This window comes from Syngnathus typhle, linkage group LG11 (assembly GCF_033458585.1).
Source record: "Syngnathus typhle isolate RoL2023-S1 ecotype Sweden linkage group LG11, RoL_Styp_1.0, whole genome shotgun sequence".
NCBI lineage: Eukaryota > Metazoa > Chordata > Actinopteri > Syngnathiformes > Syngnathidae > Syngnathus > Syngnathus typhle.
The window spans coordinates 932,580-1,076,005 of NC_083748.1; the positions used below are offsets into that span (position 1 = coordinate 932,580).

The 143,426-nt window shown below is 47.5% G+C and overlaps 4 protein-coding genes and 1 long non-coding RNA gene across 18 annotated transcripts; 3 read left to right on the forward strand and 2 right to left on the reverse strand.

The window, feature by feature from the left end:
* Nucleotides 1–2,531: 2,531 nt before the first annotated feature.
* Nucleotides 2,532–4,022, forward strand: LOC133162736 (uncharacterized). The gene is made up of 2 exons (XR_009716269.1): nt 2,532–2,574; nt 3,510–4,022. It is a non-coding gene; the product is annotated as an uncharacterized LOC133162736 (long non-coding RNA).
* Nucleotides 4,023–10,210: 6,188 nt separating this feature from the next.
* Nucleotides 10,211–17,597, reverse strand: nicn1 (nicolin 1). 8 transcript variants are annotated; one of them, XM_061291881.1, is made up of 9 exons: nt 17,460–17,580; nt 17,213–17,328; nt 16,930–16,983; nt 12,156–12,308; nt 11,302–11,484; nt 11,088–11,201; nt 10,902–10,970; nt 10,408–10,518; nt 10,211–10,337 (listed from the first exon to the last, which is right to left on the reverse strand). In XM_061291881.1, the coding sequence occupies exons 4-9, from the start codon at nt 12,297–12,299 to the stop codon at nt 10,296–10,298; spliced, it is 663 nt and encodes a 220-aa protein (XP_061147865.1). In that variant the 5' UTR covers nt 12,300–12,308; nt 16,930–16,983; nt 17,213–17,328; nt 17,460–17,580; the 3' UTR covers nt 10,211–10,295. The 8 variants fall into 8 exon arrangements, with proteins under 8 accessions (XP_061147865.1, XP_061147860.1, XP_061147859.1 ...); XM_061291876.1 differs by having other exon boundaries at nt 12,156–12,305; nt 16,934–16,983; nt 17,213–17,589; XM_061291875.1 differs by having other exon boundaries at nt 16,934–16,983; nt 17,213–17,589.
* Nucleotides 17,598–29,845: 12,248 nt separating this feature from the next.
* On the reverse strand, nt 29,846–35,335 carry LOC133162241 (uncharacterized). Of its 5 annotated transcripts, XM_061291303.1 has the most exons (4): nt 35,193–35,331; nt 33,969–34,573; nt 33,300–33,785; nt 29,846–33,229 (listed from the first exon to the last, which is right to left on the reverse strand). In XM_061291303.1, the coding sequence occupies exon 4, from the start codon at nt 32,063–32,065 to the stop codon at nt 30,758–30,760; it is 1,308 nt and encodes a 435-aa protein (XP_061147287.1). In that variant the 5' UTR covers nt 32,066–33,229; nt 33,300–33,785; nt 33,969–34,573; nt 35,193–35,331; the 3' UTR covers nt 29,846–30,757. The 5 variants fall into 5 exon arrangements, with proteins under 5 accessions (XP_061147287.1, XP_061147289.1, XP_061147288.1 ...); XM_061291305.1 differs by having other exon boundaries at nt 29,846–33,785; nt 33,969–34,040; nt 35,193–35,333; XM_061291304.1 differs by having other exon boundaries at nt 29,846–33,785; nt 33,969–34,065; nt 35,193–35,332.
* On the forward strand, nt 34,676–69,877 carry LOC133162240 (uncharacterized). The gene is made up of 3 exons (XM_061291300.1): nt 34,676–34,946; nt 42,040–42,095; nt 58,610–69,877. The coding sequence occupies exon 3, from the start codon at nt 59,810–59,812 to the stop codon at nt 61,352–61,354; it is 1,545 nt and encodes a 514-aa protein (XP_061147284.1). The 5' UTR covers nt 34,676–34,946; nt 42,040–42,095; nt 58,610–59,809; the 3' UTR covers nt 61,355–69,877.
* A 36,428-nt stretch (nt 69,878–106,305) lies between these two features.
* LOC133162238 (dystroglycan 1-like) lies at nt 106,306–113,171 on the forward strand. Of its 3 annotated transcripts, none has more exons than XM_061291297.1 (5): nt 106,306–106,438; nt 108,388–108,784; nt 109,149–109,568; nt 110,193–110,971; nt 111,547–113,171. In XM_061291297.1, the coding sequence occupies exons 2-5, from the start codon at nt 108,506–108,508 to the stop codon at nt 112,559–112,561; spliced, it is 2,493 nt and encodes an 830-aa protein (XP_061147281.1). In that variant the 5' UTR covers nt 106,306–106,438; nt 108,388–108,505; the 3' UTR covers nt 112,562–113,171. The 3 variants fall into 3 exon arrangements, with proteins under 3 accessions (XP_061147281.1, XP_061147279.1, XP_061147280.1); XM_061291295.1 differs by having other exon boundaries at nt 106,333–106,555; XM_061291296.1 differs by lacking the exon at nt 106,306–106,438 and adding an exon at nt 106,851–107,032.
* The last annotated feature ends 30,255 nt before the right edge of the window (nt 113,172–143,426 follow it).

The following is a 143,426-nucleotide window of genomic DNA, read 5'->3' on the forward strand; positions in this document are numbered from 1 at the left end:
TTGCGACTAATCTTAACCTGTAAAATTCTTAAGGCTTACTTTAAGGAAGTGTTTCGCGTTTCCTCACCTCTGTTACCAGGTGTTTGTGAGTTAAAACTCTGCTCTGATTTTCCGATACCCAGTGGCGTAGCCAGGAAATTTTCCAGTAGGGGCACGCGCCCACAGGAAAAAAAATCGAACATCCCCCACGCCGTTCGCTGATCGCTAAAATAACATCCGGGTCCGGGAGGCAAACGGTGAATGGATAACATCGCGCACATAGAATAGCGCAAGCACATTCGCGCAAGACCGAAAGAAAAGAACGGCATGAAAATGAAGAATCGAAAAAGTTCGATTTTTTTCAACCGGGGCGCAGGGAGTCCTAACCGGGGCGCCGCCCTGGCTCGCCCCGGCTTGGCTACGCCTCAGCAAAAGTTGTCGCTAGATTTGTTTTGCGTGTTGCGATGTATGCTTTCACCGATTCTTCAAGATGATATATTTGGTCAGAATGTTTGCCGTTTGATGTGATCTCATAAAATAAACATCTTTCATTAATCTGACCTGCAGGCACTGAAGTGATGGAGACTGTTATTCATAATAACAGTGTCGTATTTTATGAGAATCACTGATAGCAGTTTTTTAGTGTTTTTTTTTTTTAATGCTGTTAATAAATGCATTTGTTTTTAACAAACCTGTTTGGAATATCCATGCTTTACTACCTACTAAAGGCCAAAATCCTTTATGCAATGACCTTTACAGGTCGTTTATATTACTTCACACAAACACTACGTCCATCTGCTCCTGGTTCGGCCCTCCGGTCCAAATTTAGAACCCAGTTCGGCCCGCGAGTCAAAAAGTTTGCCCACCCCTGGTCTGGTGTCTTTCAGCTTCTTCTTCACAATACCCCACAAATTCTCTAATGGGGTTCAGGTCAGGGGAATTGGCAGGCCAATCGAGGACAGTAATGCCATGGTCGGTACACCATCTACTGGTGGTTTTGGCACTGTGGGCAGGTGCCAGATCATGCTGGAAAATGAAATCATCATCTCCATAGAGCTTTTCAGCAGACGGAAGCATGTAGTGCTCAAAAATCTGCATTTACTCTGGACTTGATGAAACTCAGTGGACCAACACCAGCAGCTGACATGGCTCCCCAAACCATCGCTGACTGTGGGAACTTCAGTAGTAGTTGCATTCCTAGTTCATCGCGAGAACGAATCAGGGAGGGAACGAGTTCTGACTTTCCTGTTCACGAACATGTCAATGAGTGAACTGCCTTCCCGTGCACCAACGGATCAGTGAACATGTTACGTCTCCTGGCGTGAAGAATGTACTTTTACGATTGACTTATAGTAGTTTTCACTGACGTGTGGGGAGGTTCATGACTAAGGCACTGGCGTCACCCCCCCGGTAAAATTTGCGAATGTGCTTGCGCTATTCTATGTGCGCGATGTTATCCATTCATGTTGTTTTAGCGATCAGCGAACGGCGTGGGTGATGTTCGATTTTTTTTCCTGTGGGCGCGCGCCCCTACTGGAAAAATTCCTGGCTACGCCTCTGCTGATGACCTCCTGCTTTGACCGAAAATCCATAGTTGAAAATCGTTTGGATATGTAATCCTCCTTGTAAAACGAAGTGTAAAAACGATTAAAAAAAAACGAATGTAAAACGAAATAAATGGATGACTGTTCCTCAATTGTTCACTGTAAATTTGAACTGGAGATTGTTTATTCTTCAGGTGGGTGCAAGAAGCATCCCGGGATCACTAGCACCCCCTGCTAGAAGGCTGGAGAACCTTTTTTTCGTATAATAAGAACAATTGAATTTGACTTTTCCCCCTTTTCATGATGGCAGGGGAGGCGTGGCCTCCCTTGCCTCCTTTGACCGCACGTCCCTGGTAGTTTTTAAATAACGTGTATGCATATATACGCCTAAATATTGTTATCCAATTTCACATTCGATTGCTGGTTTGAAATTTACTTTTATTATTATTATTATCCATCCATCCATTTTCTGAACCGCTTAGTCCCCACGGGGGTCGCGGGAGTGCTGGAGCCTATCCCAGCCGTCATCGGGCAGTTGCAAGGGGACATCCTGAACCAGTTGCCAGCCAATCGCAGGGCACACAGAGACAAACAGGCATTTGCACTCGCACTCACACCTAGGGACAATTTGGAGTCTTCAATTGGCCTACCAAGCATGTTTTTGGCATGTGGGAGGAAACTGGAGTGCCCGGAGAAAACCCACGCGGGCCCGGGGAGAACATGCAAACTCCACACAGGGAGGGCCGGAGGTGGAATCGAACCCGCACCCTCCTAACTGTGAGGCGGACGTGCTACCCATTGCGACACCGAGCCGCCTATTATTAATTATTATTATTATTATTATTATTTTCTTAATAAACATAACTATGTTAAAACTTGTCGGGTGTTTTATTCCTTGTTTCTATATTCGCAAATCAAAACATATGTTCTGCAGCGATGGATGGAGGAGGGACTTTACGAGTCAGTGACGTAATTTCCCGTTCACGAACGAGTCAGTGACGCAACTACCCGTTCACGACCGAGTGAGAAACCGTTGCCTACGGATCAGTGTGTAAGTGTTGTATTATAGAAAGAAATGTGTGAATTACTCGAGCCAATTATTATTATTATATATACATTTTAATGTAATTATTTGGGGGGGGGGGCGTTGTGTAGTTGTATTGTTTGATGTATATGGGTTGTTTCCAGGGGATGTTGAAATATAGAGAAAAATGTGTGCGTTGCCGTTGTCAAAGTCAAAGTCAGCTTTATTGTCAATCCCTTCATATGTCAAGACACACAAAGAAACCGAAATTCCGTTTCCTCTATCCCACGGTGACAAGACACAGTACACGATAGACATACAAGTAGACGACACAAAATAAAAACAAGAAGGCACAAACAATAAATAATAAATAATAAATAAATAAAATGAGTGATGAATAAATAATAAACAAATACCCCAATACATAAGAGGAGCAAAACTGAACCAGTGTGCATCCAGCAGACAGTAAGCATAGCGCAAAGTACAGGACGCTACGCAGAAAGGGGGGGGCGAGTTCAGGATCCTAACAGCCTGGAGTATGAAGCTGTTGGAGAATCTGGTGGTGCGGGAGCGCAGGCTCCTGTACCTCTTCCAGAGGGCAGAAGATCAAACAAAGAGTGAGCGGGGTGACTCACATCACTCACAATAGTGGTCGCCTTGCGGGTGAGATGGGAGGTGTAAATGTCCTTCAAGGAGGGGAGCGAAGCACCAATAATCTTACCAGCCGTGTTCACTATGCGCTGCAGGGCCTTCAAGTTGTAGTGAGTGCAGCCGCCACCCCAAACAGCAATACAGCTGGAGAGGACGCTCTCAATGGTGCCGCGGTAAAATGTAGTCATGACGGCCGGAGGAGCGCTCGCTCGCCTGAGTTTTCGCAGGAAGTACAGGCGGCGCTGGGCTTTCTTCGCCAGTGATGCGGTGTTGGTGGACCAAGAGAGATCCTCACTGATGTGCACCCCCAGGAACCTGGCGCTGCTCACTCTCTCCACCACAGCACCGTCGATGGTCAGCGGCAGGTGTTGGGTGTGACCCTTCCGGAAGTCAACAACAATCTCCTTGGTCTTGTCGACGTTCAGCAGGAGGTTGTTGTCCCTGCACCACGTGGTCAGAAGGTCAACCTCCAGCCTGTATTGAGTCTCGTCTCCCTTGGTGATGAGACCCACCAGAGTCGTGTCGTCAGCAAACTCCACTATACGGTTGTCGCTGTAGGTTGCAGTGCAGTCATGCGTCAGGAGGGTGAAGAGCAGCGGACTGAGCACACAGCCTTGGGGGGCTCCCTTGCTCAGCGTGATGCTGGCGGAGATTTTGTCGCCAACACGTACTACCTGTGGCCTCTGACAGAGGAAGTCCAGTAGCCAGTTGCAGAGGTTCTCGTAATAAAGATGCTCTTGTGGGAAGCGAGAGTCAGACTTCATTCGACCATCGCTGTAAGCACAGCGACGAGTGAACTCTCCGCCTGCAGGTGTCTAAAACGACTAACTTGTCTCCGAGTGGTTCTTGCAAAATAAGTTAGAGTGAGCACCACTCTAACAAGGGCTGTCTCAGAAAAGCTTAGACTTAGACTTAGACAAACTTTATTGTCATTTTGTCTGCACAGGGTGCATACAAAACTAAATTCCGTTGCATACAGCTTACAAGAATGGAGGTATATTGCGGTTGAATAAAAGTAACATTCTATATAAAAATATAAGATATATAAGATAAGTATAAAGTGCAGAAGTGATAAAGTATGTAATAGTGCAGGAAACAAAACAGTATTTAAAAAGTGTGCAGAGGAATGGTAAAACCAGGTTGCGTACTTTTAAATTTACATGGATTATAAAAGTTCACCTAGGTTGGCAGTGCGAGATAGTGGTTTGTAGTATCATAATGTACAGATTCTGTGTATGTGTGATGCAGAGTCCAGTTTAGAGTTCAACAGATTGAATGTTCAACAGTCTGATGACAGCAGGGAAAAAGCTGTTGCAGAACCTGGTGGACCTGCAGCGAAGCTGCGAAACCTCTTCCCAGAGGGCAGCAGGGAGAACAGTCCATGGTGGGGGGGTGATGGGTCATAGATGATGTTACGGGCTCGGGACACGCAGCGCTGAGATGAAATGTCCTGAATGGAGGGAAGAGGAGCCCCGATGATCCTCTCTGCTGTCCTCACCACTCTCCTCACGTTCTTCCAATCGGAGGCGCTGCACCCTTCACACCACACAGAGAGACAGCTCGTCAGAATGCTCTCTATGGTGCTTCAGTAGAACGTCCTCATGATGGGTGGGGGAAGGTGGGGTCTCAGTGATGCGGTGTTGGTGGACCAAGATAGATCCTCACTGATGTGGACCCCCAGGAACCTGGCGCTGCTCACTCTCTCCACCACAGCACCGTCGATGGTCAGCGGCAGGTGTTGGGTGTGACCCTTCCGGAAGTCCACAACAATCTCCTTGGTCTTGTCGACGTTCAGCAGGAGGTTGTTGTCCCTGCACCACGGGGTCAGAAGGTCAACCTCCAGCCTGTATTGAGTCTTGTCTCCCTTGGTGATGAGACCCACCAGAGTCGTGTCGTCAGCAAACTTCACTACGCTGTAGGTTGCAGTGCAGTCATTCGTCAGAAGGGTGAAGAGCAGCGGACTGAGCACGCAGCCTTGGGGGCCCCCTGTGCTCAGCGTGATGCTGGCTGAGATTTTGTCGCCAACACCTACCACCTGTGGCCTCTGACAAAGGAAGTCCAGTAGCCAGTTGCACAGGTAGGTACTGAGGCCCAGCTTGTCAAGTTTGCTGATGAGGCGTTGTGGCACAATGGTGTTGAAGGCAGAACTGAAGTCCACAAACAGCAATCTCACCTACGAGTCCCTTCTCTCCAGGTGGGTGAGGGCCGAGTGGAGGGCAGAGCAGATGGCATCCTCAGAGGATCGTTTGCCCCGGTACGCAAACATTACCGTGTGTAAACTTGATTGTTTTTTGTCTGGTGTATTGTGAGGTGTATTGCTTAGTTCTGTGTGTTATTGAAGTAAAAAAAAAAGTAAAAAAAAAAAAAAAAAAACGGATCAGTGTGTGTGTTTGGGGGGGGGGGGGGGGGACGATTCGTTGAACGATTTGTTTGAACGATTCGTTTGAACGAATCATTTGAGTGAACTGATTCTAAAGGTTCAGTTCACTTAAAAGAACTGGGATGCACAACACTAGTTTGAGTGGTGAAGGCGTGCTGCACAAACACATCCGGCTAGAAACGACGCTTCGGCTCGTCTATCGGTCCAGGATTCACCGTTCTCAGAATTGGAGGGCGGCACAAATTCTCACGGGTAGACATCTTTTATAGAGTTCCTGTTACAATTTTCATCCCCCCTCCTCACCACCTGTCACTTTGCTTGTGACAAAAGGAGCCTTCAGAACTGAATTTTCTTCTCAATTTTTCATTCAAATCAATTCACTCAAATCATTCTCGTTATGAAAGATTTGATCACAAAACGTGTGGCTTTTTCTTAAATTAACACGTTTGACATTGCTATAGTGTCAGCTTTTAATTATATTGCGCTGTCATTTTAAAGCAAATTAATAAATGCAACAATATTAATTTGCTTTGAAAATACCTGAGTAATAAAATGGATGGATGAATGATGGTCACAATTAAGTATAATAACTCCTTTGTAATATATACTCCTTGTTGCATGTAATAGTACCCAAAAAGAGGAGTTTCTTTGCATCGAGGTTTATGCGAAGAGCTCGCGTAATTACATCGTTGCTTTTTGGTGAAGTAAATGAGTGTTCCGTCTGTACGACTGGTCTTTGAATGCACCCCGCTTCAACGGCAGAACGCGGATGAACTTAAAGACATCAAATGAGAATAATCCTTTAAAAAAATTAAAATTGACTGGCGCAAACGTGAGTTCTTCATGTTTTTATTGAAAACAACATAGTGCTGACGCCGTACGAGTACGGCATCGGTTTTTTCGCTTTCCAAACAAAGCGTGCGCGCTTCCGCGGCAGGGGGAACCAAATCGAGCACAACACCTGTTTGTTATACAGGACTGTCTCAGAAAATTAGAATATTGTGATAAAGTTCTTTATTTTCTCTAATGTAATTAAAAAAACAAAAATGTCATACATTCTGGAGTCATTACAAATCAACTGAAATATTGCAAGCCTTTTATTATTTTAATATTGCTGATTATGGCATACAGCTTAAGAAAACTCAACTATCCTATCTCAAAATATTCGAATATTTCCTCAGACCAAGTAAAAAAAAAAATTTAAAACAGCAAAACAAAATCAAACATTGTCCATTAATGCTTACTTGGTTGGGAATCCTTTTGCACGGTTTACTGCAACCAATGCGGTGTGGCATGGAGTCAATCAACCTGTGACATTGCTGAGGTGTTACGGATCCCCAGGATGCTTCAATAGCTGCCTTTAGCTCATTTGCATTGTTGGGTCTGGTGTCTTTCAGCTTCTTCTTCACAATACCCCACAAATTACGGGGTTCAGGTCAGGGGAATTGGCAGGCCAATCGAGGACAGTAATGCCATGGTCGGTACACCATCTACTGGTGGTTTTGGCACTGTGGGCAGGTGACAGATCATGCTGGAAAATGAAATCATCATCTCCATAGAGCTTTTCAGCAGACGGAAGCATGTAGTGCTAAAAAATTTGCATTTACTCTGGACTTGATGAAACACAGTGAACCAACACCAGCAGCTGACATGGCTCCCCAAACCATCGCTGACTGTGGGAACTTCACACTGGATTTCAAGCTACTTGGATTTTGCTCCTCTCCAAACTTTCTCCAGACTCTGGCGCCTTGACTTCCAAATGAAATACAAAACTTGCTTTCATCTGAAAAGAGGACTTTGGACCACTCTGGAACTGGACTCCAGCTTCAGTCCACTGTCTTTGAAGCTCCCCCAAATTCTGGAAGCGACTCTTCTTCACAATGCTGTTAAGGCTGCGGTCATCTCTCTTGGTTGTGGAGCGTTTCCTGCCACATTTCCCCCTTCCAACAGACTTTTTGTGGATGTGCTTTGAAACTGCACTCTGTTAACAGCTTGCTCTGAGAAATTTCTTTTTGTGTCTTACCCTCCTGATGGAGGGTGTCAATGATGGTCCTCTGGACAGCAGTCAGATCAGCAGTCTTCCCCATACTTGTGATTTAGTATACTGAACCAAGCTGCGTGTTTTTCCAAGGCTCAGGAAACCCTTGCAGCTGTTCCGAGTTAATTAGACAATTCAAGTGATTAGTTGAATACCCTACTAGTATACTTTTTCATGATATTCTCACATTTTGGGAGATTAAGCTGTATGCCATAATTAGCAATATTAAGATAATAAAAGGCTTGCAATATTTCAGTTGATTTGTAACGACTTCAGAATGACATTTTTGTGTTTTTGATTGCATTGCAGAAAATAAAGAACTTTATCACAATATTCTAATTTTCTGAGACAGTCCTGTAGATTTGCGGTGAAAAATACGTTTATACTCGCCATAGGCCTTCATTAGGACCTCTAACTCCATCGAGGTCAAATAATGTGATCTGTTTTTCCTCAGTCCTCATGGTGACTCGTGGTATCAGGGCTCCATTGATGGCTTTTTATAGTGGTTGTGCACGTGTGAAACTCCAGGTTGACATACTCAGAGTTGATTAAAGTAACTCAGATCAGCTGTTCTGGAACGGAACACTCAGTCACCCAGCTCAGAGTAAGTCAACTCAGAGTTCAGTGATAGATTCGGCCCTTGTGTTATCTGTTTATTTATTATTTATTCACCATTCTTATTATTTATTGTTTGTGCCTTCTTGTTTTTATATTGTGTCATTTACTTGTATGTCTATCGTGTAATATGTCTCGTCACCGTGGGATAGAGAAAACGTAATTTCGGTTTCTTTGTGTGTCTTGACATGTGAAGAGATTGACAATAAAGCTGACTTTGACTCAGAGTATGTTGAACCTGCTTTGTGAAATACCCCCCAGATCATTTTGCTGGCTGGATTACAGCTCTTGTCAACAAGATCATTTTTCATTGTTGGCTGGTTTCAACATAGGAAAAATGGCTTGCAATTCAAACAGCATTCCAAAATTATGTGATGTAATATTGCTGCCGCGACAACATGACGCGATGTGACCATGCTCAAGATGACCTTTTCCAGATTGATAGTGAGACTAAGAGATTAATTTATTTACGAGTTATTTGGGTTAATAAGCCAAGAATAGATTGACCCTTTTTTTTCACGAGACAACATTTCTTTAGGTACGTTACATATGGCAACATTCAACAACTGCATTTTCCCCCCTATCGTGTAGCCACAATGCAAACTGCCGTGGAGTTATTCGAGATGACTCGGTCTTATACTCCGAGGTGGCGGCAGAGCGTCATCAAAGTCTTACCGTTTTTTTCCGTGTATAATGCGCCCCCATGTATAATACGCACCCTAAAAATGGCATGTTGATGCTGGAAAAAAGCCTGTACCCATGTATAATACGCACCCAATTTAAAAAAAATAAAAACATTTAAAAAATTTTTAAGTCCCAATGATCGTCACACACGCAGGGAGGCAATGGGTCCCATTTTTATAGTCTTTGGTATGGTCTTAACTAGGCTGGATGCAATTTTTTTTGTTGGCGTTGATTTCTCCGACTGCCCATAAAGGCACCACCGCGATCAGTGCAGACGTGAAAAAGGCGGCTCTGTATGGGAGAGACGTTGAAGAGGATTAAAAACACACTTGGAAACCAAAACTTGCCCCTCGTCGTGACTCGGAGCCGCAACAAATGTTTCGGATTTGTGTAGGGTACATTGTGACAGCAAACGAGCAGGTGATCGAGCAAGCGTCTGATACGAGAGCATTGCGGTCGTATGGAGCGTGTTTGAAGTGAACAGCAGAGACGAAAGGAACAAGGCAAAGTGTTGTGAAATAAAATATTACCTGTAATACGCATTTTGTTATTTGCTGATCGAAACTGCTAATTAAACTGTGAATTGAAACTAATAGGAAGAAAACAACTCTCGCTCTTTATATAGCTGACGTGTCTTGCGCATCCGTTCTGCGCATCTGTAATGGCGGCCTCCGTACAATGGAGATTAAAAAACAAACAATATTTGACAATAACACACCATCAAGGATTGCACCATCGCATCAAACGATGTGTCGTCAATTATGAATTTTACTGACTAAGTGTGTTGGGCAGGATGGCTGAATGCGATGCGCGATTGACAACAAAGAAGAAAGGTGATTTCAAGTTTTATTTCGAGGGAGATTTGTCATGTCTCGTCCCCAGTTTTGCTACGTGTCTAGGTTGCCATGGTTTCTGTTCGCGTCGCCCCTCCCTTCCTGTGTCACTTCAATCAATGTAACGTGTTTTGTATTTAAGTCCTGTCTGCCCCTCGCTCACCGTCGGATCATTGCATGTGTTACTGTCATGATGTCTGTTTGGTTTCTGTTCCTGTCTTTGGTAATGTCACCCTGTCTTTTTGTTCCACGTCTTTGTCGGTCAGTCCTGTTGTTGTACCATAATTTTCTTAAAAATAAAATGAAAAAAAAATAAAATAAAAAAAAAATTGTACCTATGTATAATGCGCATCCCAGATTTTAGGACAATAAATTAGGTAAATTTCGCCCATTATACACGGAAAAAAACGGTATTTTGCTGGGGCGCATTTCCTGTGCAGCTCTGGCTAAGAAAAGGCAAGATTTGGTTTTCTTTGTATTTTATTGCCATTGGGCAAAAGGACACGTCCAGTACATCAAACATGAGCTCCACATCCAAAATTGTGTTTTAGGTCAGGGATAATAAATTTATATCATAACTGCCGTCCACCTACAAAAGAAAAAGCACAGCAACCATTAAGAATCAGCTAATTGCGCAACATGCGGTGTGATGGGCGTACATCAAAGCGTTCGACGGGGGCGGTGTGGCTCCGACTGCTCCGCGTGGTGACTTGACTCAAGGCCCACATTGGCTGCAGACGGCACGACACGGACGCAGCATCCAGCGAGCCCTGCGGGTTGCACGATCTTTCAAATCCGGCCGGCGCAGGGCGGTGGGCACCTGACTTAGGAGCCACAAACAAGCTCCCAAGAACTCACTTGACTTATCAGCCAGGCAGGAAGACCCGCTCCAAATGAAGCCACCTTGCTCCATATTTTATCGACTTGAAATGAGCGAGAAGGGGAATTTTCCACCCCGACGTGTACAAGAGAGTCCATGGCACAATGAGCAACAAGCTGGCGCTGCCCGTGTATTCAAGAAAGCAGGTTCAACATACTCTGACTCTATCACTAAACTCTGATCAACTGATGAGCAAAAAACCTCGCCCGCCGGTGTGCTCCAAAGTCAAGGTGCCCCCAAATGTGCAAAAGTTTGCGGTGCCGGCCGATGTACCTGCGTAGGCAACCGTCGCTCAACCAGGTTCAGAGCCGACAGCCAATCAGAGAGCTCGCCGACGGGCTCCTGCAACATTGTGGCAAACCTCTCAGCTGTGCGTGCACGCACACAAAGGAAGCTGGCATTTTGGTGCTGTTTGAGCCCAAAAGCATCAAGCAAAACATGGAGGCGGCCAGTACGTACGGGTTGGGCGCGAGGGAAGAGGCGCACGTCCTCCACGCCAAAGGTCAGCCAGGCGCACGATGGCTGCTTGAGGACCAGCCGTACGGACGACACGTCATCCGGCTCCATTCGCATCTGAAGACAAAGGCGGCACCAGCAGTGTCACAGCAGCGGGCGGCACTAGTGTTGCATCACTGACGCCACCGGATGGTGCAAGTACGGCGCTCGTGCTCACCTGCTTCCTGTCGATGCTGCAGTAGTCCTGTGCGCCGCTTTCCGCGTGCGGGTTGGTCATGAGGGGGCAGTCCCTGAGGGCCGTGCACCACCGGCCCCCCTCCCCCTTCCGGCCTGGGCTCCGCCTCCGCAGCCTCACGCTGACCAGGGCCGTATAGAAATTCTTAAAGGTGATGGTCTCGATCTGACGACATTGTCGACATGTTAGCCTTCCCATCGGCCTCGATTGGATGTCGTGACGACGGAGGTCTGCAAAGCAGCTGGACGCGTCACACCGATTGTTCACTGCCACCGGTGGCCATCTTGTGTTGCCCAAAGCATTGATTTGTGGCTCTGGTGGCCTTTTCGCGTTCTGTTCGGTCTGGTTTTGATTGTGAATCCAAATCGTCTCTCATGAGGTATGCCAATCTCCGACCGCTACGACGGCATCAGCCTGCATCACCGAAGCCAAGCCGAACGCGGAGTCACCAGGAAAAGTCAACCCGACAGCTACGAGTCAGCAGTCGGAACCGCCACTGGTCGGCTCTTTTCCCATGACTCCAGGCTTGCAGCAAAAGTCATCTGTGACAGCGGCGACACGACGTATGTGCTCAGTGAATATATCTGTAAGCGTATTTAATATGCACCAGAAGAAAGGGGCATTTTCGGGGATTGTCTTGTGTCAAGTGCTTTGTTACGACAACAGCTGTCGTGAAATCGCGATGTGAGTGGCGACTGCATGTCGACCAAAAGAAGGACACTCTTTTTCCCTAAGCGGCAAAATAAGCAAGCTCAACGCAAGATGGCTTCCAGCTTCAGGCGTGAGAGGCCACCAGCAGACCGACGACACGAGTCACCTCGTCATCTGAGACCTACGTTGACGGTTTTCCCCGGGGGCAGACTGGCGTCGATTACACATACGCCCGAGCAGGACACCTGCATCTTGCTGCCTCCAAAGTGAAGAAACACCGGCGGCTTCAGTGCGCAGGCCACGGCCCTCGTGACATCACTGGCGCTCATTTTTGCCTGCTAACAATCACAACCATTCTCAGTGGCCAGCACACAAATATTAAGGTGAGACATTCAAGTTGCGATTCCATCATTTATCGAGGAAAGACTTGGAAGGGGCGATGCGTTTGTGGGACTGCCTGAAATGTCCGTGCGCGGCATACACACTACCGAAGCTTGAGCTGGCCAAGAAGGAATAAACATTTTCTATCCATTCGCTTTCTAAAACGCCTCTCCTCACGAGGGTAAGCACCGTAAGCATTTTTGGCCTTCCAATGTACAAACCGAAATCGTTTGAAGTTGGAAATTGTGTAAAATGTCAATAAAACCAAGATACAATGTCTTGAAAATCCTTTTCAATCTATATTCAATTGAATACACTACAAAGACAACATACCGTTTTTTTTCCATGTATAATGCGCAAAATTTAACTAATTTATTGTCCTAAAATCTGGGGTGCGCATTATACATTGGTACAAAAAAAATATATATTATTATTTTTTTTTTAAATCCGGGTATGATACGGAGGCCGCCATTACAGATGCGCTTTCTTCTCTGCTGTTCACGTCAAACACACTCCATACGAACACAATGCTCTCGTATCAGACGCTTGCTCGATCATCTGCTTATTTGCTGTCACAATGTACCCTACACAAATCCGAAACATTTCTTTGCTATCGAGTTTGCTAGTGCATGCGCAGTGATACTGAAGGGCAGAATAACATCCGGTTGTTCCCAAAGATCTTTTTTCTGAAATAAATTTACGTTAACCGACTTAAGTAGAAGTCAAAATTTGGGGGCGTATTATACATGGGTACAGGCTTTTTTCCAGCATCAACATGCCATTTTTAGGGTGCGTATTACACATGGGGGCGCATTATACATGGAAAAAAACGGTATTTAATAATCAAATAATAATTAACTTAGAATTTCATATGCGTATTACAGGTAATATTTTATTTCACAACACTTTGCCTTGTTCCTTTCATCTCTGCTGTTCACTTCAAACACGCTCCATACGAACGCAATGCTCTCGTATCAGACGCTTGCTCGATCACCTGCTCGTTTGCTGTCACAATGTACCCTACACAAATCCGAAACATTTGTTGCGGCTCCGAGTCACGACGAGGGGCAAGTTTTGGTTTCCAAGGGTGTTTTTATTCCTCTTCAACTTCTCTCCCATACAGAGCCGCCTTTTTCACATGTCTGCACGTATCTTTCCTCTTTTCATCTGATCGCGGTGGTGCCTTTACGGGCAGTCGGAGAAATCAACGCCAACAAAAAAAAATACATCCAGCCTACCGTTTTTTTCCGTGTATAGTGCGCAAAATTTAACTAATTTATTGTCCTAAAATCTGGGGTGCGCATTATACATGGGTACAAAAAATTTTTTAATTTTTTTTTTTTTTTTTTAAGTCCCAATGATCGTCACACACGTAGGGAGGCAATGGGTCCCATTTTTATAGTCTTTGGTATGGTCTTAACTAGGCTGGATGTAATTTTTTTTGTTGGCGTTCTCTCTCTCGCTCTCTCTCTCGCACACACGCACACGCGCACACACGCAAACCGGATATCATACGGAGGCCGCCATTACAGATGCGCAGAACGGATGCGCAAGACACGTCAGCTATATAAAGAGCGAGAGTTCAGTTCTCTACCTAAATCCGTATTACAGGTAATATTTTATTTCACAACACTTTGCCTTGTTCCTTTCTTCTCTGCTGTTCACTTCAAACACGCTCCATGCGACCGCAATGCTCTCGTATCAGACAAGGCTTGCTCGATCACCTGCTCGTTTGCTGTCTCACAATGTACCCTACACAAATCCGAAACATTTGTTGCGGCTCCGAGTCACGACGAGGGGCAAGTTTTGGTTTCCAAGGGTGTTTTTATTCCTCTTCAACGTCTCTCCCATACAGAGCCGCCTCTTTTCCGTGCGCGGTGGTGCGTTTACGGGCAGTCGGAGACGATCATTGGGACTTAAAAAAAAAAAAAAAAAAAAATATTTTAAAAAGAATTTAAAAAAATTCATAAAAATTGGGTGCGTATTATACATGGGTACAAGCTTTTTTCCAGCATCAGCATGCCATTTTTAGGGGTGCGTACTATACATGGGGGCGCACTATACACGGAAAAAAACGGTAGTTAAGACCATACCAAAGACTATAAAAATGGGACCCGATCATTGGGACTTAAAAAAACAAACAAAAAATTTGGGTGCGTATTATACATGGGTACAGGCTTTTTTCCAGCATCACCATGCCATTTTTAGGGTGCGCATTATACAGGGGGGCGCATTATACACGGAAAAAAACGGTAAGTATAAAGTCTCCTTTGTAATATATACTCCTTGTAGCCTGTACCCAAAAAGAGGAATTTCTTTGCATCAAGGTTTATGCAATGAGCTCACGTAATTATATTGTTGCGTTTTGGTGAAGTGAAGTGTTCCGTCTGTACGACTGGTCTTTCAATGGCAGAACGCGGATGAATTTAAAGACATCAAATGAGAATAATCCTCTCTAAAAATTAAAATTGACTGTCGCAAACGAGTTCTTTATGTTTTTATTGAAAACAACATAGTGCTGACGCCGTACGACATGGGTTTTTCGCTTTCTAAATAAGGGGTCGTCACTAATTATTTGTGTTTAGATAAATGTCTGAGCTATAATGGTGTAATTAATGATTAAAACTTGAAAGTATCTGTTTATTGTATTCGTTTATATGTTTAATAAAGACAAAGCCATCACAAAACAGTTGTAATTATTTAGATTTTGATCTAAATTAGCCTCGAATAAAGACTAAGCAGTCACATGAATTAACAGAAAAAATGGACAGCCGGACTCGGACTCATGGTCAAGAGGCCGAACTCGGACTTGGTGCAAAAATCCGACCGAGTCCACAGCCCTGATTTTGAGTTATTAGCTAATAAATCAAAAGTCAAAGTCTGCTTTATTGTCAACTTCTTCACATGCCGAGACACACACAGAGATCGAAAACACGTTTTCTCTATCCCACGGTGACGAGACATATTACACGATAGACATACAAGTAAACGACACAATATAAAAACAAGAAGGCACAAACAATAAATAAGAGTGATAATAAATAATAAATAAACAGATAACACAACAAATAAGAGGAGCAAAACGGAGCCAGTGTGCATACAGCAGACAGTAAGCAGAGCGCAAAAGTACAGGACGCTACGGAGAACGAGGAAGCGAGTTCAGGATCCTAACAGCCTGGAGTATGAAGCTGTTTGAGAGTCTGGTGGTGCGGGAGCGCAGGCTCCTGTACCTCTTCCCAGAGGGCAGAAGCTCAAACAAAGAGTGAGCGGGGTGACTCACATCACTCACAATCGTGGTCGCCTTGCGGGTGAGATGGGAGGTGTAAATGTCCTTCAAGGAGGGGAGCGAAGCACCAAAAGTCAAAGCTCTCAATTTACCGGTCGATTTACGCTCCTACCTTCACCTATGGTCACGAGCTATGGGTCGTGACCGAAAGAACGAGATCCCGGATACAAGCGGCCCGAAATGAGTTTTCTCCGCAGGATGTCCGGGCTCTCCCTTAGAGATAGGGTGAGAAGTTCGGTCATCCGGGAGAGACTCGGAGTAGGGTCGCTACTCCTCCACGTTGAGAGGAGCCAGATGAGGTGGCTCGGGCATCTCATCAGGATGCCTCCTGGACGCCTCCCCGGGGAGGTGTTCCGGGCATGTCCTACCGGTAGGAGACCCCGGGGACGACCCAGGACGCGCTGGAAAGACTATGTCTCTCAGCTGGCCTGGGAACGCCTTGGGATCCCCCGAGATGAAGGGGCTGGGGAGAGGAAACTCTGGGAGTCCCTCCTGAAGCTGCTGCCCCCGCGACCCGACCCCTGATAAGCGGAGGAGGATGGATGGATGGATGGATGGATGGATGGATGGATGGATGGATGGATGGATGGATGGATGGATGGATGGATGGATGGATGACTCAAATATTGGTGATCTTGTTGAGAGTCTCACATATTTCTTTGCTATCGAGCTTGCTACTGCATGCGCAGTGATACTGACCGGCAGAATAACATCCGGTTGTTCCCAAAGATAATCTTTTTTCTGAAATAATTTTACGTTTACGGACTTAAGTAAGAGTCAAAATTTGGGTGCGTGTTATACATGAGTACAGGCTTTTTTCCAGCATCGACATTTAGAACAGTTAGATAAAATATTAGATTTGGTGAAAAATTGTTAGGATGATTGAAGACCACGTTTTAGGTCTTGTCTTGTAAATAAAGCCATAACATTCAAGTCCAAGATGTTCGACTTTGATCGTTTTGTAGTGTTTTACAGTCATGGAGTCATGACTTTGAGAACTATTCATCTCATACAGAAAGGTCACAAAGGGCTTCACAGTTGACAAATATTCTCGACGGCCTGACCATAACCCCAAGGAGGGCAAGGAAAACTATTAATTGAGGAAGTCAGTGTCACGTTCCGTTCATTTTCATGCCGAACACTTTGCACGATCGGATTGCGCCGAAATGTCGCACGAACGCAACACAAGGCCATTTTCAGTTTGCGTTGCTAAGTGCTAATAGCGGGTAGGTGCCCGTCACGACGTCCCGAATCGACGTAGCCCTCGCTCAAAATGAAAATAACCTACGTACTCACGTCTCTTCCGTCCTGCGCGTGTTCGACGACCACGGACCATCCCGAAGCGGCTGTCAAAAGAGAAAGGCGGGGGGGCATGAGCACGCTCGCGAGCATGGGTTGCAGCCGGACTGACTTCCGGTCTCGTGTAACCATGACGACTGAGCCTCGGCCTCCAAACGCTCAGTCTTCACACATTCACGACGGCATGGCCGCGGACGGTAGCGCAAAGCAAGTTGAATTCCTTGGAAACAAATACATAGCAGCAAATCAAAACCACGTAAATGGCAAACGACTCACTTGGTATTGCGGATGCGGCTCCTATCGCCCTGGCAATTAAATCCAAGATCCTGCAGCAGTTGATCAACTTTCTCCTATGAGGTTTGAGTCGTCTCGTCCCGCCAAGACGTTTTGCTCTCAAAGTTGCCATGGAGCATAGTGAAGCAGATGTTTCCAAAAAATAAAAAATATTAATTTGGCTGCCACTGCAACATTAAGCACAGTCTGAACATTTACACTCTGCTTAGAAATACAAACTGTTCTCAACTAAAATGCATCGCTTAGGTTCTCCTCCTGCTCCTCCTCCGTCCTCGTCTTCTTCACCTCCTGCCACTCTTTGTTTTCACAACCAGGGCACGTGCATGTTTGAGGAAGAGTGGAGAGGCAAAAGGCAGCACTCAAGTGTGCGTGTGTGTCTGTGTGTGTGTGTGTGGGGGGGGGGGGGGGGGGTCGCGCACACACCCACTCACATGGGTGGGGGTGAAGGAGGGAATGGGGAAGAAACACGACTTGGGCCTTGCTTGCATTCAAGATTCAAGAGTTTTTATTCGCCATGTTTGAGCATGCCAAACAAGGAATTTGACTTCGGTAAATCACACCCTCTGTTCAACATTTAGGTGACTAACAACACTCAGGACGTGAAAAATGGCACATATTCTCAAACATCCCCTGATCTTAAACTCCCAAAAGGGCAAGGAAAAACTCAAAACTCCAGCTAGGGGAAATGAGAAACCTTGAGAAGAGACCACAGATGGGAAGGTCCCTCTTCCAGGATGACCAGGCTGCAATGGATGAAGAGAGGACACTGGGTGAGAAGGGTCTGTAGAGATGTTCCTTGCATGTTTCCTGGTCCTGGACAGGTACAAGTCTTGGATAGATGGGAGGTTGATTCCAATGATCTTTTCTGCAGTCCGGATTGTCCGTTGCAGTCTGTGCTTGTCTTGTTTGGAGGCCGATCCGAACCAGACAGTGATGGAGGTGCAGAGGACAGACTGGATGACGGCAGTTGCGGCAGGTTGAACTTCTTGAGCTGTCTCAGGAAGTACAGCCTCTGCTGGGCCTTCTTCCGGACAGAGTCTATGTGGCCGGTCCATTTTAGGTCCCGAGAGATTGTGGTTCCCAGGAACTTGAAGGTGTCTGTGGAGAGAATAGTATTACTGCGGATAGTGAGGGGTAAAAGTGGTGAAAGGTCTCGCCTGAAGTCCACTGTCATCTCCACGGTCTTGAGCTGGTTCAGCTCCAGGTGGTTTTGGCTGCACCAGTGGACCAGCCGCTCCACCTCCTGTCTGTACGCAGTCTCATCACCGTCCTGGATCAGTCCGATGAAAGTGATGTCGTCTGCGTACTTCAGGAGCTTCACAGGAGAGTCACCTGAGGAGAAATCATTGGTGTAGAGCAGGGGTGTCCAAACATTTTGCAATGAGGGCCAGATTTAGTAAAGTGAAGGGGCCCGGGGGCCAATATTTTTTTCAGACATTTTTTAACTACAAAAATTTCAGGCAAATACACACTGTTATAAAACAAATTTCATTGTCACAATTGTCTTTATTTTTGAAATGACAAAATAACCAAATATAAGCCATTCAGGCAGATGTGAACAACTCTAAAAACACAAATTCTGCCTTTCATTCATATCTGAAAAGTCAGATAACATTGAACAAACTGTTTGAAACACCTTACATTTACATGAGTTTAAAATTGGCATTTTCACTTTGATCGTGACTTTTCCCTAATCAAGTGGCCTGTTATTTAAGAAAAAACAAAAATTAGGTAAACCTGAAACCTGTGGACCTAATGGAGTGTCCGAGTGACGTCACAGATCCAACAGCCAATCAGGAGGTACACCTGTATATGGGTGTGTACTAGGGGTGTAACGATTCATCGATACACATCGATTAAGCGATATAATGCTCTACGATTTATTGGCATCTATGCTAAACGTAAACATTGATTTATATCGCCGTGTTTGACCTCGGACATTAGACGCGACTTTATTTTGAAATCCAGTTCATTGTTGCTTGCTTCCTCTTTCCGGGAGCAGTGCGCGGCGTGTTCTGTTGTGAGCAGAGCCAGCACGTGAAAGGGGAGTCGACAACGAGTACGCGGCTCCTGGGCTGGTGCTATGGCTAGTGTCCAAAAAGACGAGGAAATTTGCTTCAAGTCATTCGTTTGGAAGCACTTTGGATTCCAAAGAAAAGATGGCTCAACGGACAAGACACGTGCAGTTTGTAAATCCTGCCATGCGGCGATCAAATATTCAGGGACCACAAATCTCGCTGCACATTTAAAGAAAAAACACGACATCAAAGTTCAGTGTTAAAATAAGCACTTTGTATACTACAATACTCTTGTAATTTCTTAAATAAAGAGTTTGCAGTACCTTGTTGATTTTGCGTATGAATTGTTATAAATCAGGATATTGTTCTATATTTTTTATTTAAAAAAAAAAAATCGATTGTAGAGCACTATATCGTGATGTTGTGAGATGCGCTCCACCAATTTATAGGGTCCAGTCTACGCAGGCTCCGTCTCCCTCCTTCTTGGGACCTTCAGCCAGAACGTCGGGGTGATCTGGACCTCGGTCTTTGCTTCCGTATCCGCAGTAGTTTGCTGAGCAAATCCCTATCTGGATCCGCCACCGAAAGAACAGCAGCACGTCCGGAAAAACAGCAAAAAACAGCACATTTTCTGCAACCTTTGCATTAGTCATTTGAGATGTTTCTTCTGCTCCTCTCATCACTGTTTTGGTTGCCCTGGTTACAGAGGCGTTGCTACACTAAAGGGAGGGAAGATTGTGTCTGTAGCAACGCTGATTAGCTAAGGAATGTAGTGTGGTGTGAATTAGCACTTCATTGTCGGCCCGTGACCCCCGCAGAATCTGTCCTCCTTCCTCAACCAGCTGTTCTTCTCTCATGGTTGGCTGACTCGTCCTCGAGTGGGATCAGATAACTTGAATTGCCGCTTTCCTGTGGAACAATGCAACTAAACCTTGGCTAGACTTTATCTACTTAATAAATTAACACACAATAATAATAAGTAACTAAACACTTCAACACACGTTAAGCACATGTAAGGTAACTGGTATGCAGTTCCTTAAACAAATATTAAGTAAATATAGGATAACTTGTACGCAACTACCTTAAACTGTATATAACATTTAACAAAGAAAAACAGTTCTGACCCACAACAATCTGTGAACCAAACCTACAGTTAGATAAAAGGAATGAAGTTTCTTTGAACCAAATAAGAACATTTTGCCTATGCAAATAAGCTCAGCTCAGTATTAGTGAAGGCCTCTTACAGGAACAAAAAGACACAGATAACATAAGGACAGGAAGGATACATATGGCTGACAGGGATCAAAAGACATCCCTGTCACTAAAGAAGAAGAACCTAGATCAGGGGTGTCAAACTCATTTTTTTCGCGGGCCGCATTGTCGTCATAGCTTCTTTCGGGGGGCCATTATGACTGTCAACCCAAAACAATGTATGAGCACTTCATATTATTTACAGTCAAAGCTACAAAAAAAATAACTCGTTTTCAAATCAGATGACTAAAAACTGGTCAAATATTTAAAAAAATAAAATAGAAGTGAAGACAATTTGCAATTCTAGTAATGACAAACGAATTTGATGCACAATTTGTCTTCATGGGCCACATAAAATGATGTGGCGGGCCGTATCTGGCCCCCGGGCCTTGAGTTTGACACCTGTGACCTAGATAAAAGGAAAGCCATGAACTCGTAAAGACAAGGCCTAAAGGTCTGGCAGGCCAAGGCTTCACTTAAATTATTCCAACATTTCCCCCCTGTTTATCACACATTTGCTCAACTTTTACATTACCAAAAACAACCACTTCTCTTGATTTTCAGTTGACGGATCACAAGTATGAGCACAAATATTTCCACCAAAAAGGATAAATGTTGCGACACCATCATTCGGAAACACACAGATCTGGGGAAAAGTCTGTAAACTCAAGTGCAAACTTGTGCATCATCATCATCTTTATCATCAACATGCTGGCGTTCAGACATTAGGCATACCCGGGCCATCTCGTCGTCCATGGGCGAGATTGCTGTAGTGATAAGACGATTAAACAGAGCACGGAGACATGGAATACAACAACATCCACACAAGATGAGTATAGCAGTAATTGAGGACACAAAGGCTTTATACTTCCCAAAAGCAGTCATCCACTTGTTGTGCTCTTTCATCCTCGTGTTGAGGGATTGCAAGCTTGCAATCACCTTCGTCAGGCTCCCATCAGGGGCGGTGTCATTCTGGATGAAGGTGCAGCATGTTCCCTGAACATCGCGCAGACCCTCCCTTTCCCAGACAACAACATAACAAGAGCATTGCGGTTCTGGATTGACATTAGGGAAGGCGTGGCTAGCTGTTCGTGCACTGCCTCAAGTCCCGCTTGTGTCCGTTTGCCCAATTTCTGCATGTTGCAATGGATGTAATTTATCCTGTCAACGTTCTTGTTCATCGTACACCAGCAGCAAATGGAGGACTCCCATCCCGCTGCAATTTGGTCAATTACCGTTTTTTTCCGTGTGTAGTGCGCAAAATTTAACGAATTTATTGTCCTAAAATCTGGGGTGCGCATTATACATGGGTACAAAAAAATTTTTTTTTTCTTTTTTCTTTTTTTTAGAAAACAAAACCAACAACAGGACTGACCGACAAAGACGTGGAACAAAAAGACAGGGTGACATTACCAAAGACAGGAACAGAAAGCAAACAGACATCATGACAGTAACACATGCAATGATCCGACGGTGAGCGAGGGGCAGACAGGACTTAAATACAAAACATGTTACATCGATTGAGGTGACACAGGAAGAGAGGGGCGACGCGAACAGTACACTTGTGTGACCTTAGCCAGCTTCCATTCATTCCTTGGTGTATTTTCATCCTTTATAATCACTATGTCATTGATCTTTGCATTTCTCTTCGTCTTGTTCCATTTTTCTCTCTGTTGTAGGTTCAACAGGTACTCTTTCTTCCATCTTCTTCAGTTAAGTATTGCACTCTACGCCATCTTTTCCGTAAGTACAGGTCTTCCTTCACAAACTTTCCAGGAGGAGACAGGACTATCGAGGATTTCATCGTCAAAATGTGATTAGGCGTTAGAGGCTGTGGCCCTGTGGGATCATTGAGAAGGTGAGTAGTTAGAGGTCTGCTGTTTATAATTGCCATTACCTCGTACAGGTAAGTCCTCAAAGATGAGCTATCCAGTGTTCGAGAAGATGGATGTCAGCACACTCCTAATGGTCCTGATGTGCGTTTCCCAGGCGCCGCCCATGTGGCTTGCAGAAGGAGTGTTCATCACAAACTCACAGCCAAGTTCTTTTAGGCTCTCTTGATCCATCTCTTTTACAGCTTCAAGGAACTCGCGTCTCGCACCCACAAAGTTCGTACCTTGGTCTGATCGAAGTTGTCGAACATTTCCTCGTAGAGCGATGAATGCGCGGAGCGCATTGATAAAAGCGTCAGTAGTCATGTCATCAAGTAGCTCCATGTGTACGGCGCGAGAGCACAAACAGGTGAGTAGCAGACCGTAGCGCTTTAACTCCTTTCTTCCTTCCTTGACGTAGAAAGGACCAAAACAATCCATCCCACAATAGGTAAAGGGAGGAGTGGTCTCCATCCGTTCATGGGGTAAGTCTGCCATTCGTTGGTTCTCCGTACACCTTCTGAACTTTCTACACTTGACACACTTGTAGATGTAGGATGACACCGCTTGACTGCATCCAAGTATCCAGATTCCGTTTGATCGTAGCTCATTCATTGTTATGCCACGTCCTTGATGCTGCACCCTTTGGTGGTAGTGCTGGATCAGTAGTGTTGTTATGTGGCTGTTCTTAGGCAAGACTGCTGGATGCTTGATGTGTCGATGCAGTGCAGCACGTTCCAGTCGACCTCCCGCCCTTAGGATACCTTGCTGGTCCAGGTAAGGGTTTAGTTTGGATAGTCTGTTGTCCTTGCTTATGTCCTTCTTAGTTTGAAGACCTTGTATATCCTTTGATAAGGTTTCTCTTTGGACAATGCCTATGATCGTGATTTCTGCTTCTTTTCTTTCTTCGAGACTCGTGGCTTCATTGATTCTTTCTGTCAGACCCTTGAGCTCTGACACGTCGTTTGAGTCTAGCGATGGCTTTGACTAACATCATCCAGCTGGAGAACTTCTGGAAGCGATCAAGCAGTGAGTCTTCCGTCGTCAAGGTCTTGCCCACGAAGGCCTTTCGAACTTCAGTGTCTTCTGCTAACATCTCTCCCACCTTGATGTCTCTGCTGGGAAGTTTTTCACGCCAGAGAAATTCGGGGCCAGTAAACCAGTTGGACTCGATGAGCTCTTTTGCCCTGAGACCCCTTGATGCGTGGTCTGCAGGGTTTTCTTCTGAAGCCACATATCTCCATTGACTGGGCTTGGTACTGTTCTTGATTCGCTGAATGCGGTTGGCCACGAATACATGAAATCTTCTGGCGTCGTTGTTGATATATCCAAGCACGACCTTTGAGTCCGTCCAAAAGATTTCCTGAGCATCTTCCATTTCCAACTCCCTTTTCAGCAGGTCGCTAGTCCGCACAGCATTAACAGCTGCGGACAGCTCAAGTCTTGGCACTGTAGTTACCTTCGTGGGGGCAACTCTTGCCTTGGCCATGACCAAGGAACAGTGGGTTTGTCCGGATGTGTCTATTGCTCTCAGGTAAGAACACTCTCCGTAGCCTGTGACACTTGCATCTGAGAAATGATGAAGTTCATATCTTTGGACCTCTTTGAAACTGTCAAGTAGGTAGCATCGTTGAATCTTGATGTCAGCGAGGTTCTGTAGGTCTAGGAACCAAGATTCCCATTGTGGCCGTAAATCATCAGGTAAAGGCTCATCCCATCCGATCTTGTCACGGCACATCTGCTGTAGTATTTGTTTTCCAACGAGAATGAAAGGTGCTACAAACCTGAGTGGGTCAAAAATAGAGGCTACCATCGACAACACTCCTCTTCTAGAGAGCGGACGCTCCTTGACCACTACTCTGAATTGGAACTGGTCGGAGGCAACACACCACTCGACACCCAGAGCCCTCTCAATCTGCGGCTTGCCTTTGGCTAAGTCTTGATTACGTACTATTTCAGCACACTCTTCTTTGGGAATCGATGCAAGTACTTTCTGGCGATTGGAGATGAACTTGTGAATTCGCAGCTTGCCATTACTGCAGATTTCTCTTGCTTCAGCGACTAACTGTATTGCTTCTTCTTCAGTTGTCACACTTGTTAGTCCATCATCCACATAGAAGTTTCTTTCTATGAATCTAATGGATGTTTCTTTGAAGTGACCTTGTCCTTGTGCAGCGATGTGTTTGAGGCCATAGTTTGCGCAGCCGGGTGATGAGGCCGCCCCAAACAGGTGTACTTTCATGCGGTAGACCGCTGGTTCTGACTGTAGGTCGCCGTCTTCCCACCACAGAAACCTCAAATAGTCTCTGTCCTCTGGTCTGACATGAAACTGATGGAACATGCGTTCCACATCACACATGATCGCTACTGGACTCTTGCGAAAGCGACAGAGCACGCCTACCAAGCTGGTTGTCAGTTCCGGTCCGGTAAGCAGGTGGTCATTCAGTTACATGCCTTGGAACTTGGCTGAGCAGTCGAACACGACCCGTATCTTCCCAGGTTTATGAGGGTGATACACCCCGTGATGAGGAATGTACCAGGACGGGCTTTTGTCAAGTTGTTCTTCTGTGACTTTCTCTGCATCTCCGCGTGCAATCATCTCACTCATGAAGGTCTTGTAGTCCTTCCGATATTGCTCGTCCCTCTCCAATCTCTTTCTGAGACACTTGAGACGGTGATCTGCACAGATTCTGTTCTGTGGCAGGCTTGGCCTTTCTTCTTTAAATGGGAGAGGCATTTCGCAACGTCCGTCTGGCTTCGCTTTGATTCCTTCCTCCATTATGGATAGAAAACGTAGATCTTCCTGTGAGATATGAGCATCTTCGGCTACTCTTTCGTTGAAGTCTGATTCGAGTGCCTTAATGACTTCTGGTGGTGTGATGACTCCCTTGATTTGTGTTCGATATATGTATCGTACTTCACTTGGTTGATAAGCCTGTGACTCAATGTGTGGAGTCACTTGTTTCACAACGATCCTGTGGCTGCTTCCAATTGCATCTCCATAATCGACGCAGGGATCTGCACAGCCAACTATACTCCAGCCCAAGTCTGTTCATTGAGCGAAAGGCTCATTATCTTTTCCTGACACCAGTAGACTAGTAGTAGGGGTTCTCTGCCGGACGCCCTCTTCCTTCTCAGCCCAGGCTCCCAATACTTTTCAGGCTTGGACGATTTTGTTTTCTCCAGCGTGGAACTCATCTCCCTGACTCTAAAGTAAGTTTGAATCTTTTATTACACTGTCGATCTTGTTTTTCACAGCTGGAGTGCCTGGGAGAGCGGAGGCTTCGTGGCCGTTTGTCTACTGTCGATCATCGGACGCAAAGTATGGCTGCAGATCAAGAGGTTTGTGCGGCTTCGTGCACCTGCTTCCGTGATCTTCGACCACGCTTCTGCTCGCCGCCTGTCCTGACAACTTGCTCGCCCTTCGACCACGCTTCTGCTCGCCGCCGGTCCTGACAACGTGCTCGTCCTTCGACTGCCTGCCTGCCTCCGACTACTCCTACGCACTGTGCTCTGCCACGCCAGCCCGACCGCAGGTCCGGCGTTCCATTTCCCCTTTGGCAATAAAGGATTGTGCTGCACTTGGTTGCCCTGCCTTTGCTTCCTGACAATTAGATCGCTTCATACGAAAGCCATTCTTGTTAATGATCTCATCACAGAACATAATCTAAACGTTTTTGGTCTCTGCGAGACCTGGTTAAAACCTAATGAACTGATGCCGCTTAATGAGGCCTCGCCTCCAAATTTTGTGAGCTCGCATGTGGCGCGTCCTCGAAAAAAGGGTGGGGGTGTCGCCCTCATCTCGAATTCCGAGCTTAGTTTTAGGCCTCGTTCGATCAACGTATTTAAAACATTTGAGGTTCTCACTGTCCGATCCACCGCTTTACCGTCATTTTATCTTGCTGTTATTTACCGTCCACCCGGGGCTTACTCTGGCTTCTTGGATGAATTTTCAGAATTTATGGCTGATCTAGTAACCAATGCGGATAATATAATTATCATGGGCGATTTCAACATCCACATGAATTTATTGTCAGAGCCACTTAGTTCGGCGTTTCAGACTTTAACTGATACGTTTGGTTTTACGCAAGCCGTACAGGCAGCAACGCATAAGAATGGAAATACCATAGATCTGGTATTATCCCGAGGACTTGCAACCTCAAATATAGCAGTACTGCCATACACTACTGTTTTGTCTGATCATTACTTAATAAAGTTTGAAATTCTAGTTCCTTGTCAAAGAAAAGAGAGCAATCAGCATTATAGGAGCCGTCATTTCAACTCCATGACTGCAACTGTGCTATCTGAGATACTGTCGCCGGCAACCGCTATATTTCTCACATACGCCGGCTCTATTGATAATCTTACAAATGAATCCAATGCGACATTGTTAAATGCCATTGACTCTGTGGCGCCATTACGTCTGAAAACTCGCCGTAGAGTGCCTACTCCGTGGTTCACAGATGAAACGCGTACGCTTAAGCAATTATGTAGAAAGCATTAGCGCAGATGGCGTCTAACCAAACTTGAGGTTTTCCATCAGGCATGGCAGGATAGCCTCCTGAAATATAAAGATGCGCTTATTTTAGCAAAAACTCGGTATTTTTAGCAAGTTATTAATCTCAATAAAAATAATCCGAAACACCTATTTGATACAGTGGCAAAGCTGACTGCGCCAGCCGACCACCGATAGTTCCTTCCACTCAGCTGACGAGTTCATGAAATGTTTTGCTCAAAAGATTGAATCCATTAGGGATGAGATCAAGAATACCATTCCAATCGCTCGGTCGAGCCCGCCGTTTACCAACGCTGATGATCATGCAACAACCCTCTCAACTTTTAAAAGCGTGTCTCTTGAAAGGCTTACACAATTGGTTAGTGCGGCTGAACAAACAACATGTTTACTCGACCCTCTTCCAGCCAAACTACTTAAAGAATTATTTCAAATTTTAGGACCGTCCGTCTTAAATATAATCAATCTGTCTGTCTCCTCTGGGATAGTGCCAACAGCCTTTAAAACCGCTATCATTAAACCGTTACTTAAGCGACCTAATCTTGACCCGGACTGTCTCAGTAATTATAGGCCAGTTTCAAACCTCCCATTCATAGCAAAACTTCTTGAAAAAGTAGTAGCGCAGCATCTTATTGATTACATGGTCGCCAATAATCGATATGACACTTTTCAGTCTGGTTTTAGAGCTAATCATTGCACTGAGACAGCACTTGCTAAAGTGACTAACGATCTCCTCATAGCTATGGATTCAAACACTTCGTCTGTACTGTTACTACCCGATCTTAGTGCTGCCTTCGACACTGTAGATTTCGATATTTTATTAGGGCGTCTTAAAAGTTGTGTTGGTATTTCAGGGTCAGCACTAGGCTGGTTCCATTCCTATCTATCAAACAGGACGCACCGAGTGGTCCATGGCAATGCGTCCTCGGAGCTCTATAATGTTACGTGTGGTGTCCCACAGGGATCGGTTCTCGGACAAATTCTTTTTAATATTTATATGATTCCGCTTGGCGACATAATACGTAAATATAATATTAGTTTTCAATGCTATGCGGATGACACCCAATTATATATGCCGTTATTGATGACAGATCCGCGGGATTGTTGTAATCTTGAGGCGTGCCTTGCGGAGATCAAGCAATGGATGTCTCTCAACTTCCTTCGTCTTAACCCAGATAAAACTGAGATGTTGATAATTGGTCCAACTCGTTATCAACACTTATTCAAGGAAACCGCTATAACTATAGATAACCGTACTATCACTCAAAGCGATACTGTAACTAATCTCGGGGTAATATTTGACCAAACTCTCTCCTTTCAAAAGCACATTAAGAATATAACCAGAATTGCGTTTTTTCACCTTCGTAATATTGCAAAGATTCGTCCGATCCTCTCGACCGGTGATGCAGAAACTATTATTCATGCGTTCGTCACGTCGCGCCTGGACTACTGTAATGTACTATTTTCGGGTCTTCCTAAGTCCCGCATCAAAAGTCTACAGTTAGTACAAAATGCTGCTGCAAGGCTGCTCTCTCGGACAAGAAAATTTGATCACATTACCCCAATACTAGCCAACTTACATTGGCTCCCGGTCCATTTAAGATGTGATTTCAAGGTTCTTCTATTAATCTATAAATCACTGCATGGCTTAGCGCCTTCATATCTCGTCGACCTACCGTTTTTTTCCGTGTATAGTGCACCCCCATGTATAATACGCACCCTAAAAATGGCATGCTGATGCTGGAAAAAAGCCTGTACCCATGTATAATACGCACCCAATTTTTATGAATTTTTTTTATGAATTATTTTTTTTTTAAGTCCCAATGATCGTCACACACGCAGGGAGGCAATGGGTCCCATTTTTATAGTCTTTGGTATGGTCTTAACTAGGCTGGATGTAATTTTTTTTGTTGGCGTTGATTTCTCCGACTGCCCATAAACGCACCACCGCGCGCCGTGCGCGCACGGGAAAGAGGCGTGCGGACTTGAAAAAGGCGGCTCTGTATGGGAGAGACGTTGAAGAGGAATAAAAACACCCTTGGAAACCAAAACTTGGTGATTTCAAGTTTCATTTCGAGGGACATTTGTCACGTCTCGTCCCCAGTTTTGCTATGTGTCTAGGTTGCCATAGTTTCTGTTCGCGTCGCCCCTCTCTTCCTGTGTCACCTCAATCGATGTAACGTGTTTTGTATTTAAGTCCTGTCTGCCCCTCGCTCACCGTCGGATCATTGCATGTGTTACTGTCATGATGTCTGTTTGCTTTCTGTTCCTGTCTTTGGTAATGTCACCCTGTCTTTTTGTTCCACGACTTTGTCGGTCAGTCCTGTTGTTGGTTTTGTTTTCTAAAAAAAAAAAAAAAAAATTAAAAAAAAAAAAAAATTAAAACATTTTTGTACCCATGTATAATGCGCACCCCAGATTTTAGGACAATAAATTCGTTAAATTTTGCGCACTACACACAGAATTTAGCAGCTAAAGGATGTGTATTCTGTGAGAAGTCAAATCATGGCTTACAGACATGTCGAAAGTTCTTGAAAGAGACAACTGCAGAACGAGTCAAGTTTGTGAAAACAAACAAGCTCTGCTTTGGATGTTTGAAATCAGGACATCAGTCCAAGAACTGTGAGAAGAGAAGTATTTGTGAGACATGCAAAAGGAAGCATCCAACATGTCTACATGAAAATCGTCCAAGGGAAGACAATAGGAAAGAACAAGAGGATGGCGAAAGAAAGGAGAGTGGGAGACGCTTTAAGAAAAAGGAGCGCACAAAGGAGAAGGAAGACTTATCAGAGTCTGAAGAGAAAGAAGAAACACCAGTAGAGGCAACAGCTAACAGAGTGGTGCAAGACAAGAGGAGCACCTCTTCCTCCACAGTTGTTCCTGTATGGCTGTCCACAGCAAGTAATCCAGAGCAGGAAGTGCTCTATTGGACAACCAAAGCGACACCACCTTCATCCTGCAAGAAACGGCAGAAGTGTTAATTACAAAGAAACAGCCTGTGCCATTAAAGCTCTCCACGATGTCATCCAAAGATACCGTCATCCAGAGTCAGAAGTTAACTGGACTGCAGGTCAGAGGTTACGTGTAACCTACACAAGAGAGTTTATTCCTGCAACCTAAGTCATGTCCCCATACCTGAGACAGCAAGATCATGGCCTCACCTAGAGCACCTTGCTGGAGAGATCACTCCTTTATGTGACTGTGAGATTGGCCTGCTCATAGGCTACAACTGTTCTCAGGCCCTGTTGCCCAGAGAAGTCAAGTCAAGTTTATTTGTATAGCCCTAAATCACAAGCAGTCTCAAAGGGCTTCACATAGACAGAAATTGACAATTATTCTCGAAGCATCCCCTGATCTTAAGCTCCCAAAAGGGCAAGGAAAAACTTAAAAAACCCTACTGGGGGAAAATGAGAAACCTTGAGAAGGGACCACAGATGGAAGGATCCCCCTTTCAGGATCACCAGGTTGGAATGGATGCAGAGAGGGCACAAATGATACAACATGAACATCAATGAAATAAAAGGTGGATGTCCATGTCAGAGCAGAGGGCTGCCGAAGGAGCCCTCAATTGTCCTGGCAGTGTCTACGAGGAGGTTGAGCTGCAGTTCCCCCATCCTGAATTGACCCACGAGAATCCAGATAGCCGCTGTCAGCATGGGTGCCACCTAACCACCTCCCCGGCCGGGGAGGGGGGAGGTGGAGAGGGAGAGAAAACAAACTCCAGCCGAATCGGCCACTACAGGTTAGTTAAAGGCCATGTCATAGAAATGTGTCTTTAAACGTGTCTTAAATGTTTCTACTGAGGTAGCAGTTCTAATATCCATTGGTAGGGCATTCCAAAGCTCTGGAGTCCGAATAGAAAATGCTCTAGACTCTAGAGTTTAGCATCTGTTTTCTCTTCAGAGCTACTTGCTAGCACCTTAGCACAAACACTTCGTGTTTTTTGTGGCTTCTCCTTTCCACCATCTCCAGACTTCAGAGCGTGAAGGGAGGTAATCGGATTACAAGCTATATCGGCTTCCTCTGTGACGAATTCCACGAACTGATCGAAGCTGGGGAAAGTCTCATTTTCCTTTCCCATCCTGGTCACCCTTCGGTTCCATCTTGCTGTAAGACAGTCGGGGAGCTTGGAGAGCATTCGTTGGTTTTCACCACAGTCGTTAAGGACCTCCAGGCTCTTTATTTGCGACATGGCTGCTTGACAGCCTTGAAGGAAGTCTGAGAACTCTCGTAGCTGAATGCTTTCCTTGGGTCCTATCTTTGGCCATGAGGCCAGCTTATCTCTGAAAGCCTTAGCAACCATAAAGGAGCTTCCATATCTTTTTTCCAGGACATTGAGCGCTGTCTGATAGGCTGCATCTGTTCCCAGAAGGAAGTATCCCTCAATGGCTTTCCTTGCTGGTCCGCCAACATATTTTTGTAGGTCGTAGATTTTTTCGTTCGCTGGTATATTCTTTCTGCCTATCAGCGTTCGAAAGGACATTTTCCAGCCCTTGTACTTTAGTGGATCTCCACTGAAAACAGCAGGCTCTGGTGCTGGGAGACGGCTTACACTGAAGGACTCTGCTAGTACCTTGGCAAAATCAGTTGTGCTATCCTCTTTGGGAGTAGTTATAGAAGATTGCATCCTTGTGATTAGTTGTGGCGTGACAGCAGGTTTTGAGTCGAATGTAAGCCTTTCTCGTTTGGTCTTATAATCCTTGAATAGATCCAGCAAGTCTGAGGTTGAGCCTTGTTCTTGTTTATACACTTCTAGTTTGGCCTTGGCGGCATTCATCTTTTTTATGGTCTCTAAGCGTTCTATCTGTCTGCGCTTTTCTTCCAAGACCTGTTTATTTGCAGCACATTCTTCTTCTTGTTGTGCAAGCCTTTGTCTACATTGCTCTTCTTCTTGTGCACGTTCCTTTTCTTGTTGCACAAGCCTTTGTCTGTACTCAGCTTCTAGGTTTCTGAGTTCACGTTCCTCACGCTCCACTTGCTCTTGGACTTCCAAAGTGGCTTCATTTGCTGCTAATTCTGCTGCAGCTTCACTTATTTTTGAAGATTTACATGAGGATTTACTTGAGAGTGATGATCTTGAGCTTGCACTGCATGCTTCTGATACTTCTAATGAGAACACAGAGCCAGTCTCAAACCACTCTTTCTTGCTCGTTATCTTTGTCTTGGAGATGATTCCAAGCATGCTCTAATATCTGCCTTGAGACAGTGTCGCAGGTGTCTGTTCGACGGCGTGTCTCTTTATCAGGGATTATGCATTTGCGCAGGTCTTCGTACGCCTGCTGTACATCATTTGATGCTTCTTTTATCTTGTTGATGAGAGTTTGTAGGTTCTCTTGAGAAGAGGCTCCCTCTATCTCCTTCCTTGATTTCTTAGCAATAATCTTCCACTTGTCATAGGTACGTGAGAAACGATGTTGGAGACCTTTGAGTTTAGTCTCTTCGAGTTCTTGTCCCTTCTCAGTGAGCTTTCTTGATCTTTCACTTCTTCTTATTTCATCTTCTGGGGCAGGTTGTTTGCCTTCACTTATTTCAGTCTCCCCCTTAAGAGTTTTATCTGCTTGCTCACTATCAGCATCCTCAATGCCTTCTAAGATTGGAGTTATCCCTTCTATCTTGGACACATCCATTTTTAGGAAGTCTCATGAACTCAGTATTTATTAAGATTATTAATTTATCTATTATTTTTTATTACGATTTTGCATGAAATTTAAGCTATATGAACTGATTTTCTTTAAACTCAAGTATAAATCTGATTTACTAATGTAATGATGTAGTTTTATCACTTGACTACAGTAGGCTATCTTGAATTACTACTGACTCCTGTAATTTACTTTATCAACCGACCTGTCTAATATATTGACTAAATGTACAATAAACTTAATTTTCATTGCAATGACTTAATCACTTAAATGTTGTTCTACACCAATGGTTCCCAAACTTTTGCAGGCTGGCGCCCCCTTGGCTCCCCAGTGAATTCCTAGCGCCCCCCCCACACAGACACATATGGAAACAAACACCTCTTTCTTGATATTTGGTATGCTGCAATTTGAAAAGAGAAAGGTTAAACACAAATGTGTATTTCACAAATAAAACCCAATTTAGTAAACCAATTTATTTTTTAGCAGTTTTAACTGTTTCAGCAACATAGAATGGTAAATAAACATTCCACCAGTAACCTTCATTGTCTCAGACTTAATATTAATGGGATGGATGTGCTTGGTGCAGGGACATAAGCTTCTCAACATCAGGCTGGAACTCACTAAGAAGTTGTAGGTCCCCGCGGTCAGTAATTTTCAGTCGTTTTTGTTTTCAGTCAAACAAACGTAGACTTCGGACTGCCGCCCCCCTACCGCCCCTTTCTTCCTCACCGCCCCCCCCGATCTTTCCACTGCCCCCAGGGGGGCGGTACCGCCCACTTTGGGAACCACTGTTCTACACCTTTAAATGTTCGCAAATGAACTTGTTTTCAAATGCTATGAATGGTTGTTCACACCTCAATCAGACTTTACTAGGTGCAAATAAGCAAGCACTTAAACCTTACAACATGCACACATCACCATAACATTGCACAATTTAGCACTTGTAGGTCCCTTTACAGCAATTGAGGCTAGTCCACCTTTAAACATTTAACTTGTTCAAATGTTTTACTTATTGTTGACTGGCACCCAAAGCTCTCTGGACTCAGGTAGCTACTTGTGTAGGCAGGTGAATGTACAGTCTCTTATCTGTCCGATGGAAGAGGTATGTGAAGTGACTTGCTTGTAGCTCTGCCGAACACCGTCTTGTTCTGGGGCCGGGTTGGCTGAGTTCTCACTGTAGCTCCCTCTTGTCAATCAGGCGTACAAGCAGTTCTTCAAAACGGGCATTTATTCAACTCCTTCTCCACACACATGCCGTGAGAACTAAAAGACATAAAGACTATTAACATAAAACGTTCTCACAGAGAACAATAAACGTTACACACAAAATAACTTAAATCTGCTCATGCACTTAAAACACATTCGTCATGTTCTTGCTAACATAACATAGCATGGCTAACATCATGGCTAACATCATGACTAACAGCTAATATGACAAAGGATTACCTCATTGCCGCATTTGCTCGAGGGAGAAAACGAAGAAAAACGTAAATCTTGACAATACAGGTCTTCAAAACTCTGGTTTCACCAATAAACAAAAATGCTATCAGAAAAGAAACAAAATAAGCATTCCTTGCATTCTTCATCACTTGCTTATGCAAACGGAAAACGTTGCCACCCCGTGGCTCAAAATCAGACACTCGCCCTTGTGTAACTCTCAAAAAGGAACCGCTAACACAAAAACTAAAATTGGTTCCCACTTGGAAACAGAGCCTGGCTCAAAACGTTCCGTATCAGTGCATTTTCTTATGGCAGCTACAGAAATTGACCAAAAACTTGTAATTGGTGTCGCCTTTTGACAACGATTTTGTCACCAAGAGACACTAGGGAAAGACCAAGAGCAGTGAGAGCATCTCTTCCAAGTAAATTAACAGGGCAATTTGGCATCAGCAAAATGGGAATGCAACAACTTCCTCCTTCAGGGTCCCGTATCCAGACTGGATGAGACTGAGGAACTGGGGTTGTCATTCCATTTGCTGCTCTCACCCAGAAGGATCTCCCACCTTCCCGCACATCCGCAGGAATGTCGCGACAGGCAGTAACGCACGCTCCTGAGTCGCACAAAAAGGTTATGGGAGTTCCATTCACAAACAGAGTTATTACAGGTTTCTCTACATTGTTCATCAACAAGTCCTGAATGTTCAAATCTACATCAACAGGGGGAGCTGTCGTCAAGACAGCTCCTTCAGCGTTCTGTTGACTGTCGGTTAGTCACAAGGGAGGGTCAGCCCGGCCCTTATGGGGGTCCGGACAGTATTTTGCTATGTTGCCCTCTTTGCCACACGCCCAGCAGATAGGAGGTTGAGTGCTAGATTGTTTTGGCTGACCAAGGCCAGGCAGGCCGTTTGGGTTATAACCGAGAGCACCATGCCGATAGCCTCTTCTGCTTTTGCCACGGAAGTTTCCACGACCGCGCCTCATCTGGTAAGGTTCAAAAGTTTTGTTTTGATAAAATGCATCATGTGATTCGTTTTTGGCAAAAAAGATAGTGGCAGATAGAAATTGCTTTAGCGAGGGTTAAGTCACTATCGCGTAGCAGAGCCTTTCTTATACTGTCGTTGTTGATGCCACATACGATTCTATCACAAATCAATTCGTCTGTGAGCTCTGCAAAGTGGCAACTTTTTGCTTTTGTCTTGAAATCACTGATGAAAGATTCAATAGTCTCACCTTGCTTCTGATTTCGAGTGTGAAACTTGTGCCTTTCCATCGTCTTGTTGTGGATTGCAAATTTTCGTTTGAAACATGCGGGGTCTTCCCGAGACTCGGCTGGGACTATGACGGCTCCTTTTTCTCCTGGCGCTCTAACTTCCGCAGCGTATACAAATGAACGCTCCCGTTCAATGGCTTCTGCTCCTGCAAGGTTGAGGAGGATGTACGCTTTTGTCTTGGCAGGTTTATCCGCGTGTGCAGCCTCGATAAAAATGTCATATTCTCTTTCAAAAATACGCCAATTCTCGGCAATGTCTCCTTCAAAAACAAGCAGGTCAGGTCTGCGAAATCCTTCCGCCATACTTGGTCTTCTCTTTATTCCTTTCGAACTTCGAAGCACGGCGAAGGAAAAAAAACACCACTTAATACACAGTGAGCAGGTTCGAGACGTCTTCTGACACCATGTCGTTATGTGCGTCGAAGCAAGCACCATACGTTCAGAGGACAGCAGTTTAATAAACTCACACGAGGATCCAGAGAGCGAACACTACCACTTGGTTGCGTTACATCCGGAGAGCGAGGAGAAGCTTGCAGTCTAAACTACGGTAGCTGTGCGGGACATTTCTTTAGCACAATACACAATCATGCAATTATCTACACATACGATAAATATATTCTGTTGTAGTGGGTTGACATAATTCACCCGGAACCTAAGTTCACGTTGCCGAGTTCCGGTGGGATGTTTTACACGTGTGGGAGTTTCCGTTTTGAGGAGTGTGTGTTAGGATCTCGAAGGGAAAAGAGTCGGCCCGTGGTTGAGAGAAGCAAGTTATAAATGTCATTAAAACAACTGCCGTTGGCACCGTCATTTATCACTCCGCCTCCGACTCCAGTCCTTGCACACCACACTGGTGACCCCGACGTCAGTCCCGCTGAGGATTCCGGGACTGAACAGAATACCGAGCGAGACGGCATGGCGCATTCCGCCGTCCTTAGGCTGCCTGAGTTTTGGGAGACTTCTGCAGCAACGTGGTTCGCACAGGCGGAGGCTCAGTTCGCCCTCCGGGGAATTACGGATGACGCCACATGCTACTACCACGTTGTCTCGGCACTCGGAAGCTCCACCGCTGCCAGAGCCGTAAGTTTCATCACTTCCCCTCCGGCCCAGGATAAATATGCAGGGCTCAAGGCCTATCTCCTCAGGATTTTTGAACTGTCGCGATCCGAACGAGCCCGGCGCCTGCTTGCTATTCAGGGCATGGGGGACAGCAAACCCTCTGAACACATGGAGATGATGTTAAACCTGCTGGGTGGGGAGGAGCCGAATTTTCTTTTCATTGAACTGTTTCTGCGACATATGCCGCCGCACGTCCAAACGGCCCTCGCAAATACGACTATTACGGAGCCGCGTGCTCTGGCGGAGGAAGCGGACCGTTTCTACTTGGCCACCCAGCGTTTCGCCCCTGGTGTGCTGGCCCCGACACGCAGCTACACGTCCCCAAGCGCTGGCGTTTCCCCTGGCAGAGGACACGCTGCAACTGACGGCCGCGCCAGCACAGGTTTGTGCTACTTCCATGCACGTTTTGGCGCCAAGGCTAAAAGGTGCCGCTCCCCTTGCAACTTCAACACGACGGGAAACGCCAAAGCCTGCGCTCAGTAGTGGCCGTGACCGCAGGCAAAAAGAACCGGCTGCTGTTCATTGAGGACTCCCTCTCTGGTCGCAGATTCCTCTGTGACACCGGTGCCCAGAGGAGCGTCCTGCCGGCTACGGTGGACGACGCCGCTGGAGGGTTGCACGGCCCGCCCTTAACATCCGCCAACGACACCCCCATCAGGACGTATGGCACAAGGACTGTGGACGTATGTTTCGGGGGTCAGCGTTTCACATGGGACTTTGTCACTGCCGACATCTCCTTCCCCCTGCTCGGCGCAGATTTTTTGTGCGCCCACGGACTGCTCGTGGATGTTAAGAACGGCCGCCTGGTGGACGCGTTAACCTTCTCCTCTTTCGCATGTGTCCGCGATGAGGGGAATTATGTGAGTCTCTCTAGTTCGCTCTCCGAGGGCGACGTGTACCAGAAACTCCTCGGAGAGTTCCCCAGCCTTACACAGCCCACTTTTGCCGCCACCACAGCTAAACATGGGGTCGAGCACCACATCGAGACCAAAGGCCCCCCCATCTACGCTAGGGCCCGACGGCTCAACCCGGAGAGACTGACGATTGCTCGGGCCGAGTTCGCCAACATGGAACGCCTTGGCATTATTCGCCGCTCTGACAGCCCGTGGGCCTCCCCGCTCCACATGGTGCCTAAGCCAGACGGTGGTTGGCGCCCGTGTGGCGACTACCGCCGCCTCAATGATGCCACCACGCCCGACCGCTACCCGGTCCCCCATGTTCAGGACTTTTCGGTACATCTAGCAGGGAAGCACCTGTTCTCCAAGGTGGACCTGGTGCGGGGTTATCACCAAGTCCCAGTGCACCCTGCTGACATCCCTAAAACGGCAGTGGTGACTCCTTTCGGGCTTTTCGAGTTTCTTAGGATGCCCTTCGGCCTGAAAAATGCGGCCCAGTCCTTCCAGCGGTTGATGGACTCTGCGCTTAGGGACATGCCTTTCATCTTCGTCTACTTGGACGATGTCCTCGTCGCCAGCTCCTCGGAGGAGGAGCATGCGGCACACCTGCGGGCCCTTTTCACAAGGCTCGACCAGCATGGCCTGATCATTAACCCGGCGAAGTGCGTCTTCGGAGTGCCGTCGATCCAGTTTCTTGGGCATCTCATCGGCAGTAATGGGGCCACCCCCCTCCCGACAAAGGTGGAAGCGGTCTCCGCTTTTCCCCGCCCACGTTCGGCCCGGGGGCTCCGGGAGTTCCTTGGGATGGTTACATTCTACCACCGATTCATACGCCGGGCGGCCCACATTATGCACCCACTGTATGAGGCCCTTAAGGGTAAAACCCCCAACCAGGACATCGACTGGACCCCCGAGGGGATCAAGGCTTTCGAGGATACTAAGGCTGCGCTGTGCCAGGCCACCATGTTGGTCCACCCGTCGCCTGGAGCCCCGGTCGCCCTCACGACCGACGCATCTGACTACGCAGTTGGTGCTGTATTTGAGCAGTGGGTTGGTGGCGCCTGGCAACCGCTCGCCTTTTTCAGCCGCCAGCTGGTCCCTAGGGAGCGCAAATACAGCACATTCGACAGGGAGCTACTCGGCGTCTGGTTGGCGATCCGCCATTTCCGCTCCATCCTGGAAGGCCGTGAGTTTACGGTTTTCGTCGACCACAAGCCCCTCACGTTCTCTATGTCCAAGGTGGCTGAGCCGTGGTCCGCGCGCCAGCAGCGTCAGCTGTCTTTTATCTCCGAGTACACCACAGATATCCGACACATCGCCGGCAAGTCCAACGTGGTCGCCGATTGCCTCTCTAGAGCGGTCATCCACACGGTTCAGCTGGGGCTCGACTACTCAAGTATGAGTGCTGACCAAGCCTCAGATCCTGGGATCCAGTCGCTCAGAGACTCGGACACTGGACTGCGTCTGGAGGAGGTCGCGGTTGGCGACTCAGGTGTCAGGCTGTGGTGCGACCTCTCCACCGGCCAACCTAGACCACTTGTCCCTGCCGGCTGGCAGCGGGCTGTCTTTGAGGCGATACACGGCCTGTCCCATCCTGGCAGAAAAGCGTCCGTGAGGCTGGTGGCTCAGAAGTTCGTCTGGAAAGGGCTGAAGAGGGACGTTCGGGCCTGGGTCGACTCGTGTGTGGCTTGTCAGCGTGCGAAGGTGCACCGCCATACCAAGGCCCCGTTGGAGCCGTTCACTGTCCCCGAAAGGAGGTTCGACCACGTCAACATCGACCTTGTGGGCCCGCTCCCCCCTTCCCATGGTTTCACCTACCTCCTCACCATGGTGGACAGGACGACCCGTTGGCCTGAAGCCGTCCCCCTCTCCTCAACCTCGGCTGCTGACGTGGCCCGGGCGTTTATTGGCACATGGGTCGCGCGCTTTGGAACACCTTCAGACCTCTCCTCGGACCGGGGTGCACAGTTTACTTCCGAGATCTGGAATGTGGTTGCTGGAGGCTTGGGCGTCAAGCTGCACCGCACCACCGCTTATCACCCCCAGGCTAACGGGCTGTGCGAGCGGTTCCACCGCTCCATGAAGGCTGCTCTACGCGCCAGTCTGGTGGATGGCAACTGGGTGGACAGACTTCCCTGGGTCATGCTGGGCCTCAGGACGGCCCCTAAGGAGGACTTGCAGTCCTCGTCTGCTGAGCTCGTCTACGGCCAGGTACTACGAGTTCCTGGGGACTTCATTCCAGACGCCACAACGCCTTGGTCGGCGGCCGGGCAGCGGTCCTCCCTGCTGGAAGTTGCCGGGACGTTCGCACCTGTCCCCACGTCACGGCACTGCACCCCTGTTTCCCGGGTGCCCACCGACCTACGCTCGGCGGGTTTTGTGTTCATCCGCCACGACGCCCACCGCGGGCCGTTGCGTCCGCCTTACGACGGGCCTTTTAAGGTCTTGCAGCACGGGAGTAAGAGCATGGTCGTGGACATCGGCGGTAGGCCTGAGACTATCTCGGTCGATAGGATTAAGCCTGCCCACGTGGATGTTTCCCGGACATTGGAATTGGCGCAGGCCCCACGCCGCGGACGCCCCCCAGCGCCTCGCCCCTCCGACCTGACCGGGCTCCCGCCTGCCCGACCGACAACGCGACCGTCCAGCCCAGCGGTCTTTCCGGTGGCGCCCCCTACCCTTGACCCCCTGCCAGCCCCTGCCACCTACACCCGCTGTGGTCGGGCTGTCGTTCCTTTCCGGCGCGGGGATTTTGACTATGGGTGAATTCTGGGGGGGCATGTGTAGTGGGTTGACATAATTCACCCGGAACCTAAGTTCACGTTGCCGAGTTCCGGTGGGATGTTTTACACGTGTGGGAGTTTCCGTTTTGAGGAGTGTGTGTTAGGATCTCGAAGGGAAAAGAGTCGGCCCGTGGTTGAGAGAAGCAAGTTATAAATGTCATTAAAACAACTGCCGTTGGCACCGTCATTTATCACTCCGCCTCCGACTCCAGTCCTTGCACACCACACTGTAAAGTTTACAGTGTACACCCTAACAACTACTGAGTACGCACACGCACTTGTGAGTGTGCACCGAGCTTTCTGACAAGGCTCCCGGGAGTAAATGCACGTACATTATACTCTTTCATCACAGCAACATCTTCATTACAAATCAAACAGACACACTCTCTGTGGATTTCTTTGAAGAAATACTCATTTTCCCAACGTGTTTGAAATATTCTACACTCACTAGCTATTTTGCGTTTCTTCAGTGCAGCCATTTCTGGGGACTCGCGGTAAAAGTTTTTCTTCGCTGGATTTCATTTGTGTGGCGGGCTCCATCTAGTGTTGAAACTGAGAAGTGCAACAGAGTTGAGCTCAAGCTTCTTGTGCGGGCCATATTCAATTATGTTTTCAGAATTTGCTGCTGGCCAATAAAAACTGGACCGCGGGCCGTAGTTTGGACACCCCTGGTGTAGAGAGAGGAGAGCAGTGGGAAGAGGATGCACCCCTGAGGGGCTCCAGTATTGGTGGTCCGGGTGTCAGATGTGATGCCCCCCAGCCTCACACGCTGTCTCCTGTTGGTCAGGAAATGGTAATCCACTGACAGGTGGAGGCAGGCACCACAAGATGGATGAGCTTCTGTTGGAGGATGTCAGGAGCGATGGTGTTGAACGCCGAGCTGAAGTCCACGAACAAGATCCTGGCGTACGTTCCTGGGGTGTCCAGGTGGTGCAGGATGTAGTGCAGTCCCATGTTGACCGCGTCATCCACTGACCTGTTTGCCCGGTAGGCAAACTGGAGGGGGTCAAGCAGGGGGCCTGTGACATCCTTCAGGTGGTTCAGCACTAACCTCTCGAAAGATTTCATGACCACAGATGTCAGTGCGACAGGTCTATAGTCATTCAAACCTGTGATGGCGGGCTTCTTGGCCACTGGAACGATGGTGGAGCTCTTGAAGCACGAGGGCACCTCACACAGCTCCAGAGAACGGTTGAAGATCCGTGCAAAGGTGGGCGCCAGCTGCTCAGCGCAGACTTTCAAGCAGGAAGGTGACACGCCGTCTGGGCCCGGTGCCTTCCTGGTCTTTTGTCTCCGGAACATCTGGCGCACTTCCTCCTCGCGGATCCGGAGTGCGGGCGCTGCCTCTGCAAGAGAGAGAGTGGGTGACAACCAGTGCCGGGCTCTATGCAGAGGGAAGAGGGGGCAACGCCCCCTCAAACAGATGTCCTGCCCCCTCGAATCAAACATTTAGAAGGGAAAAATCCGCTGATAGAAACACCCGTTAATCAGCCCCCTCTCTTCTCTCATGTTGGTGCAGTGTGTGTCCTCACACACAGTCAGGACTCCGCGCCCCTCCGTAAACATCCAATCACTGCGAGTATGCAAATGAGGCAAGACGCAGCCGGAGAGTGTCAAGTTACAGTCAGCGCGGTAGGAGTTGGAAGAAGGAGTAAAAACTCCACCAAACTCGTCGTAATGACCCGTGATATAACTAATGATTAACGACAACTCAAATAATAGTTAAATTAACATTCATATTATATGTCCCCCCCCGAGAGATTGCCTAAGGTTTGCGCGCCTAAGAGCAATACCATCAGAAGCTTTAATCTTCAGGTGGGACACCCAAACTGGACAGGTCTTAGTGTAGAGGCCTGACAGAGTGCAATCCACTTCTCCAGGTTGAGATCTGGACACACAGCTAACAACTGCCGTGAAGAAAACACTAACAGTGTTAAAAATGTGTAAAAAAAAAAAAAGGACATGCCCCCTTCACATTTCTGACTGCCCCCTCTTATGTGCATTCCTAGAACCGGCCCTGGTGACAACGATGACAGAGGTGTGGACAGAGCAGTTGTGGGGACAGGTGAGTATGTAGATTGTGCTGCAGGAAGTCCCGTTGTGTGGGAGGACCGATCAAACCTGCAGTTGAACCTGTTTAGCTGGTTAGCAATCCTTGGGCTCTCCACAGGATGGGGGGTTCGTTTCTTGTAGCCCGTGATGCTCTGCAGACCTTTCCACACTGTTGAGGGATCAGGATTGGCAGAGAGGTGTCTCTTCAGGTTCTCCCCGTAACACCTCCTGGGTTTCCTGACCTCTCGGTTCAGTGTGTTTCTGATCTGCTTGAACAGGTCGCGGTCGCCGCTCCTGTAGGCCTCCTGCTTGACTTTGCGCAGCCTCCTGAGGTTCGGTGTAAACCAAGGTTTGTCGTTGTTGTACGTGCAGAAGGTCTTAGTCTGCACACACAGATCCTCACAAAAACTGATGTATGATGTGACAGTGCCGGTGAGTTCATGCAAGTCTGAAGTTCGAAAACTCCCCAATCGGTGCAGTCAAAGCAGGCTTGGAGGTCTACCTTGACTCTACTGTCCACTTCCTCACAGTCCTCACCACAGGCTTTCTGCCTGTAGGACAGGATCAGATGAACTAGACAGTGGTCTGAGCGTCCTAAAGTTGCACGAGCCGCAGAGTGGTATGCATCCTTGATCACGATGTAGCAGTGGTCCAGAGTCTGTGCCCCTCTGGTGGGACACTGTTAGGGTGGTGCTCACTCTAACTTATTTTGCAAGAACCACACTGGAGTTAAGTTAGTCGTTTTAGACACCTGCAGGCGGAGAATTCACTCGTCGCTGTGCTTACAGCGATGGTCGAATGAAGTCTGACTCAGGCCTCGTCAGGTGCTTATTTATTGAGAGAAACAGAGTGGGGTTGAAAGTGGGGGTGTGGGAACACACAGGTTGGGTGAGGCCGGTCCCCTGCTGATCAAAGCATAGCAGGGGGCCTTTTACGACTTTCTGTAAACAAAGCAACTTTGATTGCTTCCTCTGCGTCTGGTCAATCAGTTGAAAAGATCTTAGCACTTTGGTCAACTACTTTTGTCTAGACAGGACAAACTAGTTAAATCATTACAGGTTATATTCCATCATAATCATACGATGAAGATTTTCTGCAAACCCTAACATATCCCTCCTGTTTTATCATATGATTATGTCAAACCCGAACAATCAAACATAAGTAAGAAAATACAATGAAAGCAATAACTTCCAGTGAGGTTTTTCCCTCAATACTCCAGTCCAAAGTATGTGCAACTTAGAAACCTGCGGCCAGATTAAATGCAGGAAAAGAGTTACACGGTCCCTCTGCCTTAGGCGACCAGAATGTTATCAATCAAGATAAAAATTGCTCGTGATTGTTCAGTCGTTGGGGGCTTGGCACGCCCACTGGTGGAGGGTGAGCACGATACTCACCCCCTTCGCAGATCTGCTCCGTCCGGGGAGAACTTGGGAGCGTCTGCTGCATGGTCGTTGTCTTCAGTGGCTCAGGGTGGACTACCTGGCCACCAAGGGGGAAGAGGATTATTCTGCCTCTGTATGAACTGGGGGCGGGGACTGTCGATGGCTGATCTGGTTCCTTGCAGGAACCCTTCACTGGGGCGCACTGGGACAGATGACACCACGAATCTCCTTTGTCGGCCAGGCGGACGGCATGTGAGATGCGCTCCACCAATTTATAGGGTCCAGTCGACGCAGGCTCCGTCCCCCACCTTCTTGGGACCTTCAGCCAGAACGTTGGGGTGATCTGGACCTCGGTCTTTGCTTCCGTATCCGCAGTAGTTTGCTGACCAAATCCCGATCTGGATCCGCCACCGAAAGAACAGCAACACGTCCGGACAACAGCAAAAAACAGCTTCTTTTCTGCAACCTTTGCATTAGTCATTTGAGATGTTTCTTCTGCTCCTCTCATCACTGTTTTGGTTGCCCTGGTTACAGAGGCGTTGCTACAACAAAGGGAGGGAAGATTGTGTCTGTAGCAACGATTAGCTAAGGAATGTAGTGTGGTGTGAACTAGCACTTCATTGTCGGCCCGTGACCCCCGCAGAGTTCGTCCATCTGTTCTTCTCCAGTTATTGGCCGAGTCGTCCGCGAGTGAGATCAGATAACTTCAATTGCCGCTTTCCTGTGGAACAATGCAACTAGACCTTTGCTAGACTTTATCTACTTAGTAAATTAACACTCAATAACAATAAGTAACTTGTCCTAAACACTAAAACAAATGTTAAGTAAATGTAAGGTAACTGGTATGCAGTTCCTTAAACAAACATTGAGTAAATATAGGATAACTTGTACGCAACTACTTCAAACTGTGTTTAACACTTAACATAGAAAAACAGTTCTGATCAACAACAATCTATGAACCAAACCTACAGTTAACTAAAAGGAATGAAGTTTCTTTCAACCAAATAAGAACATTTCGCCTATGCAAATAAGCTCTGCTCATTGTTAGTGAAGGCCTCTTACAGGAACAAAAACACACAGATAAGTTACACCAAAAAAGGATAAATGTTGTGATATTATCATTCGGAAACACACAGATCTGGGAAGAAGTCTGTAAACTCAAGTGCAAAAATTGTATCATCATCATCGTTATCAACATGCTGCCGTTCAGACATTAGGCATACCCGGGCCATCTCGTCGTCCATGGGCGAGATTGCTGTAGTGATAAGACGATTAAACAGAGCACGGAGAGATGGAATACAACAACATCCACACAAGGTGAGTATAGCAGTAATTGAGGACACAAGGGCTTTATACTTCCCAAAAGCAGTCATCCACTTGTTGTGCTCTTTCATCCTCGTGTTGACGGATTGCAAGCTTGCAATCACCTTCGTCAGGCTCCCATCAGGGGCGGTGTCATTCTGGATGAAGGTGCAGCATTGTTCCCTGAACATTGCGCAGACCCTTCCTTTCCCAGACAACAACATAACAAGAGCATTGCGGTTCTGGATTGACATTAGGGAAGGCATGGCTAGCTGTTCGTGCACTGCCTCAAGTCCCGCTTGTGTCCGTTTGCCCAATTTCTGCATGTTGCAATGGATGTAATATATCCTGTCAACGTTCTTGTTCATCGTCCACCAGCAGCAAATGGAGGACTCCGATCCCGCTTCAATTTGGTCAATTAATTCTTATTAATCAGGAACTCCTCTGGGGACTTTAATTGCATCAATTTCAGTCAGATCATCGCCGCCTCTCAAATTTAAAGATATTATGTTTTTGTTTTTTCCAGCTTTTTCCCAGATCTTGGCATGTCGGTACATATACAATTTTGGTTGACTACATTCTCTAAAAGCAATGGTTTCTTTTTTTCTTTTTTTTCTTCAACGGATATTATACAGAACACTCTGTCGCACATTTCACAATCAGTAGACGTGACAGATTTCACACAATCTTTTATCAATGGCAACGGTACGACATAAAGAATTGGTCGTGAACCCATACACATGACATTAATTATTTTTCCTGTCTTTGCAGCTTGTTTTGCCATTAGCAATCAATTGTTTATTTTACCAGTTGCTCTTATAGTCACCTAAAACAAACTATCCACATTCATTTTAGAGACAGTGATTCCATCCTTTAACATCTACAGCAGTTGTTGACAAACTATTATTTCTTTACATAACGTTTTTGCCACTGTTAAGGCATTCAGTGTTTATTTTGAAGCCAATTCAATCCATTTTTAGAATGCATCTATTATGACCAGGCATTATAACCCTGTGGATTGTGTTAAGCACATGTTAAACAAGCTCTACAAACAATTTTTTATAAACGTTTTGAATATGAATCAAATTCATATGTTGTATAAAGCTGACTGAACTGCCCTTCCATCCCCCCTGTAGAGCCAGGTGTCAACGGCACGTGACAACACCATGGCTCAATACAGCTGCCCATTTGTATCGTTTCCTTTCCTTTCTCAACGTAACAACCCAATCCACCAATCGACTAAAAAAAAATAAAAAAAATAAACAAAATAACTGCTGGTAAACTAATATGATAGTTAACTGTTGTAGTTTCCTAACTTTAACTAACTCAATCGCTCTCTTATTCTCAAATTCTAAATTTAGCTTTGAAATGTCGGTATTTCATAATTGTACATCATCCAATTCCAGAAAGCAAGTTCTTTCCATCTCTCAAATTTTGTCTAACCAAGGCTAGGCATTAAAGGAGCGTGGACCAGTTTCTGCCCATAAACAAATTGCTCGCTTTTTTATTTTTCCTTCCTATCTTAACAAAATCGGTTTTGTTTTGCGGTGCAAATCAGATAGACTACAGATAAATAAATTCTTTAGTGCACCTATATTAGCGAATTTCATCCTTTTAACACATAACACAACACACAGACAACACAAAAACAGCAGAGACACAGCTCACAAACAATACCAACAAACAACGCTGCGCAAACGCCATCCTCTTTTTTGACGTTTTGGTTGTACTTTTTCTCTACTTTTTTTTTTTTCCTCAGTGCCTTTTATCCTTCGTGTAACTATTGTCACACCTTCCCTAGGCATCACCCTGCTTCAATGTCACTTGCCACCACGCACTCAGCACACCCCCGGAGTGGGTACGACCCTACTCCGCGCGCAGCCACAGCAAGGGAAGCAAGAGGGGGGGGCCCGGCATTTTCATACTGATTTATCCCAGCCTGGCCAGTACTGGGACAACCAATGCCGTCGTCCCCCATCCCCCGCCAACCCAGCAAACAGCTACCCGCAGAGTCCAGAGCCCCACACCTACATCAGTCTCCCCCACAATCAAATTACAATATCAATCACCACAGGAGCCGGCTCCTACACCCTTTTCACACCACAATACCACACTCCCCCCTCCACAGTCCAGTCTAAGTGGAAACAATGGAAGGCAGGAAGGCACAGGTGAAACACCGAAATAGCAAGCTCTAGCAGTCCTCCCACTAACTAATTACAACCAACAACAAAAGCCCAAATCACTTATGTCTGTTTGGGAAGTTCACAACAGCCAAACGTTACAAATGACAAACCACAAGACGCAGGTCTTGGAGGTCTTGGAACCACATTGACGACCGCCAAACGCAAATGCCGGGTCAAGGACTGTTCTTCGTCTGTTCTTTGCAACTCAACTTGTCAAAAGCAACCTTTATTTTTCTTTTGTTTGTATTTGGGTTTTTTTTGTTTGTTTTTTTCTTCTTTCCTTTCTAGCATCTAACTTACTCAAAATCATTCTTCCTTCAAAGTCACTCAACTACTTGTCCATAGCAGTCTCCGACAACTTCAACCATTCAACCTGTATTTTCCCTTCAGTCGGGCATTCAGTCATCAATGCTCATTTGCATCTCACACACAGCCTCCAAAAAGGAGTCTTTCTATCACATCACTGGTCCCAATTCATTCAAGCTCTCCACACAACATTCACATACCATTTTCAACTCAAGGTTCCTGATAGAACAATCCACCAATCCAAAAAACTCCACACAAAAAAAACCTGCTTGCAAATTAATCAGAATTTTCTCCTTGATTTCAAATTCAAAGAACTCAATCTCTCAGATTCAGCTTGCATATAGAAGTTTGTATAATCTTACAACACAACCAATCAATAATTTCCATTAAATGTAGCATACAATGTCTCTGTATTAGCATGAGCGGTCAAAGAGGGGGGGAGCTTGACATGTTGAACATTTGGCTTTTCCTCTGCCTCTTCCTCCACCCTTCAATTGGTATTGTTTTACACGACGACACACTCTCGCCAAGTGGCCCCGTTTCCCACAGTTCCAACAGTCCAAATTTGAGCTGGAGTTTGAATTGAATGGCGGCCTGCGGCCTTGTTGGTCTCTAACACTTCCTCTGCCCTTTTGGGAACTTCGGAAGAAGACCGTTGTATCTTCATCTAGATCAGTGGTTCCCAAACTTTTGCAGGCTGGCGCCCCCTTTGGCTCCCCAGTGAATTCCTAGCGCCCCCCTCCTAGATTGTTGTGAAATGCTGTCAAACATATTTCCGATGGTTTTCCGTTTCTGAACATTGTCTCGGAGTGACTGAAAATATGCCAAGTTTTTGTCTGCTTTATCAGAGTGCATTTTCTTCAAATGTTCCAAAAGCCTCGAAGGTTTCATAGCTTCATTTGAAAACACTCTATCACACAGTAGACACATTGGTTGCTGTTGGTTGTGTGGTGCTGCGACAAATCCATATTTCAGATATTCCACACTATATTGCCGACACTTCTTTTTTGTTTGCTGTACCAAGGCCATACTTTATTCTGGAACAAAAAAATAAAACCATGTAAAATACAGCATTTTATCGCATTTCATAAATAGGCCTACTTAAAGACAAAAATGACAACATTGAAGGTATGAAAAGCAAGTTTACCCTCTCATGTATTCATTTTCTTCCATTTATTCACAGAAAATGGTGGCGGACGTGATCTAAGGCAGTGGTCCCCAACCTTTTTTGCGCCACGGACCGGTTACATGTCAGAAATATTTTCGCGGACCGGCATTTATATAAATAAATAATACATTTATATAAATAAATAAATAATACATTTATAATATCATTACCATTACGTTGAATTAGTGGGAGCACTGAGTTTGTTTCTCAGAAACGAGCCGGTCCCATCTAGACGTAATCGGAGACAATGACACCCGAAGTGATTTAAGGTTTGTCTTTTATTGCAGGATGCTTGGTCTCCATGTGTTGAAGCAGTTTTGAATGCTTCACTGCCTGGTTAGTTAGCCTGTCGCCACATATTAGCTTTGCGGGCTCGACTGGGGAAACATGTCACGTGACCGGGACGAGCGTCTTGACCTGAATTAATTGATCGTCGATAAAAAAAAAATTCTGTGCGGCTTGGCGGCCCGGTACCAAGTGACCCACGGACCGGTACCGGGCCGCGGCCCGGTGGTTGGGGACCATTGCCCTAACCAGCTCAACACAACACGGCGCGTTCTGGCGAGTCCCCAATTTCATGTTGACTTGAACTCAAGATGATGTTGACCGCCAGAATGCGGTTTTTATTATAAGATAAAATTCTGAACATTACAAGCTTGAAATTACAAACCTGAGCTTTTGCTTTTGTAGCTATGCTGTCGTATCTGACTGGGCCAGAGCGGCGTGCGTGTTGTGTACAAATCGACTGCCGCCCCCCTACCGCCCCCCTACCGCCCCTTTCTTCCTCACCGCCCCCCCAGAGCTTTCCACCGCCCCCAGGGGGGCGGTACCGCCCACTTTGGGAACCACTGATCTAGATCATTACCATCATCTAGATGAAATACATCAAAACATTTGCCTTTCTCAAATGTCACAACGCAAGCAGTGTCTGCTTCCACCAAGTGTTTCCCCACCCAGTTGCCTAAGTCGGGGGGTGAAACAGTGAGGAGCGCATTTCTAAGATGTTGCTGATGAGCACTCTCAGCTGAATCATCAAATGGGATGCCACTGTGCACCCAGAATTCTTTTCCAAATCTTAATTGAATGGTGGTCTCATCACTTTTTATCTTTCCATTTTTTGTCTCTTGAATTTGTTCTCTTCTCTCTTGCGAAGCTTTCAACCACATTCTAGCACAATTCAACTCTCTCTCTTTCCTTTTCTTTTTCTGTCCCTTTGTCATCCTATCTACACTCTCCTCCAAAACATCAACCACTATCTTCCACACTTCAACTTTCAACTTCCCTTCTACTCCATACTTTTTCTTCCACTTCGGCATGTATTGCATACAATTAAGAAATTTACTCGCCATGTACTTCTCATCTCCTTCAAGAGCTAGGGATTTACCGGTTTTGTTTCCCATCTTAATTTGGTATTTTAGGTTTATACAATTTTTTTATTTCTTTTTTTTCTTTTCTTTGAGGATCCTCAATGCAGGTTTAAATTGACCTCTCACCAAATTCTCTCTGGAGTCAATTTATCCTACCAGTCGCACTCTCTCAACCACACAAACACCAACGCTTTTTATTTCTAGGCCTATCCAAGATGGGTGTAAAACCCTCCAACACAGCTTGGAAGAACGGACAAAAAAAAAAAATCTATGCCCTCCTTCAATTAAGAAAAAGAAGCTCTGTTTTTTCTTAGCCCGTTCCTTCCACTGGGACTTGAACCCAAGCTGTTCTTTGGCCGGAAAAACGTACAAAGAAATATCTACACTCTTCTTTGATTACCAAAAAAGAAGCTCCGTGTTTCTTAGCAAGTTCCTTCCACTGGGACTCTAACCCAAGCCAGATCCCTCAGCTTGGAAAAACAGACAAAGAAGAATCTACACACTTCTTCGATGAACGAAAAAGAAGCTCTGCTTTTCTTAGCCTGTTCCTTCCTCTGGGACTTGAACCCAAGCTGTCTCCCGTATGGGTGTAAAACCCTTCAACACAGCTTGGAAGAACGGACAAAAAAAAGAATCTACGCCCTCCTTCAATTAAAAAAAAGAAGCTCTGTTTTTTCTTAGCCCGTTCCTTCCACTGGGACTTGAACCCAAGCTGTCTCCCGTGCACCCTTTACGCGTTTCACAACCACACAATTTTTTAACTTACCTGACCCCTGGTCCGTTGCATTGCGGGAACCCGTCAATCCACCTCTGGCAGACGAAGGCAGACCTAAGATGCTGGCCCAGCGAAGAAATTCTCTTCCCAGGACTTTCTTTTCCAGGTCCCCCTAAAGGACGCTGGCTTGTCGACAATGCAGCACGTCCTCCTCCGTCAGCCAGATGGCGGGTATGAGGGTCCCGGGTTTCGGCACCAAAATGTTAGGGTGGTGCTCACTCTAACTTATTTTGCAAGAACCACACTGGAGTTAAGTTACCGTTTTTTTCCGTGTATAGTGCGCCCCCATGTATAGTACGCACCCCTAAAAATGGCATGCTGATGCTGGAAAAAAGCTTGTACCCATGTATAATACGCACCGAATTTTTATGAATTTTTTTTAATTCTTTTTTAAATTTTTTTGGCGTTGATTTCTCCGACTGCCCGTAAACGCACCACCGCGCTCCGTGCGCATGGAGCGTGTTTGAAGTGAACAGTAGAGAAGAAAGGAACAAGGCAAAGTGTTGTGAAATAAAATATTACCTGTAATACGGATTTAGGTAGAGAACTGAACTCTCGCTCTTTATATAGCTGACGTGTCTTGCTCATCCGTTCTGCGCATCTGTAATGGAGGCCTCCGTATGATATCCGGTTTGCGTGTGTGCGAGAGCGAGAGAGAGCGAGAGAGAGAGCGTGCGAGAGAACGCTCAACCGTAGCGCGCCGCCGACCGCCCAACTGCACCGGGCTGGCCGATTATTGTGACAGAGCCGTCGCTGAAATTTAGAAGATATTTTTAAAGTCCTGATGTACTTTCTAAAATTTAAGTGGACCTCAGTGCGCACTGCGCAGGGAGCTTAATTTGGTGCGGTCGCGCAACCGCAGCGCGCCGGGCGCTCACTGTCGCATTGCTTAAAGAGCGCCTTTGTGTTTTAGGATGAACAGCAGAGACCAAAGGAACAAGGCAAAGTGTTGTGAAATAAAATATTACCTGTAATACGCATTTTGTTATTTGCTGATTGAAACTGCTAATTAAACTGTGAATTGAAACTAATAGGAAGAAAACAACTCTCGCTCTTTATATAGCTGACGTGTCTTGCGCATCCGTTCTGTGCATTTTATTTCACAACACTTTGCCTTTCTTCTCTGCTGTTCACTTCAAACACGCTCCATGCGACCGCAATGCTCTCGTATCAGACGCTTGCTCGATCACCTGCTCGTTTGCTGTCCCGTGCGCGCACGAAGCGCGGTGGTGCGTTTACGGGCAGTCGGAGAAATCAACGCCAACAAAAAAAATTACATCCAGCCTAGTTAAGACCATACCAAAGACTGTAAAAATGGGACCCATTGCCTCCCTGCGTGTGTGACGATCATTGGGACTTAAAAAAAAAATAAAATAAAAACAAAAAAAAAAAAAAGAAATTTTTTTTTTTTTTTTTTTGTACCCATGTATAATGCGCACCCCGGATTTTAGGACAATAAATTAGTAAAATTTTGCGCACTATACACGGAAAAAAACGGTAGTCGTTTTAGACACCTGCAGGCGGAGAGTTCACTCGTCGCTGTGCTTACAGCAATGGTCGAATGAAGTCTGACTCAGGCCTCGTCAGGTGCTTATTTATTGAGAGAAACAGAGTGGGGTTGAAAGTGGGGGTGTGGGAACACACAGGTTGGGTGAGGCCGGTCCCCTGCTGATCAAAGCATAGCAGGGGGCCTTTTACGACTTTCTGTAAACAAAGCAACTTTGATTGCTTCCTCTGCGTCTGGTCAATCAGTTGAAAAGATCTTAGCACTTTGGTCAACTACTTTTGTCTAGACAGGACAAACTAGTTAAATTATTAGAGGTTATATTCCAACATAATCATACGATGAAGATATTCTGCAAACCCTAACAGACACGTTACGTGCTGTCTGTATCTGGGGAGTTCGTGTGCGAGGTACGCCCTGTTAAGATCACCCAGAACAATGATTAGTGAATTTGGTAGAAATTTCTCCATGTCTGTTACCTGGTCAGCCAGCATGAGCGTGGCTTCACTCGCACGTGCGTGTGGTGGAATGTAAACAGCCGCCATGACGATCGAGGAGAACTCCCGTGGTGAATAGAACAGCCGGCAGTTTATGAAAAGTGTTTCTAGGAGAGGGCATGCATGATTTGTGGCACCAATGAAAAAGGTGTGCGTGCGTGTTAGGGTGGTGCTCACTCCAACTTATTTTGCAAGAACCACACTGGAGTCAAGCAAGTCATTTTAGACACCTGCAAGTGGAGAGTTCACTCGTCGCTGTGCTTACAGCGATGGTCGAATGAAGTCTGACTCAGGCCTCGTCAGGCGCTTATTTACTGAGAGAAACAGAGTGGAGTTGAAAGTGGGGGTGTGTGAACACCCAGGATAAGGTGAAGACGGTCCCCTGCTGATCAAAGCATAGCAGGGGACCTTTTACGACGTTCTGTAAACAAAGCAACTTTGATTGCTTCCTCTGCAGCTAGTCAATGAGTTGAAAAGATCTTACCACTTTGGTCAACTACTTTTGTCTAGACAGGACAAGCTAGTTAAATTATTACAGGTTATATTCCAACATAATCATACGATGAAGATATTCTGCAAACCCTAACATATCCCTCCTGTTTTATCATATGATTATGTCAACCTCGATCAATCAAACACAAGTAAGAAAATACAATGAAAGCAATAACTTCCAGTGAAGATGAGGTTTTTCCTCAATACTCCAGTCCAAATTGTGTGTGTAATTTTAAAAACCTGCGGCCAGATTAAATGCAGGAAAAGAGTTACACGGTCCCTCTGCCTTAGGCGACCAGAATGTTATCAATCAAGATAAAAATTGCTCGCGATTGTTCAGTCGTTGGGGGCTTGGCACGCCCACTGGTGGAGGGTGAGCACGATTTTCACCCCCTTCGCAGATCTGCTGCGTCCGGGGAGAACTTGGGAATGTCTGCTGCGTGGTCGTTGTCTTCAGTGGCTCAGGGTGGACTACCTGGCCACCAAGGGGGAAGAGGATTATTCTGCCTCTGTATGAACTGGGGCGGGGACTGTCGATGGCTGATCTGGTTCCTTGCAGGAACCCTTCACTGGGGCGCACTGGGACAGATGATACCACGATCCTCCTTTGCCGGCCAGCCGGACGGCATGTCAGATGCGCTCCACCAATTTATAGGGTCCAGTCGACGCAGGCTCTGTCCCCCTCCTTCTTGGGACCTTCAGCCAGAACGTTGGGGTGATCTGGACCTGGATCCGCCACCGAAAGGACAGCAGCACGTCCGGAAAACAGCAAAAAACAGCACCTTTTCTGCAACCTTTGCATTAGTCATTTGAGATGTTTCTTCTGCTCCTCTCATCACTGTTTTGGTTGCCCTGGTTACAGAGGCGTTGCTACACCAAAGGGAGGGAAGATTGTGTCTGTAGCAACGTTGATTAGCTAAGGAATGTAGTGTGGTGTGAACTAGCACTTCATTGTCGGCCCGTGACCCCCGCAGAGTTTGTCCATCTGTTCTTCTCCAGTTGTTGGCCGAGTCGTCCGCGAGTGAGATCAGATAACTTCAATTGCCACTTTCCTGTGGAACAATGCAACTAGACCATGGCTAGACTTTATCTACTTAGTAAATTAATACACAATAACAATAAGTAATTCGTCCTAAACACTAAAACAAATGTTAAGTAAATGAAACAAACATTGAGTAAATATAGGATAACTTGTACGCAACTACTTCAAACTGTGTTTAACACTTAACAAAGAAAAACAGTTCTGATCAACAACAATCTATGAACCAAACCTACAGTTAACTAAAAGGAATGGAGTTTCTTCCAACCAAATAAGAATATTTCGCCTATGCAAATAAGCTCTGCTCATTGTTAGTGAAGGCCTCTTACAGGAACAAAAACACACAGCTAACATAAGGACAGGAAGGATACATATGGCTGACAGGGATCAAAAGACAACGTAGATAAAAGGAAAGCCATAAACTCGTAAAGACAAGGCTTACAGGTCTGGCAGGCCAAGGTTTCACTTAAATTATTCCAACATTTCCCTCCTGTTTATCACACATTTGCTCAATTTTTACATTACCAAAAACAACCACTTCTCTTGATTTTCAGTTGTCGGATCACAAGTATGCGCACAAATATTTCCACCAAAGAGGATAAATGTTGCGACATCATTATTCGGAAACACACAGATCTGGGAAAAAGTCTGTAAACTCAAGTGCAAAAATTGCATCATCATCATCGTTATCATCAACATGTTGCTGTTCAGACATTAGGCATCCCCGGGCCATCTTGTCGTCCATGGGCGAGATTGCTGTAGTGATAAGACGATTAAACAGAGCACGGAGACATGGAATACAACAACATCCACACAAGGTGAGTATAGCAGTAATTGAGGACACAAGGGCTTTATACTTCCCAAAAGCAGTCATCCACTTGTTGTGCTCTTTCATTAATCACCTTCGTCAGGCTCCCATCAGGGGCGGTGTCATTCTGGATGAAGGTGCAGCATTGTTCCCTGAACATTGCGCAGACCCTTCCTTTCCCAGACAACAACATAACAAGAGCATTGCGGTTCTGGATTGACATTAGGGAAGCTGTGGCTAGCTGTTCGTGCACTGCCTCAAGTCCCGCTTGTGTCCGTTTGCCCAATTTCTGCATGTTGCAATAGATGTAATTTATCCTGTCAACGTTCTTGTTCATCGTCCACCAGCAGCAAATGGAGGACTCCCATCCCGCTTCAATTTGGTCAATTAATTCTTATTAATCAGGAACTCCTCTGGGGACTCTAATTGCATCAATTTCAGTCAGATCATCGTCGCCTCTCAAATTTAAAGACATTACGTTTTTGTTTTTTCCAGCTTTTTCCCAGATCTTGGCATGTCGGTACATATTTAATTTTGGTTGACTACAGTCTCTAAAAGCAATGGTTTCTTTTCTTTTTCTTCCATTCAACGGATATTATATAGAACACTCCGTCGCACATTTCACAATCAGTAAACAAACTATCCACATTCATTTTCGAGATATTGATTCCATTCTTTAACATCTACAGCAGTTGTTGACAAACAATTATTTCTTTACATAACGTTTTTGCCACTGTTAAGGCCTTCAGTGTTTATTTTGAAGCCAATTCAATCCATTTTTAAAATGCATCTTGCCAGACACAGAGCAGGGAGAGGACTCGAACGCAGAGTTGGAGAGTTCACGGGCTTTATTGTCTCTGCGGATGACCGCTCCAAACAAAAGGCAAGGAGGGAAAAGGTGACAACAAAAAGTGCCTCAACACGAGGAAAAAGGGGATAAACAAAAGCGCCTCTACTTGAGGGAAAAAACGGGCCGGGAACAGCAAACAAAAGGCGCCTCACAAGGAGGGAAAAAACAAGGCAAGAACGCACCGGCAAGGCTCGGGAAATAGCTGGGGCTATGGAGTCGCTGGTGGTCATGGCAAACAAGACGCACTGGCACTAGGCGATGGGAAGACGCGGACTAAATAGACATACGGAGGAGGGCGGACACAGGTGCAGACAATCAGGCGGGTGACACAGGTGCACGTAGTTATCATAACGGGGATGTCAAGTGGGCGGGAGTGCAGAGGAAGTGCAGAGGTCGTATACAAAATAAGACAGGAAGTGATAACAGGACAAAACAAACGATCTACAAAACCCCGACATTATGACATAACCCCCCCCCTCTAGGGCCGGATCCCAGACGGACCAGGAGCATCGGGGTGAGCAGCGTAGAAGGCCTCCAGCAGGCCGGGATCCAGGATATAGCTGCGTGGCACCCATTGCCTCTCTTCTGGCCCATAACCCTCCCAGTCTACCAGGTATTGCCAGCCCCTACCCCTCCTGCGCACGTCCAGTAACTCCTTGACCGTGCACGCAGGCCCACCCCCCACAGTTCGCGGAGGTGGGTCGGGAGCCGGTACCATTCTACTTTCCCTGACCGGCTTGATCTTCCCCACGTGGAAGGTGGGATGCACGTCGAGGGACCGGGGCAGGCGAAGTCGTACAGCGGCTGGGTTCACGACCTTCGAGATGGGGAATGGCCCCACGAAACGGGGGGCCAACTTTCTGGAGCCCACCTGGAGGGGAAGGTCCCGGGCGGACAACCAGACCCGTTGGCTCCGCTGGTAGGCGGGCGCCGGCCGTCGTTTCCGGTCGGCCATTCTCTTGACTCGGTCTCCCTGGCGGACCAGCGTGGCTCGTGCGGCCGCCCAGATGCGGCGACATCTCCTCACCACGGCGCGTGCCGAGGTCACCGACACCTCTGGCTCGTTGTCAGGGAAGACCGGGGGCTGATAGCCGAAAACACACATGAACGGGGACATTCCAGTAGCCGTGGTTGGAAGGGAGTTGTGGGCGTATTCTACCCATGTCAAGTTCTTACTCCACGTGGAGGGGTTCTGGGTTACCAGGCAGCGGAGGCCTATTTCTAGTTGTTGATTTATGCGTTCGGCCTGGCCGTTTGCCTCCGGGTGGTAGCCTGACGTGAGACTCACGGTGGCCCCTATGAGCTTACAAAATTCCTTCCAGAACCTGGACACGAACTGGGGACCCCTATCTGAGACAACGTCCCGTAGGAACCCGTGTATTCTAAAAACCTGGTCCATGAGGACTTCGGCCGTTCGTTTGGCTGAGGGCAATTTAGGCAAGGCAATGAAGTGGGCCATCTTAGAAAATCGGTCCACTACTGTGAGTATAGTTGTTTTCCCTTTGGATTCGGGAAGTCCCGTGACAAAGTCCACAGAGATGTCGGCCCAGGGGCGAGAGGGAATGGGGAGAGGTTGCAGCAGGCCTACCCGGGCGCCGGGGGTGTTCTTGTTGCGCGCACAAACAGAGCAGGCTGCGACGTACTCCCTGACGTCGGCCACCATGGAGGGCCACCAGAATCGCTGCTGTACCACGTACAGGGTTCGTTGCACGCCGGGATGGCAGGCGAGCCGGGAGGTGTGCCCCCAGTGGATGACTTGGGGACGCAGCGTGGGCGGCACAAAAAGTCGATTCGTTGGGCAGCCCTCAGGGGGTGGTGCGTCGCCGTTGGCCTGCTTCACTTGCTCCTCAATGGGCCAGGTCACGGCCCCCACCACACAGTGAGGGTGAAGAATGGGTTCGGGCTCCTTGGTCACCGGGTCCGGGCTGTAGACGCGTGATAGTGCATCGGGTTTGGCATTCTTGGCACCCGGTCTGTAGGACAGGGTGAAATTGAAACGGTTGAAAAAAAGCGACCAACGTGCCTGGCGTGAGTTCAGCCGTTTTGCATTTTTGATGTACTGCAGGTCCTTATGATCCGTCCACACTAGGAAGGGTTGTTGGGCTCCCTCCAGCCAGTGTCTCCACTCCTCCAGCGCCTGCTTCACCGCCAACAGCTCTCGATCACCTACGTTGTAGTTTTGTTCGGCGGGGGTCGTCCGTCGGGACAGGTAGGCGCACGGGTGAAGCTTGTTGTCCTCTGGTGATCTTTGGGACAGGACGGCGCCGATTCCTCGACTGGAGGCGTCTACCTCCACCACGAACTGGCGAGAGGGGTCGGGTAGTGTGAGGATCGGGGCAGTGCTGAATCGTCTCTTTAGCTCCTGGAAGGCGGCCTCTGCCTCCGTCGTCCAACAGAAGGGGGTCGTTGGAGAAGTCAGAGCGTGCACCGGGGCCGCTGTGGCGCTGAAGCCTCGGATGAATCCTCTGTAGAAGTTAGCAAAGCCCAGAAACTGCTGCACTTTCTTACGGTTATCGGGTCTGGGCCATTGGGTCACGGCACTTACTTTGGCTGGGTCCATTTGTACTTTACCGGGTGTTATGATGAAGCCAAGGAAGGATATGGTGTCGACGTGGAACTCGCTCTTCTCCGCCTTCACGTAGAGGTGATGGTCCAGGAGGCGTTGCAGGACCAACTTAACATGGTGTTTGTTGGAAAATTGTATATATATGTTATCATGCGTTCTCTTTTTGTTTACGTTATCACGCGTTCTCTTTTTATTTCTATATTATCATATTACAGTAAATGATCGACCGTTAGATTAGTGCGTACGTGCGTTCGTTGTTCTGCTTTGCTGTTCTTATGTTCACCACAGAAAGCCACATAAGCAGAAGTGTGAGGTCCTGTCCTGGTCAGCGAGACGCAGCTGCAGAGAAAACAACGCCCTGCAACGGCAATGTGTCAGCGACGCGATGTGTCACTCTTCGTCAAGTAGCTGACTCCACACTTCACGCCCTCAAGATCTTGCGCTAAGCGCGCCCCTGGTTCCTGCTCTGATGGTCGCTTGAACACATTGAACTTGCTGAACTCTGTTTGCTCCTTTCTATTTCGCCATATCACAAGTGCATCATCTGCCGTTTTTGTTTCTTACCTAAGCAGAAACCCTTGCGCTTCCCCTTTCCCTAACGGTTTCTGCTATGCTTGTAGGCAGGGTCATCCCCAAATAAAAAGAGCAAGAGTGCGGACAGACTTGAGTGTAGCTGGGCATTGTAAGCTGTCTGTACTGCACTCCTTGCGCAAGTTACGACTCAATATTCTGCCTCACTTGTGGTCTGTCCGTTGGTGCGTTTCTCTTAAAATTATTCACTCTGTCTGTAAAACCTAACAGAAATTGGGGGCTCGTCCGGGATTTCTATATGTCCTTGCGGCTCCGGCGGGACTCCTCGACGCAGGAAAAAATCCTTGGCCAAGGTAAACAAAAGCCCTTTGACGGGACTGCCTCGAGCGGTTCGGCTGGACGCCGGGAGGACTGCCGAAATCACCCGAGGAAAAGAACCAGCGGACTGTGAGTAGGAATATTGATTCTACTAAAAGGAATGAATGAGCGGTGACAAGAGGTCACTTAAAGTGAAAAAGTGACGAGAAGTCACTAAAACCTTGGGAATTCTAGACCCTGTCAAGTAAAATAGGAACAGTTAAATTCCGCGGGGCGGTGCGGAGCCCCCTAACTAATTGTTAGTTAAACCTAGCGATTAATTGTTAGTTAAATTCCGCAAGGAGGGGCGGACTCCTCTGTTATTCCTAAAAGTGGTGAAAAACGCGCGTGGTGTGTTTGTGTACGGTTTGACTGAGAGTGATCTCATTTGAGCTCTCCTCTATATAAAAACACAGGATTGTAAACAGTGGCTTTGTGTGAGGTGCAGAGGCTGAGAACTCTCCGCTTCCCTGCGGGGAAGGTGAAAGGAGACTTACTCCACATCGAATATTTAACCACTGTCCTGTGAATAAAGTTGGCCTTAGGACACTGTAGGTGCCGTTCGAACAGCCAACCCCGAAATTTAGAAAATAAAAAACCATGGGAAATTTAAACAGCAAGCGAAACCCTTTACCCCGAGATAAATTAAAATGCAAAGATTGGAAATTAATGGAATGGGTCGACCCTAAAAATGTGAAATATCTCGATAAATGGATAACAAATTATAACTTCGATGGTCAATTGAGTGCGAACTCATTAAACAAACTCAAACAATCGATTATTGCCAAACATGGTGCAAATAAAAAGAATAAAGATGGGTATCATTTAATAGTGAAATGGGAATTGGAAGCAGAAAAAAGAAAATGTGGACAAATAAAAGAAAAATTGAAGAACAAAGGGAGCGAAGAAAAATCCGTCTCCAAAGAGAGCCTGTTATTACATAGACAAGAAGATGATGAAACCTCAGCGGCGCGGCCTCGCTTGAGAGCCGTGCCCGAGGAGGGGGTGGATTCAGATGAAAAAGATGAACAAATTGTTAGAGGAGGTGTTGCGGAGTGCAGGCAATTGTACCCACAATTGCCTAGCGCGGACGACCCTCCTAAATATAGTGATTTTGCTCACGCCATGATTACGCGGAGCCGCGTAAAAACGGAAGCTCCCTCGGCTCCCGTGGTGGGCTGCGACCCAAACTATATAGGCGCAGGAGTAGCCGACGCCTACCCAATGATCCAAGTGGCAAACCCCCATGATGGCGGAGGGCCCACTATTTTAGTCTACAGAACGTGGACACAAGCTGATGTAAAATCAGCCACTGAGGGAATAGCATTGCCATCTGAAGATGTTGAGCAATATTGTACCGACATGATGCAACTCATTGCTTCTTATAATTTAAGAGGAGATGAGGTGCAACAAGTTTTTATGGCAACCTTGACCAAAGATTGGGCCAGTGTCAAGGGCGATTGGAATCCTTTTGATATAAATGGCCGTCCATTGGAATATAATGGACTGCCGTTAAAACATCAAATTGAACAACTTTTGGGTAGAATAAAAACTAAATTTCAACGTAGAGCAAATTATACAGATATTGGCCGGACCAAACAAAAAGAGGATGAGTCTTTCGAAGATTATAGACACAGATTGGAAAAAGTGTTCAAAGCCAATAGTGGCTTGGAACCTGGAACTGAGGTTTACAACCAACAACTCAAAAATGCCTTACATGCAAATTCACGACCAGCAATCCAAAACTGGGTTACGAAACACATGATCACTTTCCCTACTTCCACACTGCCACAATTTATTGATCATGCCATGCATGCTGAGAAAATTGTTAATTTAAAAAAGGGAAAAGAAAAAGGGAAAGTGGCTACCATCTTTTTTGCAAATAACAACTCACATGATGCATTTTATCAAAACAAAACCTTTGAACCTTACCAGAAGAAGCATGGTCGTGGAAACTTCCGCGGTAAGGGCAGAGGAGGCTATCGGCATGGTGCTCTCGGTTATGGCCCGACAGGCCTGCCCGGCCTTGGTCAACCGAAACAACCTAGCACTCAGCCTCCTGTCTGCTGGGCGTGTGGCAAAGAGGGCCACATAGCAAAATATTGCCCGGACCCTCATAAGGGCCAGGCTGACCCTCCCTTATGACTAACCGACAGTCGGCAAGAAACTGAAGGAGCTGTTTTGACAACAGCTCCCCCTATTGATGCAGATTTGAACATTCAGGACTTGTTGATGAACAATGTAGAGAAACCTGTGATAACTTTGTTTGTGAATGGTACTCCCATAACCTTTTTGTGTGATTCAGGAGCGTGCATCACTACTTGTCGCGACATTCCTGCGGATGTGCGAGAAGGCGGGAGGTCCTTTTGGGTGAGAGCAGCAAATGGAATGACAACTCCAGTTCCTCAGTCTCATCCAGTCTGGATACGGGACCCTGAAGGAGGAAGTTGTTGCATTCCTGTCTTGCTGATGCCAAATTGCCCTGTTAACTTGCTTGGAAGAGATGCTCTCACTGCTCTTGGTCTTTCTCTAGTATCTCTTGATGACAAAATCGTTGTCAAAAGGCGTCATCAATTACAAATATTTGGTCAATTTCATTGTTACTATTTTTATTCATTGGATTTAGTTGACGCTGAGGTGAGGCAATTTGGATCCTCTCTCTTGACGCAGGCTGAAGGCTTTTTGCGATGCCCTGAGCAGGCGATGGAACTGACCGACCTGCACGTGACCTTGTGGCATAAGGACACGCCCGGTCCTGACCACAACTACGAAACCATGCTTAGGGCTGTTACACCTATCACCTTGAGGTCAGCTTTCCTCCTGCATGATGGTGAAAGCCGCGCTTGTGTAGTCATGCGGCCGGCTCCCTCTGAGGTCGAAGACTTACACAAGACAACCACCCCGCTCCATGTTTCCTTGTTTCGACCTTTTTCTTCCACTTGGCAAAGCCTGGGATTCATGGCCAAGGACGCATTGGCTGCCTTTGACTGGACTAGCGATGGTCCTGATTCTTTTTACAGTCCTTCTACCAAGCTTTTCAAATGCAACATGAACATGATCCTCTCTTTAACTTGTGGTGTGCACGCTAGATCTTGTTCTGGGAAAGCACCCTCGGCTTGACATTTTGTGTTGTCATCAGATGATGAACGGGTCCTCGCTGAGGTCCCAAATGAACTTTGGTCAACAGGGCCCTCTGACGTTGGGTTAGTGAAAGGTGCACTTCCTGTTGTCATTAGGCCTAAGACTGAGTACTGCCCTTGTGTGCGACAGTATCCATTGAAACCCGATGCCCTGCAAGGCATCGCACCTGTTATTTCGGATTTACTAAAAGCTGGAGTCATTATTCTCTGTCCTGATTCTCCTTGCAATACTCCGATTTTTCCTGTAAAGAAAGCGCCTCCTTCTGTCGGGTGGAGAATGGTGCAAGATTTGCAAGCAGTGAACAGTGCCGTCATTCAGAGGGCACCTTGTGTCCCTGACCCACACACCTTGTTGAATTCATTAACGCCTGATGCAAAAATGTTCTCGGTAATTGATATTAGCAACGCTTTCTTCTCTGTTCCTGTTGCTGAAGAAAGCCAGTTTTGGTTTGCATTTACTTATGCTGGCTCGAGGTACACCTTTACCAGACTGCCCCAAGGGTACTGCGAAAGCCCAACTATCTATTCGCAGGTGATGGCGGCCAGCATGGCAAAATTTGTCCCACCAAAGGGAAGTCAGATTTTGCTCTATGTTGATGACATTTTGATTGCTTCTCCTGATTTTGATTCTTGTCAGACGGACACACTTGCAGTGTTACATCACCTGGCGAAGGAAGGCCACAAGGTCAGCAAAAACAAGCTCCAACTGTGGTCCGAGGAAATTAAATATTTAGGACACAATCTTAGTTCCCAAGGTCGAACTATAATTGAGAGCAGGAAAGTTTCCATTTTGCAGGCCCCTAAACCACTCACTAAAAAACAAATGATGTCTTTTCTGGGTCTTGCTGGTTATTGCAGGAGCTGGGTGCCTGATTATGCCCAAATTGTCGCTCCTCTGTCCAAATTAATGTATGTTGAGGACATCTCGATGTCCACTCCACTGAAATGGACTCCTGAGGCGGAGGATGCATTTGTGTTGATCAAGCAGGCATTAGTCTCTAGCTCAGGGGTGGGCAAACTTTTTGACTCGCGGGCCGAACTGGGTTCTAAATTTGGACCGGAGGGCCGGACCAGGAGCAGATGGACGTAGGCGTTGTGTGAAGTCATATAAGCGACCTGTAAAGGTCATTGCATAAAAGATCTTGGCCTTTAGTAGGTAGTAAAGCATGGATATTCCAAACAATTTTTTTGAAAACAAATGCATTTATTAACAGCATTAAAAAAATAATAATTCACTAAAAAACTGCTATCAGTGATTCTCATAAAATACGACACTGTTATTATGAATAACAATCTCCATCACTTCAGTGCCTGCAGGTCAGATTAATGAAAGATGTTTATCTTATGAGATCACATCAAACGGCAAACATTCTGACCAAATATATCATCTTGAAGAATCGGTGAAAGCATACATCCAAATAAAGTCATCAAAACAGCAACACGGTGAGGGGTATCTGAAAATCAGAGCAGAGTTTTAACTCGCAAACACCTGGTAACAGAGGTGAGGAAACGGGAAACACTTCCTTAAAGTAAGCCTTAAGAACTTTACAGGTTAAGATTAGTCGCAAATAGGTGGTGCATCAATGTCTTTGAGCATCCTGCATTGTTTGAAAATGAGAATGGTCGCTAGTTTCAATCCCTGCTATGTGTACAAATCATATTCAAAATGCATTTTTTTACAATAAACTTGAGAGCCTCCCGTTCATTTTCAGTGGGAACAGTGTTGTTGGTGTCCCTTTTTTGCTAGTGCGTCATAGTCTGGAGTAAAATTTGTTGTGGCAATTCTTAGGCGAGATCCGAGGTGTTGGTCCGTTTACCTTGATCTGTGACGGGTTGATGTTGACGTTCATGTGGCTGAACGTCACGTCGCGTACGTCGAGCCAAATTGGCCACTCTTTTTTAACATTCGGCACTCACTTCTTTTTTTCGGGCCTCTCATTTTAATGGAAGGATTCCAGGGGAAGGTTTGTGGGTGGCTTTAGCGCAAAACTGCATCTGAAAGCTCAGCGCGCGAATTATAAGAACGCTGTCGTCAAAGCCCACGCTCTAAATTCGGGACTGATACGAATAGAGCGAGAGTGCGCCAAGTCCGTACTACTGAGTACGTACACGCACTTGTGAGTGTGCACCGAGCTTTCTGACACGGCTTCCGGTAGTAAATGCGCAGGCGAGCGCTTCGCCATCTACTGGGAAAACGCAGTCCTTGCAGGCAAAATGACCACAAAAAAAAAGTTTAATAATACAATTTGTTCAGGGTTGGCGGGCCGGATTAAACGGTCCCGTGGGCCGGATGTGGCCCGCGGGCCGTAGTTTGCCCACCCCTGCTCTAGCTCCACTCTAGCTTTGCCCAATTATGACAAACCGTTTGTCCAAACTGTTGATTGCAAAGGTCATTATATGACCTCTGTTTTGATGCAATCGCATGGCTTGAAACTTCGCCCTATTGCCTTTTATTCTTCTAAATTGGATAGTGTTGCTTGCGCTCTCCCACCATGCGTGAGGGCCGTGGTGGCGGCCTCCATGGCTGTGGAAAGCAGCGCCAGCGTTGTGTTGTTTCATCCTTTGACGCTGAAAGTTCCACATGCAGTGTCAGCTCTTTTGCTACAAACGAACATGACCTTTTTGTCGCCTGCACGTCACCTGTCGTGCATGGCTACTTTGCTTTCCCAACCGCACCTGACTGTTGAAAGGTGCACGACACTCAATCCTGCTACTCTCATTCCTCTTCCGGATGACGGTGAATTCCATGATTGTGTCGAGGCGGCTCAACAAGTGGCCAAGGCTCGACCCGATCTAGAGGACACACCCTTGTCTGATGGTCACGTGGTTTTTGTTGATGGATCTTCAAAGAAAAATGATCTTGGCGTGACCCTCTCTGGTTACGCTGTCGTTACAGCTGACGAGGTTTTGAAAGCTGTGAAACTTCCTTCCCATATGTCGGCGCAGGCCGCTGAACTCATTGCTCTCACCGAGGCTTGCATTCTTTTCGCGAACAAACCTGTCACCATTTGGACTGACAGTCAGTATGCCTTTGCCACAGTGCACGTTTTTGCTCAACAATGGAGCAACCGTGGCATGGTAACATCTACGGGCAAGCCCGTCACCCATTCGACATTGCTTCCCCAACTTTTGGACGCTGTCCAACTGCCCTCCAGGGTGGCGGTCTGCAAATGTGCTGCTCATACTACTAGGACTGATCCTGTTTCTTTGGGTAACGCCTTCGCTGACAGGTCTGCCAAGGCTGCCGCTGAAGGCGTGCTCCATGTCCTCTCTTCTTGTACTGATAACGATTCCATGTCACACGTTTCTCCTGACGTGCTGCTTGACATGCAATCTCAAAGCCCCTCCCAGGAGCGCCTTTCTTGGGAGAAACGGGGCGCCATTAAAAATGGCGATGGCCTTTTTGTGTGACCTCTGGGCAAGCCTGTCTTGCCTCGGAACTTGTATAAGTGGGCTGCTATTTCGAGTCATGGGGTCACCCATGTCTCGACAGGGGGTATGGTGAAACAGATTGAGTCCATTTACACAGCATACGGGTTTGCTGGTTTTTCGCAACAATTTTGCAGAGCATGTTTGATTTGTGCTAAACACAATCCACAAGGTAACTTGCGACCTCGGAGGGGAAAATTTCCGACTCCATTGTATCCATTTCACACAATACATATGGATTACATCCAATTAAACAAGAGTGAAGGAAAAGAATATTGTTTGGTCATCATCGATGCGTTTTCTAAATGGATAGAAGTCTTTCCCACCAGACATGCGGACGCACTAACAGTAGCAAAAGCATTGTGCAAAGACATTATTCCAAGATATGGCATTCCAGAAAAAATTTATAGTGACAATGGTCAACATTTTGTTAATCAAGTGGTGCAAAACATTGGGAGATTGTTCCACATAAATATAAAGAACCATTGTTCCTACCATCCAGAGTCAGCTGGCTTGGTTGAGCGTTTTAATGGTACTATAAAAAATAGACTAAAAAAATGCATGGAGGAAACTAAACGACCATGGACTCAGTGTCTAGATTTAGTAAAAATGTACATAAATGTTACAAGTACGACTGGGTTGACTCCCTATGAAACCATCTTTGGAAGACCGTACAGGCTTCCTCAGTTTAAAAATGTTTGGGACGTACCGGAGGAGGCCACTTTGGCCGACTACATGAGAAAAATGTTGGAACATGTTAAAAATCAGGCCAGTAACATTGTTGATCAACCCATCTCTCCGCAGGAAGACCCCAAAGTGGTTCCGGGAGACTGGGTCTTGATCAGGAGCATCAAGAAGAAGAATTGGCACTCGCCCAAGTGGGAAGGTCCCTTTTTAGTCCTTCTCACGACACCTAACGCTTTAAAAATAGCCGAACGCAACACGTGGATTCATTTGTCTCACTGTAAAAAGGTGATCTCCGCAGACCCAACCTAAGTACGGAAGGTGAGCAAAGTCTGGTAATAGTGCCTGATTCTGGTGTCAAGATCCAGGGTTGACACGAAAGCCAGCGGAAGAATTCCAAGACACCAACCCGAAGCTCAGGGTGTTGACTCTGAGGAGATTTGAAACTAGGTGTTAAAATGCCGTTGGGACAATGTCTTGCGAAGGTGCGGGATGGTTGCAAATCTTGGGGTGCATTCATTTGGATTTTTGTCATTTTAGGTTTCGCTATAGTTTGGGCAACGTACTATATGCGCTTCGGCCCTGGTTATGTAAAACACGCGTCTCCAGATAGTCCACCTGAAGTTTCCACTGTTACTGATGTACCTGATGTTTTTTCTCTTGAAAAGTATTACAAACATTGTTTGGCGGATGACGGTTCTGGGCACAGTCGCAATGGTTCCTTTGGTTACCGATATTGTCCATGGAACAACGTTGCCTCGCGTAGACATAGGCGTGAGGTCTCGTCCATTAGGCGTAAGATCTCGTCCATTTCTAATTACTGCACGCCTGCTCTCGTTCATGACGGTATTCCCTGCGTACCATGGCGCATAGCCAACGCATACCTAAATTCATTGGCGTTCACCGTGGCCCCAAACACGACTTCCACTATCACCGTGCCCTTGAAGAGTTTGCGAGGTACCCGACAAGGCCAGCCCACTACGGGTGACAAATGGCCTGGGCATTGGTGGTATTTGACTGGCAATCCGGATATCTCTGATTGGAGCGCCCTTATCACCTCGCAGGTACCAGGTTTTTGGCCTCCTGGCTCCAGTGAAGAGGCTCAATTCTTTGCTAAACGTATGACTTTGAAAAACCAGGGCTCTAGCCTTCTTTTGACCGTTACACTCCCTGATGACACGGTTCGGCCCCCTCACGCTACCCTGTTCAATACTTCCTGTTGGGGTTTTCAGTTGTGGGCTTGGTCCTCTGGGAAGGATCCCCAGTTTCCTATTGTAATTTGTGTTGACAAAACAATGCGGGGCGCCGACAGTCCCGTGTTGAGTGACTTTTCCAAGGCATCTGGAGTGGTGGTTACGAGCGTGGCCCTCACCGATGCAGACAGTCACTTTGTGGCCTCCACAGGTATGAGTGGTCAGACTAACAATTGGCTCCTCATGGCCGAGCAAGCTGCTAATGTGACTAACACCAGTTGCTTTGTATGTATGGGCCCAAGGCCCCTCTTGAAGATCATTCCCGCTAGTGTGGCTCCTGAGTGTGCGATTTTTGTGATGTTGACCCTTTCCATTCCATCTACTCATCCTTGCTCCAGTTGGGACAAGGTCTATCCTGTTTCCTCCTTGACAAAGTCCAAACCCCTTTTTTCTACTGATGTTGCTGGAGGTAATTTCACGTGCATCAAGTTGCCCGGTACTGGCGCAAGCCTAGGCATTTTGTCTGCTCCTATGTGCACTTCCCTGTTCAATGTCGCTACCCTTTTTTCGCCAATCGCTCGTAGTGATATTTGGTTTTGGTGCAACACAGACAAACTTTATGATAGTCTCCCTTTTAATAGCTCTGGAACTTTTGCTTCCCGTTTTGTTAATGCCCGCGGCTCCTCATGAGCTAGAAATTTTTGTTGATTCTTTTGTGCCCCAATCTTGGTCGAGGGCTAAGCGGAGTGCCGAGTGGCAAGGCGTGGCGGATCCGACCTATATAGATGCCATTGGAGTTCCCAGAGGAGTGCCGGATGAGTATAAGCTGGTGAACCAGATAGCAGCTGGTTTTGAATCCTCCATTTGTTGGTGGTGCACCCTTAACAAAAATGTTGACAGGATCAATTACATCCACTACAACGTGCAGAGGCTTGGAAATTGGACCGAGGCAGGCTTCAGAGCGGTCCACTCCCAGCTGGCCGCGACTTCCCTCATGGCTTTCCAGAACCGGATGGCCCTTGACATGCTACTCGCAAAGGAGGGCGGTGTCTGCGCCATGTTCGGTGAGCAATGCTGCACTTTTATCCCAAATAACACTGCAGCCGGCGGAAGCCTGTCCCTGGCCCTTGAGGGCTTGAGGGCCTTGAATGGGAAGATGAAGGACCACAGTGGTGTGAACACGGAGGCTTGGAACAGCTGGCTGAATGTGTTCGGCAAGTACCGCACCCTGGTTTCCTCGGTCCTTGTCTCCCTCGCCGTTTTTTCTGCTGTTTTGGCCTTGTGTGGATGTTGTTGCATTCCGTGTCTCCGGTCCCTAATTAATAAATTGATTGCAGCTGCTATCTCTCCGGCGGCTGAGACTTTTCCGTTGCTCCCTGGGGACGACTTTGAGCTCCCTGAATCCTTGGAGTGTCACTCCAGCGATGACTCCATTTATGAGGCCCTCGCTGTGGACCTATCCGAATTTTTTCCTGAGTCCGACGTTGTCTGATTGGCTTCAATCGCCTCCCGAGTGTAAATTTGTTCTTATGACGTATGATCCTGCGGCTGAAAATCTTTTGAAGTAGCCTTTGGGTGATTTGAGGGTCTCTGAGAACTTATGATAAACAGGGGGGAATTGTTGGAAAATTGTATATATATGTTATCATGCGTTCTCTTTTTGTTTACGTTATCACGCGTTCTCTTTTTATTTCTATATTATCATATTACAGTAAATGATCGACCGTTAGATTAGTGCGTACGTGCGTTCGTTGTTCTGCTTTGCTGTTCTTATGTTCACCACAGAAAGCCACATAAGCAGAAGTGTGAGGTCCTGTCCTGGTCAGCGAGACGCAGCTGCAGAGAAAACAACGCCCTGCAACGGCAATGTGTCAGCGACGCGATGTGTCACTCTTCGTCAAGTAGCTGACTCCACACTTCACGCCCTCAAGATCTTGCGCTAAGCGCGCCCCTGGTTCCTGCTCTGATGGTCGCTTGAACACATTGAACTTGCTGAACTCTGTTTGCTCCTTTCTATTTCGCCATATCACAAGTGCATCATCTGCCGTTTTTGTTTCTTACCTAAGCAGAAACCCTTGCGCTTCCCCTTTCCCTAACGGTTTCTGCTATGCTTGTAGGCAGGGTCATCCCCAAATAAAAAGAGCAAGAGTGCGGACAGACTTGAGTGTAGCTGGGCATTGTAAGCTGTCTGTACTGCACTCCTTGCGCAAGTTACGACTCAATATTCTGCCTCACTTGTGGTCTGTCCGTTGGTGCGTTTCTCTTAAAATTATTCACTCTGTCTGTAAAACCTAACAGTGTTCATGGGTCTCCGTATCAGGTGAATAAATTAGAATGTCATCCAGGTAGACATAAACAAAATGATCTATAAAGTCTCCCAGAACATCGTTAATCATTGCTTGGAACACGGCAGGGGCATTGGTGAGCCCAAATGGCATCACCAGGTACTCGAAGTGTCCTCGGGGGGTGTTGAACCCCGTCTTCCATTCATCTCCCTCCCTGATGCGCACGAGGTGGTAAGCATTACGCAAGTCGAGTTTGGTAAAAATCTGGGCTTGCTGCAACTGATCGAAGACCGTCGCCATGAGTGGAAGGGGATATCGATTTTTTTATAGTGATCTGGTTGAGGGGGCTATAGTCTATGCAGGGGCGTAGGGTACCGTCCTTTTTGCCCACAAAGAAAAACCCGACCCCTGCAGGGGAGGACGAGGGTCTGATCAATCCCGCCTTGAGCAATGTGTCTAGGTATTCATTCAGGGCTTGTTTTTCGGGTTCTGAAAGGGAATAAAGCCTCCCCTTGGGTATAGTAGCCCCAGGCAGGAGCTCTATAGCGCAATCGTATGGACGGTGGGGCGGTAGCTAGCTGGCTTTAGCTTTGCTAAAGACCTCCGCGAGGTGGTGGTAACATGCGGGTACCCCTAACAGGTCCGGGGTTTTGGGGTCTGAACTAGGGTCGGGGGTAAGGTTGATCGGGGAATTAGGGGTAAGGCATGACCCTTGGCAACGGGATTCCCATTCCCTTATCTCACCTGACCCCCAGTCCACGACGGGGTTGTGCCGCGATAGCCACGGGTACCCGAGGATGATCGGGTTCATGGGAGAGGTAACCACATGTAGCCTGATTTTTTCATGATGATTCCCGAAGGACAGAAAGAGGAGTTCAGTGATTTGAGATATGTCAAAGAGCGCTTGCCCATTGAGTGCCTTGGCCTTCACAGTCTTGGCTAGGGGTTCGGTTCTTATTCCTAACCGCCGGGCGAAAGCCCAGTCGATCAAGCTCTCGTCTGCCCCGGAGTCAATTAACACTCCTAGTTGGGTGCTTTTCCCGGAACATGTAAGGGTACCGATGGGTAGGCTTCGACCCTTCTGCTGGCTACCGGAGAAGGCGCTTACCTTCATAGTCCTTTTTTCGGGGCAGGAGACGGCAAGATGTCCCAGAGCGCCGCAGTAGTAGCATCGACCTTCCCGGTATCGGCGCTGCTTCTCTTCGGTGCTCAACTTGGCTCGGCCGAGTTGCATGGGTTCAGCCCCGGGCGGTAGCAGTGCCGTGCTCGACCCTTGGCGGTGTGTCTCGAGGTGCGGTGATGCCAACCTGGCCACGGGGGGGAAGACGGTCGCGCTCCGGCTTGTGCGCTGCTTCTTCCGGTCCTGCAGGCGATTGTCTGTGCGGATTGCCAGGGCGATGAGCGCGTCAAGGTCAGCGGGGAGGTCGAGGGGAACGAGTTGGTCCTGGATGGTTCCCGAAAGACCTTTGAGGAAGATATCGTACAGGGCCGTCTGGTTCCACCCGCATTCCGCGGCCAGAGTGCGGAAGCGGATCGCGTAGTCGCTGACTGACTCTCGACCCTGGGACAGCTGGCAGAGCTCGCGCGCCTTTTCACGGTCCGAGGAAACTGGATCGAATACCATGTGCAGAGCCTCGACGAACGCGGAGAGAGAGTGGCACGTGGGGGAATCCCGGGCCCATTCTGCCGTTGCCCATGCCCGGGCTCTTCCTGTCAAGTACGAGAGCATATAGGCCACCCGGGAGCGCTCGGTGGGGAAATCGCCTGGGGACCGCTCAAATTGCATCTGACACTCCGTGACAAAGGCTTTGCTGCCCCCAGGTTCTCCAGCGTACCGTTCTGGGGGAGCCAGCCTGACACCCATTGCCATGAGCGCGGGAGCCTGCCGCTCGATCGGGGGGGGGGGACACTGGAGGGCTGGGGGTCGCTGTTGGTCCAGCGGTCAGCAGGCGAGGCGTTGAGGGTGTCCCGTTTGGGGACCTCAGCATCGCGTCTCTGCTTTTTGCAGACGACGTGGTGCTGTTGGCTTCTTCAGGCCGTGATCTCCAGCTCTCACTGGAGCGGTTCGCAGCCGAGTGTGAAGCGGTCGGGATGAGGGTCAGCACCTCCAAATCCGAGTCCATGGTCCTCGATCGGAAAAGGGTGGAATGCCCTCTCCGGATCGGGGATGAGATCCTGCCCCAAGTGGAGGAGTTTAAGTATCTTGGGGTCTTGTTCACGAGTGAGGGGAGGATGGCGCGCGAGATCGACAGGCGGATCGGTGCAGCGTTGGCAGTAATGCGGACTTTGTACCGGTCCGTCGTGGTAAAGAGAGAGCTGAACCAAAAGGCAAAGCTCTCAATTTACCGGTCGATTTACGCTCCTACCCTCACCTATGGTCACGAGCTATGGGTCGTGACTGAAAGAACGAGATCCCGGATACAAGCGGCCGAAATGAGTTTTCTCCGCAGGATGTCCGGGCTCTCCCTTAGAGATAGGGTGAGAAGTTCGGTCATCCGGGAGAGACTCGGAGTAGAGTCGCTGATCCTCCACGTTGAGAGGAGCCAGATGAGGTGGCTCGGGCATCTCATCAGGATGCCTCCTGGACGCCTCCCTGGGGAGGTGTTCCGGGCATGTCCCACCGGTAGGAGACCCCGGGGACGACCCAGGACGCGCTGGAGAGACTATGTCTCTCAGCTGGCCTGGGAACGCCTTGGGATCCCCCGGGATGAGCTAGATGAAGTGGCTGGGGAGAGGGAAGTCTGGGAGTCCCTCCTGAAGCTGCTGCCCCCGCGACCCGACCCCGGCTAAGCGGAAGAAGATGGATGGATGGATGGATGGATGGATGGATGGATGGATGGATGGATGGATGGATGGATGGATGGATGGATGGATGGATGGATGGATGGATGTGTCAAAAGGGGGAGTGGTAAAATAGAAATGGGTGAGTATGTTGTAAAATAGGAATGGGTGAGTAGGTTTCAATTTGTAATTGTGATATCCAAAGTTTTTTCTTCCCAAATTCATTTGTTTTTAAGCTTTAACAGGACATGCCAGAATTCAACTAGCAGTGATGGAAGGAGCAGAGGAAGACCAGTGACATCTGGTTGTGGTGTGCTGACAACAAATTATATGATCGCTTGCCGAAGGATGCATCAGGTATCTGTACCCTCGTGTCTTTGATAATGCCTGTAGTGGTTGTCCCCATTGAAATGCAGAATCTCAATTGGAACATGGAGTTCCCACTGGCGGGGCTCCTGAAGCGAATCAAAAGAGACGTTTTGCCCACATGGTTGAGCGACAACGATCCAACATATATTGACGCCATAGGAGTGCCCCGGGGTGTGCCAGATAAGTATGAACTTGTTAATCAAGTGTCCTCGGAATTCAAAAGCATTTTCCTATGGATCACCCCCAATAAAAATGTATCATTTGCAGCGGTCCATGAACAATTGGCATTGATGTCGTTCCAAAATAGAATCGCGTTGGACATGCTATTGGCTAAGGAACATGGTGTGTGCGGAATGTTTGGTGATGCATGTTGTACTTTCATCCCCAACAACACGGCATCAGGGGGCCGACTGACCCAGGCGTTGGAAGGACTAAGGACACTGAATAAAAAGATGAAAGATCATTCAGGTGTACGCACCGATATTTGGTCTGATTGAATGAAAATGTTCGGAAGCTGGAAAGGCCTCATCATGTCTGTGCTCGTTGCTGTGGCTTTACCGCAGTGATGATTTTCTGTGGTTGTTGTTGTATTCCATGTATTAGGTCACTCACTGTCCGGTTGATCGAGAAAACCGATGGCCCGTTGTCACCAAATGGCCAATATACCCTGGTGACTCAACATGAGCCGCGGGGGGGAAGAAAGGACCGACAGTGTGCTGGTCGCTGCTTGCTAGAGTAACGGGTGATGACCTCATAAATGAGGTCATGAGAGGGAATAAAGGGAAATGTACTTTCGGCAGTTTGCAAACACATTTTATTAAGGCTGCGTTAGACACATATAATCATATCAATATACCGTTTTTTTCCGTGTATAGTGCGCCCCCATGTATAATACGCACCCTAAAAATGGCATGCTGATTCTGGAAAAAAGCCTGTACCCATGTATAATACGCACCCAATTTTTATGAATTTTCTTTTATGAAATTTTTTTTTGTTTTTGTTTTTTAAGTCCCAATGATCGTCACACACGCAGGGAGGCAATGGGTCCCATTTTTATAGTCTTTGGTATGGTCTTAACTAGGCTGGATGTAATTTTTTTTGTTGGCGTTGATTTCTCCGACTGCCCATAAACGCACCACCGCGCTCCGTGCGCGCACGGGAAAGAGGCGTGCGGACGTGAAAAAGGCGGCTCTGTATGGGAGAGACGTTGAAAAGGAATAAAAACACCCTTGGAAACCAAAACTTGGTGATTTCAAGTTTCATTTCGAGGGACATTTGTCACGTCTCGTCCCCAGTTTTGCTATGTGTCTAGGTTGCCATAGTTTCTGTTCGCGTCGCCCCTCTCTTCCTGTGTCACCTCAATCGATGTAACGTGTTTTGTATTTAAGTCCTGTCTGCCCCTCGCTCACCGTCGGATCATTGCATGTGTTACTGTCATGATGTCTGTTTGCTTTCTGTTCCTGTCTTTGGTAATGTCACCCTGTCTTTTTGTTCCACAACTTTGTCGGTCAGTCCTGTTGTTGGTTTTGTTTTCTAAAAAAAAAAAAAAAAAAAATTTTTTAAATTTAGTACCCATGTATAATGCGCACCCCAGATTTTAGGTCCTAAAATTTAACGAATTTATTGTCCTAAAATTTAGGACAATAAATTCGTTAAATTTTGCGCACTATACACGGAAAAAAACGGTAAATATATTCTATTTTTTGTAGAGAATTAGTCTAAAATTTGGGGTTTTACGTCACGTGGGTTTTGGCTCGAACTTCCGGTTCCCGTCCTGTAGCGATCAGCATAAGTGTATGGCGGACTCCGACGCTGGTGTTTAAATCCATATAAAGACTCATCTTTCAAGAAGATTAACCCCAGCCCTAGCCACAAGCAGGCAAAGTCGTGTGTTCATTACTCTTTATTCGTGTGTGTTTATTTGTGTAATATGTATGTATGTACGAACTAATGGTTTTGTTGTTTCTATTTCTGTTAGTTCTACGGTGATATTTTTGGCCAAGATCATTAATTCTGCCCAAGTTAATATTTCTGAAAAGGTGCATATTTTTTGGGTCCTTAGGTGTCCCTAAGTACGAATATGCCGCGCTTTTTTGGTTATGACGTCGCGTATATGAAATATGCGGCATCTATATATAGACTAGTTGCTGATACGTGCACAAAAATCGTAGCATTCTGACGATTTGCAAGTGTAGCGTCATGTAATTTATTTGAATGTTCAGAGATAGTTGTGTTTTACACATAACAGCTGTCTGCTGTCTTGGAGCGTCTATATATAGACGAAAGGCTGAAAGATGATTTAAAATCATCTGTAAAAAGAACTCTAGTCTTCCCTTTGTGACTGAGGCTGGCACAGTAGCACACTTCACTGCTCCCGGTGAAGACCAGCGCGAAGAGATCGACGCCAGATGACGGAGCTGCTAGCAAGAAACGGGACTGCAACACGTGGCTGGACATAACGCATTGAGCAAGTAAAGCAGCAAGTGGGCGAGTGACAAGGCTAAAGAAGCAAGCACTCAAGTTCGTGTCTTGAAAGAAGCAAAAGCACTCGTGAACGGTCTGTAAAGCCTCAAGTGTTATTAATAGAGCACGCAAGTAAGCAGTAAAGGATAAATTACACAATAATTACTTAAGAGTCAAAGAAAGTAATGACTGCATTAAGTAATTAAGATAATAACAAATCAAAGTTAAGTGGTATATTTCATTTATTTAGTTTGATACAGAGCATTGTGAGGTATTTTCAGTTTGTAAAAGTGCTAGTATTGAAGTTTAAACTTTGTTAATTGTAAATGAAACACCTTTTTGGGCATTTTAGTTCATTTTGCTGACTGCGACATCTTATTTTAATTGCATACGAGCATATCCTCACAGAGCATTAAAGCATTTACACATTTCACACCATTATAAGCCAAATACAAGTTAATGTTAATATACATCATGATTACAACACACTCCACACAGAAAGACAGTTGTGTAGAGTCTGCTGTCCAAGAAGACTGTGATGACCAAATCACACAAGAGCAGGACATCAGAGAGGATGTTCAACAACCCCACGGATCCAAAGACGATAATGCTCCACAGGACATTCGCAGAATTCAGCGTAGACGCACCCTCACTGAAAAGGGAAAAGCACTGCAAGATGCAAAGGTAAAAGATTGCAAAAGAGATTTAGAGCGAACATACAAAAAATGGAAATATCGTATAAATTGTTATAAGAATTTCCTAAAGAGAAAAGACACTAATATGATACTTGAAGCTCTAAATGTCATAGAAAGTCACCAATCAGACATAAGTTATCTGTATGAAGAAGTAAGGGACATTGAAGTTCCAGATGCTAAGCTAAGAAGGAAATGTGATGTTTGCTGGGCTATTACTAAGGCAGCCAAAGAAAGCGACATTCCTTGGCCTGACTCAGAATCAGTATTTCAAGACACACTGTCCGATGCTTCATCTGAACTCACATTCATGTCAAAACCCAAGTCCAGACTGTCCAATTGTTCCTGTCCTGATTCACTGCAACAAAGACATCAAGCAGCAGCGGAAGTTGCGGCCTCAGAAGAGGTAATAAAATTAATGAGAACACAATATCAATATGAGGTGGGGATAAGAGAACTTGAAATAGAGGATGCAAAGAAAAGGGCACAGTTTTTAAGTCTAAGTCTAAGTCTAAGTCTGCTTTATTGTCAACATCTTCACATGCCGAGACACACAAAGAGATCGAAATTACGTTTTCCCTATCCCACGGTGACAAAACATATTAACGGAAAGTACCAACATAAAGACAAGGTTAGAAGAAAGGAGAAAGGAAGTTGAGCTATTGAAAGAGTTACAAAAGCATAACGCAGCACAAGCAAGGCTAAAGGTTTATGCTGAAAGCATTGCCAGTGAGAATGAAGACAAACCTCCTGTCATTGAAACTCCAGTAAAGCAAGAGGGCTTAACCAAACCAAGTTTTCCCAATATAGATGCACAACCATTTTCTCCTTTTCAAGCACCAAATCCTACCAGCCCGTCCTTCTATTCCTTTCCAACTCCAAGAACTCAAGCTTCTGTGCCTCAGCCAACCATTATGGTGAGCCAAATACCTCCTGTTACATCTTCAGTAGCATCTATTGATCTTGTACAAACACTCACAGAAGCTATTACAGCCAATAGAATTCCAATACCAGAAACAGCAGTATTTCTGGGAGATCCTTTGCAGTATAATGATTGGAAGTTATCTTTTCAAACATTAGTTGATCGTAAGAACCTGCCAACACAAGAAAAGCTCTTCTTCTTGAGACAGTATGTTGGAGGTGCAGCCAAAAAAGCGATAGAAGGTCACTTTCTAGTTGGGACAGATACAGCCTATAGTAGTGCTTGGAAAACACTCAAGGACAGATTTGGAGACCCATTTGTCATAGGCAAGGCATATCGTGACAAGATTCAGTCCTGGCCTAAAATCACTAAGGACAGTAAAGATCTACGTGAATTTGCAGATTTCCTGAGCAGTGTAGAATCAGCCATTCCTTATGTACAAGGACTACAAATTTTGAATGACTGTGTTGAAAATCAAAGAGTAGCAGCTAAGCTACCCGATTGGCTAAGTTCACGCTGGAATAGGAAAGTGACTGAATACCAGGATGAATCTAAAACATTCCCTAGTTCCAGCCATTTTGTCAATTTCCTCAATAAGGAGGCAAGAATTGCCTGTAATCCTATCACATCACTGCAAGCAATAAAGCCAGCTGAATCAGACTACAAGCAAGCCGTTAAACCCAAGCCAAAGGGAAACATTTTACATGCTAAAGCTCTTAGTACAAGTTCCAGTGAGAGGACAAACATGACCTGTACTTTCTGCAAGAAATCTGGCCACACACTCCACAAGTGTCGAAAGATAATGGAAAAGCCAGTAGGAGAAAGAGTAAAGTTTGTGCAATCTGAGAAGTTGTGTTTTGGTTGCCTCAAGACCGGACATAACTCTAGAAATTGTACTTCCAGAAGTGTATGTGAAAAGTGTCAAAATTCTCACCCAACATGCTTACATCAAGATAGAGAGAAAAAATACAAAGAACAAAGATCACAAGCAAACCAAGAAGGGATCAAAGAGAATCAAGAACCAGAAAGAAAGTCAGATATACAAGAGATGAAGTCAAGGCAAGTGACAGCCAATAGAGTCGTGCAACAAAGATCAAAAGGTTGTACCTCTTCAGTCATTCCAGTTTATGCTTCAACTGTGGATGAACCAGACCAAGAGAAACTAGTCTATATGCCTTGCTTGATACACAAAGTGACACTACTTTCATTCTGAAGGACACAGCTGAGATGTTAAATGCAAAGATTGAGCCTGTCAAACTCAAGATTTCCACAATAACATCCCAAAGTAAGACTGTACACAGTACTAAGCTAAGTAATTCACAAGTCAGAGGCATTAATTCTGAAGCAAGAATCAAATTGCCCCCAACCTATACTAGAGACTACATACCTGCCAATAGATCTCATATTCCCACAAGCAAGACAGCAGAAAACTGGTCTCACCTCAGACATCTAGCAAATGATATGGCTCCAGAACTCGAGTGTGAAGTCGGCTTACTAATTGGTTATAACTGCCCACAGGCTTTATTGCCCATTAAAGTTGTGACCGGAGAAAGAGATCAGCCATTTGGACAGAAATCTATACTAGGATGGAGCATCATTGGCTACAGCAATTCTGAGTGTGAATTTGAAGACGAGATTGGTGTTAGTCATCGCATTACTGTAAAACAAGTCCTGCCAGCTGTTGAGTTTCACAACCTTAAAGATGAAGTACATTTTGTAAGCAGGAACAAAGTTAAGGAAGTAATCTCTCCAGCTGATATAATTAAAGTACTTGAAAGGGTCTTTGTTGAAAGGACCACTGAAGAAGATCCCATGTCACAAGAAGACATGCTGTTTCTGACCAAGGTGAAAGAAGGTATAAAACAAAGGTCAAATGGACATTTTGAAATGCCATTACCTTTCAAAGATGGAAGACCTAATCTACCAAACAATAGGCCATGTGCAGATCATAGACTGAAATGTCTGGAGAAGCGTCTGAGAAAAGATGAAAGCTATTTTAAGGACTATGTGGCATTCATGGAAGATATAATAAAGAGAGGAGATGCTGAGGGAGTGCCAGAAATGGAGATAAACAAAGAACCAGCCTGGTATATCCCTCACCATGCCATCTATCATCACCTAAAGCCAGGTAAAATCCGTGTAGTCTTTGATTGCTCACCAAAGTTCCAGAACACATCTCTTAATGAACATCTTCTAAGCGGGCCTGACCTCACAAACACTCTAGTTGGAGTTCTGTGTCGCTTTAGAAAAGGACAAGTGGCAATTATGTGTGATGTGGAGTGCATGTTTCACCAGTTTCATGTTGTTGCTGAAGACCAGGATTACCTCAGATTCTTATGGTGGGAGGAGGGTAATATGGACAAGCCACCAACAGTGTTCCGAATGAGAGTTCACCTATTCGGAGCAGCGTCCTCACCTGGATGTGCAAGTTTCGGACTCAAGCATCTAGCATCACAAGGTGAAGGAAGGTTCAGTCAAGCTGCCATTAAGTTCATACAACGTAATTTTTACGTGGGTGATGGGTTGGCAAGCGTTGATACTGAAGAGGAAGCTATCCAGCTTGTTACAGAAGCAAGAGGCCTATGTAACTCTGGAAGATTACACTTACACAAGTTCATCAGTAACAATAAGAAAGTGCTCTCTTCTGTCCCAAAAGAGGAATGTGCAAGAGGAGCTAATGATTTGGACCTAGCTTTTGGAGAACAAAAACTCGAAAGTTTTAGGAGTCCAGTGGTGTTTAACATCAGACACATTTCACTTCAGAGTTGTCATGCCAACCAATCCCTGCACTAGAAGAGGAGTTCTATCTACAGTAGCCTCAATTTTCGATCCTCTCGGATTTGTCACGCCTTTCATTCTAGTTGGAAGGAGAATTCTTCAAAGGATGTGCCAAAACAAGTTAGACTGGGATGAACCGCTTCCAGATGACCTTAAGCCGCACTGGGAAGCCTGGCTACAAGACCTCGTCAACCTATTTTCAATAAAGATACCACGTTGCTATGTACCTGCAACATTCAAAGACATTCAACAGTATCAGTTGCACAGTTTTTCTGATGCTAGTACTTCGGGGTATGGAGTATGCTCATACCTTAGAGCTGTAACCACATCCGGAGAAGTTCACTGTACTCTTGTGATGGGCAAGGCAAGAGTCGCTTCAACAAAAGTGACAACAATTCCAAGGCTTGAGCTCTCTGCTGCGGTAGTGGCTACAAGAACAGCTTGCTTCCTGAAGAGAGAGTTAGAGATTGAAGACCTCCAAGAATACTTTTGGACTGACTCCAAGGTCGTTCTTGGTTACATTAACAATGACGCAAGACTATTCCATGTATTTGTAGCAAATCGCATTCAAAGAATCAGATCAAGTACTGAACCAAGTCAATGGCGATATGTTCCCTCTGAACAAAATCCCGCTGATCATGCGTCTCGAGGAGTTATGACCAAGGAACTCCAAGAATCAAATTGGTTCACTGTGCCGAATTTTCTATGGCAAAAGGAACTTCCAAAAGACGAGGACGAATTCAAAGATATTGACAGTAAAGACCCAGAACTAAAAATGTCACACGTTTTCAAAGTAGAAGCAAAAGAAGAGAATTCATTTATCAAAAGAATGCAAAACTTTTCAGATTGGAAAAGATTGGTAAGGGCCATAGCAAGACTCAAACGCTTGGCAAAGTGTGTAAAGAGCAAGACAAAAATGTCACATGACACGAGTACTTTGGAAGAGAGAAAGGATGCAGAAGAATTCATAATTCGAACTGTACAAAATGAAGCATTCAGCAAAGAAATCAAGTCACTGAAACGGAAGGGTGAAGTTCAGACAGCACAAACTAACCTTCACAAGTTAAGTCCCTTCATTGACAAGAAAGATGTCTTGAGAGTAGGAGGACGACTAACTGATGCATCACTACATCCAAATGTCAAACATCCTGCTATCCTTCCAAAAGAACACCATGTGTCAAACCTACTCATTAAGCATTTCCATGAAAAGATCCATCATCAAGGCCGTGGAATGACTCTTAATGAAATACAGGCCAATGGAATATGGATTATTGGCTGCAGTAGTAGTGTGTCATCATTCATTCACAAATGTGTGAAATGCAGAAAATTCCGAAGATGTAATCAAGAACAAAGTATGGCAAACCTACCTCCAGAAAAGTTGGAAGCTACACCTCCATTTGTGTACACTGGTATGGATTGTTTCGGACCATTTTACATAAAGGAAGGAAGGAAAGAAATGAAAAGATATGGACTGTTACTCACCTGCATGTGTTCACGAGCTGTTCACATTGAAGAGGGCGTTCTCGTGCAAAATTACCGCCCACTTCAAGGACAGCAGGGACGCACGGAGCCTTTGGCAGGGCATTCAGACCATCACGGATTACAAGCCCGCGCCGCAGAGCTGTGAAGGCGACGTCCGTCTGCTCAATGACCTCAACCGCTTCTTTGCTCGCTTCGACGCTCAGAACAGCACTTGCCCGCTGAAGGCCACTCCCCCTTCACACGAGCTGCCCCTGTGCCTCTCCGCCGACAGCGTGAGGAGGGCGCTTGCCGCTATCAACATCCGTAAGGCGGCGGGCCCTGACAACATCCCGGGTCGGGCGCTGAAGGACTGCGCTGGTGAGCTGACGGATGTGTTCACAGACATCTTTAACACTTCCCTGCAGCAGGCCGTCATCCCGTCATGTTTCAAAGCTGCCACCATCGTACCTGTGCCGAAGAAACCCGCTCCGTCCTGCTTCAATGACTACCGCCCCGTGGCACTTACGCCCATCATCATGAAGTGCTTTGAGCGGCTTGTCATGGAGCACATCCGATCCGTTCTCCCCCCCACCATTGACCCCTTCCAGTTTGCGTACCGAGCCAAACGGTCCTCTGAGGATGCCATCTGCTCTGCCCTCCACTCGGCCCTCACCCACCTGGAGAGAAGGGACTCGTATGTGAGATTGCTGTTTGTGGACTTCAGTTCTGCCTTCAACACCATTGTGCCCCAACGCCTCATCAGCAAACTTGACACGCTGGGCCTCAGTACCTACATCTGCAACTGGCTACTGGACTTCCTCTGTCAGAGGCCACAGGTAGTACGTGATGGCGACAAAATCTCCGCCAGCATCACGCTGAGCACGGGGGCCCCCGAAGGCTGTGTGCTCAGTCCGCTGCTCTTCACCCTCCTGACGCATGACTGCACTGCAACCTACAGCGACAACCGTATAGTGAAGTTTGCTGACGACACGACTCTGGTGGGTCTTATCACCAAGGGAGACAAGACTCAATACAGGCTGGAGGTTGACCTTCTGACCACGTGGTGCAGGGACAACAACCTCCTGCTGAACGTCGACAAGACCAAGGAGATTGTTGTGGACTTCCGGAAGGGTCACACCCAACACCTGCCGCTGACCATCGACGGTGCTGTGGTGGAGAGAGTGAGCAGCGCCAAGTTCCTGGGGGTGCACATCAGTGAGGATCTCTCCTGGTCCACCAACACCGCATCACTGACAAAGAAAGCCCAGCGCCGCCTGTACTTCCTGCGGAAACTCAGGCGAGCGAGCGCCCCTCCGGCCGTCATGACTACATTTTACCGCGGCACCATTGAGAGCGTCCTCTCCAGCTGTATTGCTGTTTGGGGTGGCGGCTGCACTGACTACAACTTGAAGGCCCTGCAGCGCATAGTGAACACGGCTGGTAAGATTATTGGTGCTTCGCTTCCCTCCTTGAAGGACATTTACACTTCCCATCTCACCCGCAAGGCGACCACGATTATGAGTGATGTGAGTCACCCCGCTCACTCTTTGTTCGAGCTTCTGCCCTCTGGGAAGAGGTACAGAAGCCTGCGCTCCCGCACCACCAGACTCTCAAACAGCTTCATACTCCAGGCTGTCAGGATCCTGAACTCGCTTCCCCGTTCTGCGTAGCGTCCTGTACTTTTACTGTCTGTATGCACACTGGCTTTTATTCGTCGTGTTATCTATTTATTTATTATTTATTGTTACTCTTATTATTTATTGTTTGCGCCTTCTTGTTTTTTATATTGCGTCGTTTACTTGTATGTCTATCGTGTAATATGTCTTGTCACCGTGGGATAGGGAAAACGTTATTTCGATCTCTTTGTGTGTCTCGGCATGTGAAGATGTTGACAATAGAGCAGACTTTGACTTTGACTTTGACTTTGAAGTCTTAGATGATCTCAGTACAGATTGTTTCATCAATTCTCGACGCTGCTTCATAGCAATACGTGGCAATGTAAGTCAACTGCACTGTGATCAAGGCACTCATTTTGTGGGTGCAAAAAATGAGTTTCAGAACCTCATGGAAACAAGTAAACAAAAGCTCAAAGACTTAGGTTGCAAATTTGTTCTCAACCTACCTGCTTCAAGTCACATGGGAGGAGTCTGGGAGAGACAAATAAGGACAATAAGAAATGTTTTGAAGTCCATTTTGGATCAAGCTGCTCAGAGGCTTGACACCTCATCCTTGACAACCTTTATGTATGAAGCCATGGCAATTGTTAATAGCAGACCACTGAGTGCAGAATGTATCAACGACCCTGTGGGACCTGAACCACTGACACCTAACCACATATTGACAATGAAATCTACAATCATTTCACCCCCTCCTGGAGAATTTGTCAAAGAAGATCTCTATCTGCAGAAAAGATGGAAAAGAGTTCAATATTTGGCCAACATTTTCTGGACCAGGTGGAGGAAGGAATACCTGTTGAACCTACAACAGAGAAGAAAGTGGAACAAGACTTGAAGAGACATGAAAACAAATGACATTGTATTACTAAAAGATGTTTGTCTACCAAGAAACCAATGGAAACTAGCCAAAGTGGTAGAAGTGTTTCCAGGAGCTGACAACAAAGTTAGGAAGGTCAAACTTCTTGTTAGTGACACGATAATTACAAAACACATACAACTAAATCATTTTTGGAAAGACCAATACACAAGACTATACTTTTACTTGAAGCTAAGGACTAATAAGACACAGCACATATTTGACATCTCCACATGGTTTAATCAGTTTATTTTGTGTTAATTGTTAAAGAATCACAGAGTGTGATGGTGGGAGTGTAAATGATGTAAGTTTGGGCATGAAGCGTTCGATGATTCCAGTGGATGGCGCTCTTGCTATCGATGTAGGTTTACACTAATCATTTTGATTTATTTTGTTTGTACATTGTTTAAGTTGTGTACATTGTTTATGGCACTATTATCTCCATATTAGTAAATATATTCTATTTTTTGTAGAGAATTAGTCTAAAATATGGGGTTTTACGTCACGTTAGTTTTGGCTCGAACTTCCGGTTCCCGTCCTGTAGCGATCAGCATAAGTGTATGGCGGACTCCGACGCTGGTGTTTAAATCCATATAAAGACTCATCTTTCAAGAAGATTAATCCCAGCCCTAGCCACAAGCAGGCAAAGTGGTGTGTTCATTCACGATATATCGCGATATAGTGCTCTACGATCGATTTTTTTTAAAATAAAAAATATAGAACAATATCCTGATTTATAACAATTCATACGCAAAATCAACAAGGTACTGCAAACTCTTTATTTAGGAAATTACAAGAGTATTGCAGTATACAAAGTGCTTATTTTAACACTGAACTTTGATGTCGTGTTTTCTCTTTAAATATGCGGCGAGATTTGTGCTCCCTGAATATTTGATCACCGCATGGCAGGATTTACAAACTGCACGTGTCTTGTCCGTTGAGCCATCTTTTCTTTGGAATCCAAAGTGCTTCCAAACGAATGACTTGAAGCCTAAAGGGGAGCAAATTTCTTCGTCTTTTTGGACACTAGCCATAGCACCAGCCCAGGAGCCGCGTACTAGTTGTCGCCTCCCCTTTCACGTGCGTGCTCTGCTCCCAACACAACACGTGCAGTGCGCTCCCGGAAAGAGGAAGCAAGCAACAATGAACTGGATTTCAAAATAAAGTCGCGTCTAATGTCCGAGGTCAAACACGGCGATATAAATCGATGTTTACGTTTAGCATCGATGCCAATAAAGCGTAGAGCATTATATCGATTAATCGATGTGTATCGATGAATTGTTACACCCCTAGTGCGCACATGTGAAAAAGGCGTGCGGACGTGAAAAAGGCGGCTCTGTATGGGAGAGACGTTGAAGAGGAATAAAAACACCCTTGGAAACCAAAACTTGCCCCTCGTCGTGACTCGGAGCCGCAACAAATGTTTCGGATTTGTGCAGGGTACATTGTGACAGCAAACGAGCAGGTGATCGAGCAAGCGTCTGATACGAGAGCATTGCGGTCGTATGGAGCGTGTTTGAAGTGAACAGCAGAGACGAAAGGAACAAGGCAAAGTGTTGTGAAATAAAATATTACCTGTAATACGCATTTTGTTATTTCCTGATTGAAACTGCTAATTAAATTGTGAATTGAAACTAAAAGGAAGAAAACAACTCTCGCTCTTTATATAGCTGACGTGTCTTGCGCATCCGTTCTGCGCATCGGATCCATAGCGCGCATGCGCAGTCATACTGCCTCCGTGTGACGTCCGGTCCGCGATGGAGATTAAAAAACAAACAATATTTGACAATAACACACCATCAAGGATTGCACCATCGCATCAAACGATGTGTCATCAATTAGGAATTTTACTGACTAAGTGTGTTGGGCAGGATGGCTGAATGCGATGCGCGATTGACAACAAACAAGAAGAAAGGTGATTTCAAGTTTTATTTCGAGGGAGATTTGTCATGTCTCGTCCCCAGTTTTGCTATGTATCTAGGTTGCCATAGTTTCTGTTCGCGTCGCCCCTCCCTTCCTGTGTCACCTCAATCAATGTAATGTGTTTTGTATTTAAGTCCTGTCTGCCCCTCGCTCACCGTCGGATCATTGCATGTGTTACTGTCATGATGTCTGTTTGGTTTCTGTTCCTGTCTTTGGTAATGTCACCCTGTCTTTTTGTTCCACGTCTTTGTCGGTCAGTCCTGTTGTTGGTTTTGTTGTACCATGATTTTCTTAAAAGAAAATGTAAAAAAAAATTTTTTTTTTTTAAATTGTACCCATGTATAATGCGCACCCCAGATTTTAGGACAATAAATTAGTTAAATTTCGCGCATTATACACGGAAAAAAACGGTAGTTTGCTCACATCTCACACTTAGACTATTTGACACTTTGTGTTGATCTGTAACTTCAATATTTCGACCTTCCCATGATTCTTCCACTAAACAGTTCCATTTTGCTTTCAGTTTAAATTCATCCCTCCAAATAACTACCTCTGGCAAAGAAACAACAATTTATAGAGCACTCTCTTTTACTGTTACCTTGTTCCCTCAGTCATCTTCTCACAAGCATAACTGACCCTCCTAAAAAAATAGTGATACCAGAAATAATGTTTAAAAACAATATACACAGCTTCCTCCTGCCACTTACGCTATCATCTTGAAGATCATCGTTCTCATTTTTGTTGATGCCAATTCTTAGAATTAAAAAGAAATGCTTACTTTTGCTAATGGAGTCACGCTATATCACAAATTTTGAAAACCTTCTTCCACGTTCCCCCTCTGTACCTATCAAAACCAATTAGAAATACTTTTGCTGTCATGATCATCATTGTGGCCCTCACACTTATTGTTCCTGTACATTAAATTGTCAATTTTTGTTCATTTGAAGCCCTTTGAGACTTGCTTGTGGGCTATATAAATAAACTTGCCTTGCCTTGACTTTATCATTATTCAACTTCTTTTGCATTCTTCTGCCTCTTTTTTATTTATTCATTTTTTAGCTTAACTACTTCTACGAATTCATCTGATTCACTTCATTCTACTTTTAACACATTCCAAATATTCATGCCAAATATTCTAGATATTTACGATTTTCGAGAAATTTACAAATTTTAAGCCAATATTTCACCATTCATTCTTCATGGCACATTCAATATTTCTCATTTTCTTCCACATAATTCCTCCAATTCACCTTCTTTCCCTTTCCAATTCACCTTCTTTCACTTTCTAGATTAAAATTTCACATTTTCACTTTCAACATTGCGGTAACATTTTGCAAAATTTCCTTTTTCCCTTCTAATTTCTAATTATTTTTTCACTGACTCAACCCGTTTCAAATTTTTTTTCAACTATTCATCTTATGCCTACCTATTCCTAAACTTCCCACTTGTGAAAAATTTCAAATTTTCAACTTTGAAATTCACGCCCAATTTTATAAAATTCTTTCTATATTTTCATCCATTTTCTGACCAATTCAACACGTTCCAAATTTAAACATAATCTTGTAGCATTCCCCAATTTATATTCAGCCTCTTCGCCTTCACACACAATTTCTCCAGAAGTTACAAATTCTAGTCATTATTGTTAATCCTCCGTGACCCTCGTAAGGACAAGCCACACCAGTAATGGATGGATGGATGGATTGTTAATCCTAACCCTAAATGCCTATCATGAAGTGTCATTTAAATCAATTGTTGCAGGGGTCATGTCACTGTACTTGTTATTTAAAGCCCTACTGTATCTTTGTATCCTTTTTAAAAGTAGTGCCCTGTATTACTATTTTGCTGTCGTATGATTTATTATTATTAGTGCATCTTCACTGTCTATATCTATGTATTTTGTTTTTATCCCTGTTCTAGTGTCAATAAGCAGCCTTATTATTCCCTCTTTTATCAAAACTCCTCAGATATGTCCGCCCCAGCACCCAAACACACTTCCATCCCTTTTGTCCCACACTCCATCAACTTTGTAATGCTTCAGCAGTCTTTAGCAATGTGTCCAGTTTGACTTCATGTGACTCATGCAAGTCCTTAGCAGCCTCTCCTCTTAGATTCTCATGATGATGATTCAGGGCTGGATCATCCGCCACTCTCAAATGCGTCCATCTTGTCTGTAGTGTCGTGATAATTAGACACTACCCCTTTAAGAGACGGAGGAAGTGAGAGGGCGTTAAACGGAGAGCGGGAGAGTGGTAGTAAAACAGAACGAGTGAGGAGTCAATGTTGCACTGCCTGTAACTGTGAATGAAAGTTATTAAAGCTTCAACTTCAAAGATCTAAACTGAGAGGACATCCAGTTTCTACAACGGCGACGAGGATATTGCGCGACTGACGTGAATGGATCCCCGCGACGGAGTTTCTACCGCTCACAACTGTTAGCCTGCTGGATCGCAGGATAGCCGCTTTGCTGGTGACGGTCTCGTGGGTAAACGGCCGTGTGACGGACGTAGTTTGATGCAGGAATATCTCCGGTACGAAGTTTTTTTACTATCTGGCCTCGCATCTTAAGAAAGTAGACGCCATCGTCTAGCTAGCGACGCTCGCACTGTAGTCGGGAGAGACGTGCCATTGCCTATCGCAGACGAAGGAGCTAGCAACGGCTACACACACGTGGACGTGACTGGACAGTGGTATTCCTGTGGAAAGAAAAAGAAAACGCTGTCGAACAAGACCTATTGTAACAATGGCTGGTGTGGCTGGATTACCCGCATTCCCCCTTTTTGATGTACATGCAGAGCCGGCTTCCCTTTCCCTGAAATGGACGAAGTGGATGAGGAGATTTGAGACATTTCTCACGGCGGCTGCCATAACTGATAAAACAAGAAAAAAGGCTATGCTTCTGTACTACGCTGGGGAACAAGTGCAGGATATCTTTGAGACTTTTCCTGAAAGAGGCCAACCAGGTGATTTTGATAAGGCAGTACAACTACTCACCGAATATTTCAGTCCAAGTCATAATGTAGAATATGAAATCTACGTGTTTAGACAATCGAAACAAAACCCAGGTGAAACTGTTGATGCTTTTCACACCAGGCTGAGACAGCTATCTCAGAATTGTGAATTCACTAATGTAGACAAGGAAATTAAGTCTCAGATAATACTCTGCTGCACATCATCACGTCTCAGGAGGAGGGCACTGAGAGACCCGGACATGACTCTGAAAGGTCTATTGGATCTGGCCCGAGCTTTCGAGACATCGGAACTTCAGGCGTCTGGCATGGAAAACAATCAAGATACTGGACATGTTGCAGCCATGCTCAATTCAAGACGCAGAGGATGGACCACCTCTGAACACCGTATGGAAAACATGGACCGTAGAGATCAGCCAGGGATGAAATGTAGGAATTGTGGAGGTGCGTTTCCTCATCAGGGTGGTCAGGCAGCATGTCCAGCGAAAGGTCTACAGTGTCGGACATGTGGAAAATTCAACCACTTCGCCCGCTGCTGTCTCTCCGGCCCTGGCATAAAGGTGAGACACCGTCAACATGGCCAGAAAATGGAACCGGCACAGAGCACACGAGAGGTGTCGTGGCCTAACAGGCGCAGACAAATTAAATCTATTGTTGCTGACGGTGCTGACACCGCTCCCATCAATCATCTCGCGGCTGATGACTCGAGCGCGGATGATGAGTACATCTTTGTCACTGAAGCTGCGGAGGGGAGAAAACCACCAGTGAGGTCAGTTATGATAGCTGGTGAATGCATTGATGTTCTTGTTGATTCGGGAGCCTCAGCTAATCTCCTGGATCGAAGAGCCTACGCCGCGTTGAAAACAAAACTCGTGCTGGAGCAGTCGAGCAAAAGGATATACCCTTATGGTACAAACGTTCCCCTTTCCCTTCATGGTAAGGTCACCTCAACGGTCTCTGCCAATGGGAGAACAGCTCGGGCAGCGTTCTACGTTGTTGATGGAAACCACGGCTCACTGCTGGGACATGACACTGCAACTAAACTGGGCCTCATACATGTGGTGCTCTCCAACCAAACCGTGCCACAGGACATGTCTAAAGCAGATCAGCTGTTCCTACAATATCCAAGTCTCACCTCTGGCGTGGGGAAACTTAAAAACTTCCAAGTCAAATTGCACATAGACCCGAGTGTGCAACCAGTTGTTCAGCCCCACCGTCGTATTCCCTTTCACATGAGGAAGAAAGTGGAGGAGGAATTACAAAGCTTGGAGGACCAAGGCATAATCGAAAAAGTAGAAGGCCCAACACCGTGGGTGTCACCCATTGTGGCGTCACCGAAACCAAAAAACCCTGAGAGACTACGCCTCTGCATAGACATCCGCCTGCCGAATAAAGCTGTCCAGAGGGAGAGACACATATCACCTACGGTAGATGACATCGTGCATGATCTCAACGGCGCCACCATGTTCTCGAAGCTGGACCTCAATGCAGGATATCACCAACTTGAACTAGCACCTGAGTCCAGATACATCACTACTTTCTCAACGCATGTTGGACTGAGACGGTACACACGCCTCATTTTTGGAATCTCTTCAGCAGCAGAGGTCTTCCAACACACGATCCAAAATGTGCTCCATGGAATACGGGGAGTCAGAAATTTCAGCGACGACATCATCATCTTTGGAACCACCCCTGCAGAGCATGACCGCTCCCTGGAAGAAGTCTTCAAAAGACTCCATGAAAACAGTCTCACAATTAATCGAGATAAGTGTGAGTTCCACAAGACGTCTCTGGAATTTTATGGCTACATCTTCTCAAAGGACGGCATCTCACCTGACCCGAAGAAAATACAAGCCATCACACACATGCCACTCCCTCAGGATCCGAGTGAGGTCCACAGCCTGCTGGGGATGGCTAACTACAGCGCTCGTTTCATCCCGGACTTCTCCTCAATTACCCAACCGCTGCGCGAGCTCACAAAGAAGGACACAGAGTGGTCATGGAAGACGGAACATACGGAGGCCCTCAATCGACTAAGAGACAGGCTGATCAGCAGTCCGGTCATGAGCTACTTTCACCCCGAGAGAAGGACAAAGGTCATTGTGGACGCAAGTCCAGTTGGTCTCGGTGCAATCCTGGCACAGACTGACAGGGTGGACAACAAAACATACGTCGTAGCCTATGCAAGTAGAGCTCTGACCCCAGTGGAACAGCGATATTCTCAAACCGAACGAGAGGCGCTGGCTATTGTTTGGAGTTGTGAGCATTTTCATTTATACCTATATGGAGCTGAATTTGTTATGATCACAGACCACAAACCGCTGGAGCTCATCTTCAACAACCCAAAGTCCAAGCCTCCCGCTAGGATTGAAAGGTGGGCCCTCAGACTGCAACCTTACAAGTTCGAAGTTGTTCACAAACCTGGAAAATCAAACCCGGCAGACTACATGTCACGCCACCCACAAACGCTCCACACGCCCAGTATCACAGATGACGTGGACACTGAAATGCACGTCTCTTTCATTGCTGCGCATGCGGTACCCAAAGCGATGACACTGGAGGAAGGGAAACGGGAGACTCGAGGTGATCCACTGTTACAACATGTTGTAGGAATTATTCACTCAGGTAACTGGGACGGCCTGCATGACAACGCCACGCAATTTGATCAATCAACTCTGAGGACATTTTACAACATTAGGGAAGAACTTACGACGGTGGATGGAGGCAGCCTCGTTCTTAAGGGCACCAGACTCGTCATGCCTGTGACCCTGCAATCCAGAGCACTCGCACTTGCTCATGAGGGACATCAAGGCATTGTCAAGACTAAGCAGCTACTCCGAGAGAAAGTCTGGTTTCCGAAGATAGACAAACAAACCGAGGAACTGATATCCCGCTGCCTTCCTTGTCAATCATCCACGCCCAAGACTGAGCATCAGCCGCTGCAAATGTCTGAACTCCCACAGGGGCCTTGGGAGGATGTTGCGGTGGACTTCTGTGGCCCTTTTCCTTCAGGTGACTACCTGTTAGTCCTCATAGATGAGTATTCGAGATTTCCCTTTGTGGAGATTTTGCCATCCACATCGGCATGCAAACTCATCCCTGTCATGGACAAAATATTTTCATCAGTGGGAATTCCAAAAGTGGTGAAAAGCGATAATGGGCCCCCATTCTCAAGCAGGGACTTTTCGGACTTTGCAAGATACCTTGGGATCCACCACAGGAAGATAACCCCCTGCTGGCCACAGGCCAACGCTGCAGTTGAAAGATTCAACAGGACTCTGACCAAAGCGATCCACACAGCTACGCTGGAAGGCAAGCCGTGGAAACAAGAGCTATACAAGTTCCTCAGGAACTACAGTGCGACACCTCATCATACCACCAACCGGCCTCCGGCTGAGGTGTTCTATGGTCGCCCCATAAATATAAAGCTACCGTCCATCTCTCATCCCCCCAGTGATGATGATCTCCGTCGGACAGATGGATTGAGGAAGGACAAAATGAAGAAGTATGCGGACGAAAGGAGGAACGCATCACACTCTGTGCTCAAGGAGGGTGATGTTGTCCTAATACAACAGAGGAAGACGGGAAAACTTGTGACGCCCTTCAACCCAAACCCCTACAAAGTCATCACAGTGAAAGGAACGATGGTCACTGCACAGAGACATGACCACAGACTCACAAGACATAGATCGCACTTCAAACTCTTGAAGCACAAACCGGAAGTCCCATTCACAACAGGAGACGGTGATAACTGTGATGACGACAGTGTTAATGGACAAGCAGGTGATCCTGAACACGTTAACCTTGAAACCAGGAGGCGACGCCCTGTGAGGGTAAACAGACGACCGCCTCAAAGACTCATCACTGAGATATAGCAAAGGCTACATAGAGTGATGAGACACTGACAAATTCTCGCCACCGTTATGTTTGTTATCGACACAAGAGTAATGTGTGTTCAGTACTGCTCAGAGATGTTAAGCTTAGTTATTTGTTAAAGTGTTTGTATATCTGATTTTGAATTCATAGTATAATACGGAATCACAATTTTACATGACTGTATTTTGGAAACCACTTTATTTCAATTGTACATTCTGTCAGGGTAAGTAAGCTGAAACTAAGGAAAGACATTTCATTTAAAAGAAAAGGAGAGATGTAGTGTCGTGATAATTAGACACTACCCCTTTAAGAGACGGAGGAAGTGAGAGGGCGTTAAACGGAGAGCGGGAGAGTGGTAGTAAAACAGAACGAGCGAGGAGTCAATGTTGCACTGCCTGTAACTGTGAATGAAAGTTATTAAAGCTTCAACTTCAAAGATCTAAACTGAGAGGACATCCAGTTTCTACATTGTCTTTGTTCTTTCAGTCCATTTTCTTTTTGATCTGCAACTGTGTGTATTCCCACCAACTGTATGGTTCTTGTCCTGTGAAGAGCTGTGCTTGCCCCCTTCAAGCATGATAGCAGTTCCTGTTGTTCTCCCAAAGGTCAAAGGTGTCTCATGACCAGGGACAGTCCTCTGTTGATTTTGAGACAGCCAGTGGAGTAAGAGGACTCAGTTCAGGAATTGTGCCACGCGCTAGGGAAGAACACACTGGGACACAAATTTAACACCCCAAATCTTCCTATTAACATTTTGTATCCTATCAGTTGCGCACACTCATCATCTTAAAATCAAGCCGCCCTTATCAAATGCTTTTTTCTTCTGAGCAATCCATCCACCCTACCCATTAACACGGCTAAAATCCTCGTTCCAGTGTTTATCATCAAATAAAGTTCCGAAATCTTTTGTGATAAACTGTAATATAATTTAACAATCTACCAACATATGCGGTGAATGTTATTGTTCAATCTATAGGTCATACAGCGCCTGTGTTCCAACTATGACATTCCTCCTTGATTTACCATCTCATAAGTTATTGTTGTCAGCAGCACTAAATGATAGTGCTCGAAAGTGAATGCCTTATCACCCAATTTAAAACACATGCCACAATTGAGCTAGTATTTATTCATTTATTTATTTGCCATCCTCATGTTAGCTGGCATATGTCAGAATTAAAATGTAATTTTTCTTTTAATTTTGCCTTACTGCACCGAAATAAACTGTTAAATATATCTTTAAAAACAACCAAAAACAATCTATGCTCCTACACAGACTCTTAAAAGTGGCACCTAAATCCTTCACGCTCACATTTTTTGATAAAACAGTCTACTTATCTAAACACTGTCATCACCTACTAAATTAATGGCCTGAAAATACAATGTTGTTGCTGTGGTCCCTCAAAACATGTGACTAAAATTTGGATAATTATTAACCCCCATCAATTGAGCAATTATCTCCTCACTATTTACAAGTTAGCCCCCCTCTCTTCTCTCACTTCTCCTCAACATTGACCTCTCCCGGGGGACCCAGCCCCGCCTTTGCGGTATCCTCGGCACAGCGCCCCTGGACGGGGGGGGGGGGGGGGGGGGGGCTTGTCAGTGTATCAATGTTGACGTCCCAATCAGGCCAGGCCCGCGCGTCCCGCTGGCCCCCACCCTCGCCGGTATGAGCCGAACGGGCCCCCTCCTTTCTTGAACATTCTCTGATCCATCCCATCTTCCTCCTCACACGCCCGCACCCACACATGTGCACATAAACGCACACACACAGAGCGCGCGCACAACCGCACACACACACACACACGCACGCATCCACACGGCACGCACGCCAATACACAAAGTGCTCGCGCAGAGCTCAGACGAACGACGACAGACTGACACAAACTTTTACAGAGATTACGCACATACACAGAACACACAGACAAAGGGATTCAAATCCATCTCTCATGTAGCTCACGATTTGCGCTTCCACATCAGCATACATTCCTCTCAATCTCACTCCATTCATTCCTCTCATCACACACACACTCCCCCCAATTTGGTAGCACATTTTGGGTATTTTAGCGGTTTGGTCTCTCACAGGAGGAACTGTTACCACCGGATACTTTTTGAGGAGGCCTCACTTCTCCTCGGGGATCTCACAAGCACCCCAGCTATTTGAATGTGATCGTCACCGCACCCTTGTCCGCCACGACGAAGCACTAGGTCCCTGACCTATCCTTAGTACGCGTAAGTCCCTGACTTTACCGTACATGTTACACACGTAAGTTCCAAACTTATTCACCATATATGTAACTTAATACACACGTAACTTCCAAACTTATTCACCGTATATGTAACTTACCGTTTTTTTCCGTGTATAGTGCGCCCCCATGTATAATACGCACCCTAAAAATGGCATGCTGATGCTGGAAAAAAGCCTGTACCCATGTATAATACGCACACAATTTTTATGAATTTTTTTTATGAAATTTTTCTGTTTTTTTTTTTAAGTCCCAATGATCGTCACACACGCAGGGAGGCAATGGGTCCCATTTTTATAGTCTTTGGTATGGTCTTAACTAGGCTGGATGTACATTTTTTTGTTGGCGTTGATTTCTCTGACTGCCCATAAACGCACCACCGCGCTCCGTGCGTGCACGGGAAAGAGGCGTGCGGACGTGAAAAAGGCGGCTCTGTATGGGAGAGACGTTGAAGAGGAATAAAAACACCCTTGGAAACCAAAACTTGCCCCTCGTCGTGACTCGGAGCCGCAACAAATGTTTCGGATTTGTGTATGGTACATTGTGACAGACAGCAAACGAGCAGGTGATCGAGCAAGCCTTGTCTGATACGAGAGCATTTCGCTCGTATGGAGCGTGTTTGAAGTGAACAGCAGAGACGAAAGGAACAAGGCAAAGTGTTGTGAAATAAAATATGACCGACCTGTAATACGCATTTTGTTATTTGCTGATTGAAACTGCAAATTAAACTGTGAATTGAAACTAATAGGTGGAGTGTAGTTGGTTGGCATAATTCACCCGGAACCTAAGTTCACGTTGCCGAGTTCCGGTGGGATGGTTTAGAGGTGTGGGAGTTCCCTGTTTGGTTTAGTTGGTGTTAGGATCTCGAGGGGAAAAGAGTCGGCCCGTGGTTGAATGAAGATAATTATAAATGTCATTAAAACAACTGCCGTTGGCACCGTCATTTGTCACTCCGCCTCCAACTCCAGTCCTTGGACACCACAGGAGAACTGAACTCTCGCTCTTTATATAGCTGACGTGTCTTGCGCATCCGTTCTGCGCATCTGTAATGGCGGCCTCCGTATGACGTCCGGTCCGCGATGGAGATTAAAAAACAAACAATATTTGACAATAACACACCATCAAGGATTGCACCATCGCATCAAACGATGTGTCGTCAATTATGGATTTTTTTGACTAAGTGTGTTGGGACAGGATGGCTGAATGCGATGCGCGATTGACAACAAACAAGAAGAAAGGTGATTACAAGTTTTATTTCGGGGGAGATTTGTCATGTATCGTCCCCAGTTTTGCTATTTGTCTAGGTTGCCATAGTTTCTGTTTGCGTCGCCCCTCTCTTCCTGTGTCACCTCAATTGATGTAACGTGTTTTGTATTTAAGTCCTGTCTGCCCCTCGCTCACCGTCGGATCATTGCATGTGTTACTGTCATGATGTCTGTTTGCTTTCTGTTCTTGTCTTTGGTAATGTCACCCTGTCTTTTTGTTCCACGACTTTGTCGGTCAGTCCTGTTGTTGGTTTTGTTTTCTAAAAAAAAAAAAAATAATAATAAAAAAATAAAAAATAAATAAAATTAAAAAAAAATTAAAAAAAATTTGTACCCATGTATAATGCGCACCCCAGATTTTAGGACAATAAATTCGTTAAATTTTGCGCACTATACACAGAAAAAAACGGTAACTTCTTGCACACCTTATTTGATCTGAACGACAGTCTCCTCTTAAATGTCCTCTTTCAATTTGCAGAATTTCAACATATAGTAACAGGTATCCTGCTTACCTTATCATTGATGAGCTCAGGGTTTAGGAGACGTCGTACCAGCTCAACGTTGTGCGCTTATTCCTTATTCCCAAACGGTACGCCGACCGGGAGACAGCTGTCCCAGACTAACTGTCCGATGACTTGGACACAGACCACGAGTTGTCAATAACCCTTCTCTTGACATCACGTCGGGGTCACCAAGAAATTGTTAGGATACGGATTTTAGCTATTGATCTGACTCCAAACTATGATCAACACTTAACACAAGAATTGCTATGTTCTAATCCACACACTGGCGCACCTAACAATTTTGCGAGTTCGTTCTGTCAAAGAGAAGACCAGTAGATCAATCAGACCGAATTTACCAATTGTTTAATCCTGACAAAGCAAGCTAATACAGGCGCCTGGGCCTTGGGTCCTTAACACAAAAACTCGTGTGCCTTTGTGACCAGAAAAGACAACACATTCTTCCGGGTTGCCCAGTTTTAAAGAAACACAATATGAATATTCAAGCATGCAAAATATTGTGTGGTGATTGGTCGATGGTTGATGGTCATCTCCTCCTCGTTTGGGTTTTCCCCTGCTCAGCACAGGTGTCTGGACCACAAAGACGAGTTGTTTTTCGCGTTCCCCATCGGCCTTGAGATGTCCTCCCTTTCTGGACATCCTGTTCCACAATACTTTGAAGAAAACAAATTCATGTAGTCTGCACATTCCTTTCCACTTATTAAGCGACCACACTACTACTAGAAATTATATTGATATGATTATATGTGTCTAACGCAGCCTTAATCAAATGTGTTTGCAAACTGCCGAAAGTACATTTTCCTTTATCTCAAAGGGTGTGAGCGTGACTTTTATCATCTTTGACTCTCACACAAAGCACACAAATTCCACACCAAGGTCAACCAAGGGCAACGTCCTTCTGTTGCCAAGGTAACAGAGTTACAACTTCCATCCAACATTGACTCGCTCTCTTTCTCTCACACACGCACGCACTCGGGTGTACGTGTGTGTTATATGGTTGATTTGGCCAGTGGTGGGTTTGTACAGGGTAACGGTGCATTTTTCAGTTTTTTAGAGTTGACAGACCACAAGTTGTCGTGGCAACAACAACAAGGGCAGAAACAACACCATGAATGGATAATCAGATCCATCCAGTTTCGAAACCTCTTCATCCTCACAAGGGCGCGCTGGAGCCTCTCCCAAAGCTTTCCAGGCAGTCAGCACCCACAATTGGTCGCGCTGGAGCCTATGCCAAAGCTCTCCAGGCAGTCAGCACCCACAATCGGTCGCCGGCCAATCGCAGGGAGACCAACAAACATCGGCATTCGCACTCACACCTAAAGGCGATTTGGAGCATTCAATCGCGCACGCATGGTTTGGGGATGTGGGAGGAAAACGGAGCACCCGGCGGAAACCCACGCAAGCACTTGGAGAACAGGCAAACCCCCAAGCAGAAGGCCCGCCGGACCCAGGGTGGAACCTACAGCCTCTACCCTGCGAGCCAAACCAGTGCGCCAAACAATAATAATCATCGTCATAGTCAACTCAGATGCCAGTGCCAAGAAAGTTTCAAGGGATTTGGCCATATGTACATTGATGCAAAAAGAATCCAAAGAGGAGAAAACCCCCCTTCCCCATTTGCCTACAGCAGGGGTCACCAAACTACGGCCCGCGGGCCGGATACGGCCCGCGGGACCGTTTAATCTGGCCCGCCAACCCTGAATAAATTGTATTATTAAACTTTTTTTTTTTTTTTTGCTCATTTTGCCTGCAATGACTGCGTTTCCCCAGTAGATGGGGAAGCGCTCGCCTGCGCATTTACTACCGGAAGCCGTGTCAGAAAGCTCGGTGCACACTCACAAGTGCGTGTACGGACATGGCGCACTCGCGCTCTATTTGTATCAGTCCCGAATTTAGAGCGTGGGCTGTGACGACAGCATTCTTGTAATTTGCGCGCTGAGCTTTCAGATGCAGTTTTGCGCTAAAGCCACCCACAAACCTTCCCCTGGAATCCTTCCGTTAAAATGTCGCCCAAGTAAAGCAGTGCCGAGCGTTTAAAAGAGTTGCCAATTTGGCTCGACGTACGCGACGTGACGTTCAGCCACATGAACGTCAACATCTGGGTAGTCACAGATCGAGGTAAACGGACCAACACCTCGGATCTCGCCTAAGAATTGCCACAACAAATTTTACTCCAGACTATGACGCACTATCAAACTTTAACAAAAAAGACAGCAGTGTCTACAAGCCTACTGGAACCTACAAAAGGATTATAAGGAAGGAACACAAGAACTTTAAGAGACTGCTCATATGTGTCAGAGAGGTTCTGCTCTGACAACTGAGCTGAACTTTTATCTGTTAAGATTGTGCATGGCACAACAGAAAGTTAATGTTCCATGTTTTTTTTTCTATGAAGAACCCAGAGAGAGTTATTTAGTTATTTATTTCCTGTTTTTTCTGTGAAGAACTCAGAGAGGGTTTAGTTATTATTTATTTCATTAATAGTGTTATTATTTGTTTCCTGACTTTTTTTCTGTAAAGAACCTGGAAAGGGTTATTAAATAACCGTTATTTGGTTATGTGTGGCTTTCTGGAAAACAATAATTTTTTTAAGCTCCCCTACGATCGTCACACTTTTTCTGTTACAAACTGCCACCGGCCCGCCATCAGAGAAGGGAAAGGTTATGTGGCCCTCACAGGAAAAAGTTTGGGGACCCCTGGCCTACAGTGTCTGAGATATTGCATGTTAGTTTCAGCAAAGTGCAGAGGGTACAGCAAAAGGTGGTTTTCTCTCCATGGCCGACGTTGCTGAGGCTGCACGTGTCATGTCCACACAGTCTCCTTTCATTTTTGACGACATATCAAAGAGGCTTCGGGATGTAAGTCAGCCTTCCTGAAACAATCCAGCCAAAACTCAGAAAGTAGTAGCTGGGGCTACAAACCGTTCCGATATCTTGTTGTTTATGGTCACCCAGCGTATCAGGAAGAAGAAAAATGACGGACGGTGGTGCCGCAGAGAGAACGGCTTGAGAAAAGTTTTTCCACCAGCGACGATGAAGCGTCGTTTTCTAGCTGGCAAGTTGCCTGCCTCTGTAGCCAAAAGCAGCTTTATGGCTAAAGTAAGCGTGCCTTCTGTCCTCCATCTCTTGTCAAGTCAAGTTTATTTGTATAGCCGTAAATCACAAGCAGTCTCAAAGGGCTTCACATAGACAGAAATTGACAATTATTCTCAAAGCATCCCCTGATCTTGAGCTCCCAAAAGGGCAAGGGAAAACTTAAAAAGCCCTACTGGGAGAAAATAAGAAACCTTGAGAAGGGACCACAGATGGATGGATCCCCCTTTCAGGATCACCAGGTTGGAATGGATGCAGAGAGGGCACAAATGATACAACATGAACATCAATGAAACAAAAAGTGCATGTCCATGTTAGAGCAGAGGGCTGCCGAAGGAGCCCTCAATTGTCCTGGCAGTGTCTACGAGGAGGTTGAGCTGCAGTTCCCCCATCCTGAATTGACCCACGAGATTCCAGATAGCTGCTGTCAGCATGGGTGCCACCTAACCACCTCCCCGGCCGGGGAGGGGGGAGGGAGGGGGTGGAGAGGGAGAGAAAACAAACTCCAGCCGAATCGGCCACTACAGGTTAGTTAAAGGCCATGTCATAGAAATGTGTCTTTAAACGTGTCTTAAATGTTTCTACTGAGGTAGCAGTTCTAATATCCATTGGTAGGGCATTCCAAAGCTCTGGAGCCCCAATAGAAAAGGCTCTAGAGCCTGCAGACATTTTCTTGGCCCTCTGTGTCACTAAAAGGGTAGCGTTTTGCGAACGAAGGTTACGAGACGGAACATAAGGAACAACTAGGTCGACGAGATATGAAGGCGCTAAGCCATGCAGTGATTTATAGGTTAATAGAAGAACCTTGAAATCACATCTTAAATGGACCGGGAGCCAATGTAAGTTGGCTAGTATTGGGGTAATGTGATAAAATTTTCTTTTCCGAGAGAGCAGCCTTGCAGCAGCATTTTGTACTAACTGTAGACTTTTGATGCGGGACTTAGGAAGACCCGATAATAGTACATTACAGTAGTCCAGGCGCGACGTGACGAACGCATGAATAATAGTTTCTGCATCACCGGTCGAGAGGATTGGACGAATCTTTGCAATATTACGAAGGTGAAAAAACGCAATTCTGGTTATATTCTTAATGTGCTTTTGAAAGGAGAGAGTTTGGTCAAATATTACCCCGAGATTAGTTACAGTATCGCTTTGAGTGATAGTACGGTTATCTATAGTTATAGCGGTTTCCTTGAATAAGTGTTGATAACGAGTTGGCCCAATTATCAACATCTCAGTTTTATCTGGGTTAAGACGAAGGAAGGTGAGAGACATCCATTGCTTGATCTCCGCAAGGCACGCCTCAAGATTACAACAATCCCGCGGATCTGTCATCGATAACGGCATATATAATTGGGTGTCATCCGCATAGCATTGAAAACTAATATTATATTTACGTAGTATGTCGCCAAGCGGAATCATATAAATATTAAAAAGAATTGGTCCGAGAACCGATCCCTGTGGGACACCACACGTAACATTATAGAGCTCCGAGGACGCATTGCCATGGACCACTCGGTGCGTCCTGTTTGATAGATAGGAATGGAACCAGCATAGTGCTGACCCTGAAATACCAACACAACTTTTAAGACGCCCTAATAAAATATCTAAGTCTACAGTGTTGAAGGCAGCACTAAGATCGAGTAGTAACAGTACAGACGAAGTGTTTGAATCCATAGCTATGAGGAGATCGTTAGTCACTTTAGCAAGTGCTGTCTCAGTGGAATGGTTAGCTCTAAAACCAGACTGAAAAGTGTCATATCGATTATTGGCGACCATGTAATCAATAAGCTGCTGCGCTACTACTTTTTCAAGAAGTTTTGCTATGAACGGGAGGTTTGAAACTGGCCTATAATTACTGAGACAGTCCGGGTCAAGATTTGGTCGCTTAAGTAACGGTTTAATGATAGCGGTTTTAAAGGCTGTTGGCACTATCCCAGAGGAGACAGACAGATTGATTATATTTAAGACGGACGGTCCTAAAATTTGAAATAATTCTTTAAGTAGTTTGGCTGGAAGAGGGTCGAGTAAACATGTTGTTTGTTTAGCCGCACTAACCAATTGTGTAAGCCTTTCAAGAGACACGCTTTTAAAAGTTGAGAGGGTTGTTGTATGATCATCAGCGTTGGTAAACGGCGGGCTCGACCGAACGATTGGAATGGTATTCATGATCTCATCCCTAATGGATTCAATCTTTTGAGCAAAAAGTTTCATGAACTCGTCAGCTGAGTGGAAGGAACTATCGGTGGTCGGCTGGCGCAGAGTCAGCTTTGCCACTGTATCAAATACCGTTTTTTTCCGTGTATAGTGCGCAAAATTTAACTAATTTATTGTCCTAAAATCTGGGGTGCGCATTATACATGGGTACAAAACATTTTTTAATTTTTTTTTTTTTTTTTTTTTTTAAGTCCCAATGATCGTCACACACGCAGGGAGGCAATGGGTCCCATTTTTATAGTCTTTGGTATGGTCTTAACTAGGCTGGATGTAATTTTTTTTGTTGGCGTTGATTTCTCCGACTGCCCGTAAACGCACCACCGCGCACGGAAAAGAGGCGGCTCTGTATGGGAGAGACGTTGAAGAGGAATAAAAACACCCTTGGAAACCAAAACTTGCCCCTCGTCGTGACTCGGAGCCGCAACAAATGTTTCGGATTTGTGTAGGGTACATTGTGAGACAGCAAACGAGCAGGTGATCGAGCAAGCCTTGTCTGATACGAGAGCATTGCGGTCGCATGGAGCGTGTTTGAAGTGAACAGCAGAGAAGAAAGGAACAAGGCAAAGTGTTGTGAAATAAAATATTACCTGTAATACGGATTTAGGTAGAAAACTGAACTCTCGCTCTTTATATAGCTGACGTGTCTTGCGCATCCGTTCTGCGCATCTGTAATGGCGGCCTCCGTATGATATCCGGTTTGCGTGTGTGCGAGAGCGAGAGAGAGCGAGGGAGAGAGCGCGAGAGAGAACGCTCAACCGTAGCGCGCCGCCGACCGCCCAACTGCACCGCGCTGGTCGATTAGTGTGACAGAGCCGTCGCTGAAATTTAGAAGATATTTTTAAAGTCCTGATGTACTTTCTAAAATTTAAGTGGACCTCAGTGCGCACTGCGCAGGGAGCTTAATTTGGTGCGGTCGCGCAACCGCAGCGCGCCGGGCGCTCACTGTCGCATTGCTTAAAGAGCGCCTTTGTGTTTTAGTCTTAACACCAAAGGAACAAGGCAAAGTGTTGTGAAATAAAATATTACCTGTAATACGCATTTTGTTATTTGCTGATTGAAACTGCTAATTAAACTGTGAATTGAAACTAATAGGAAGAAAACAACTCTCGCTCTTTATATAGCTGACGTGTCTTGCGCATCCGTTCTGTGCATTTTATTTCACAACACTTTGCCTTGTTCCTTTCTTCTCTGCTGTTCACTTCAAACACGCTCCATGCGACCGCAATGCTCTCGTATCAGACAAGGCTTGCTCGATCACCTGCTCGTTTGCTGTCTCACAATGTACCCTACACAAATCCGAAACATTTGTTGCGGCTCCGAGTCACGAAGAGGGGCAAGTTTTGGTTTCCAAGGGTGTTTTTATTCCTCTTCAACGTCTCTCCCATACAGAGCCGCCTCTTTCCCGTGCGCGGTGGTGCGTTTACGGGCAGTCGGAGAAATCAACGCCAACAAAAAAAATTACATCCAGCCTAGTTAAGACCATACCAAAGACTATAAAAATGGGACCCATTGCCTCCCTGCGTGTGTGACGATCATTGCGACTTAAAAAAAAAAAAAACAATTAAAAAAATTCATAGAAATTGGGTGCGTATTATACATGGGTACAAGCTTTTTCCCAGCATCAGCATGCCATTTTTAGGGGTGCGTACTATACATGGGGGCGCACTATACACGGAAAAAAACGGTAGGTGTTTCAGATTATTTTTATTGAGATTAATAACTTGCAAAAAAATACCGAGTTTTTGCTAAGATAAGCGCATCTTTATATTTCAGGAGGCTATCCTGCCATGCCTGATGGAAAACCTCAAGTTTGGTTAGACGCCACCTGCGCTCATGCTTTCTACATAATTGCTTAAGCGTACGCGTTTCATCTGTGAACCACGGAGTAGGCACTCTACGGCGAGTTTTCAGACGTAACGGCGCCACAGCGTCAATTGCATTTAACAATGTCGCATTGAATTCATTTGTAAGATTATCAATAGAGCCAGCGTATGTGAGAAATATAGCGGTTGCCGGCGACAGTATCTCAGATAGCGCAGTTGCAGTCATGGAGTTGAAATGACGGCTCCTATAATGCTGATTGCTCTCTTGTCTTTGACAAGGAACTAGAATTTCAAACTTTATTAAGTAATTATCAGACAAAACAGTAGTGTATGGCAGTACTGCTATATTTGAGGTTGCAAGTCCTCGGGATAATACCAGATCTATGGTATTTCCATTCTTATGCGTTGCTGCCTGTACGGCTTGCATAAAACCAAACGTATCAGTTAAAGTCTGAAACGCCGAAGTAAGTGGCTCTGACGGTAAATTCATGTGGATGTTGAAATCGCCCATGATAATTATATTATCCGCATTGGTTACTAGATCAGCCATAAATTCTGAAAATTCATCCAGGAAGCCAGAGTAAGCCCCGGGTGGACGGTAAATAACAGCAAGATAAAATGACGGTAAAGCGGTGGATCGGACAGTGAGAACCTCAAATGTTTTAAATACGTTGATCGAATGAGGCCTAAAACTAAGCTCGGAATTCGAGATGAGGGCAACACCCCCACCCTTTTTTCGAGGACGCGCCACATGCGAGCTCACAAAATTTGGAGGCGAGGCCTCATTAAGCGGCATCAGTTCATTAGGTTTTAACCAGGTCTCGCAGAGACCAAAAACGTTTAGATTATGTTCTGTGATGAGATCATTAACGAGAAAGGCTTTCGTATGAAGCGATCTAATATTCATAAAACCAAGTTTAAGTGTATTTGGTCGATCCGGGTGCGTATCTATCGAAGGATATTTATACGAGATGCGAGTAAGATTGTGTTCTCTAGGCCTGACATCACCTCTCAAATGTTTGTTAGTGCGGTGGGATGATACGACCGTGGGAATCTGATAGTAAATATTTGTTACACGTGTAGAATTATCTGAAACCGGCACCGTTTCATCAGCAAAACCGCTCGGGGTGGAGTGATTGGATTTGTCTACTACCCCAGTAGAAAGTGCATTTATGTGTACTGTAGCACTATTCAAACTATCACGCTCTAGTCTTCACAAGGAGCTATGTGCATGTTGGGAGTCTAGCCTAGCGCTAGTTAACTTTATCTTAACAGACTCCAAACCCATTTTGACAGGTGACTAATCACCTGTGACCCGGCCTGCTCTAAAGTGACCTGTCATGTGTGGCTCAAACAGTAATCCATATTCCTAGAAAGAGTGAAGGCGCCTGCACGGTTAGGGTGAAGGCCGTCCTTCCTCAGCAGGTCGGGGCGGCCCCAGAAGGAAGGCCAGTTATCTATAAAATACAGTCCCTGCTTCTTGTGGCAGCCATGTTGGGTCAGAACACTCAGTAAGTGTAACCAGAGAAATGGAATGCACCCCCTAAGCCCCGCCACCCCCCAACAACACCTGCATCCTCCATTTTGTGGGTTTCTATTCATAGCTCATCTGTCGTCAGCCAGGCGACTGACAGAGGGAAGGACGGACGAACAGCTGACAGAGTAAAAATAAACAGACGAGGGCGGAGTGGGGGGTTCGAGCATGACAACAGAAGGCAAAGGGGAGGGAGGGAGTGCCAGCAAGACAGAGTTAGATCCTCAAGGTGAGTATTGAGAGATGTTTTGACTCGTCTGCAAAGGTCAGACGAGTCGAGAAGAAGGAAACTCCTCACGTGGGCCTGCGTAGATGGCATAAGTTGAACATTTGAACAAGCCAAATGACACGGAGAACAGCTGGGTGCTCAGGTGGGCGGGGCTCTTGGGGGCCATCAGAGGTCGGCATTCCATGAAGACGAGCCTAGGGGCGAGCACTGAACACAAAACAAACCCGGCAGAATGTTTGAAAGAGCTAAAGCAAAAAGTGCAACTCGACTGTTCGACATTGTAGGTTGCTTTGATCCGAGCAGGCCCGAATCAAGAATAATTAATTTTAAAGCAAAACAATTTGACTGGCGGTATTGCATTTCAATTCAGTACGGCTCTGCTCAATTGGGTGATGATGCCGCGACTTTTTGCAAAGGTGTCATTTCTTTCCCTCTCTCCTTTCATACAAAAATACACTTTGTATGGACACTGCCACCCTGGGCCTACCCGTGAATTAAACAGTTCATTAAAATTCAATAAAAAGTGCAAAACGGGAGGGAGGATGTGGGGTGAGTACGCTCCCAGCGTCCAAATTATGACGTGGAAAAAGTGTCAAGAAAGGAGAGTGAGAGAGAGAGAGAGGGGGGGGGGGGTTAAGGGGGAGCCCCCTCACGGTGGCCCCGCCTCCCTCCCCATCCCTCGCTCCTTCGTCGCCTCAATCCCCGCCCCTGCACGTATCGCTCCATTGTAGAGCACGGCCGGCCGACATTCACAAACGCGCGCTGTCGCCAGGAAGCCCCGAGCCCGAGCCAGCCCAAGCGGACAACAAAGGTTCGCTACGAGACGCCATAGAGCCGCGACTGCACACGCAATCTTTTTCTTCTCTTCCTCCTTTCCCGAAGAGCAAAAAAGGGGAATCATAGTCCGGCAGCAGCAACGTTGAGGGCGGTCAGTGTCTGCGCATGCGTCTCACCACTGGAAGGGAGAGTGTTTGTGCACGCACGCGGCGCCATACACGAAAGGAAGGCGACGTTTAGCGGGAAGCCTCCTTTCATGCTGGTCTGTGCGCGTGCACGCTGAACTCGCTATCGTGTACGCGCCCACCCGCCTTCCACGCCAGCCAATGTGCGTGTGTTTGGTCGCGGAATGAACAGGTGCGTGGAAGGGGACATGCGTGCACGCGCGCCGGGTTATTTCTGTCCGCAGGGAGGGTTGCGGGGTGAGTCAAAACTTGGTGCGTGACCTCATTCCACGCACACGCGGGTGAACGCCTCGTCAGAAGGCGAAGGAGCAGGAGCACGAGTCTGTCGGCAAGAGAAAATGATTCAGATGAAAAACGGGATCTTGGGGCAGCCGACGGAAGCCAAAGGACACAGCTGCTGGCGGAGCTCAAGTCTTACGCGGCCTTTGGAGAGGTGTTTCCCGGTAAATTGTTTGTCGCAAAGTCAGGTTGGCTTCTAGAGCTTTTTAAAAAAAAAAAAAAAAAATTAAAGCACCTCTGATGACATCTGGAGGGGGGTTGCCAAAATTAGCCGTGTCAAAAGTCAAAGCCGCTCCAAAGCGCAATTGTCCAAGCCGTTACTTGCAAAAGTACCGAAAGTTAGGGAATCGCAACTCCCCGAAGCAAGCGATGAGGGTCCGTCTGCAAAGAGGGCGAGCGGCTGGGCGGCCGGCCCGTGGTCAAGCTGCTGAGGAATTTCAACTCCCGCGCGTGCTTTCCCGGTAACCATGGTGACCGCACACAAGTCAAAAAGTAGCTAAGCTACTGGAACACGCCCGCGGACGCTCGCACGTCCCCTTTGCATCCGAGTTCTCAGAATGTCAGAAATAGACGGGAAGCAAGCAAGGCGCAGGACAAACCATGACGTCTCAAAAGTCCATTTCAACGTCAGCGGCTCCGACGTTCGGCTGCGTGTGCGTTTAAAGGGGACGCACAGGTCGCACTGAGCGCCACCTTCCTCCAAGTGCTCATTTGATCTGAGCTTGGTGTCATGTGACCAAACAGAAAAGACCAGGTTGTTGCGTCTGAAACGGCCCCGTGCGTGTGTTCATGGGGGCGGGGATGTACGGTACTATTTGGGAGTGTTAGGGTGGCTTGAATGACAGATGCTGCAGCTGGCGGCATGTGTCATGTCAAGTCCTGGCTGGCACTCTGAAATGCACACGTGTCCTTGTCAGGGCTGGGATGAGATGCAGCCAGAGGTTGGTTGTCGTAGCTTTGTGCCCTGAGATTTTTTTTGGGGTACTCGTTATTGTTGTTTCAGCCAAATCTCTTTTGTGTGTGTCAGCGGGGTCTCCGCTGCAGCCCCAAACAGCTCACAATGGCCATCACCTTTGCCTTCCACCACCACAGGGTGGGCCGCATGAATAGCAACACATGCACACGCACGCACACACACAAGTGAAGGCTTACAGCGTTTACTGTGGAGGCCTCAAGTGGGTTTAATGGCATTAAATGAAGTGAGATTCAGATTACTTCTTGACAATTCCTCATTTTTTGAGCTTTACTTTTCCTTTTGCTGCTCTAAAGGTGAAACGGGACTTTGTGGAAGGAATGTGGAGAGGGGGCCAGACCAAGGCGCACTAGCTAGAAAGACAAAGACCAGCACTCAAAGCTTGAAGGGCATACAGCTTTTCTTCTCGTGCGTGGGATGTTGTGCGAGCCTTTGTCCGGATCGCATGTGGCGCTGCGTGCTTGTGGGGCGCTTTGTCTGCAAGTGTGCATGTGCGAATGTCATGTGACGCCACGCCTCATCTCACGTTGCTTGTCGTCCACTCAGGTCGTGAGCGTCGCCCATCATGACTTCCTGCTGAGCAAAAGGAAGTGACCAGGCAGAGAGGAGGAGCCAGTCGAGCGCTTTGCTGCGGGGTGTAAGCCCCTCCCCCTGCGTGAGGAGTATGCTGCGCTCGGGCGCAGTCGGGATGTGGGCTGGGCTGGCGGCCCTGCTGGTGGCGGGAGTGGGCAGGGCCGGGGCGGATGTGGCGCCCGGTCGGCTGGAGGTGTCCATGAGCGAGGCGGAGCCCAGTCGGCTGGAGGCATCCATGAGCTCGTTGCTCCTGCGGGACTTGCACGCCGCTGCGCCCACCGCCCGCCACTGCTTGCCCAACGCCTGGGCTGCAGTGGGGCGAGTCTTCAGCATCCGATTGCCCGGCCGGATGGACGAGCTCCCCCTGAAGGTCGGTCGCCATGTTGCTCAAAGCAATGATGCCAAAAGCAAAAAGCGCTGTTAAGACCGCACCCACGTGTCTTTAAAAAGCTCTCGGCCATCAGTGAGCGTAATTACATAGCAATTGCATGTTCATGTGTTTGGGAGCTCCCTGTAATCTCACACATGCACAAAACTGGAAGAAAGGGAAGGATGATGACGATAATGTTACTCAGACCACGCCCCCTGCCTCTTGACCGACAGCTCATATTCTCCATGACTGTTGACCTGATGATGTTGTGTGCACTTTGGGTGTCCTTTGTTTGTGCCATGATATGGATGTTTGGGATGGATGGATGGATGGATGATGCTGATAAAGTGCTAACTCTTTTCAGATCTCCGAGTCCGGCACGGACGTCCTTCCATCCTGGCTACACTGGGATGCCCCCCGCAGGACACTGTGGGGGCTGCCGCTGGATGAGGACAAAGGCACCTATGAGATCTCGGTCGGCGTGTCCAATGAGTCGCTTTCTTTCTCGGAAGTCCTCTTCATTGAGGTGGGTCCCCAGGATCCCTCGGCTGCCAACGGAGCGGGCGCCGAGTGGTCGTGCGGCCCGGACCAATCAGTCACCGTGCTGACGGTCATCCTGGATGCTGACTTGACCAAGATGAGGTCCCGCCAGAGGGTGGCGCTGCTGGACGACATGAGGAGCTTCTCAGGGGTGGAGCTCCCCCTCATGAGGCTTGACCCCGTCGTCGACAACAGGCTCTTCGACATGTCTGCCTTCATGGCGGGACCGGGAAACGCCAAGAAGGTCAGTCTGACGACGCAGCTGTCGGAATGAGCGAGGGTTCTGGTCTGTGACTTGGCCCAAATAGGGCGAGGCAAAGTGATCTTCTGTCAGCCGCAAAGCAGCAGAGGGAAGCTCACAGCTTTTTGGACAAGTGCACAGCATTGAGAGCAAGACCACAGTTGGTGCAGCTTTTCTCTACTGGCTCAAAGATGTGGCTATTTTGCTACCGCCTCGCATGTCATTTCAAATCGCCAACAACATCAGGCTGGCGCACTCACACTGCAGCGTCCGCCAGTAAAATGGCTCTGCCTTCCCTCACAACTACACCCGTCATCCGTCGTAACAGCATCGAAATTAGGTGGCAAATATTTTTGTGCTCAGACCAAAGCCACGTCTGGCCTCACCATTTCACTTGGGGCCAAGCCGCCGTGACGTTGAACTGAATGAAGGAGAATCATGAGCTTGGGCCATAGCCAGAGAGGAAAGAAGTGCTTTCCCGCCGTTTTGGGCCATCTGAAGTCAGTAACAAACGGTTTGTGCGGTTGAGCCAATCAAAAGAGGTTGGATTTGGCTGTTTGCGCCTGGGGCTCCTGAGAGAACGGCGAGCCCGGTGGTAACGACAATGATCCTCGTTTGTCTTTGCAGGTGGTGGAGAACGGGGCTCTGCTTTCGTGGAAGCTCGGCTGCCAGCTAGACCAGAGCAGCGTACCTAACCTGGCCGTCGTCGAGGGTCCGGCCAAGGGAGGCATCATGTCAGCCAAGCTGGGGTACCCTGTGGTGGGCTGGCACGTGGCCAACAAAAAGCCTCGCTTGGCCAAGCGCGTTGGGCGCCAACTGAGCAACACGCCCACGCCGGCCCTGACATCACTGCCGCCTTCCTCGGCGGAGGAGCCACCCGTTCGTGTTATCCCGACGCTATCGTCGCTGTCCATTGCGACGCCCCCACAAAGCTCGGCGCCACCCGTGCGGGGTCCCGTCCCGTTGCCGGGAAAACCCACCATTCGAGTTCGGGACCCGGTGGCTTCCACGCCCACCCCGGAACCGCCTCGACCCACCAAGGCGATGGAGAGCACCGTCGAACCGACCGCCACCAGGCCCATCTACGTGGAAGCCACCGCCACACCGCCCGCGCCCACACGCAAGGCCACCAAGAAGCCCAAACGGCCCAAGACCACGGCGGCACCCCACCAGCCCAAAGCGTCCTCGCCCACAAAGCCTTCGCTGTCAGATGCGTACAATGAAAAGCCAGTTTTGCGTAACCCCATCGACCAGGTGAACGCTCTGGTAGGAACGTACTTTGAGGTCAAGATCCCTTCGGACACTTTCTTTGACAAAGAAGACGGAACCACCGACAAGCTGCGGCTGAGCTTGAGGAAGAACCCCAATGAAGTGGTGGGAGAAGTTTCCTGGATCCAGTTCAACAGGTGCTGCTTCGCTTTTATCTCTCGCTCGCTCGTGACTGGGAGCAGAAAGCCCCTCACTCACTCAATTTCGGGAGTTGCCAGCGGACGGGGCCGGCCGTCGCAAAAGGCTGCTAAAATCCGACATTTGCAGCGGCTCTTGTCTTTGATGCATTTTTTTTTTTTGCCATTTCTTAAGACCTGCCCCTGGAGTCCTTATTCAGTCCAACTTGATTCATCTTAATGAACGCCCACTGCTTGTGACAAGGGGACAATTCAATTTGATGAACGGAAAAGAGTAGCTCAAAGTGCAGAATACTTCCCTGGGGAAAGGTTTCCCTTTGAAAAGGGCTGATGCCTTCCCTCAAGGGAGAACCCGAGTGGGCGGCGTTTGCTCTCATCGGCGGCGTACGTAAATCCTGGCTGAATTTGACACAGCTCTCGTCAGACTAAAGCGAGGACGCTTTTGTTGCGCTGCCAGTCGCAAGCTTCTGATAGGCTGATGGCTGTGCCACACCGCCCGCCGGTTGCGCTCGGTGCACGCTCTCGATTGGGTGTCCCGCACGGTGACTAACTGAGTGGTCTTCTCCTCCCGACAGCACCAGCCAACTCCTCTATGGGCTACCCGACGCGCATCACGCTGGCAAGCATGAGTACTTCATGCAGGCCACCGACAAAGGAGGCCTGAGCGCCATCGACGCCATCGAGGTCCGCGTGAGCCGCTGGCCCGCCGATGACAAGAGTCCCGTGGTGTTTGCGGCCCGACTGGAGGGAGAGCCGCGCCGGGTCACCAACGACATCCACAAGAAGATCCTTCTGGTGCGGAAGCTGGCCTACGCCATGGGGGAGCGCAACAGCAGCACGGTGAGCCTGAGGAATATCAGCAAGGGCTCCATCCTAGTGGAGTGGACCAACAGCAGCCTCCCGCACGCGCCCTGCCCCAAGGAGGATATTGTGAGCCTGAGTCGGATGCTGGGCGACGCTGACGGCAGGCCCACGCCCAACCTTCGCCGTGCGATGGAGCCTGATTTCCGACCCCTGGGCATCACGGCCAAAGGGCAGGCCGCCTGCCGGGCCTTCTCCTTCATCCCGCCAGGTGAGACGGCGCCGCCCGTCGGTGCTGCCGTCAGTCCGGCCCCAGGGACCGGGCGGGAGAGCGCCGACGACGTCTACCTGCACACTGTCATACCCGCGGTGGTTGTGGCGGCCGTCTTGCTGTTGGCCGGACTGGTGGCCACCGTTTGCTACCGGAAGAAGCGCAAGGGCAAACTGACCCTGGAGGACCAGGCCACTTTCATTAAGAAGGGCGTGCCCATCATCTTTGCCGACGAGCTGGATGACTCCAAGCCGCCGCTGCCCTCATCCAGCGCCCCACTCATCTTGCTGGAGGAGAAGCCGCCCCTGCCGCCTCCTGAGTACCCCGAGACCGGCCCGCCCTCGACGGTGCCCCTCGACCGCCGGCCACCAGGCGAGTACGCAGCACTCCGAGACCATGACCCCAACGCCCCGCCCTACCAGCCGCCGCCGCCCTTCGCCTCGCCCTCGGAGGGCAATGGCTCACGCCCCAAGAACATGACTCCGTACCGCTCGCCGCCACCTTACGTGCCGCCCTAAGGGGCCACCGGGGGAGGCGGTGTCCTTTGGCAGGACTACTGGTGTTGTCGGGTGACCCCGCACACCCGACCTTCACTGGCGTTTTCTTTTCACCTTTTTGCCAGCCTTTTTTCTTTGCAGGTGCTTCCTAACAGCAAGGTATCATGTGTGTGTGTGGGGAAGGGGGGGTGGGGGAGGGAGGGAGCAGGTGGTTATGAGAACGCCTCATTACTGCCTCCACAATTCCGACATATTTTCAACGTGGACAGTGTGTCACGCTTGAATGTGCATTTGTATAGCAGACAAATGTGTACAAAAAAAGACATCACAAACATGAACCAGCGTCATTCACGGGTGCTAAGATGATGATGGTGACGTTTGGGCTCGCATATATTTTTGTACTTTACACGTTGACAGGTAAAGTCTTCATCTTTTTTAGGACTTTTGATACAAATTTGCTTTCTTTGACAATTGGTCGCCAAGCGCAAAGATGATGACAATAGTGATTGTTGTTGTTAGGTAAGCGTTTGATAGATTTTGCTTCTTCTCTCTTTGAATGTTTGCGCAGATTGTTTGGCAATAATAACAAGCTTTGTTTGCTTTCCATAATAAAAGTCAACTTGCTACCACAGCGCTGGCGTCTTTTTTCTGTGCAGTCGCGACTGGCAGATCTGGCCACACACGTCACGTGCCGGTGGTAACACTATCGCGTTATGAGATGTCTTGCTCCATCAACCTCGCACTGAACAAAGCGAGTCAAATCAAAACAAAAAAGCTTTGAAAGCAACGGAAAGCACGCCCTGGAAGGCGGGCTCACTGCGGCCTAAAATTGCCATCTGGGTAGCGAGAGAACTCCCCAAGGAAAAATGAGAAGTGCTTGAGATGAGCAGTTGGCCTCAAAGATGGCTGCCACAAAGGCTCTTGTTGCCGCGGAAAGATCCAGCGAGCCCGGCACGCCCCGCCTCGGCGGAGGGCCGGCCGCGCCTACTACCCCCTCATTTCTGACCTCAGATCGGACGAGACGACCCGCTGAATTTAAGCATATTACTAAGCGGAGGAAAAGAAACTAACCAGGATTCCCTCAGTAGCGGCGAGCGAAGAGGGAAGAGCCCAGCGCTGAATCTCGGGCGCGGGAAATGTAGCGTACAGAAGGTCGTTGCGCCCGACGCCGCCCGGAGGGGGCCCGAGTCCTTCTGATGGAGGCTCTGCCCAGGGACGGTGTGAGGCCTTCTCGGAGTCGGGTTGTTTGTGAATGCAGCCCAAAGCGGGTGGTAAAGTCCATCTAAGGCTAAATACTGGCACGAGACCGATGGAGGACAAGTACCTTAAGGGAAAGTTGAAAAGAACTTTGAAGAGAGAGTTCAACAGGGCGTGAAACCGTTAAGAGGTAAACGGGTGGGGACCACGCAGTCCGATCGGGGGATTCAACCCGGCTGGGATTGGCGGCCGCCTGGGGCGTCGCGGGGGGCTGACCCTTTCAGGGGCCTGGCCTTCACGCGTGCGTTCTCGGGAGTCGGACGTCCCCGGGCCGGGCACACTTCCCCCGTGGTGTGCATCGCGACCGTCCCTGGGTTGGCTTGGAAGGGTCTGGGGCGCGGGCGGCGGGGCGGTGCGGGGGGGCCTTCGGGCTCTCCGTTTCCGCACCCGCGCTGTACAGCGCTTTCCTTACTCCGACTTTGCCGCTTCCCCCCGGGGACGTGGAAGTACTTGCTGCGCCTTCCGAACTAGGACGGGGCCCCCTCGCCCCAGGCGCGGCCGAAAGGCGCGGACCGTTCTCGGTGCGCGTTGGCCTGTCGCGCCGCTAGGGCGGGGATCGGTCGTCGAAGTAGGCGTCAGGGGTCCGCGGCGATTGTGGCAGCCCACCTGACCCGTCTTGAAACACGGACCAAGGAGTTTAACGCGCGCGAGTCGGAGGGCACGAACGAACCCCTATTTCCGGCGCAATGAAAGTGAGGAGCCGGCGCGCGCCGGCCGAGGTGGGATCCCGGCCCCTCCCATGGGTCGGGCGCACCACCGGCCCGTCTCGCCCGCAGCGTCGGGGAGGTGGAGCTCGAGCGCGCGTGATGAGACCCGAAAGATGGTGAACTATGCCCGGGCAGGGCGAAGCCAGAGGAAACCCTGGTGGAGGCCCGCAGCGGTCCTGACGTGCAAATCGGTCGTCCGACCTGGGTATAGGGGCGAAAGACTAATCGAACCATCTAGTAGCTGGTTCCTTCCGAAGTTTCCCTCAGGATAGCTGGCACTCGAACTATATGCAGTTTTATGCAGTTCTATATGCAGGGCTGGGGGAGCGGCCGCCCTGTCGCTCGCCCCGTCGGATCAGCTAAAGCCAATGACTAGAGGCCTTGGGGCCGAAACGATCTCAACCTATTCTCAAACTTTAAATGGGTAAGAAGCCCGGCTCGCTGACCTGGAGCCGGGCGTGGAATGCGAGTGCCCAGTGGGCCACTTTTGGTAAGCAGAACTGGCGCTGCGGGATGAACCGAACGCCGGGTTAAGGCGCCCGATGCCGACGCTCATCAGAGCCCAGAAAAGGTGTTGGTCGATATAGACAGCAGGACGGTGGCCATGGAAGTCGGAATCCGCTAAGGAGTGTGTAACAACTCACCTGCCGAATCAACTAGCCCTGAAAATGGATGGCGCTGGAGCGTCGGGCCCACACCCGGCCGTCGCCGGCAAAAAGGGAATGGAAACTAGGCCGCGACGAGTAGGAAGGCCGCCGCGGTGAGCACGGAAGCCTCGGGCGTGGGCCCGGGTGGAGCCGCCGCGGGTGCAGATCTTGGTGGTAGTAGCAAATATTCAAACGAGAACTTTGAAGGCCGAAGTGGAGAAGGGTTCCATGTGAAGAGCAGTTGAACATGGGTCAGTCGGTCCTAAGGGATAGGCAAGCGCCGTTCAGAAGCGCGGGGCGATGGCCTCCGTCGCCCCAGATCGATCGAAAGGGAGTCGGGTTCAGATCCCCGAACCTGAAAAGGCGGAGACAGGCGCGCGTTGCGGCGCACTCGGCCCGCGAGGGTCGGGCCGCGCCGGGCCGCGCCCGATGCGGTAACGCAAACGATCCCGGAGAAGCTGGCGGGAGCCCCGGGGAGAGTTCTCTTTTCTTAGTGAAGGGCAGGGCGCCCTGGAATGGGTTCGCCCCGAGAGAGGGGCCCGCCCCCTGGAAAGCGTCGCGGTTCCGGCGGCGTCTGGTGAGCCCCCGTCGGCCCTTGAAAATCCGGGGGAGACAGTATAAATCTCGCGCCAGGCCGTACCCATATCCGCAGCAGGTCTCCAGGGTGAACAGCCTCTGGCATGTTAGAACAAGGCTGGTAAGGGAAGTCGGCAAATCGGATCCGTAACTTCGGGACAAGGATTGGCTCTAAGGGCTGGGTCGGTCGGGCTGGGGTGCGAAGCGGGGCTGGGCGCGTCCGCGGCTGGGGGAGCGGCCGCCCTGTCGCTCGCCCCGTCGGATCAGGCGGTTTCGTGCGCGCTGTTAGTTCGGTGGGGGTCCAGGCGTGCGTCGGTCAGGCGCCGGTGCTTTCTTGTTGGCTTCCCGGGCGGGCGGTGGGTCGCGGGGTCTGCGGTGGCGGTCGCGCTCGGCGGCCGTCCGCTCGGTGCGCTCCCGGCGGGTGGCCTCGGCCGACGCCAAGCAGCTGGCTTAGAACTGGAACGGACCAGGGGAATCCGACTGTTTAATTAAAACAAAGCATCGCGAAGGTCCACGGTGGGTGTTGACGCGATGTGATTTCTGCCCAGTGCTCTGAATGTCAAAGTGAAGAAATTCAATGAAGCGTGGGTAAACGGCGGGAGTAACTATGACTCTCTTAAGCATGTAGCATGTGCCGGGGGTCACGGGCCATGGCAGTCGCTCAAAGGAGCAGCCGGAGGCGGGCTGATCTTTGACTGTCAGTCGCGTCATGTAAGATTGCACCTCCTCGTGGTGCCCGCTGGTAACGGCTGTGCGGTTTCAGATACCCCGCACTAGCCGGCCAACGCAATCAGCCTAAGGGTTAACGGCGCCCTCACATTATCCTCCTGCACAGTGCGTGACAAGGTGTCGGCCAGAATTGCCGTGCTGGCTCATCAAATCGGTAGGCGTACAGACTGTGGGAAGGGGCTGCATGGCTGGGCGACCTTCCTGACCTGAAAGGTGAGAATGTTCTCCCTGAGCGCTACTTGTGTTCGGTAGTGTCTCGGACTCTGTGACAGTCTGATATCTCTGATGGTGGGATGAAAATCTTTGAGACTGCGAGGCTCCTGAGCTTATGTCTGTTCCCGGCTTTGGCTCATATGTAAACTCCCCAGGGTGGGCGCTTGTTCCCAGCGGCCAAACTTACCCCCTCCCTCCCGACCGGTCCCTGTCTGTTCCCGACGGCCACCGGGTACCCCCCCCAACTTTCCCAAACTGACCGACTGGCAATATAGGCTCGCCTTGGAGAGGGCCCCTGCCGGCCTCGACCTAGGTTGACGTTGGGCGGACGGTTCCTCTCCCTGTGAGTCGCACTCTAACACCTCTGTAGGCTGGCTTAGCGTTCGCTCAGCGCTCTGTTGGTATGCAAGGTGTGACCGTATGGTAGCGAGACCGAGATGACCCGAATCTGCGCACTGGTGTGGGCGGCGCCGAGTGGTATGGAACGGGGGCCAGGCTGAGTGGGTGGGTGTCACGTGGATACATGTGTGCTCGTTTGGGCCTTTGCTAAAGGTGTTTCTCAAATCCTCTTGGGGCGAGTATGTGATGTACGGGGAGAGGTGGCTGGTTTGTTGCAGGCCGCTTTTCTCCCTGTTGATGAGCTCCATAGCTCTGCCGTAGGCTCTCTGGGCCTTTGTAGCTCCGGGCAGTTGGGTTGCGAGTCGTCCGTTGGCTGGCTTTGCGGGGGGTGAGTCTGACACTATGTGGCAGGCCTCTCCTTAGTGGGTTGGGTTGCGGTGACTATCAAGTTGGTCGCTAGGCTACGCGGCCTAGCGGACGGCTGCCCGGGGTTAATCTCGATGTATAGCTCAACAGAATCGGGAGACTTTGCTCTCTTGTGTGTTCTCACGGTAGTGAGGCCGTAGGCATGTCTGATATCTTACGGACTACCCAGGATAGCCGTTCTGGGTTACCAAAATCGGTTGAGGCGCAGCTCGGAGAGGGGCTGTTGCTGCTCGAGCGACCTCCCCGTGGCGTGCTTGAGGTTGGGCACGTGCGCGGCCAGCGAATTAACCTCTCCGGGGGCCATGGGGACCAACCACCGGAGGCATTGCTTGGGGTCCCCAGACGGCTTGTAGTCACTTCTACGGGCCATGGTAGCGAAAACTCCTTGGTTAGGAAGTCCGTACAGACAGAGGCACAGGATCAGAGCCACAGTCAGTCAGGCCGAAGGAGCGTCTGGACCTCGGCTGGCGAAGCTCTTGAGAACTCCTGAGTGGTGTCTGAATCAATGGCCTCCGTTGCTTCTGGTATGAGAGTTGGGGTGGCGGAGGTCGTGCTAGCGCTGCAGCCTGCTCGCCGTGGTGTCGTGGATAATGAGACGGGAGAGGGCCCGTCCAAGAAACGGCGTGTGAGGGGACCGAGGCCTCCGGACCAAGTCTTGGTGTATCTGCCTCGAGAGTCCATGGACTGCCCACTGTGTGGGGCACGTGTGGTTGGTATGCGTAGGTTGGGGTTGCATTGCGCTTCCCGGCATGCGGGTGTCTCCATCGTGTACGGCTGTCGTGAGTGCGAAAGACGCGGTGAAAACAGTCATGCTATTTGGTGTCATGTCTCGAAATGCCGAGGCATGCGCAGGGTGGGTGACGAACAAGGGGTCGCTTGCGATCACTGTGGGCGCCGTTTTCGGACGGCTGTTGGAGTGTCTCAGCATAAGCGGCAGGCCCATGCAGCGGAGTGGTTCACGGCTCGTAAAGAGCGGAGCCGGGAACGTAAGGGTCCAAAGAGAGAGAGGAAGTGGAGCGTGAAGGAGGAGGCTCGGATGGTAAAGCTTATGGAGAAGTACAGGAATCATAAGCATAAGAATGTGATGGTGGCCCGGATGTTGGGAACGGGCAAGTCCGGAGAACAGGTGAGGTGGAAGTGGGGGTCCCTGTGCGGTCGTGCGGCAGGCGGTGCGTCTGGTGTGCGTTGCCGAGCACTGGCTGCCAGGGCGACGCCCTAGAAATGGACCTTCCCCCCGTCGCTTCCAGATCTGGTGGAGAATAGAGTTCTGGAAGAGCTGCTGGCGGGGGGAGTGGAGCATCGGGCCACCGCTGCCTTAGTCAAGAAAGCAGGTCGGGAGCCTAGCCTGATCGAGTCCTCTGCTTTGGATCTCATGAAAGCCCTAGGGGGTAAGGTAGTGTGGCCGACAAAGTCCGCGAGGTCCAGACCTCGAGACCAATGGAAGACGGGTTGGGCGAGGCGTCTCGTTCGACGTAGGAGAGTGTTCTACCACCAGCAGCACGGCTATTCTGAGGCGAGGAAGGGGCTGGCACGGCGGATCTTAGATGGTCTGACGCCCCAGAGGTGTGATTTGCCGCTGGAGATGGTGGATAGGCACTTCAGGAGTAAATGGGAAACGGTTAGGCCATTTTATGGACTGGAGGGTTTCGAGGTGAGACTGACCGCGGATAACGAACCATTCTACCACCCGATCCTGGGGCCGGAAGTTGTATCTAACTTGGCTAAGATGAGGAATTGCTCTGCACCGGGCCCAGATGGGATCAGGAAGCGGGCTCTTCTTGACTGGGACCCGGACGGTACGCAACTGGCGAGGCTGTTTACGACATGGATGGTGCGTGGAGTCGTTCCCCAAGTCTTCAAGGAGTGCAAGACCCGGTTGTTACCCAAATCGGCTGACCCTACTGAGCTGGGTACTGTATCAGGCTGGAGGCCTGTGACTATTGGGTCAGTCGTGCTGAGGTTGTTTGGGCGGATAATGGTGATGAGGCTAGCGCGAGCCTGTCCTGTTAGCCCCCGGCAGCGTGGTTTCGTCGCCGGCGCGAGTGGTTGCGAGGAGAACCTCATGATCCTTGACCGGATCGTGGGGCGCTCGAGGTCGACTGGCGTGCCACTGGCAGTCGTGTTCATTAAGTTTGCGAAGGCTTTCGACTCGGTTTCTCATGACCATGTCCTATATGTTTTGGGAAGCTTGGGCGTGGACAAACGTGTAATCGAGGTGATCCGTCACTCGTATGTAGGCTGCTTGACCAGAGTGGGTTGCGGAGGCGCCTATTCCGAACCCATTTCCATGAAGGTTGGAGTCAAGCAAGGCGACCCAATGTCCCCACTGCTATTCAATCTCGCTATGGATCCTCTCATCCATAGCCTCGAACGCAAAGGAAGTCACCTGGTCTGGGGCGACCGCCGAATCGCCGCGCTGGCCTTTGCTGATGATCTAGTCCTACTGAGTGGCTCGGAGGAAGGAATGAAGAAGAATTTGGTGATCCTGGAGGTCTTTTGCCATCTTACGGGGCTGGCTGTCCAGCCTAGTAAGTGCCACGGTATCTGGATGGGTCCAAACGAAGGAGGCTGCGTAGCTTGGAGGCTGTGTGGGAAGCAGATACACATGGTAACTCCGGGTGTGTCGGTTCGATATCTGGGGGCCAATATAGTGCCGTGGCAGGGAATTGTCTCTGAGGGTCTGGACGAGCAGGTGAGTATGGGGCTGCAGAGGATTACGGCGTCGGCGTTAAAGCCATCGCAGAAGGTACAGGTGTGCAACTCATTCTTACTCCCGAGAGTCACTTTCAGGGCAGTTGTGGGGAAGGTTTCAGCGACCAGACTGAGGTGGCTTGACGGGAAGGTGCGGATGGCTGTGAAGAGGTGGTTGCGTCTCGACCCGTCCACAGCGGGGGGCTTCATCTATTCGCGGACTCGCGACAGCGGGTTGGGCATCGTTAAGTTGTCCGTTACTGTTCCCAGAATACAGGTCAAGCGCACCTGGAAACTCTGTTGGTCTTCGGATGTGTGGTTGAGATCTCAAAACCTGCCTGGTTAAAGTTGTGGGTTGCGGCAGGCGGAGATCCGGGCGGTGTGCCGACGCTAGGCACAGGGGGCGCCGTCCCGGCTGCAGTTGCGAGCGCGTTAGTCCTCCCTGACTGGCGGCATGTGGAAAATCTGGCCTGGGGCGCCTTGCGGGTCCAGGGTGTGGGAGTGGACCTGTTCCGTAACGATGCGATCAGTAACACGTGGCTCGCGGATCCTCTGGCTGTGAGGTTTCTGTTAGAATAATTAGTTTTGCTGAAGCGCTGGTCGGCCTGAAACCGAAGGTCACATATCTTCGCTCAAGTCAACATATGTGCCGGCTAGCCTTGGGGAGTCCTTATACTCCCTTCCTTGTCTTATCTGTGAGAGGCCCTCACTAGTTAGAAACAGAACATCTTTGTTCTTTGTTCTTTGTTAGTTCAAGAGAAGTCCTTTCTCTGTTAATTGTTTTGTCCGAGACAGTTTTTAGTTATCCCATATTTACACAATGTTTGTTTAAGTAGACTTCATGCAAGTTATCTCACATCTACTTAACGTTTGTTAGAGTGTTTGCACGAGAGGTATCTGATTATTTACTTATTATTATTATTATTGTGTGAAATGTAGCAAGAAAGTCTAGAGCATTGTTTTACAGAGACACGGCATCCAGGTTTAGAGATTGCAGCCTGGAACGAGGCTGCCAACCATCTAAGAACAGACTCTGCATTCCTGGGGTCACGGATCGGCCAAGGCCATGCGGCCTCGCACCACACAACATTATTAGCTAGCTGAAACAGCGTTGCTACAGACACACTCTCCCCTCACCTTTAGTGTAGCAACGCCTCTTGTAACCAGGGCAACCCAATATAAAAAGAGGAGATGACGGTAGGGCAGGTCAGAATCGGTGGAGGACTGTGAACTGGGCCCTCTACCTAATTCTCCTCGCGAGCAAAAGAATATTGGTTGTCTTCTCCTCTTTGTTTCCAGTTTGTAAATAAATGTCTGATGGTATTTAGACCTGACAGTTTCGTCAGAGACACTATCTGGTTGTACTCGCACTGAGAGCTGGTGCATACCCTACCCGGGAGTTCCGAGCGAGGGGCAGGGCCGAGTTGGGAACAGCCTGCAGGCGCTGCGGTGCTGGGTCGGAAACATGTTCGCACATCTTGGGTCAGTGCGCTTCCGTAAAGCGTAGCAGGAAACGACGCCACAACAAGGTGTGCGAGCTCGTGGCCATAGAAGCAGAACGGCGTGGCTGGGAAGTGTCCAGGCAGCTGCACGTGGCGGCGCCTGGCATTGGTGTCCGACTTCCCGATTTGGTGCTAAGGAAAGGTGAGACCGTTCTGATTCTGGATGTGACCATCCGCTTTGAGGTAGGGGCGTCCCTGCAGCGGGCAGCGGCAGAAAAAGTGGCTCACTATCAACCGGTGGCAGCTCAGGTTTTGAAGGTTGTTGGCGGGAGTAAGATAACGGTCATGGGTTTCCCTGTAGGGGCCCGTGGGAAATAGCCGCAAAGTAACTTCTCTGTCCTCAGGGATCCCTAGGGATCCCCTCCAGTAGGCGTCATTCTTTCGCTGCTTTGGTAAGTCGCTGAACGCTGCTGTACTCTATCGATGTGCTGTCAGCCTTCTACCGGGGCCAGGGCTAGCAAGGGGTGCGCAGAGGGGGGCTGGAAGTCTGCGCCGAGAGGAGGGTTGTCCCGATGAGGGTGGCTGTCTCGGTTAGTAATTTGGATGAGGGGTCCGGAACCGTGTAACGGGGGTCCGCTCCAGCGTGTGACTGGTTGCGCTGCCTTCGGGAGCGGGGAAGGCTAGTCGGTGGTTGGTAACAGAGGGCCAGAAACGGGGTCTCGTTATGATTATACTGCGGAAAATATGCTCACACATTTCGCTTTACGCGAAGATGGCTGATCGTCCGCAAATCATGCTGTAAGTCACGTTAGATGACGTTCTTGACGAGCAAGTATAAAACTCGAAAAGCTGTGTCGGTGTGTCAGTGACGGCTTCGCCGGTGTAGCCAAATGCCTCGTCATCTAATTAGTGACGCGCATGAATGGATGAACGAGATTCCCACTGTCCCTTCTAACCATCTAGCGAAACCACAGCCAGGGAACGGACTTGGCAGAATCAGCGGGGAAAGAAGACCCTGTTGAGCTTGACTCTAGTCTGGCACTGTGAAGAGACATGAGGGGTGTAGAATAAGTGGGAGACCGCGCCATCCAAAACGGACCTCAACCCTCCGCGGTGTCGGCCGCAGGTGAAATACCACTACTCTTATCGTTTCCTCACTTACGCGGTGAGGCGGGAAGGCGAGCGACCCGCGCGGGGCGCTCTCGATTCTGGTTCCAAGCGCATGACATACGGCAAGCGGGGGTGCGGGTCACCGGCGTCGCCCCTTCGCGGGGGCGGCGGCGCCTCCCCCTTCTTGGCCCGGGGCGCGACCCGCTCCGTGGACAGTGGCAGGTGGGGAGTTTGATTGGGGCGGTACACCTGTCAAACAGTAACGCAGGTGTCCTAAGGCGAGCTCAGGGAGGACAGAAACCTCCCGTGGAGCAGAAGGGCAAAAGCTCGCTTGATCTTGATTTTCAGTATGAGTACGGACCGTGAAAGCGGGGCCTCACGATCCTGACTTTTGGCGGGAATCCAAACAACAATAAGGAATGCCACCAATGCCGGCATCCGCATATCGTTAGCAAGGCTCTGTGTGTACTTGAGTCGTTTGAAGAGTTCCAGGCCGAGGACTTGAGGCCCAACTTGGCAGACTTCAACCGTCACATTGAGCTCCATTTTGCTAACTGCTTTTATTCCTTGATTGCCAGTTTTGCCACCCGTGCGCATCACGTGGCTCCGAGTGCACCGACTGCACACCAAACTCTCTGTAGCGCGCATGGGAGCAAACCTTTCAAAGTGATACTGTTGAGCAATATCTACATTTGCTATTTTTGTCTCGATGATGGACAGGCTTCCACTAAAAAAAAAACATTCTAAAGCTACTGAGTACTTGACTTACTTTCCCCCAAATATTGTCTAACTCTTACTTGAGAAATTTCCAGTTCTTTTAAAGTAACAATACTCTTACTTTAGTACAATTTGTGCCTCACCAAGCCACCACAGCATCGAGCTCCTGTAAATCACCAGACACTCAATGGGTACACCAAGCACTGACAGCCTGGAATAATCACAACTGGACTTGTCACTTTATCTATCAATAAAATCCAACGCTGGTATCCCATGATTTACAATTCATATTCTCGTGTGTGCGTGCGTGTGTGTGCGTGTTTGCATGCCTGTGCTAAGAGCAAGTTGTGGGCCTCTGCAAGAGCTATAATCTTCCTGCCATATGTTGCATTCTGCTGGCTAAACAATGCCATAACGTTTCCATTTGCAACACAAACGAACGGACGTGCGCGTTCGATTGACAAGAGCCCTAAAGTGGCGCGTCCCTTCCGCCTCATCACAGCAGATAAGGAAGGAAGACTTCCTTTTGTTTTAAAAATGTATGCTGATAGTGACTCTTCAAAATTGTATCTGGTAAAGTAATGCAAGTAGCATAAGAGTAATTGACATACTGTAATATAACGTAAATGGTTTTAATTGAATTTCTCCAATAGCAAATTTCAAACAAACAAAAACTCAAAATGTACGTACACATGGAGATCAAGTATTTGGACTATAATATCCAATATGTTAAAACAATAACTATGTAAAATTGTTTATTTGATATTTTATGGGTTTCTTCATTCATCTAAATTAGGTCTAAATGTAGACCTAAAATAGCCGTCTAAATTAAAACCATCAAATATGATTATATTTCGAAATCTTAAAGTCTCAACCAGCTGTAAGTCGTATGAATAATGAACAGAAGTTGGCTTTGTTTTTAACAACCATTGATCCATACATGTGAAGTGTGGTTATTTCTGTAACCTGTCTATTTTAGGTTATTCTATGGACCTAATACGGATATCTAAATTAGGTCTACACATAGACCTAACATAGACGTCTATTTTAGGTCTACAGAATAACCTAAAATAGACAAGTTTAAATCCATTAAATATGAAATATAATAAAAAATAATAATATGAACCCTAAACCATCGGTAGGTTGTATAAATAATGAACAGAGGTTTGTTTTAAACAGCCATTGATCCTGGTGAAGTGTGGTTATTTCTGTTACCTGATATAGACGTCTGTATTAGGTCTATGTGTAGACCTAAAATAGACCTCTATATTAAAATAAAAAATAATATGAACCCTAAACCATCGGTAGGTTATATAAATAATGAACAGAGGTTGCAATGATTTGTTTTAAACAGCCATTGATCCGGGTGAAGTGTGGTTATTTCTGTTACCTGATATAGACGTCTGTACTGGGTCTATGTGTAGACCTAAAATAGACCTCTATATTAGGTCTGTGTGGAGCTCAAGAAGTGGCATGTAAAAAGGTAGGTTTTTATCTTCTGATGTCATTAAAACGTGCACCTAACTTTGTTTTGCACTCAACAGGGCTTGGAACTCTAAGGCAAATCACTTCAAAAGTTAAAATTGTTTTGTGTCATGTGATTAACAGCAGTTAATGGGTGAATTGTCAAATCAGACATGTTCTTTTTCCCCTTTAACAACACAGACTCCAAGCCTGGAGAAGAGAGGAGCATCTGTATTAAAATTTGACCAGACTCCACAAGGTACAGATTGATTCTTGACTTATTCTAGTCAAAGTAATAATCACAGTAAGTAATCACAACTGCCTTGCGTTATCTTTGAAAATTGATATGTTATTGGTGGTTTGAATATAATTGTGTATGCTTAGCTACTTTCGAGCCTATGCAAAACGCGTATGTTGTAATGGCAATCTTCAATATGGAACTTGCATTTTTGACATCATTGCCTTGACTTTCACACTCCGGAAACCGGGGCGGATGTCAAAGTGCAAAATAAAACCCAGGTTTACCCTGTACATTTTCATCATTTGGATTACAATTTGTAGAACAAGCAATTTTATCAGTACTATTTTAAAATAACGTTATTGGATATGTACAATAGCCAAATTAAATTGCACCACATTCAAAGGCACAGACAGAATGCCATCATTTTTTTCAAACAGGGCAAAGTTCATAATTGGAAAATGGTTCATTTGAATCATGCAATTAACATTTGCTGCATTCTTCAACAGCTAGGAAGAGAGTGTGAAACGCCCATGACAGGGAAATGCATGAAAGTTTTTTTTTTGTAGGCATTAGTCATAGCTGCAGTAATTTAAGTGAGTATTGTATTTCTATTTCTCTTTATTCTCAGAGTTTCGGAAGGTCGTCGTTGAGCCCCTTCTGACAATCCCTGGGCTGAGAAGCCTCAACTGTCGCTCATAATGTGACGCGGAGTGTGGACGGTGCTCGTGACTGATCTGGAGATATTTGACATGATGTCCAAGGAGATAAATAACAAACAGGATGCAAGACTGAATAACAGAATGATTAAGCTTGGAATTGGTTAGTCAAATTTTATTTTGGATGTTGTGGTCCCTTCATTCTTGATAGCTTACAAATAGAACCTGTAGGGTTCCGTTTGGTTTAATTGCTGTACTGTCGAAGTCACTGACTTTTCAGTTATTTTAGCTTGATTTACGAGAAAACCAGTCCTCAATTCAATTTTGTCTTTAAGTAATTCCACTCTTCTGAGACACTGTTCATAATTTTTCATATACAGATTGCAAAGCAGTCTTGTGTTGGGAGGGGCTGATTTGAAGACCTGCATGTTTCCAAGAAGACCATGGACAGGAAGAATAAGTGTGACATCTGTACTGTAGATTAAAAAAGACTCACATCTGTACTGGAGATTAAAAGGTCAGTGGCCTAGTGGTAGAGTGTCCGCCCTGAGACTGGAAGGTTGTGGGTTCAAACCCCGGCCGGATCATACCAAAGACTATAAAAATGGGACCCATTACCTCCCTGCTTGGCACTCAGCATTAAGGGTTGGAATTGGGGGGTTAGATCACCAACTGATTCCCGAGCGCGGCATCGCTGCTGCTCACTGCTCCCCTCTCCCCCAGGGGATAGATTAAAATCACATGGGGATGCGTTAAATGCAGAGGACGAATTTCACCACACCCAGATGTGTGTGTGACGATCATTGGGACTTTAACTTAACTTTTAACTTTAAAAAAGACAACAATGAAGCCTTACGATGTCGCGTCTGCTCTCAATGTTGACATTTTTCTGTTGTAGACTCGACACCAGGGGTCACCAACCTTTCTTAAACCGAGAGCTACTTCCTGGGTACTGATTAAGGCAAAGGGCTACCAGTTTGAGACACACTTCTGAAACAGCCAATTTGCTCAATTTGGCTTTCACTATCTGTTATTATTGTCATTTCCAGTTCACATGTAATAATAATAATAATAATAATAATTCATGAGATTTGTATAGCGCTTTTCAAAACCCCAAAGACGCTTACAGGAAACAATGCAAAGACATACATGAGGGGAGGGGGACGGGGAAGAAACAATCGGATAAAATAAAGAAGAGGAAATCAGTTATGGGTAGGGGAGGTCATGAGCTTGGGAGAAGAGGTATGTTTTTAGACGGGACTTAAATATGGCGAGTGTGGGTGAGTCACAGACAGATTGAGGGAGAGAGTTCCAGAGTCGGGGTGATGTGTAGGAGAAGGCTCTGTCACCGAAGGATTTGAGTCTAGATTTTGGGACTGTCAGACGTGACGTATTGGAGGATGGGAGGGGACGGTTGGGGCAGTAGGGGACAAGGAGGTCTGATAGGTAAGTGGTAGCCAGGTGGTGAAGGGCTTTGAAGGTGAGGAGGAGTATCTTGAAGATGATACGCTCCTTAATGGGGAGCCAGTGAAGAGAGCGGAGAACAGGAGTGATGTGTTCACAGGACCGGGTGTGGGTAAGGAGGCGGGCAGCAGAGTTTTGGACTAGTTGAAGTCTATGGAGTGAGTGAGCAGTGATTCCAGTGAGAAGGGAGTTGCAGTATTCAAGCCGGGATGAAATGAAGGCGTGGATGAGGGATTCAGCGGCAGGGAGAGAGAGGCAGTGCTGGATTGCGTCGGAGGTGGAAGTAGGAGGTCTTGACAACTGAGCTAACATGAGGGTGGAAGGACAGTGTGGGGTCAAAAATAATGCCAAGATTGCGTGCCAGAGGGGAGGGAGTGATGTTTGAGGAGTCAATGGTGAGTGTGATGGATCCAGTTTTATTAAGTCAAGGTCAAAGTCAAAGTCTGCTTTATTGTCAACATCTTCACATGCCGAGACACACAAAGAGATCGAAATTACGTTTTCCCTATCCCACGATGACAAGACATATTACACGATAGACATACAAGTAAACGACGCAATATAAAAAACAAGAAGGCGCAAACAATAAATAATAAGAGTAACAATAAATAATAAATAAATAGATAACACAACGAATAAAAGCCAGTGTGCATACAGACAGTAAAAGTACAGAACGCTACGCAGAAGCGAGTTCAGGATCCTGACAGCCTGGAGTATGAAGCTGTTTGAGAGTCTGGTGGTGCGGGAGCGCAGGCTTCTGTACCTCTTCCCAGAGGGCAGAAGCTCGAACAAAGAGTGAGCGGGGTGACTCACATCACTCACAATCGTGGTCGCCTTGCGGGTGAGATGGGAGGTGTAAATGTCCTTCAAGGAGGGGAGCGAAGCACCAATAATCTTACCAGCCGTGTTCACTATGCGCTGCAGGGCCTTCAAGTTGTAGTCAGTGCAGCCGCCACCCCAAACAGCAATACAGCTGGAGAGGACGCTCTCAATGGTGCCGCGGTAAAATGTAGTCATGACGGCCGGAGGGGCGCTCGCTCGCCTGAGTTTCCGCAGGAAGTACAGGCGGCGCTGGGCTTTCTTTGTCAGTGATGCGGTGTTGGTGGACCAGGAGAGATCCTCACTGATGTGCACCCCCAGGAACTTGGCGCTGCTCACTCTCTCCACCACAGCACCGTCGATGGTCAGCGGCAGGTGTTGGGTGTGACCCTTCCGGAAGTCCACAACAATCTCCATGGTCTTGTCGACGTTCAGCAGGAGGTTGTTGTCCCTGCACCACGTGGTCAGAAGGTCAATCTCCAGCCTGTATTGAGTCTCGTCTCCCTTGGTGATGAGACCCACCAGAGTCGTGTCGTCAGCAAACTTCACTATACGGTTGTCGCTGTAGGTTGCAGTGCAGTTATGCGTCAGGAGGGTGAAGAGCAGCGGACTGAGCACACAGCCTTGGGGGGCCCCCGTGCTCAGCGTGATGCTGGCGGAGATTTTGTCGCCAACACGTACTACCTGTGGCCTCTGACAGAGGAAGTCCAGTAGCCAGTTGCAGAGGTAGGAACTGAGGCCCAGCATGTCAAGTTTCCTGATGAGGCGTTGTGGCACAATGGTGTTGAAGGCAGAACTGAAGTCCACAAACAGCAATTTCACATACGAGTCCCTTCTCCAGGTGGGTGACGGCCGAGTGGAGGGCAGAGCAGATGGCATCCTCAGAGGACCGTTTAGCTCGGTACGCAAGCTGGAAGGGGTCAATGGTGGGGGGGAGAACGGATCGGATGTGCTCCATGACAAGCCGCTCAAAGCACTTCATGATGATGGGCGTAAGTGCCACGGGGCGGTAGTCATTGAAGCAGGACGGAGCGGGTTTCTTCGGCACAGGTACGATGGTGGCAGCTTTGAAACACGACGGGACGATGGCCTGCTGCAGGGAAGTGTTAAAGATGTCTGTGAAAGACATCCGTCAGCTCACCAGCGCAGTCCTTCAGCGCTCGACCCGGGATGTTGTCAGGGCCCGCCGCCTTACGGATGTTGATAGCGGCAAGCGCCCTCCCCACGCTGTCGGCGGAGAGGCACAGGGGCAGCTCGTGTGAAGGGGGAGTGGCCTTCAGCGGGCAAGTGCTGTCCTGAACGTCGAAGCGAGCAAAGAAGGGAGGATTTAGTGCCTATGAGGAGGAGCTCTGTTTTGTCACTGTTGAGTTTGAGAAAGTTGTGGGTCAGCCATGTTTTTATTGTAGAGATGCAGGTTTCAAAGTGGGTGAGGGAAGGGTTACGGGTTGGTGTGGTACGTATGTAGATCTGGGTGTCATCAGCATAGCAGTGGAAGTCCAAATTGAGTTTGCGGATGACAGTACCAAGGGGAAAGAGGTAGCAGATGAATAGGAGGGGGCCAAGAACTGAGCCTTGGGGGACCCCTAGTGTGACTGGGGAGAGGATGGATGTGTGACCGGAGAGAGAGATGAACTGGTTTCTGTTGGTGAGATAGGAGGTGAGCCAGTCGAGTGCAGTGCCCTCAACACCTAGTTGGCGCAGCCTTTGGAGAAGGATGGAATGGTTCACAGTGTCAAAGGCTGCGCTAAGGTCAAGTAGTAGTAGGATGTTGAAAGCACCAGAGTCTGCAGAAATGAGGAGATCGTTGGTGACTTTAACTAGAGCTGTTTCGGTGCTGTGAAGTGGGCGGAATCCGGACTGGAAGGGTTCATAGAGGTTGTTGGACTGGAGATGGGTGTGGAGTTGGGCGGAGACAATGCGTTCAAGGGTTTTGGAAAGGAATGAAAGGTTGGAGATGGGACGGTAGTTGGAGAGGTTGAGTGGGTCCAAAGTGGGCTTTTTGAGGATGGGGTGATGGCTGCAAATTTATAGACAGTGGGAAAGTGGCCAAGGGATAGAGACTGATTAAAAAGGGTGGTGAGGTGGGGAAGGAGGACAGGGAGGCAGGCCTTAGTTAAGGTCGTTGGAAGAGGGTCGAGAGAGCAGGTGGTTGTCTTGGATGCGGTAATGATGTCTAGGATAGTGGAGGAGTCAACAAGGGAGAAGGCAGTGAGAGAGGGGAAGGGTGGGAGGTCAGGAAGGGGGGGCAGGAGACCAGGGGAGGTGGGGGAGGAGGCGTGATTGATGGTGTCGGTCAGAGAACTGTTGATTTGGGTGATTTTGTTGTTAAAGTTGACAAAGAAGGAGTTACAGTGAGGAGGGGGGCTTGGTGACCGGTGGCTGGAGCAATTTGTTGACGGTGGAGAAAAGTATGCGGGGGTTACGGTTGGTGTTATTAATGAGAGATGAGAAGTAAGCAGATTTGGCAGCAAGAAGAGCATCACGATAGGAGGAGATGTGTTGTTTGAAGGTTTCGGCATGGACGGTGAGGCGGGTTCTTTTGTAGAGGCGTTCGAGTTGACGGCCAGTTTGTTCCATGGAGCGGAGTTCCGGGGTGTATCAAAGGGCAGAGTTAGTGAATGTAACAGAGGAAGTTTTCCAGGGGGCTAGGGAATCAAGGGAGTCAGAAAGGATGTTGTTGAGCGTGGTGGCAAGGTCATCAGAGGAGGAAGAAATGGGGTCGGAGGGAAGGGCAGAGGATAAGAGCTGGCAAAGCCTGATTGGGTTTACAGTCTTGATGTTGTGGTAGGAGATGGTGCGTTTTGTGGAATTATGAGGCGAGGGTAGGGGGAGGAGAAGAGAATGCAAAGATGATCTGACAGTGGAAAGGTGAGAGGACGGGGGTTGGATGGGAGTGGAAAGGAGGAGCATACTATATCCAGGGTGTGGCCTTTGGTGTGGGTGGGGAAGTTGATGTGCTGGATGAGATGAAAGCAGTCCAGAAGGGAGATGAAGTCAGACGTCAGTGGAGCAGTTGGCTGGTCGATGTGGATGTTGAAGTCACAGATCAGTAGGAGGCGATAGGAGACTGAGAATACGATGGTGAGGAGTTCAGAGAGTTCAGAAAGAAAAGACGGATGTGACTTTGGGGGGCGGTAGATAAGAACAGCAGTAGTAGAGTTGGGGAGGGAAAAAGCGAGATATTCAAAGGATGAAATAGATGGGAGTTTGAGGTCCAATTCAGTGATGGGTAGGGACCGCTTATGGAGGACAGCAATACCACCTCCTCGCCCAGAGAGGCGGGGTTTGGCGATAGAGCTGTAGTTAGACGGAGTGGCTTGGTTGAGAGTAAAATAGTCCAGGGACTGTTGCCATGTTTCACAGAGAAGGAGCAGATCCAAATTATTGTCAAATAGTAGTTCGAAAATAACTAGTGATTTGTTGGAGAGGGAGCGACAGTTCAGCAGTGCGAGGAAGATGGATGAAGGAGCAGGGGTGAGGGAGCGGAGATTGTTGAGGTTGACAGTACGGAAAGTGGGGGTGACGAGAGGTAGTCCAGAAAGAGGGGATGGGTGAGCCATCAGGGAAATGTCGGTTAAAAGATAGTCCGGAGCTACGGTGGATGTAGCGGCGACGGCGGAGGATCCCAGCCGTCCTGGCAGCTGAGGCAGCAGCAGCAGGGAGACGTTGATTATTGTTGAGATGATGAAGATCATCAGCAGTGTAGACAAATGGACGAGAAGTTGGTGGAATGGAAGCCCGGAGTAGCAGAAATGATAATTCATGGAGGAGATGAGACGTGACAGCAGCTGGGAATAATCCAAATAAAATGGTAGAAATGGCTAGTAGCTGGTTAGCATGGAAGTTGGTAGGCAGTGAAATGCATGGAAGCAGCAGTGGACCGAGTCGTGATGTTGGTATTGTGGGTAGTGGTGTTGGTCAATCCCGACTGTACCCGTGCAAACGGCACGCCTCAGTGTGTCATGGCGGCACACAGCCGAGCCACGACCGGCGATCTTGCAGCGAGCGGGTGCTACCCCCGAGGACGCCGGCCAAGTGGCCAGAAAGTTGGGTTGAAGCCGTTTGCCGAGCCAAGAGCAAGCAGCTACAGGCTCAGAGCCGGGAGGTAGGAGGGTCCGGTGGTGTGTTGGCTAGCTGGCTAGCGTAGCTCATAGTCAGAGGGAGCGGGATCAGAGAGATGCGAGCAAAGCTCCAGAGATACGCGGTGGGCAGGTGAAAAGCCGAGAAAAAGAAAAGAAAAAACGGGCACACTTAAAACGGGAAACACAAAACAGACAGGGGACAAACAAATAGCGGACACGGTTCGGGGTAGAAGCGGCAGTCAACAATCCAGACGCCAGCCTTGCTCTAACCCGGAAGACAAGAAAAGGGGGCGTCATGTAAGTGTGATTTTAACGAAAATAGCAAAAATACAGTCAAACATTATTATTATAACATTATTCGAAAATGAAATGAAACAAAACAAAATGGCATCATACAGTATCTCACAAAAGTGAGTACACCCCTCTCATTTCTGCTTAATTTTGAGAGCTACTTCTTGGGTACTGATTAAGGCAAACTGCAGCGCACCACCGTACGCGCAACAGTAGCGCGTCGCCGACCGCGCAACTGCAAAAATGTATTTGTTCGAACTCCGGGCACCAGGTCGCCCGCGGGTTGGTGACCCCTGTAATATGTCATGTCAGTCGCCCATTTCGAACATGAAGCAATCGCACAGGAACGAGCAGACAAGTTTTTTTTATTTACCAGCGCTATCAGAGCAGTCTTGCTGAGGGCCCTCTGCACGAGTCACACAAGCACGCATATTGAACGTTGTCATTTGTACCCTCGAAACGCGGTGCACTCATTTTGGGGTGCCCCCGCATGGCAAACGTGCACGGTGACAACAGAAGAGGCAGACAAGGTCCGGCGGTGAGGGCCTGTCTGGCCGCCAGCTATCTGCTACGGACACACGAACGCACATTTGCCGGATTGGTGACTTTGGCCTGCACCACAAACGCAATTCAAAAACATCTGATTCGTGCGCAGATGTGATAAGAGCGACACCACAATGGAGAACGGGAACACCAAATTCGGCTTCGCCTTATTTCAGCTTGATTCGAGAAGTTTCCGGAACATCGCCGTTCACACTGCTGTGATGAGGCAGTCGCAAGAAAAGTTTATCAGTCGGTCAAGGAGGGCCCAGGAAGTCGCAATGAAATGCTGAGGTCAGCTGAGGTCACATTCCACACGGAAGGAACAAGGAGAGAGGAGGGAACTCAAAAGGAGGAAAGCACAAGGAAGTACGGCCCAGCAAAGAATGTGCTGCAACTCTTTAATCACCAGTGCTAAGCCAACTGGCTACCTGGAGTTGGGGGGTGGGGCGGGGGCCTTTTCAAGTATGGGTGTGGGGTGGCATCCCGCTTGGCGTTTGGGGGTTAGGCTTAGGCTCCACTGCAAACATCTCAAAAATTTAACATGATCACATACGTGGAAATAGCTGACATTTGTTCTAGTCCGCGCACGCACGCACGCACACACATGTACAAAGACAAGATTCGAGTTTTTATTCACCATGTTTGAGCGTGCCAAACAAGGAATTTGACTTCAGTAAATCACACCCTCTGTTCAACATTTCGGTGACTAACAACACTCAGGACATGTGAAAAATGGCACATATTCTCAAACATCCCCTGATCTTAAACTCCCAAAAGGGCAAGGAAAAACTCAAAACTCCAGCTGGGGAAATGAGAAACCTTGAGAAGAGACCACAGATGGGAAGGTCGCTCTTCCAGGATGACCAGGCTGCAATGGATGCAGAGAGGACACGTAGTACAAACAGTGTAGACAAATTCAAAAAAGGTGTGGAGAGCAGGATGTTATTGCACAGTAATGACTCTGAGACTCTAAGAGTGGTGTGAGTTCATCAGAGCAACAGCCTGGGGGAAGCAGCTGTCTCTGTGTTTGCTGGTTTTGGCGTACCGAGCTCTATAACGCCGTCCGGAGGGGAGTAGTTCAAACAAACTGCAACCTGAGTGAGAAGGGTCTGTAGAGATGTTCCTTGCATGTTTCTTGGTCCTGGACAGGTACAAGTCTTGGATAGATGGGAGGTTGATTCCAATGATCTTTTCTGCAGTCCTGATTGTCCGTTGCAGTCTGTGCTTGTCTTGTTTGGAGGCCGATCCAAACCAGACAGTGATGGAGGTGCTGAGGACAGACTGGATGATGGCAGCGTAGAAGGTCTTCAGAAGCTCTCGCGGCAGGTTGAACTGCTTGAACTGTCTCAGGAAGTACAGCCTCTGCTGGGCCTTCTTCCGGACAGAGTCTATGTGGCCGGTTCATTTCAGGTCCCGAGAGATTGTGGTTCCCAGAAACTTGAAGGTGTCTGTGGAGAGAATAGTATTACTGCGGATAGTGAAGGGTAAAAGTGGTGAAGGGTCTTGCCTGAAGTCCACTGTCATCTCCACGGTCTTGACCGGGTTCAGCTCCAGGTGGTTTTGGCTGCACCAGTGGACCAGCCGCTCCACCTCCTGTCTGTACACAGTCTCATCACTGTCCTGGACCAGTCCGATGAGAGTGGTGTCGTCTGCATACTTCAGGAGCTTCACAGGAGAGTCACCTGACGGGAAATCATTGGTGTAGAGAGAGAAGAGCAGTGGGGAGAGGACGCACCCCTGAGGGGCTCCAGTATTGGTGGTCCGGGTGTCAGATGTGATGCCCCCCAGCCTCACACGCTGTCTCCTGTTGGTCAGTAAAGTCAAGTTTATTTGTATAGCCCTAAATCACAAGCAGTCTCAAAGGGCTTCACATAGACAGAAATTGACAATTATTCTCAAAGCATCCCCTGATCTTAAGCTCCCAAAAGGGCAAGGAAAAACTTAAAAACCCCTACTGGGGGAAAATGAGAAACCTTGAGAAGGGACCACAGATGGAAGGATCCCCCTTTCAGGATCACCAGGTTGGAATGGATGCAGAGAGGGCACAAATGATACAATATGAACATCAATGAAATAAAAAGTGGATGTCCATGTCAGAGCAGAGGGCTGCCGAAGGAGTCCTCAATTGTCCTGGCAGTGTCTACGAGGAGGTTGAGCTGCAGTTCCCCCATCCTGAATTGACCCACGAGAATCCAGATAGCCGCTGTCAGCATGGGTGCCACCTAACCACCTCCCCGGCCGGAGAGGGGGGAGGGAGGGGGTGGAGAGGGAGAGAAAACAAACTCCAGCCGAATCGGCCACTACAGGTTAGTTAAAGGCCATGTCATAGAAATGTGTCTTTAAACGTGTCTTAAATGTTTCTACTGAGATAGCAGTTCTAATATCCATTGGTAGGGCATTCCAAAGCTCTGGAGCCCGAATAGAAAATGCTCTAGAGCCTGCAGACATTTTCTTGGCCCTCGGTGTCACTAAAAGGGTAGCGTTTTGCGAACAAAGGTTACGAGACGGAACATAAGGAACAACTAGGTCGACGAGATATGAAGGCGCTAAGCCATGCAGTGATTTATAGGTTAATAGAAGAACCTTGAAATCACATCTTAAATGGACCGGGAGCCAATGTAAGTTGGCTAGTATTGGGGTAATGTGATCAAATTTCCTTGCCCGAGAGAGCAGCCTTGCAGCAGCATTTTGTACTAACTGTAGACTTTTGATGCGTGACTTAGGAAGACCCGAAAATAGTACATTACAGTAGTCCAGGCGCGACGTGACGAACGCATGTATAATAGTTTCTGCATCACCGGTCGAGAGGATCGGACGAATCTTTGCAATATTACGAAGGTAAAAAAAACGCAATTCTGGTTATATTCTTAATGTGCTTTTGAAAGGAGAGAGTTTGGTCAAATATTACCCCGAGATTAGTTACAGTATCGATAGTACGGTTATCTATAGTTATAGCGGTTTCCTTGAATAAGTGTTGCTAACGAGTTGGACCAATTATCAACATCTCAGTTTTATCTGGGTTAAGACGAAGGAAATTGAGAGACATCCATTGCTTGATCTCCGCAAGGCACGCCTCAAGATTACAACAATCCCACGGATCTGTCATCAATAACGGCATATATAATTGGGTGTCATCCGCATAGCATTGAAAACTAATATTATATTTACGTATTATGTCGCCAAGCGGAATCATATAAATATTAAAAAGAATTGGTCCGAGAACCGATCCCTGTGGGACCCCACACGTAACATTATAGAGCTCCGAGAACGCATTGCCATGGACCACTCGGTGCGTCCTGTTTGATAGATAGGAATGGAACCAGCCTAGTGCTGACCCTGAAATACCAACACAACTTTTAAGACGCCCAAATAAAATATCGAAGTCTACAGTCAGGAAGCTGGTGATCCACTGCGTACGACACCCCAGGAACGTACGCCAGGATCTTGTTCGTGGACTTCAGCTCGGCGTTCAACACCATCGCTCCTGACATCCTCCAACAGAAGCTCATCCACTGCGGTGCCTGCGGTGGAGGCAGGCACCGCAAGCTGGATGAGCTTCTGTTGGAGGATGTCAGGAGCGATGGTGTTGAACGCCGAGCTGAAGTCCACGAACAAGATCCTGGCGTACGTTCCTGGGGTGTCCAGGTGGTGCAGGATGTAGTGCAGTCCCATGTTGACCGCGTCATCCACTGACCTGTTTGCCCGGTAGGCAAACTGGAGGGTGTCAAGCAGGGGGCCCGTGACATCCTTCAGGTGGTTCAGCACTAACCTCTCGAAAGATTACATGACCACAGATGTCAGAGCGACAGGTCTATAGTCATTCAAACCTGTGATGGCGGGCTTCTTGGCCACTGGAATGATGTTGGAGCTCTTGAAGCACGAGGGCACCTCACACAGCTCCAGAGAACGGTTGAAGATCCGTGCAAATGTGGGCGCCAGCTGCTCAGCGCAGACTTTCAAGCAGGAAGGTGACACGCCGTCTGGGCCCGGTGCCTTCCTGGTCTTTTGTCTCCGGAACATCTGGCGCACTTCCTCCTCGCGGATCTGGAGTGCGGGCGCGGCCTCTGCAAGAGAGAGAGTGGAACGATGACAGAGGTGTGGACAGAGCAGTTGTGGGGAGAGGTGAGTATGTAGATCAGTGGTCACCAAACTACGGCCGTATCCACGGGACCGTTTAATCCGGCCCTCCAACCCTGAACAAATTGTATTATTAAACTTTTTTTTGGGGTCATTTTGCCTGCAATGACTGCGTTTCCCCAGTAGATGGGGAAGCGCTCGCCTACGCATTTACTACCGGAAGCCGTGTCAGAAAGCCCGGTGCACACTCACAAGTGCGTGTACGGACAGGGCGCACTCGCGCTCTATTTGTATCAGTCCCGAATTTAGAGCGTGGACTGTGACGACAGCATTCTTGTAATTCGCGCGCTGAGCTTTCAGATGCAGTTTTGTGCTAAAGCCACCCACAAACCTTCCCCTGGAATCCTTCCATTAAAATGAGTCGCCCAAGGAAAAGCAAGGTGGACACAGTGCCGAGCGTTTAAAAGAGAGTGGCCAATTTGCCCGACGTACGCGACGTGATGTTCAGCCACATGAACGTCAACATCAGTGGTCACCAAACTACGGCCTGCGGGCCGGATACGGCCCACGGGACCGTTTAATCCGGCCCGCCAACCCTGAACAAATTGTATTATTAAACTTTTTTTTTTTGGTCATTTTGCCTGCAATGACTGCGTTTCCCCAGTAGATGGGGAAGCGCTCGCCTACGCATTTACTACCGGAAGCCGTGTCAGAAAGCTCGGTGCACACTCAAGTGCGTGTACGGACATGGCGCACTCGCGCTCTATTTGTATCAGTCCCGAATTTAGAGCGTGGACTGTGACGACAGCATTCTTGTAATTCGCGCGCTGAGCTTTCAGATGCAGTTTTGCGCTAAAGCCATCCACAAACCTTCCCCTGGAATCCTTCCATTAAAATGAGTCGCCCAAGGAAAAGCAAGGTGGACACAGTGCCGAGCGTTTAAAAGAGAGTGGCCAATTTGGCTCGACGTACGCGACGTGACGTTCAGCCACATGAATGTCAACATCAACCCATCACAGATCGAGGTAAACGGACCAACACCTCGGATCTCGACTAAGAATTGCCACAACAAATTTTACTCCAGACTATGACGCACTAGCAAACTTTAACAAAAAAGACAGCGGTGTCTACAAGCCTACTGGAACCTATAAAAGGATTATAAGGAAGGAACACAAGAACTTTAAGAGACTGCTCATATGTGTCAGAGAGATCTCTGACAACTGAGCTGAACTTTTATCTGTTAAGATTGTGCATGGCACAACAGAAAGTTACCGTTTTTTTCCGTGTGTAATGCGCGAAATTTAACTAATTTATTGTCCTAAAATCTGGGGTGCGCATTATACATGGGTACAATTTTTTTTTAATTGTTTTTTTTTTTATTTAATTTTATTTTTATTTATTTTATTTTTTTAAGAAAATCATGGTACAACAAAACCAACAACAGGACTGACCGACAAAGACGTGGAACAAAAAGACAGGGTGACATTACCAAAGACAGGAACAAAAACCAAACAGACATCATGACAGTAACACATGCAATGATACGACGGTGAGCGAGGGGCAGACAGGACTTAAATACAAAACACGTTACATTGATTGAGGTGACACAGGAAGGGAGGGGCGACGCGAACAGAAACTATGGCGACCTAGACACATAGCAAAACTGGGGACGAGACATGACAAATCTCCCTCGAAATAAAACTTGAAATCACCTTTCTTCTTGTTTGTTGTCAATGGCGCATCGCAGTCAGCCATCCTGCCCAACACACTTAGTCAGTAAAATTCCTAATTGATGACACATCGTTTGATGCGATGACGCAATCCTTGATGGTGTGTTATTGTCAAATAGTGTTTGTTTTTTAATCTCCATCGCAAACCGGATATCACACGGAAGCCGCCATGCGCAGAACAGATGCGCAAGACACGTCAGCTATATACATAAAGAGCGAGACTTCAGTTCTAAATGCGTATTACAGGTAATATTTTATTTCACAACACTTTGCCTTGTACCTTTCGTCTCTGCTGTTCACTTCAAACACGCTCCATACGAACGCAATACTCTCGTATCAGACGCTTGCTCGATCACCTGCTCGTTTGCTGTCACAATGTACATACATGGGTACACAAATCCGAAACATTTGTTGCGGCTCCGAGTCACGACGAGGGGCAAGTTTTGGTTTCCAAGTGTGTTTTTAATCCTCTTCAACGTCTCTCCCATACAGAGCCGCCTTTTTCACGTCTGCACTGATCGCGGTGGTGCCTTTATGGGCAGTCGGAGAAATCAACGCCAACAAAAGAAATTGCATCCAGCCTAGTTAAGACCATACCAAAGACTATAAAAATGGGACCCATTGCCTCCCTGCGTGTGTGACGATCATTGGGACTTAAAATTTTTTTAAATGTTTTTATTTTTTTTAAATTGGGTGCGTATTATACATGGGTACAGGCTTTTTTCCAGCATCAACATGCCATTTTTAGGGTGCGTATTATACATGGGGGCGCATTATACACGGAAAAAAACGGTAAGACTTTGATGACGCTCTGCCGCCACCTCGGAGTATAAGACCGAGTCATCTCGAATAACTCCACGGCAGTTTGCATTGTGGCTACACGATAGGGGGGAAAATGCAGTTGTTGAATGTTGCCATATGTAACGTACCTAAAGAAATGTTGTCTCGTGAAAAAAAAGGGTCAATCTATTCTTGGCTTATTAACCCAAATAACTCGTAAATAAATTAATCTCTTAGTCTCACTATCAATCTGGAAAAGGTCATCTTGAGCATGGTCACATCGCGTCATGTTGTCGCGGCAGCAATATTACATCACATAATTTTGGAATGCTGTTTGAATTGCAAGCCATTTTTCCTATGTTGAAACCAGCCAACAATGAAAAATGATCTTGTTGACAAGAGCTGTAATCCAGCCAGCAAAATGATCTGGGGGGTATTTCACAAAGCAGGTTCAACATACTCTGAGTCAAAGTCAGCTTTATTGTCAATCTCTTCACATGTCAAGACACACAAAGAAACCGAAATTACGTTTTCTCTATCCCACGGTGACGAGACATATTACACGATAGACATACAAGTAAATGACACAATATAAAAACAAGAAGGCACAAACAATAAATAATAAGAATGGTGAATAAATAATAAATAAACAGATAACACAATAAATAAGAGGGCCGAATCTATCACTGAACTCTGAGTTGACTTACTCTGAGCTGGGTGACTGAGTGTTCCGTTCCAGAACAGCTGATCTGAGTTACTTCAATCAACTCTGAGTATGTCAACCTGGAGTTTCACGCGTGCACAACCACTATAAAAAGCCATCAATGGAGCCCTGATACCACGAGTCACCATGAGGACTGAGGAAAAACAGATCACATTATTTGACCTCGATGGAGTTAGAGGTCCTAATGAAGGCCTATGGCGAGTATAAACGTATTTTTCACCGCAAATCTACAGGACTGTCTCAGAAAATTAGAATATTGTGATAAAGTTCTTTATTTTCTGCAATGCAATCAAAAACACAAAAATGTCATTCTGAAGTCGTTACAAATCAACTGAAATATTGCAAGCCTTTTATTATCTTAATATTGCTGATTATGGCATACAGCTTAATCTCCCAAAATGTTAGAATATCATGAAAAAGTATACTAGTAGGGTATTCAACTAATCACTTGAATTGTCTAATTAACTCGAAACAGCTGCAAGGGTTTCCTGAGCCTTGGAAAAACACGCAGCTTGGTTCAGTATACTAAATCACAAGTATGGGGAAGACTGCTGATCTGACTGCTGTCCAGAGGACCATCATTGACACCCTCCATCAGGAGGGTAAGACACAAAAAGAAATTTCTCAGAGCAAGCTGTTAACAGAGTGCAGTTTCAAAGCACATCCACATAAAGTCTGTTGGAAGGGGGAAATGTGGCAGGAAACGCTCCACAACCAAGAGAGATGACCGCAGCCTTAACAGCATTGTGAAGAAGAGTCGCTTCCAGAATTTGGGGGAGCTTCAAAGACAGTGGACTGAAGCTGGAGTCCAGTTCCAGAGTGGTCCAAAGTCCTCTTTTCAGATGAAAGCAAGTTTTGTATTTCATTTGGAAGTCAAGGCGCCAGAGTCTGGAGAAAGTTTGGAGAGGAGCAAAATCCAAGTAGCTTGAAATCCAGTGTGAAGTTCCCACAGTCAGCGATGGTTTGGGGAGCCATGTCAGCTGCTGGTGTTGGTTCACTGTGTTTCATCAAGTCCAGAGTAAATGCAAATTTTTTAGCACCCTACACAAATCCGAAACATTTGTTGCGGCTCCGAGTCACGACGAGGGGCAAGTTTTGGTTTCCAAGGGTGTTTTTATTCCTCTTCAACGTCTCTCCCATACAGAGCCGCCTTTTCACGTCCGCACGCCTTTTTCACATGTCCGCACTGATCGCGGTGGTGCCTTTACGGGCAGTCGGAGAAATCAACGCCAACAAAAAAAATTACATCCCGCCTAGTTAAGACCATACCAAAGACTATAAAAATGGGACCCATTGCCTCCCTGCGTGTGTGACGATCATTGGGACTTAAAAAATAAAAATAAAAAAATTGGGTGCGTATTATACATGGGTACAGGCTTTTTTCCAGCATCAACATGCCATTTTTAGGGTGCGTATTATACATGGGGGCGCATTATACACGGAAAAAAACGGTAATGTTCCATGGCTTTCTTTTCTATGAAGAACCCAGAGAGAGTTATTTAGTTATTATTTATTTCCTGTTTTTTATGTGAAGAACTCAGAGAGGGTTATTTAGTTATTATTTATTTCATTAAGTGTTATTATTTGTTTCCTGACTTTTTTTCTGTAAAGAACCTGGAAAGGGTTATTAAATAACCGTTATTTGGTTATGTGTGGCTTTCTGGAAAACAATAAATTTTTTAAGCTCCCCTACGATCGTCACACTTTTTCTGTTACAAACTGACACCGGCCCCCCATCAGAGAATGGAAAAGTTATGTGGCCCTCATAGGAAAAAGTTTGGGGACCCCTGGCCTACAGCGTGTTGAAAACAAAACTCAAGCTAGAGCAGTCAAGCAAAATGATATATCCTTATGGTACAAAAATTCCCCTTTCCGTTCATGGTAAGGTCACCACAACAGTCTCTGCTAATGGAGGAACAGCTCAAGCAGCGTTCTACATTGTTGATGGAGACCACGGCTCACTGCTGGGCCATGACACTGCATCTAAACTAGTACTCATACATGTGGTGCTTTCCAATCAAACCGTGCCACAGGATGTGTCTAAAGCAGATCAGTCGCTCCTGCAATATCCAAGTCTCACCTCAGGCGTAGGTCAAATTGCACATAGACCGGAGCGTGCAATCAGTTGTTCAGCCCCACTGTCGTATTCCTTTTCACATGAGGAAGAAAGTAGAGGAGGAATTACAAAGCTTGGAGGACCAAGGCATAATTGGAAAAGTAGAAGGCCCAACACTATGGGTGTCACCCATTGTGGCATCACCCAAACCAAAAAACCCAGAGAAACTACGCCTCTGCATAGACATGCGCCTGCCTAATAAACCTGTCCAAAGGGAGAGACACACATCACCTACGGTGGATGACATCGTGCATGATCTCAACACCGCTGCCACCATGTTCTCGAAGGTGGACCTCAATCACCAACTTGAACTAGCACCTGAGTCCAGATACATCACTACATTCTCAACACATATTGGACTGAGACGGTACACACGCCTCATTTTTGGAATCTCTTCAGCAGCATAGGTCTTCCAACGCACAATCCAAAATGTGCTGCACGAAATATAGGGAGTCAGAAATTTCAGTGATGACGTCATCATTTTTGGAACCACCCCTGCAGAGCATGACCGCTCCCTGGAAGAACTCTTCAAAAGACTCCATGAAAACTGTCAGGTTTATTTCGCTGACTGAATACGTGAATAGAAGAGCAACAGCAAACAAACCACAAGTGAGACAGAAAATTAAGTCTTTTCTCGCGAGGAGTGCAGTACAGATCCTTCACAACAATCTCACTACACTAAAATATCTGTATGCACTCCCGCTCTTTTTATTTGGATTTGCCCTACCCACAGTGTGAGACAAGAGCCAACTAAGGGGAGGGGGGAGGCATGTGGGCCTTGTCTCGTAAGCAAAAAAATCACTAGGTGTTTACATACTGATAAGAACATCTGGGAAGAGGAGTTTGAGTGGACTGGATACAGAAGAAAAAACCTTTGACCTCTAGTTAAAACATAGCAAGGGAAGTTTTACGACATTGTGTAGGATGCAACAAGCTAAGTTATTTATTACTGGTTATATACATTCCAACCTAATCCTACAATAAAGATAGTTAGGAAAAACCCTGACTTTAATGGTCACTTGGAGGTTCATCTGGGGTGCAAGAC

Excerpts from the sequence above, each read along its gene's own strand:
- LOC133162241 (XM_061291301.1), bottom strand. The coding sequence starts at position 32,065 with ATGCTTGGAATCATCTCCAAGACAAAGATAACGAGCAAGAAAGAGTGG.
- LOC133162238 (XM_061291297.1), top strand. The coding sequence starts at position 108,506 with ATGCTGCGCTCGGGCGCAGTCGGGATGTGGGCTGGGCTGGCGGCCCTG. Across the intron at positions 108,785-109,148 it reads TGGACGAGCTCCCCCTGAAG|ATCTCCGAGTCCGGCACGGA; the intron begins GTCGGTCGCCAT and ends AACTCTTTTCAG. Across the intron at positions 110,972-111,546 it reads TCCTGGATCCAGTTCAACAG|CACCAGCCAACTCCTCTATG; the intron begins GTGCTGCTTCGC and ends TCCTCCCGACAG.
- LOC133162240 (XM_061291300.1), top strand. The coding sequence starts at position 59,810 with ATGGGAAATTTAAACAGCAAGCGAAACCCTTTACCCCGAGATAAATTA.
- nicn1 (XM_061291875.1), bottom strand. The coding sequence starts at position 17,342 with ATGGCAACTTTGAGAGCAAAACGTCTTGGCGGGACGAGACGACTCAAA. Across the intron at positions 10,971-11,087 it reads TCTTCCCTCGCGCCCAACCC|GAGCCCGTCGGCGAGCTCTC; the intron begins GTACGTACTGGC and ends ACAATGTTGCAG. Across the intron at positions 10,519-10,901 it reads AGCGACGGTTGCCTACGCAG|GGCTCGCTGGATGCTGCGTC; the intron begins GTACATCGGCCG and ends TGCAACCCGCAG.